General features: G+C 33.0%; 7 protein-coding genes across 7 annotated transcripts; 4 read left to right on the top strand and 3 right to left on the bottom strand.

The window, feature by feature from the left end:
• Positions 1 to 6,050: 6,050 nt before the first annotated feature.
• LOC108771873 (DDB1- and CUL4-associated factor 8) lies at positions 6,051 to 9,356 on the bottom strand. Its single transcript, XM_018537274.1, has 6 exons — positions 9,120 to 9,356; positions 8,841 to 8,990; positions 8,465 to 8,721; positions 6,965 to 7,133; positions 6,651 to 6,846; positions 6,051 to 6,145 (listed from the first exon to the last, which is right to left on the bottom strand). The coding sequence occupies exons 1-6, from the start codon at positions 9,354 to 9,356 to the stop codon at positions 6,051 to 6,053; spliced, it is 1,104 nt and encodes a 367-aa protein (XP_018392776.1).
• Positions 9,357 to 15,959: 6,603 nt separating this feature from the next.
• LOC108771884 (probable RNA methyltransferase CG11342) lies at positions 15,960 to 42,344 on the bottom strand. The gene is made up of 3 exons (XM_018537286.1): positions 42,173 to 42,344; positions 17,614 to 17,838; positions 15,960 to 16,514 (listed from the first exon to the last, which is right to left on the bottom strand). The coding sequence occupies exons 2-3, from the start codon at positions 17,812 to 17,814 to the stop codon at positions 15,960 to 15,962; spliced, it is 756 nt and encodes a 251-aa protein (XP_018392788.1). The 5' UTR covers positions 17,815 to 17,838; positions 42,173 to 42,344.
• Positions 42,345 to 43,285: 941 nt separating this feature from the next.
• Positions 43,286 to 56,542, top strand: LOC108771872 (uncharacterized). Its single transcript, XM_018537273.1, has 3 exons — positions 43,286 to 43,293; positions 43,561 to 43,776; positions 56,386 to 56,542. The coding sequence occupies exons 1-3, from the start codon at positions 43,286 to 43,288 to the stop codon at positions 56,519 to 56,521; spliced, it is 360 nt and encodes a 119-aa protein (XP_018392775.1). The 3' UTR covers positions 56,522 to 56,542.
• A 206-nt stretch (positions 56,543 to 56,748) lies between these two features.
• trbl (tribbles pseudokinase 2) lies at positions 56,749 to 78,617 on the top strand. Its single transcript, XM_018537290.1, has 3 exons — positions 56,749 to 57,081; positions 66,308 to 66,609; positions 74,513 to 78,617. Exons 1-3 carry the CDS (start codon positions 56,770 to 56,772, stop codon positions 74,967 to 74,969), a joined length of 1,071 nt encoding a protein of 356 aa, XP_018392792.1. The 5' UTR covers positions 56,749 to 56,769; the 3' UTR covers positions 74,970 to 78,617.
• A 2,389-nt stretch (positions 78,618 to 81,006) lies between these two features.
• LOC108771870 (RCC1 and BTB domain-containing protein 1) lies at positions 81,007 to 88,764 on the bottom strand. Its single transcript, XM_018537272.1, has 13 exons — positions 88,535 to 88,764; positions 88,323 to 88,450; positions 87,965 to 88,231; positions 85,864 to 85,981; positions 85,038 to 85,231; positions 83,997 to 84,173; positions 83,663 to 83,939; positions 83,451 to 83,578; positions 83,115 to 83,381; positions 82,209 to 82,333; positions 82,030 to 82,127; positions 81,818 to 81,948; positions 81,007 to 81,189 (listed from the first exon to the last, which is right to left on the bottom strand). The coding sequence occupies exons 1-13, from the start codon at positions 88,746 to 88,748 to the stop codon at positions 81,007 to 81,009; spliced, it is 2,307 nt and encodes a 768-aa protein (XP_018392774.1). The 5' UTR covers positions 88,749 to 88,764.
• A 22,049-nt stretch (positions 88,765 to 110,813) lies between these two features.
• On the top strand, positions 110,814 to 112,750 carry LOC108771881 (uncharacterized). Its single transcript, XM_018537283.1, has 6 exons — positions 110,814 to 110,971; positions 111,072 to 111,094; positions 111,508 to 111,730; positions 111,815 to 111,986; positions 112,176 to 112,379; positions 112,453 to 112,750. The coding sequence occupies exons 3-6, from the start codon at positions 111,535 to 111,537 to the stop codon at positions 112,655 to 112,657; spliced, it is 777 nt and encodes a 258-aa protein (XP_018392785.1). The 5' UTR covers positions 110,814 to 110,971; positions 111,072 to 111,094; positions 111,508 to 111,534; the 3' UTR covers positions 112,658 to 112,750.
• Positions 112,751 to 118,749: 5,999 nt separating this feature from the next.
• On the top strand, positions 118,750 to 119,629 carry LOC108771869 (zinc finger protein 782-like). The gene is made up of 4 exons (XM_018537271.1): positions 118,750 to 118,820; positions 118,928 to 119,137; positions 119,247 to 119,456; positions 119,566 to 119,629. The coding sequence occupies exons 1-4, from the start codon at positions 118,750 to 118,752 to the stop codon at positions 119,627 to 119,629; spliced, it is 555 nt and encodes a 184-aa protein (XP_018392773.1).
• Positions 119,630 to 126,252: the final 6,623 nt, after the last annotated feature.

Here is a 126,252-nt window from a genome sequence, read left to right as displayed (position 1 = left end):
CCCCCCCCCCCCCCCCCGCACCCACACCGTCGGCAGAGGTCTGCCCCAACAGTACAATCACAGCAATAGTATAATCGTAGAAGTCCTGTGCCCCTGTGCAGAGGGGGGGCGTGAAAGTTACTGCACTTGAAAAGTTCAACATTTCCGAACAGGGAAAGGTGTAGAATAGTACTTCATATCATACGTGTATATCAGAAATAATACGTTTTTTTTTTAATTATGATTGTTGAATTAGACTTTTGGGTCTAAATATCTCCGAAACTATAAGAGACCGCCGCCTAGTTGTTAAGGCAAAGTTACTCAGAATCATGACCTTGACAACATATGTCAAGGTCAAGGTCATCGGAGCTGGGTCCCCTAAAGTACATAATTACCAAAATTAACTGTAAAGATTGTAATAAGACGTATGTAGGACAAACGAAAAGAAGACTTAAAACTCGGTTAAAAGAACATAAAGATGATTTGAAGAAATCTAGCAATAAGTCAGTTGTAAGCAAACATCAATTAAATTGCAAACATGACATGGATTGGGATAACACTGCAATTTTAGACATATATCATATTCTAAATGATCCATTTCTGAAATAATTAATATTAAAAATCATAATTATTGTCTAAATTTGTAAAGTTGACACGGAAAAATTAACAGAAATTTATTTTAATATCATAACAAACACACACCAAGACTCTAACACAAATCCTCATTCTTAGTTTTTATTTTTATTGTCAAGTACATATACACATAAGGTTACGTATTAACTAAGATTCATGTCATTACATTGCGGACTTTATTGTTAAAATGATCAAATTTACACTGACGCTCCACTTGGAAATTGACAATTTTGCACGAAATATAGGTAAATTGAGTTGTATTAATTTATAAGAATTGTATTACTTGCTGTTAATTGTTACTATAATATTGCGATTAATTATAGAGTCCGGTAACTAATAGAATCTTGTTTATTTGGAAATTTGGATATTTTAGTCGAAGAATTTGTAATAACATTATTTGCACAATAGAGCTTTTGATTTTCATTGCATGCAGTGAGTAAATTTTCGGTTATTGCTTTCGTTTCAGTCAAACTTGGTTGGGTATGAGGAGAAACGTTAGCGAATTTCTGAGTTTGAGAGTTCGAAATTTTTCTAGAATTTGAGGGTTCTGAATTTGCGTGCAAGGGAGGTTTGTTAGTGATTTAAGCGACTTCTATAAGTTGAATGTGTGGTAGGTATCAATACTTCAATTTCAAAATCGAGAGAGTTTATTATTCTAATATATGCTTTATTGTTTTTGCGGATAACGAGGGAGTCTCCCGCGAGAACTCCATCGTATATTCTAAATCAGGGGAGATATCCCGTTTTAATCTCTGAATTTGCAATTCGTATCACAAATCCAGAGTTCGTATGCGCTGGAATTTTGACAGATTCATTCTGTTTGAATTGGAATGATCGACCACGCCAGGTAATGTTATTTTTAGCGTAGTTTATGCATGTGTTTTGTTCGATAAAAAATGTGGAGCATTCCTAAGATTCCTTGTGGAATTATAGGGAAGCCGTCTGAAACAACGTGGAATACTACGGGAACTGACATCATGCAGATTTGGATGGTACCGAGGGTATTAACCACGTCTTCTGTTACACCGGTAAGTTGTAAAGTCTCGTTAGTGTTAATATTATAGTTAAATTTTCATTAATACAATTTCTTTTTATTACATTAGGCTGGGCGCCAGTATCTATCATAAATGCTACAGGTCCTCTGAAGGAGGTTGATCGAAGTTCGACGACAGGTATGTAGCAGGTATGCAGCCGGAGAGCGTACAATCCTCGGGGACACACTCTAGTTGAAGCACGGGACGTACACTCCCCTGACCTCGCGCAGTCCCACTGGCCGAGGCCTCGAAGCAGTTTCCCATTTGTGGAGTCGTAGGTACGCAATTATTGCTAGCATTATTATTATTATTAATATTCGGATTATTTAATCTATATTGTCTCTTTCGACATTCGTGGAACAAGTGTCCATAATTTTTACAGAATGTGCAGACCTTGCGAGCACCGTCGAACGCATTCGGTGCTGCCGGCTGATTGGTTGCAGGAGCAGCAGACAAGCTACCAGGGGCTTCGCGTGGCAAGTTTCCCACGGGTCCCCGAGCACCACCAGGAGCGGAATCGTCGCGTGGCTGTCTATTATTCCGATAACGCGACTCCTCCCTCTCAAGGCGTTTCTGTATTGTTATAACCTTCGTGCATGCATTCGCAAAATTAACGTATCCCTCCGCCCTTAGTTCAGTACGATAGTCGCGAGGGAGGCCTTCATAAAAAGCTTCGAGCGTGTATGCATCAATACAAGAAATTTCGGTTTGTGACAGTGTGCGATCGAGGTTTACTTGATCTCCTTCAATTATTGCAGTACGCAATTATTCTTTATACGACCGATATAGACGCAAATATATGTTCGTTATGTTTTTTAAACGCTATACTTAGTTGACCGCGATAATATTTGAGCTCCTACCCGGGCCGAATGTCCGTTTCAAAGTATCTAAAAGTTTACTAACAGTAAAGTGCACTTTATCCTCTACCGTCAAATACGCGTGATGTGAAAGCCTATTTCTTAGCATTCGAACTAACAACGCTTCGTCGAATTGCGGTATCGAGTCTTTCGCCCTTTTACAGGCGCGTGCAAATTGCCAAACCGGAATGTTGTGGCCGTCGTACTTTGGCACCATTTCTAATGCATCGCGGACGTACGATTTCGGGTAGGCGGCATAAGCGGTCGCGAAAGTAGCGTCCGGTGTAGGACTCGAAATCGCTTCTATTCCAATAGAAATTCCCGTGAGATTAAGAGGTGGTGGCCCTTCGACCGGAGTAGGCCCTAAGTGAGTGGACGCCGCGAAATCCGGACCTTGAAGACCTGCTAACACTTCCGCGACGGTTCGCATTAGTGATTCGGTCTCGCCGAGACGAGGCGAGACTAGCTCAAATCTCGTCTCGGTCTCGATTATGGTCTCGAAATTTTCATCTCGTCTCGGTATCGTTCTGGTCTCGACAATGATAATCTCGTCTCGGTCTCGGTCTCGAGTCGAGACTTTCGGTCTCGATAACCATAATAAGCGTTTTTTCAATTTCTTCTATGATCTATGCGATTAAACTTCATTATTATTCACTATTTTATGAATTAATTAAATTTTTAAACTTTCTTATTAGTTTGTGTACCAGTAATAGTAGTAATTTAAATTTTTTGAAAAATAAATGAATATATCTGGTTTAAAGCATATTTTTTAAATGATTTTATTTAAAGTTGCATCCTGTGATTATGTAATTATTAGAAAAAAATTATTGAGACTATTTATTATTAAATAATCAATATAAAATTTAGTAATTGTATACACGCAATATTTTTTCAATTTGCTAATACTTTATACCAAATTTCTGTCAATAATAACGATGTATATTATTTACTCAACAAAATTACCTTTTTAAAAAAAGGAAAAAAGGCGCCAAGTGTGCGTGTTGGCCTCACAAAAAGCCGTTACATATTATTACAGTATACAAAAAATGAAATGAAATCTTTGTAGATTGCGCCAATATTGTGAAAGAAATATATTTTTTTTTTTTTTGCCATATATATATCATATACTTTATTTCAAAAAAGTAAAAGTACAAAAAACTTGGCGTTTACTCGTAGTTTTTAAATACCAAGATGCACCATAAAGTTCAATAAAATTTTTTTAAATTAAATGCAAATAAAACAATTACGAGTTATTATTGTTTCTAAGAAGTAATTTCTTTTTTTATTAAATCTAATTTTAAAGAATTTTCTAAAAATTTTTTTTAATTCATACAATATTACATCATACAATATTCCGATAACAATATGGAAGTATTATTATACTTCTAACTTCTTTCCCCTTTCGTTACTACATGCGAATATAGTGTCCAATCGATCCTCGTATAGTTTAAGGCCCGGTATTTTATCACCTGGTTAACTTGTGATTAGGCGTAACTTGATGTTTTATCCAATGGGCTTTATCTGTGATGAAACATCAGATTAAGCACAAGTTAATCAGATATTGAAAAAGGACCTGACATATCTTATGCGTTAGAAATTGTATCTGACATATTACAAAATTCGAGAGTCTCGACGAGATTCTCGGTATCATCGAGACTCTCGGTATAAAAAGTTTCGTATCGGTCTCGAATTCGGACTTTAAGTCTCGTCTCGGTCTCGTCTCGGTCTCGGCACGATACTCGAGACTAGTCTCGGTATCGTCCGAAACACTAGTTCGCATGGTATTTCTAAAAGTTTCAGCGCGCGCATTTAATTCTTGCTCTCTCGCTTTTGCCGATTTAATAGCTTGTTCATATTCATTTTGCAGGTCTTGCAGTAAACGAGAATTTAATTCTTCTCGCATAGGCGCGATGCTATTGCCCGAAATGTCCATCTTACTAGCAAAGAGACGGCAAAATATATTCGAGAATCCACGGAGAAGCCAGAACACGGTAAAAGTTAATATAATAACCAAGAATTTAATCATATCAATAAGCTGTTAATTAGCAAGATGCTATCGCACCGGAATCGCAATTCGACTTTATTAAAGTAGTAATATAACAATAATAATATATCAAGAACAACGGCTCATAAAAGGTGAAGATTGAACAAAAGAAAATTCTATTCTCTCTATTTGAACGTTTAATATCAAATCAGATTTTTTTTTCTTTTATAAAACTATATATTTGTCAGTATTACATATAAAAAAAAAATGCAAAAGTACATTTTTAAATTGATTTTAAAAAAGTAACGGAAAAGTAACGAAAAGTTATTTTTCAAGTAACGGTAACTGTAACGAGTTACTTTTAAAAAGCGATAACTGTAACTGTAACTAGTTACATTTTTTACTCGGTAACGAGTAACTGTAACTAGTTACTTTTAAAAAATAACTTTCCATTCCCTGGATATATGCATGCTTCACTGCTTGCGTGGTGTTGGCTCGCTGCCAACACAGTACTGGTAAGGGAAGAGCAGGGAAAGGCCTTTGAAGAAAATGTGAAACAAAAAAATAGAAGAAAAAAAAGAAAGTATGAGTGTTTATTGTCCTTAGTCCAATGTGATTATTCCGTTGGGTTTTTACGTTTTATCCCCTTCAACTGGGTGCGCTCCTTTGGTGTTTTTTTCTATAACAGGGAAAACGAGAAATTTATTATACATGCCGATATTATTGTACCGGCGGGAAAACGTCGCTCGCTGGTGGTAACAACAATCGGTACCGTTATACTATGGTATTCCTCGCCGTTTCTATTTATATATCTATGCAGATAGAGATATGTGATAGGGCAATATTCGCACGCGTCTATCGGCCGCAATGAGCTGACAACAGTATTTTATTTTTACACAAATCAAAATTTAACAGTCTTGTGACGCTGTAACATGCGTCTTAAGCGCACAATATACTTCCGCACTTGTGATTGCGGAGCGAAATCCACGAACGTTAAACGAATGCTTTTTCTTTTCTAAAGCTGTAAATACGACAGACGAGCTATATGTCGCAAAAACTGTTATCTTCCCAATGGTCGGATACGGAATGACTAATTGTGCCGGAACAGCTGATTTCGGCGAACGCTTGGATTTTTGTCGAGGACTAAACGGTCGCGGAGATTGACGACAATAATAACTCGCTTAGCGATCGCAATGCTTTCTCTGAGAATTCCTAATCGCTCTGATTCCTGAGCCGGGATTCTCTAAACGTTTTATCGATGATTGTTGCTATCGTTAACTAGCGACAGCCAATGAGAGCCGCGCTTTCTTTTAGGATTGTCATGCCGTTGGTTGTCGCTAGTTAACGATAGCGACAATCATCGATAAAACGTTTAGAGAATCCCGGCCCTGAACAACAATTGATACCACTAATATATTGTATTCAACTATATTGCTTATTTTAGAGACGTTGTTTTAAGAATTATGTTATTTATTTAATAAATTATATGATTAAGCGAGAAAAAGAAATGCAAAAAAACGCATAGATAATTCTTTACATACAGTCCAAAATTTTTTTCGATCTTCATTCCTCGAAGGCATCCATATCAGGACTTTGGACCCACTTGCCGTTGCAAGGATAGGAATATGGGGATGACCTAAGCAGTGATGAGATCCCATCTATACATTAAATGAATAAAAGTTATTTTGTGCAACACATACTACGAAGGAGAAAAATTTGTTTATCAAATGCACAAAATGAAAACACTTAACGGTTTTGTAATCTTCTCTCAACCACTGTGCCGCAGTTCTTTTCTTCTTGTCATAAATGAATATATCACCACGATCGGATGCAGATATAATAAATTCACTTTTAGGTCCGAAAAAATTGATTCCACGTATAACTGCAATCACAACACATAACTAAGACAACTTAATATCTACTATTAATAAATCATATTATAATTATTTAAAGCGTCGCTTTTCAGTTATATAGACGAAAAAAATATGAAAAATGTACATTAAAAAATCTTTAAACAATAATCTCAGAATAAAAATTAATTAACAAATAAACCATTCAATAATGTTACTGTATGCTACTTCTCTTTTGAAATATACTTAAAATAAAGAGTTCTAAAAATAAAAAAAGAGTAAAATACCGGGAATATAATAATAATATAATTACGTCTAGTATATCTCGCGGCTACCTCAGCAGGTACACCAGGTACAGATCTAAATTGATTGCGTTCAAATAATGTATGTTTCCAATTTCCTTCACATGACCACATTGATTTATCAAATAATAATATTTTGGAAGGATTAAACAATGTGAGAATCTCTGTCCCATCGTGATTATACATGGCGATTCTTGCATTATCCTTCTAATACATTTAAATTACATATGTAATTAAAACTCATGTAAAAAACATAAACACTGTAGTATTTCTTTAAATATTCATAAACTTATCAGCAATAGGTTTGAATCAAACTAATGCATACCTTGTGATACTTGGTGGTCGACAATTGATAAAGTGGTTTGGAAATATTTCGCTGATCATACACCCTTACGCAGGGAAAACTACCGCTGACACAAAATTCATTACTATTAGAAGGATTACAATGTATACTTGTTAAAATTCTACTTCGAAGGCTCTTTATATCGAGCAGTCTATGGATATGAACATAAATATATATAATATTATAATGGATATATATATATAACATGTGTATTAAAGAACAAAAATAAACACTTTCATCATGTAAACTCAAAATTTATTAGTATAACTGATACAAACATGAAGCCTATAACGGTCGAGCTTGGATCTTGAATCGTTTACATATAAACTACTGCGGTATTATCACCAATTAAAATAAATTATTGCGAGGAATATTACTAAGGCCTCGGTAGTCTAATTGGCTAGGACACTTGCTTAAAGCAAGGTATCCGGGTTCGACTCCCGGCCGATGTAATATTTTTCACAATAAGAAGAATTATTTCCAGATTTATTATTTTCAGATTATTAGAATTGCGTTTCAAGACCAACGATAGTTCGACGCGCAGTTTGGGGGGACTACATATATTAGTTAATTATTCATTTGTTTTAATTCCTGATAGTACCGCGGTACATGTAAGCAATTAGAGATCCAAGCTAGACTGTTGTAGGCTTCGTGTTTGTATTAGTTATGTTATTATATTAACGACGTCTTTAGTATTGAATATTGTCAAAATTTAGTATTGCGTCTATGTAGAATTTAATCGACTTATGCTCATTTGTACTAATTAACGTAGATTAAATTTAATTTTGTTTTAACTTTTTTTGTTATAATGATCGAACCTGGATCTTTTATGCCAGCATATTCTATTTTCTGTTTGTTGAGTTTCAAATGTACGATTCAATGAGATTCTTATCATTTTTTCTTGTCCGAAGTATAAGTTGAACCAAGATTAAAATTAATCTACATTTTAAAAATAGCCATTAACTCAGGTGCAAACAATATAAGTATATTTTGGTTTAACTTATCGTTCCTGTTTTTCTAATTCTTGGAATTACAAAAACAGAAACAATTATAAGAATTAGGAAAAGATTAACAGTAAGTTGAACCGAAATAAATCAATATTACTTTGGTTGAACCGGGCTATAGCTGTCATAATGGTCCTGTCATCTTTCAATCACAATATGATTGATTCGCATATAAGTACACATGACGATCCCGTGTTACACTTAACGCCAGATAATAGTCACGTTCAGCAGACTCAACAGTTTTATAATTATTTTATGACTTTGAGACAGGGCTATTTCTTTAGATCAAAAAGTATAATCCAATCAGCGAGACGAATTATAAAACGGTTGCAAAACTGTTGAGTCTGCTGAACACAGCCAATACAACAATTTTTGGTACAAGAAAAATTAATATTATATGTAGACATTCTGCATGCTATAAACAAAGAATATATAAGAAACATTATTACACGTGAACTTTTTAATAACAATGTCTTACTTTGATGTATCCTCCCGGATATCTATGGATGAAATCGAGCCGTTTCCAGCAGAAAACACAACATAGGGTATTTCAGGATGCACAGCCAATGACCTGTCACTCATAAAATGTTGTCTACGTGATACCGAATCAAGAAAGGATGATTCATAGTGCAACAATGGTTTCCATGAGTTGTATTCAAGATCTAATAAATGTATATCACCATGGAGACTACGAGTGACCATCAAATTTTCTACGTCTAAAGGGAGCCATTTGGCCTAAACACATATATTATTAAATTGAAAAGATTAATAAAAAAATACAATTAAATCAGAATAACTATTACAAAACATTCAAATAGCAATACTATATTATATAATATAAATATTATACATACCTCGCTTATTAGGAAGTCATTGCCACTTGGAAGGCAACAACGCTTTGCAGCCTTTTTCCTTGCAGCCCAATCCCAAATAGAAATAACTTTGTTTACAGCGGCTCTTGCTAATAAGTTTCCTTTTTGATTGAAACTTAAGGCACTCACATTCTGTAAATAATAACGAAATTTTAATTCGTATAGCTATACATGATTTAAAAAATCTATAGTAATGATCCAAAGGTAATCTATAAAACATTGTATATAATAAGTCAACATGTATCAAAATAAATAATTTACCCCAACGTCATGGAGTTTGTACTTAAACTCCAGTCGATTTACTGCATGTAAAGAACTACAAAATCTTCTTTGGAATAATGGATTACTACCTATTTGTCGATTTATTACTTCCTGCACAATGAACCAATTAGGAGGCGGTTTCTTTGTTTCTAAATTATCCGATAACATGTTTTCTTCTTTTACTTTTTCTACTATTACTGCTGCTTCTGCTTCCTCTTCTTTATTCAATTCACTCATGTTAGCAACAAAATATTCATTCAAGTCAGCTGTAAAAAATTTAGAATTTAAAATTTTATCAAAAAAGTAATGCAAAATTTATATGTAAATTTACATATATATAATAACTTTGCATTTATTTTTCGATAAAATTTAAAATTCTAAATATATATATATATATATATGTACGTGCGTGCGTGCGTTGTTAAGAGCGCAGAACGCCGCAACTTGTAATAACGAGAAAAGACTGTAATAATTCAACGACTGTCTTTTGACCAACCTTTATTCAACGGTGTTACAAGTAAACTTACAGACTAGCGATCTAAGGTTGATGGCGAGAGTACGGCTTCCGAAATTAGACTAAATCGAACTGAGCTGGAAGGATCTTTTTATTGACTAAAGAGGTGGAGTCTTCTATCAGAGCTCCAACCAATAACGTAAGATTTTAAAATACCAAAAATGTACGTAAACGGGGTAGGGAAAAACTGGAGAAGGTGACGATGACTCATGCAAGAGTCCGTTAAAGATGAGTCATAAAATAAGTTCGTTAGACATATAGCCCTTTTTTGCCTATAATTCTAAAAACATCATAAAATTGAATATACAAAAGAGGTTTTCAAAAGGGAATGTAATAAACTTCAGATTATATATATATATATATATATGTATACAAAATAGATTTTGTATATATATAATCTGAAATTTATATATATATATATATAATCTGAAGAGAAAGTGAGAGATGTATATATGGATATATTACTGAACAAAACGGGCGCGTCAAGTATGTTGCTGGAGATATTACTCATTTTCGATTGTCTCTATGATTTTCTATTTGTTATCGTAAAAATACTTTTCAATTTTTCTGCGCCTCTTATTAGGCTATCTATTACATTTCGTTTTCTCATTTTAAGGGGGGAAACCACATTAGGAGGTTCAAAAAATCGATTTTTTGTTACTGCATATATCGTTAGCTCTACAATCCAAGAATACGCTGCCAAAATTTCAAAGCAAAATTCGCATTCGTTTAGATTTTATGAGCATAGAACCGAGCGTTTATCGGGCTACAGACTCGAGCGCACAGCAGGTAGGGCCGCTTCAGGTAGTCGCTCTTTGTACTTACGCAGCCCCCCTTGTAGGGAGCCCTACCTTTGTATCTTTCCTTTCCAATAACGGTATAGAAGGTACTAGAAGCATCAACACAACGGATTATTTCGGTTATATTCTATCTCTTAAAAAAACCTTTTTTAAAAAAAAGAAAAAAGCATACGCCAAGTGCATAAGAAAGGTATTGAATTTCTTGATCCAAAACAGATATGAGATAAATATAATTGACCAAGTGTATTCTTCATTACGCCAGTCACATAAGACAGACCGAAAGTGACTATAATTGTCAACTGTATTATAGTGAAGAAAAAACTTGGCGTGCCCGGGTCGCATTAATTGTAAACAGTATGCAGTGAAAACATTATTTCAACATAGTATTTGTATTATAAATTAAAATAACAGACATATGTATACAGATATAATATACATATACGTATAACATAGTGATGTAAATTGTGAGACATGAAAATATATTCACAAATAAAATAGATGTGATGTAAATTATGGACAAGTTTAATATTTAGATATATATTTTAGAAACATTATAAATAACAACTTTTTATGTTCAGTAAGCAATTATTAACATCTTATCTTTGTTGAATTATTGTTTTCGAATATATAGTGTATACTGCAGAATATTGCGATAGAACCAAGGTTCTAGAATATTGAATGACTTAAATCCGTACGGTGGATGGGGCAGCAGCTCGTAGCCCAATTCGACCAATTTGACCGTGGCACCGACCGATATTGCTCTTTTTCCATTTTTCTAAAAATTATACACTAATATTTGTTAAATAAGCTAGAAAATGTTAATGATATCTAGATTTATTTATCGACGATATCTATTTGTTTATAACTTAATATTTAATGAAAAGGGATCAGATAGAAACGAAATTATACGCAGGTATTTGTTAATTAAGCTAGGAAGTTAAAATGATACAACAATTTATTCGCCACCAATATCCATTTGTTTATAATTTAATATTTAATAGAAAAAGATTGTACGAAAACAAAATTATGCATTAGTATTTGTTAAATAAACTAGGAAATGTTAATGATATATCGACTTATTCGTCAACAATATCTATTTAATATTTAATGAAAAGAGACAGATGAAAACGATGTTATATGCTGGTATTTGTTAATTAAGCTAGAAAATTATGACGACATAACAGTTAATTTGTCACCAATACCCATTTGTTTATAACTTAGTATGTAACAAATGGAAATCGGACAGAACGAAATTATAAACTGATATTTGTTAATTAAGTTAGGAAATGATAATGTAGTTAACAAATGCCAATATGTATATAATTTTGTTTCAGCCATATTTTCTTCTGATAAAAATTAAATTATAAACAAATAAATATTGTTGTCAAATAAATCGTTATTTCAAAACCTTAACTTAATTAAAATACTAGTTTATAATTTCGTATCGTCTAATCTCCATTTATTAAATATTAAGTAATAAACAAATACATATTAGTGGCGAATAAATCATTATTGTTTAATTAATAAATCAATGTATAATTTCGTTTTTGCTTAATTGATATATTTGCGTGAAAACATTGCATTTTTGTTTTATATTTTTTTCGTAATATTATTTTTTTATTCTTTTTATTATAATGAGAACATTATTAAATGATTTTATGTAAAGATATTGTAAAGTACACTTCATGATTTTTTTCTATATTTTTGATGTCTTTTTCAGTGATTTTACAAATTTTTGTTAAGTTCTTATTAATTACAATACACTTTGTATTCATATTGATAAAAGTAATGATTTTTCACATAGAATATAAGTTATTTGCATATCGACTAATTTCTATTAACTCATTTATTGCGCTCTTATTCAATTTATGCAATTAGAAAAAGTACAGAAAAGGTGTCTAAAAGTGCAGTAAAGATGTAGAAAAAATGTAAAAAGTTGTAGAAAAAATATAAAAAAAGTGCAGAAAAGATGTACAAAAAAAGTTGTAAAAAGTTGTAGAAAATGTGTAAAAAAAAAAGTGCAGAAAAGGTGTAGAAAAAGTGTTAAAAAAGTGTAGAAAATGTGTAGGAAAAAAGTGCAGAAGAGATGTAGAAAGGATATACAAAAGGTGTAGGAAGTGTAGATAAAAGGTGTAGTAAAAGGGGATAAGATTTTGCAGTCTAGCGAAGTTAAGACGACCAAGACGACGACGACGACGACGTTTCTGAATTACATAAATCGGGCAGAAAAATGCATGCATTTATTCATATCTCTGCATCCAGTGCACTTACGGATGTGATTATTATCTCATTTTAATTGTAAAAATCTATACCTATAGTATATCTCCAATATATTCATTTTTTTTAAATACCAATTTGTTTAAACAAAATGATAATTTTTTATTATAAAAGCGTTCTCCTTCCTGTAAAGAATACTCTGTAGCGTCTTTTTCGACAACTTTTCTCATATTGATTTTTTCCTCATATGATTTTTTTTTATTTTTTCCTCATATAAAATTTTTTTCTCATATGTATACTTGATGGGGAGACGCTACCGCGTCTCCTGATTAGATACGTATATAAATAAACCGGTACATGATAACGTGATACATACAAAGAAAATGATTGTTTATAATGGGTGTCTTCCAACAAGCGACACACATATGACACGGTGTGACACAGTGTATCAGTATGTCCTTGTTGTTCGCCTATGTTAAACAAGGATGAGATGATCACTGTGTTGTGCTGTGTCACTTGTTGGAAGGCACCCATTGTTTTATATATAATAATTTCTTGATAAATTATACAAATAATATTATGATTTTACTTATTTACTCAAGATATATATATGTTGTGTGATACATAACTTTAATTTAACTCAATGAGAAAGTAATAAATTAAAAAGACAAATTAAGAGTCATAACATTAAAATTTAATAGAGTAGAGTCAAAAATTAATAAAAGAGAAACAATAAATTCGAAGACATAAAATATATGTAACCGGAATAGACGTTTACAATAAAATATAATCGAAAATCTTCAAATCTTCAAAACTTTACATGTTTCGACTCCTGGATTGAGTCTTCTTCAGAAGTACAATTAAAAAACGTATCAATGAGAAATAACGTCATTTTTACGATGTTCATACGTCATTTTAAACATCAAATTCGTCATAAAAATGACTAATTAATGACGTCAAATAGACGATACCTTGCTACCTGGGAAGATTTTCTGTAATTTCCGCGCTCCGTTAACAGCGTATGACTCTGTATAACCTTTTATATTTAATTTTATTTTTTATTTTGATGTTTGTTTAATCTTTAAAGAGTCTGTAATTACTTCGTTTTATTTATTTATTTAGAGTCTGTAAGCCATAACGTAAGCAGTAGCCAATCAAATGCGTGGTCTACAATGGCAGTAGTAGTAGTGGATGAGACTGAAGAGTAAGAAATTGACCAATCACGGTCGATTATTCTGCTCACATTCGATTTTGATTGGTCAATTTCTTACTTCTACAGTCTCATCCACTATACTGCTACTGCCATTGTAGACCACGCACAACATGTTGATTTCCTTACTGCTTACGTTTTACTGCCTTAAGTTTTTTATGTGCCATGGCCTTTATCCTTTGTTCTCTATTCACTGTTCCTTTCATCTACCATAATGCCATATATGTTATATGCATAATGCATTCTACGCAGCTCCTTATATGTATATATGCTTCTAATCCCCGTACATTAGCGGCACCAACATCCTTTTTCCAGCTGCCGGAACTATGTACTACGTTCATTTTTGTAACACGTCGATAAAATCGTATCATTGAAAATAAACGTGGTTCACAAATTTTTTTTTTCGACGTTCTGTATAAATTTATTTATCAAAGACGTCAAAAAAAACTTTTTTTTTATATCCATATGCATAATTTGTGGACCACGTTCACTTTCAATGATACAATTATATCGACGTATCACAAAAATGAACGTGGTACACGTAATTCCCGCAGCTGGAAAATGGATGTTGATGCCGCTAATGTACGGGGGTTAGGCCGGAATCAGACTTGAAGATTTTTCTTTTCTTTCTTCTTCTTTGTTTAACGGCTCCCACAGGCGAGCGTCCGCGATACGGCCAGGGCCCCGATTCTCTAATCCATCGTAAGAGAAACGTATACGAAAAATTAGGAAAATGCTATAGTATACGTAACGTGTACTGTAGTATTTTCCTAATTTTTCGTATACGTTTCTCTTACGATGGATTAGAGAATCGGGGCCCAGGCTTAACACGCGAATGCAGCCTTTGATTGGTTCGTGACATCTTAAGACTGACTTAAGACATTACTTCTTGACTATGAATACCGGCCTTAGGTTTCTCTCTGCTATTACCATAGTTCCTCGCCAAATACCACGTGGCGTCACGGTCGCGATTATCGATAGTTCCGAGATTGCGATTCTCGCGATTTTGATCGTTCGAATTTCATTGTCCCGCGTGAACACGACAATGCACTACAAACTGAAGACTTTGTGCTCGAGCTGTTTCACATTCCTCGCGATTCTCTATCATTTAGAATGTTCCAAAAACATATTCCACACGCGTAGATTATGAAGGACATTTCTCTTCTTTGAATGCGTTGCGTTATGTATATTTTACTATCGCGTACTCGTCGTGATCGCTGGTGAATTTCAAAATGGTTTCGCGCAATCGTAACTTCGCGTCGCGTTAAGCTGGAATCAGACTACGCATTAAACATTAAATGATTAAAATTAGAATCAAAATAATAGAAGCTAGAATTCCTTTATCCTCATTGGTCAAAATTCAATTTTCAGTCTTCAATCTCAATCTTCAATGCAAAGTCTGATTCCAGCCTTACAATTATAAATGGTTATGCTGAATTAGAGCAAAGACAATTTAATCGATGACAGATTTTGCCGTTCTACGTTCCGCAAATCAATTTGAAAGATCCTGTATATTCTCAATAATCGAATAAATAATAAGGTAAAACTGTTAAAAATGCGTTGTTCATAAACAAAATCTTTCACGTATACTAACTAAGAATTTTCATACTGTTTGCATTCAGAATAAAATTTACACTGAAAAGTTTGAAGACTTCAAACGAAGGGTGAAAAATTCATACTCCTCTGATTGACGTAGAGTTATTATAAAAATCTAAAGATTTAAATTATAAAAATATAAATTCTTAAAAATAAACATAATATGAAAGAAATACGATATAAGAATAATAACGCACAAAACGTATCGTCAATCAAAATTTGTGTGTCTAGTTTGTTTTATAAGAATTCGAATTATAAGAATTTAAATGTTCAATAATAAACAAAGCAGAGAACTTAAGAAGAAAATAATCAGCTAAAAGATGACGCACGTAAACACCTCATGAGTTTGTAATTTAAAGAGCTTTATTTATTACAAATCGCCTATCACATTATCTGTACTAGAATGAGGAAATTTATTATTGCTACGTCAATACAAAATACATATATAATATACATAGTATTATATATATACATTATGATGAATGAATATTATTGCTGATCTTTTACGATTTCTGTTTTCTTTCATAAATTAAAAGCATACGCCCCCATTCGTTGCCCGCAGTGACAGTGACTCTTTGAAAATCGCATAGTCTCCTCAAAATATCTTCTATGTGTTTCATCGGATTTCTGGTGTATTTCAGTTCCTTTAGCAGCGGAAAGTCCTCCAATTTCGCTCTTCGCAGTCGTCTCGAAGCGTTTTTGTAGCATCTCCAAGGCTGCGGCTCAACGACGATTATTTCCGCCAGCTCGCAGACCTTTCGCAGAAATTTCTCTAGACCGTCGTCGCCGTGATTCAGATGAATCCACATAGTGATCGAGAAGCAGAATACCACATCGAATCGCGTTTTATTGAGCTGCGTCAAATATCTCCTCAGTATCTCGCCGCAATCCTCAGACAAAAAGTCCAGACACTCGAAAGTCACGCAATCTGGGTGCGGATTACGCTCGCGCGCTTTCTCGATCAGGATCGGGTCAAGATCCACGCCGATTAAAGAGAGCTCAGGCCGATCTTGCGACATAACCTCGTCGAGGAAATCACGTAGAATGTATGTGAGATCCTGCAAAATACGTCGTACGGTTAAGCGAAAAGTTATAAATGTATAATAAGTATACAGATCGAGTGTATATTTATTATACAGAGACTTCTCCAATCTCGCACAGGAAGGTATAGATAGGATCGAAATAAATACAGAAGTTCTATACTGTTTAGCGATTCTCGCAATATTAATATTAAATATTAATTTTTAAGTTTTAATTAGTTTTTTTGCATCCGTCAGAGGCGCTATAGGGCCTTGCTGAAGCATATGTTTTCCATTAGTGATCTATATGTTCATGTTTGAAAAGCTCTAGACGATTGAGTGGCATACACATATACATAGATAAAAATTGAAATTTATAATAAATACATATATGTTCTTTTATAGTGTAGAATTGAATCCAAAATTATTTTTATCGAATGTATTACTCGTTGTTATTGTTACATCTCACACAACACTTTTTATTTTATGACCATTTCGATTATATTCAAGAAAAGAAAAAGACCCATTTTATGCCTCGATTATTTCCATGAGCGCCCAAATAGGCGTCAAATAAGCATCCATGTATTGTATGAAATATTTATTAAATTTTAAACATTTAATCTTAAATTATAAAACTAGCTTGAGATGAAAATTAAAATGAATTAAAAAATACGCACAAAGATTATTAACATCTAAACATCGCACCAAAAAATCTTAAGTAGATTGTTGAAGTCATAAAAATAAAATACATCCAAACTACATCTTTTAATTTACATTTAGAAATAGAATAATTAAATTAAGTACACGTCGTACTTTCTTAATAAGAGTTCCGTTTCCAACTGAGAGGAAACAGAGTATATGAAGCATTCCATATGTATAATGAAGAAAACGGGAAATTAGCTTCAATAGAGAGAAAGGAGGAAAAGAGAGAGAGAGAAAGAGTAAATGAAATTTCTAACAAGGACAAAAGACACAAATTCCGGAAGCGGACGCCCGCTGTGAGAACGAAAAGCTGAAAGGGGATAACTTGACCAAAATTAGACGCGCCCGTTTGTAGTTTCGGATCACGAAAGCCGAATCATCCCGTTTCGGACTGGCTTATACGTCCCCCTAACAGCTGTTGTGCCGCCGCTCTTACCCCGGCGTTACAGCCGACGTCTAGACCCGCGTATTTCCGGGCCGGATGGACGACCCGTTGCCGCTGCCACACGCCACGCGGAAGTTGCCGCACGCGCTCTTCCGCAGGATGGAATTGGTAATAATTCATGAAGTTCCCGTGTCTGATAGCGCCCGGATCCGTTTTCTCGTCACTCTTCTCGACAGTATCGCTGTTGCTCATTTTATTTTTATTTATTGCGAAAATCTGCAACGTACAAAAAGCAGGAATGTTATTACGCGTGTACATGTACATACACTAAGAAAAAATATATCAAATTTTAATAAGTATAAATTCTTTAATAGTATTAACTTAACATTCTTAATAAATAAATATTTACGAAATAAAAAAATATAACTCAATTAAATTAAGATTCTTACATAATTGTATATAAATAAATATATATATTTATATTTAGTAAATATTCAATTGTGATACTATGGAAAAGAAAAGGGCCAAAAATGTCGTTATGATATAAAATTGTTAGTAAATAAAATTTGTCATCTAATTAATATAGTTTAATTAAACAAACACAAAATAAAAAAAAAAGAGACGTTTCGACCTCTATTAGGTCATTATCAATGTTACAGGATGTTACTGTAAGCAAAGGCTACATACCACATATTTCAATCAGTAATTAATATATCAACATAAATTTATGTTTCTAACTACTTTAGTATGTGTAGATAACGATGAGAGTCTTCATTAATGGACATAAAATAGTTAACTTTTGACCACTTTTTCGGATTTCTATCCTACTGTGCATCGTCATGTCTAGCCATTTTCATCCACATTTTTCGACGTTTAATGTCACGTGGCACTATTAAAAATACTTTATTTGGCATTTTTATACACGTATTAGTGCAGCGGATACAAAACACTTATACGACCAATTAATAGCGTATTTTCCACCAGTATTTTCTATATTTCGGCTGATTAAATGTATCGGTTTACACTCGTATACACAGTTGGTAAAGCGCGGACCGCGTGAGTACCAGCATGTGATGTTATGGCATAAACGTGCGAAAAGAGTGCCCCGTTTCAAACGATCTTAATTTTCGTTTCTTTTATAACTCAGCCAATTATTAATACTTTTTGAAAACTTTTTTTCCTTCGATTTGTTTAAAAAAAATCTTTCAGATAGTAAAATAAAATTTTTTTATGCAACCTATTATACATATCTACTTTTACCTATTATAAATATTTATTGCATCGTTCATACACTAGGACGCGTTCAAGCATTGGGACGTTTACCTTACTCAACTCATTGTCAGTTTCTCATTTCGATGTATAACAAGAAATAATACACAATGTTGCATGTAATACAGCAATAGTATTTACCGATGATGGCGACAACATGATGACGATACTAATGAGCCGTAAAAAAGTAGAAAAAACAGAGACAGAGAGAGAGAGAGAGAGAGAGAGAGAGAGAGAGAGAATCGTGGTCGTGTAAAAAAGGTCAAGGGAACCTACCAAGAGCGGAAGGACCGAACAAGTTAATTGTTAGTGTCCGCGACCCAAATAATCGTAACCTTCGATCGCCAGAGACAGTGAAATGTAAAAAATTATCCATAAATTATTTTCACAGTAAATAATCTGGCTGTCACTAGTAATTAAAATGCAATGAAAAAACCATCATTGTCAGTTGATTGTAGAAATATTGATCAAATTCTTGAAGTTATACAAAATATCGAAAAATATTAAAAGTTTATAGAATACGAGTCGAGTACTCATAAATATTCATTATCAAAAGTAAAGAACTTTGATGAGAGAAGTTTCTTTAAAAACAAACATCCTATAGAAGTAGTCACAAATTTGACAATTGTTAAACAGCTGTGGGTAATTAAAATCCTTTTTGCATCGAGATTTATATGCCAAGATTGAGGAAATGCGTAAATCTTTAGTTAAAGTACGTAAAATAAATTACAGAGAATATTTTGTCACTCTTTTCTTCACCATAGATTAATTTTTTTTATCTAAAAAGATTCTAATACAATATACATATTTAAAAAATCTGTAATTTTTTTCGTAATTCTTTTATTTAGTTAAAAATACATGTAATATAATATAATACATCTTTAATAATGACAGTACATTCAATTCAACCGAAGGTTTAGTGATCAATGAACATCCGGTGCGACACAACGAGCGGTCCTTTGATTTCTTGTTGCACTCTCATTGCCAAATCCTCTTGCGGTATAGCGCACTGATTACTAAATCCGGCTCAAGATCGTGAAGGTAGAGTAAATGCGCGCGATGTTTACACGCTCGTAATCGAGTACCGATCGTTGTATCTAATTGCCTCATTCTTGCAGTTCCGACAAAAAAAAGTTTTTTTTTTAATCGAAAAAGCAATTGGAGCTCCTTGCGTTTTCAATACCGTGAGAACTCGCGGTAGAGGCCTCGTTGCTCCACGCGACACTCCCTGAGTCGCGAAGAAATTGCAAGCTCTTGCGTAACTGTTCTATCAACGTCAATCGTAATCATCACAGTTATATGCCAAGGGAAGGATATAACGTTTTGCCTAATTAGCACGCTCGATTACGGTACGACGGTAATTAGTCGAGTAATTCCGGACGGCGCTTTAACGCGGGATAATATAAGCCTTCCCTATCGTCGATTGCAACAAATGACCTGCCTGTATGCATCTGTACGCAAATTGTATCAGTGACATTGGCATTTAATACGGCCTCATTTTCGTCGGAGGCGCAAGTGAGTTGGAAAAGACTCCTTAGAAAAATTCCAATGTCTCTCTTAATCGTTGCAAATTTAAGTATCATCAATTATTATATCGTCACTGTGCTGAAAACGAAAGAAACAAAAGAATGCGACGAGATTATTCGTATGCCTTTTTTTAAAAGTAATAATAAATATACGAAATATACAGAGATGTTTATAACAGAAAATGAATAAAGTTACGTTCAAAATTCGTGTAAAAAATATGTGACTAGAATGGTAATAAAGAAATTTTGTGATGAATGTATAAAATAAATTTGTGTTGCTAATGCTACGCATATACGCGAGATGAATACTAGTTGCCTCGTTGTGCGCTCTTTCGAAACGTAGAGCATTTCGGTAAATCATCCCACGGTGCAGGACAATGAACTCACGTGTGTGTCATCACACGTGCCACATAAATGACGCGATCGCGATTAGTCATCTGAAATTAACATGGTGTTCGACCTTTTGAAAGGAAACGCCTAGAGGCATCCTGTTGTAAAAATTCTATCTTGGACAAAAATTTTGAGACGATTCGTCTCACAAAGTAGTGTAAAACGAGCCTAAATCTTCTTGATGCGTGATTTTCGTGACGCTTCTATTCTATCATCAATCTCCGAGACTCACCTATCAAAATTCTCAAATTCCCGAATGTACTATAATCGTTTCGAAACAACCAAAGCGTGGAAACGGACAGATGCACAATTCGGATTTCCTTTTCGGCGAATACAAACTCAGGCGATCTCTAAAGGATTATATTGTAATAGGAAATTGACAATGCATTAAATGACAAAAAACCATGTTCCATATCCTCGATTTGAGAACAGTGTACAATAATAGATAATTTGGGGCCCTATACGATAATAAATATTCCAATTATCATAAGCGAAGACTTATTCTATATGAAGCATCTAAAAAATTCTACATAAGTCAAATATCTGTGAAATATATGGAATTTCACATGTCAAATTTAAGAAACAAAATTGAAATTTGTGAATTTTAATAAATGTGAATAGAGAGAGAGAAAGAGAGAGAATTAAAGACTGAATATTTACTACCCCCTCCCATCCATGGTGTTGATATTCTTTGTGTCAAAAAATTACAATCTCCGCCCATGCCAATTAATTACAAATTGTCGATAACATATTCTTTGACAAAGTCGGAATAATGTGCACCTTTAGTGAGAAGAGAAAGGGTAAAGCGTGGCGCCTGGCCGAACGATGAGAACCGGTCAATGGTATAGGGGAGGAGACAGCTGCAAGGACTTTTTTGCTCTACGATCCTTCCTTTCTCGCATCAAAATCGTGCCAGGGCAATGTCTGTTCCTTCGGAGCAGGTAAAGCAAAATATATCCCGGAAGTCGACCGTAAAGCAATCTATTCGGCGTGCATCCGGCGCATTCATTCAGTCGCTTTTTTCCGAGCCCCCCATTCATAATAAATCCGCTTTTTCCGGATTTTCGTGCTCTACGTCGTATAATGTGTGACAAACAGATCGAACACGCCGGGAGATCTCGCTGAAAGATTCGACGACAACGACCATGTCCCATATAAACAGCCTCGAGAAAAACTAGGGTTAAAGTCTTACTCCGAAAAATATTACCTCGAGAGAGCTGGCACGTGCATCTTTCGACTCGCCGCACATGAATCGAAACGTGAAATTAACCGTAAAAACAACTTAACCCTGCATCCTTACACTTGCCGAGGAAAATATGTTTGTTTAATCTCCTGCGATCGAAGTAGAAATACTTGTTATTATCAAAAAACACATGAAGTTGTTCAGATAAAAAGACGTATTAAAACTGAAGATGTCAAATTTTGAATATATTTTTATCAATAAATATACTTTATTAATTCAAAAACTATACCTACATTCAACCTGAATGAATAAGCATTGTATTGAATACATCGAATAATTAATAGGTAAATGCATTTTTACATTTTCTATTATAGTTCGATACAGATAAGAGATACACATCAAAAGCAAAAATAAAGGAAATTAAATAATCTTTCGAACGGCACCATTGGATTTATTATCAGACTTTATTTACGCTTTAAAGAGAACAAAAACTGTAAATAGACCGATTTTGATCACTCTGTCCTATAATATACAATTTTCATTTGTACGTTACATTATATATTATCTATATATTCTATATTTTGTATTACTACATATATAATATACATATATCTATTACATCTCATATTATGTAAAATAAAAAAAAATAAAAATTTATTTTGTTTCTTCAATTAAATTCATTAATTTTTACTAATTTTCAATTTTTAATAAATTATTATATCATTGGAATTTTTAGTGTTTAAATAAACAAAATAAATATATACCTTCAAAAACGTGTTTTTAAAATTATACTGCACAATAACACTAGCAATAATAAAGAAATAAAAGAAAAATGAAGTAATCAGATAACAAAAGTGTCTAAAATCGAGTCATAAGACGTTTTTTTGCATCTAAAAGATGATTTAAATACGTCTCATGTCACAAGTTTAGACTTTGTATTGTTCGAGAATATACTAGAAATACTTATTTAATATTGGCAATACTGTGACTGATAATAAAATAAAAATATATTAGGAATAAGCAGCATTATATATATACTGGCAATATGAAAACAATACAAACATTACAATAACAATGCCAGCAATAAAGTGTTGTATTGCCATAATTAGCAATCATTGTACATTATTTTTTAAGTGAATGACCCCTCGCTCGTAACATTTTTGGCGCCCGCTGTATAAGTTAATAGTAATGAATTAATGATGTCATTCTTAATTAATAAATCGAATTACAAAGCAGCGTAAAAATAACGCTGCGTCTTTGCGGAGCTACTTATTCTTTCGAACATTGCACTGCACAAAGAAACGGCGTGAATTATCTATCTTCCTGTTTACGTTTCACCGAAAACGTCAAGGGTAATGCGCGCGCGCGCGTTTATCGTTTTACGTAATAAAATTTTACAATGGTGATTAATATAAAATTTTCTTAAATTTAAGTAATATTTTCTGGAATAAAAAAAGAAAGTAATACTTAAATCAAATATATGTTTACATATAGTAAATATTTATTTGCAATAAAAAAAAATGTTAATTTATTATATTCAAGAAAATATTGCTTAGAGATTTAGAAAAAATTTTTTTTAAAAACATTAAATATTTTGCTACAATTCGATTTTGAATCGGGTTGAAATAATATATATTGTTTTTACACTTTCAACAAAAAACCTTTTATGTATAAAACATACAAAATAAAAGAAGGGCCAAGAGCCAAATGTTGACTTATAACAGACACACTTTAATTTAAATTAATAAACCAAAGATGGATGATCATAGCCAATGAGAGAAGAGACACTTCTTAATATCTTACACTTAATTGTAAAACAATAGAACTCGAGCTGACATTAGTTTACGACTTTCTTAGAACCATTTAGACATTTCTCTGAAATTTGTTTGTGCGAACATTGCAGCGTACTGAAAGCGGATCGTATAGAGCGGATGACGCAATTTCCGGGACGCAGGTTTAAGAAATCAAATTCATCGCGGCATCGTCAAAATCCGTTTGCTCAGCCGCTTCCTCTATTTTCGTTGTTCATTGTCAGTCATCAATCCGCACAGCTGTTGTTCACCGTTCTCACTTTTATCGGAGAATGTGTGAAAACAATTCAGTACGTTTCAGCGCTTATCTTTTCCGCCGTAATTCGACGCAATTCTTCATCACTGTACAGATAAAAGCGTCGTACACTAATGGCATCGTAGTTGATACTGTCGCACTTGAGATTCAAGGTTTCTAAGTTGTTATTTATTCTCAATTATGATTATCGGACCTTTTTTTCGTAAAACCATACAAACAGATCTTTACGTCTGAAAACGATACGTTAAACAAAATCGATATAAATTTCGTTGCCTTTAAAAATATTGTAAAATATTGAAATCGAATTCAATTACAAGTAAAGTATAACCAAGTGCACTCACGAATTATCGGATATAGATTCATTGTATAACAACACACGAGGAAAGAATAGTTTTGCTAAAGTACTAAAAAATTTAGTTGTAACAGATATAAGATCTGAAAATAAGTTTTGTTAAATTATCAAAATAATTACGGTGAACGCTCAAGCTGCTAGAAGAATATCAACACTTTTTGCAGCATCATAAATTTTCTATACAAATATTTTGATGTGGACTAACAAATATTATTGTTAGATTTTTATTTAAATATTAACTAAATTTTTAAATATTTCAACACACACAAAATAATTTTTTCCCCGAAAATTAAAAACTCCTGAAAAAAAGTTCTTGAAATATCTTTTATTAAAGATATATTTCATTAAAAATAATCCAAAATTATTTTATAAAGAACATACAAAAATTGGAAAACATTCTTAAAAGATTATTGTAATGTGACTTTATTTGCGCAAATCACACGTTTCTTTTATCTTTATATGCTTACAGACTTATCCTCATTATATCGACAGGGGTGGGCAGTATTTAAAATACAATGTAATTAAATACGAATTTAAATACATTTTTGTATTTTATATTTTGTATATAAATACTTTTTTTGAGTATTTTGTATTTTTTTGTTGTAACTACTAAATACATCAGATTCTCGGTGGTGCCCGGGAATCGGGATTAAAAGCTAGAGAGCCTATAATGGGTGCGTTCCGATATTCATTGCCAATGCTGAAACTATACAGTATACGTTACGTGCGCTATAGATTTTCAGAACTGGCAGTGAATATCGGAACGTATCCAAGAAGAGAGTCGCCACGTGATCTAAATTATGCTTTGATTGGCTTGGGGTGCACGGACTCGAAAAGATTAGAATGACCGGAAGATATAAAAGTCGCAGCTCGTATCACTGTTATGCCGGCTGCAGACTACAGTATATCTTTATGTTCATATGGTCCAGTAGAAAGATTATTTTCATTTGCCACATTTATTATAGCTCTTCAGCGCGTAGTTCTCTCTCAGATACATCTTTTGAAATATTATTGTTTTTAAAAGGCAATGACACTAACAATAAGATAAATAACATCTAATTATACATTTATAGTTATGAGTTATAATATTATATATAGTGTGTTTCTAAGTTTATAAGACTCTAAGTTTTTAATTTTATTTTGCAAATGCAAACAAAATCAAAGATTTTTCTTAAGAGAAAAATAAAAATATATATAAAATGTTAAATAACATAAAAAAATATTTTGTTTCGTTTTAAAGTGTTTAAATAAAATAAGAAAAATGTATTATGTATTTTATATATAAATTTATAAATTTGTTTTAAATGTGGTATATACGAATATATTTTTTCTTTATATATGTTTTAAAAATTTTAATGTATTTTTTACATCCCTGCATTAAATAAGTTTAAATAAAATTGGAAAAGTATTTTGTATTTAAAAAACTATGTATTTAAATACATTTTTTGAGTATTTCGTATTTTGTAATTAAATGCAATTTTTTGAGAATTTTGTCCACCCCTGATTATCGAGATAAGAATGTTTGATGAAACTGTTACAGATAGACTATAAAATTAAAGCGATTTCACATCACGTTTTCATTTATCACGTCCCTCCTTGATGACGAGTAGAAGATAAGTTACATTGTTTTCGTAGTAAAAAAAATGTTTCTGCGATATTGATTTTTCGATCGCGCTAACAGAATGTCGGTCGGTCCGCGGCGAATCATATCAATGAGATCCGATCGTTAGCCTTCGGTTGTTCTCGATAAATCCTCGAACATATTACGTTCGTTCGGCTTCGAGAGAGATTTAAACGTTACAACTGGGTCATCCAGGCAAGGATAAGCGTTGCGACGAAGATTTATGAGATTACATACGCACTGCAGCCGAGGAAAACCTCGAACGATGTCAAGTTCTTCATACCTGTCGGCGTTCAATCAAGAATTAACTGCGACGAGAAATATTTGCTGGAACCTTCAAAGATAGTAAGGAATAAAAATTGAATTGATTTAAAAGATTTTATCAACTCTCTCGTTGCAGATTTTATTTTATATTACTTATTCTTTTTTATTGTATTAAGTTGAAAATTATGATTGAATAATCAGTATGGAGGAAGCACCTCAGAAATTAGGCACTTATATTTCTATGTTGCATCATAATTTTAATAATATCTTATATATTTTTTATATCTAATACTATTGTTATATCTATTTAATACTATCGTAATGTTTCCGTCAAATCGATCATCGATTAGATAAAAACTAATCTTTCCACGGGCAGAACTCTTATTCCCCTTGCTACATTAGCCGGTGATTAATCCTCAACATTTAATGAAATCATGAATTATTATAATATAATTAGCCAATTCGTGTGAATCAATCTTCTAAACACGAATTATATCCGCGATTCGCACCGTAAGTAGAAAGATCGAGGAATTCATGGAAGTACGGTTGTCCGTTTTTGCACTTCGTTGTTTATCACCTAATATATATAATTTAAGCGTTTTACGTCAATGCATAAAAACAATTTCAAAAAATCTTGATTTTTCTAAAATCGCAATTATAGATGTTAATTTATATCGATAAACATCCTTTTTTTTTTTTTTTTTTTTTTTTTTTTTTTTTTTTTAGAAAAAATCGTCAATTTAAGCCCATGGCACATAGATAAACGTAATCAGTAAGCGAATTGACCAATCACAGTTGAGAACGTAAGCGGCGGCCGCTTACGTTCTCAACTGTGATTGGTCAATTCGCTAACTGATTACGTTTACGGCCTTACGTTTTTCTAAGTGCCACGGGCTATATATATTCGGTGGAGTACATGAATGCGCGACTGTCGCGATATGTAGTTATACTTCCTGAAGGACGCGATTGCGCTATTGCACCAGAGCCCGAGTTGCGTTTCCGCTAATACAATGCGCGTGTACAGTTGCGTTGCATTAGCAGGTCTCGTTGCTCCGTCACACGCGGACACACGTGTAGAAAATGACGCAAGCTTAGGCGTAAATGAGAGTAGCTTCTCACTTTGCCATATGCAAATGATCTGCACAGTATGTCAGAAGAACCTGTGTCAGACAGAAAACAGCAACGTGACAAAAAAAATTATCGATGCGGAAGAAAAATTCAAATTAATTCCTATGAATATTTAATTATTTTCGCGGTTACTTTGGACACTCCGAGTTCTAATCGATCTCTCGCTTCAATTTATTGTTAATTTCGTTCAATGATTGACGAATCTCATCACGGAAATGTGATGAGAGGAAAGAGGAGCAAAGAGAAAAAGAAACAGACGCATCTGTATTTTTCAGGAACGTTCGAGAAGTGTCTTATTAGTTGATATTTCTCTTTCGTCGTTGAACGAAGAATCAATGGTAATTAACCATTAGTGGAACTGGAAATTTGTCAAGTATAATACAAGAGCTATCAGCACGAAAGGATTTTTTTCAAGTCAAATAAGAAAAAATAGAATATTAATAATTACACCAAAAAAGTATTATTTAAAACGTATAATTCATAAAAAGTTTTATTTTGAGTTATAAAAAAAAATGTAATAAAATCTATATTTTTTTTAATATTAGAAGTATTTCCTAAATTAAAAAATACTTCCGAATTATCAAAATTGTGATTATAAGCACATTTCAGAAATATTAAAAATATACATAATTTTGCTATAAATATATTTTTAAAAAAGGAGACTCCATAATATATTTTTCCTCGTGGATCACGCATCACAAATCGACGTCTTATTTTTTATGGCCCTACGCTGACGTAATCGCATCACGTATTGTATATAACATTGATACGTGCGCTTATTCATTTATTCCATGTAAACCATGAATGTATCACGATGTATGACACGCGAATTGGCGCCTACACCTCCGTGTAAACCTTATCGTGCGTGTAGGCGCATCATGGCCGGTATGTTTGATACCACAAAGGAATACGTCACACACACTTCGGTAAGTTTATTTTTCAAATTGGAAATCACGGTGTCACTGAGGTGCAGATTGCGTGCTGCTGCATCATTCAGTCATTCTGTGAAATGTTGCAGTCATCGAGCTCTCTAAATCCCTTGGTCTAGATTTCTCACAACAATATACATATACAGAGTATCTCGAAATTCGCAAATCAATATTGGGAATAATCATGTATAACCAATATTGCGCCAAAAAAATTTATTGCTAGAAATATTACTCAACATCAGTATAGAAATGGACTTCTATTACGATCCTAATTTTGGAAAAGTATACATAAAACTAAGGAAATACTGTAGTATATGTATCTATAACGTACATACGTATTTGGTTTTACGTAAGCGATACTTTTCAAAAATAGCGATCCTGATCGGTTTCAATTTCTCGAACGAGAGAAACTGTGCGGTTATTTTGTAATAATTAAAAAAAAAAAGAGAAACAGCCTTGCTCTAATGGGAAGAAGTACAAAATTTTCGGTATTATCAAGTAGTAATAAATTTTTCTGAGTGGAAAAAAAAAACGACTTTGCGCAAAAGCGGAGCAAAACAAGACCTTTTTAGCACAAAAAATTATTACAAAACCATACAATTTACTTCCAAGAATGTTACAACATTCGCGTTATCTCTATGTATATACTTTGTTGTGACGAAGTTTTATATCGCATTTGCTCGATGTAATTTGCATTAATTAGATTTAGTTAATATTTTGCCACAGGCCAATCACTCGTTCCCATTTCGATGACAAAAAGAAAATGATTTCGCATGCATATTCGATAAATTCTCGCCTTTCACCATTTCGATTTAAAGAATGCGGTGTTAAAGTCCATTGAATGCCTAGCACCCGCGCAATTAACCACTCACAAGTATTTTCCCCGCGAATATTATCGCAAAACAGTTTTTACACAATCGGTCTCTAATCGAGTCTCTCGAGAATGTCAGATGTCAACCGGAAATAAAGTAACCAGTTTATCCCCTCGTACATACTTTTATCTCTTATCCTACTTATAATTACCCGCATTTTATATATATTATCGTCATATGCATAACGTCTTCTTTAAATTAATTTCAACATTAATATTAGCTACAAAGGTTCCACATATATGAGGATAAAAGATCAGATATTTCAACTACAGAGAAAATGAACTATATCTTTTTATTTTCATGTCCCGTTTTATTAACCGCATCCTGTTCTCTCTGTTTACTTTTATCTCTCTCTCTCTCTCTCTCTCTCTCTCTCTTTCTCTTTCTCTCGTTTGCGCTTTGTATATCCTGTTCAGAATTAGTCGGACGAGTATTTGTGTGAACGAGGAATAATAGTCTCTGCCGTGCACTGTACGAATCGCAGCAGGTCGCCACGGTCAGGTCAAAGAAGACTTTTTCACAAGCGAGATCTGGAAAAGGATACGCGCATCCTGTACACGTTGTAATGCTTGCGTTTCCTTGTGTTATTTTCACCGGACAGCTGTTATCCTGATGGGGAGGCGGGAGCGGGGCGGACGTGAAAGAATGCTGCCGAAAAAAAATCCAACAAATTTTGTATGTCATTTCGACTAAATCCTGACGGAAAATATAGAGAATACATAAGAATTCTAAAAAAAAAAAAAATGTAGAACGGCTGATAAACTTAACGAATAATAACCATATTAGACGAGGAAAGTGTAAACTTACTTCATAAGAGACGTAAATTGGTCATCTAAATAAGAAACATTATAATGTTCCTCGTTTAGATTATTAATTTGTAAATTATTTATTATATTTTTGTTTGTTTAGGTTTTTATTTATTAGATCTTTTTAGTTATTAATTTTCTCGTTTAAATTAAAATATTTACTTATATTTATTTTATTTATATACAGTATATTATATTACATATTGTTAACATATCATCGGATTTAATAGTTTTTCTAATTAATTCGATAAAAGGTTCTGCTTTGTATTTTAATCGCAAAAGATTTTATTAAATTCTTTATAATAATCGCTCGATCGCCGTTGAAATTCGTTGCATTCGTCTACTTTTCACACAATATTCCGTAAATATAGGACGTTATTTTTAGTTTTTCAGAAAATGTCCGACAAACGTCAAGCCAGTGTTCTCCTCCACAGCTCGTTTATCATGCTGCTACAACATTTCCTTCCATTATGTCGTTTCCGTGTGCTCTGCGTAGGAGGATCCATAACATCCTCCCTCGCCGACGAACTTCCTCGAGATCGTCTCGATTTGCAGGACGAAGAACAGACGTTTCTTAGCTAATTTCTCTCTCTCTCTCTCTCTCTTTTTCTCTTTCTCTTCTCCATCTTAGAGCATCCGAGGAGTAAAATGAAACAGCCGACGAACCGGTTCAAGAATTTTTCGTCGGTTGGGTTCCTCGTCCCGGACCTCAGACCGGTATCCCTGCAAAAGTGCAATGCGTAGGCAGACTGTCAGTTCTATGCGCCGCGCAGATTTGCATTTCGCAAATCGCATGCGACGCGCGTTCCACACAAGGCTAGCCTCGCTATTCGTCGCACAAGAACGCAAAGTCCGGCTCAATTGTACAAGGTGTACAACGCAAAACGCCGAGTCGGCGTCGAGTCTAGATTTTTACATAAACTCACCAGATTCCGTTACGCGAGTTGATATTCACGTAACGCGCACGTGTCAGCGTATTATATCCACACGCGAACTTTTATCGATACGTGAAGAAACGTCGTTGAAAATTCTAATTTTTTAACGAAACTGCTTTCGCTCTTTTAGATACAATGACAATAGTAAAATAAAATTATATATTAAAGAGATCAAATTTTCATGGATGTTTTTAACGTAATTACAAATAATCAAGAATTATTAGAGAATTTTTGTTATGAAAAAAAACATTGATATTTAAACAAATTTATTTTATCACGAGATTATTATCAATGTTGCACTTAGATGACGAAAAAATTTTCTAGATAAAAAAAAAGATAAAACAATAATTGTTTCATTTAAATAATTATATCTAGATAATGGCAAGTATTGATTATAATTATTAGGTATATATTTAACTTATTAGGTAAAATTTTAATTAAATATTTAATTTATTAAGTAAATTAAAATAAATCGATATTTTATGTGTTTAGTTATATTATATTCTTTAGTTTCATCATATTTTCGAAATAAATTTTCAATCTGCAATATAATCATGCAAAAGACACTTCAATAATATTGCATTTGCAATTTTTTGAGTAAATCCGCCGGACCTTAATTGGAATCAAGCATATTGGAAGAAATCTCAACGTACTCGGATGGAGGACAGGGCTCTTGTGAAGGTCGATTCACTGTATCGACGTGTCCTTCGTAAGAAAACTCGCGGGTATCACGGTGAATGAACGTTGCCTTCATTGTCGGATTTCGCAATTTTCATGTCGCCGCACTTCGATGGAGGCCGTATTAAGTTCTTGAGATCTTGATAATCATAATACATGTCTTTTTGTAAGTTTTTATAAAGCGCGCGCATAAAAAAAGAGATCTACAGATCTATTCTTCTACATGTAATTTTTTTTTTAAGAAGAAAAACGTGTTTATATAGTTTAATTTTGTTTGTTGAAAGTTTTTATAGAATGTTACACTCTTGTATTCAAATAATTTTGTATATTTTTTATAACAACACACTTATCACAATTTACTTTTTACCTTAGGTAGTCCTTTAAAATAAACTTTATTTTATTTTAATGACTTAATATGTGTGTTGTATTTATTTTTTTTTATATATTGAGACATGCACATTCCAAGAGATTAAAAGATTAAATCGGAAACGCAAATACACAATCTTTAAGATATCTTAAAACAAGCAAAACCATTATGGCAATTTTATAAATTAAAATAATAACATTTAAAAATTTTCAATCAACTTTTGATAGAGAATAGGTTTTTGTTTTTCGACATAAAATATTATAAATTAAATTTATTTCACTAGTTTTTTTTTTAAATCATCTCTTGTAATCAATTTACATACCGCATCTTTCCAAATACAAATTAACGAATCTTCGAAATTAATCGATGCTTAGTTCCGTGTCTATAAAAAATGATTTCTCAATTTCTTAACTGACAGACTGAATAATGAGCAAAGATTGAAGTCACGTCTTTCCGCAAAGATAGTAGGCTTCTCTATCGAAGGAAGTAGCGCGTAATTTTGTGTCGGTGGAACGCGACTTCCGCGTTTCAGTTCCTGTTTGCGGCGGCACAAGGAGTTCCATATCGAGGGCAGATAACAGTCCCTGGTCGTATGCATGCGTCTGCTTCGTGACAGTAATTCTCAACATGGTGATTCTTCGCGTAAGCTCGTCAAAATACGGTTATAAGAAATCTTTATCACACAATTTTTTCTCGTTAACGCACATTTTTATTTTTAAAATCATGAAAATTTTAATTTTTATATATATAATTAGGAAAAGGATAAAAAGACATACATTCGGAAAAACTTCGTAGCTATCAGAAAATAATCAGAAATTTATACGAGATCAGTTCCAATTTAAGTGAGATAAAGAACAAATAAATAGAAATAAATAACAAAAAAATTGTGTAGTATTAAACATAAATGATCTCTCTCTTTTCTTCTTCTCTCATCTCCCTCAATATGTTTATATAATATTTAAAAATATATCAACTATAAAAAAAAGTTAATAAGTTTCGCTCGTTTTTTGCAGTGCAATTACAATAAATAACGGTTTGTATCGAGCTAAATAGATTTAATATAGTTCTTAAATTTATATAAACGAATTAGATTGACATAAATGAGAAATTGTACGTTTCAAAACTCACAAGTCCTTCTTCAGCGATTCTTACAGATGTTAATGTCGTTGGATTGATACTGTTTTTTTAAACAATTCAAAAATCGTGTGATGGTTGGCTGGACAATAAAAATGAATAATTTATATAAATTTAAGAACTATATTAAATCCATTTAGCTCGTTATTTATTGTAATTTGCGCTGCAAAAAACAAGCGAAACTTATTAATTTTAACACTGGTCTAAAATGCGTTTTCATTTATTGTCCAGCCAACAAATCCATCACACGATTTTTGAATCGTTATTAAGAAAACAGAATCAATCCGACATTAACTATTAACAATAAATTGTAAGAATTACTGCAGAAGGACCTGTGAATTTCGAAACGTACAACAATTTCTCATTTATATAAATTTAAGAACTATATTAAATGCATTTAGCTCGATATAGACCGTTATTTATTGTAATATAAAAAAAGTAATTTGGTTTGCGTTCAATTGGAGAGAAAATATAATAATTTACGTTTTCTATAAATAAATATCAGATTAAATATTCGTGAAAGATTAACACGAATAAGACTGATGTAATAAAAAAAACAAATTATCATCATATGTACTCTTATATCACGTTAAATATCGATCGATCATTTTATAAAAGAAGGGTATTGTTTAAATTGCTGATAATTTCATGGTTTCGTAGAAATAGCTAAACTAATCATCGTATGGTTAAACTGTACACAAGAAGCGATGAGTAATAATCGTCTGTGATTATCGGCATCCGGTTTCTTGGCGAAACGATAGTTTCACGAGCGGCAACGTGAAATGGGACAATTTTCCACGATTGCATTCCCTCGACTATTTATTGCACATCATTGGAATCACTGGACTGTGCCATAATGGAAAGTTGCATTAAATCGTGCAATGTATTATGAAGACAGCGTGACAGAGAGAGAGAGAGAGAGAGAGAGAGAGAGAGAGAGAGAGTGATTCACGAAAGGTAGTGCTTGCACGCTTGCATAGAAAAGCTTCGATCACTGCAACAGATCACCTCTTTGATTAAACAACGCGATTATGAAAAATCTGTTTCGCATGAGTGTATCTTGAAGTGACAGCGTGTAAGGTGAAATGGAATATTCGATTTACCATCAAGTAAGTGGGTTAATATATAATAATTCTTAATAAACAATATAGATTAATTTTTATTAGTGAATACACAACTTGTGTAAATATAATTGTTATTAAGAAATTACAAAAAAGAGGCAAATATAATAATCTTATCATTAAAAAATATCAAATTGTCAAATTATATGTCCAACATATTATTTAGAAACGTTCACAAATATGTTTCAAAAACGCAAAATTATTATTAGCAGTGGAGGCCGGGACGAAACGCCAAAAATTACGTGATATTCTTCGCAATATATTGGAATAAAATTAAAAATTAAATATTTTATCGTAAACCCTTGTCTCTCTCTTTGTTATTAGTTTAAAAATTATTATTGTCTTATTCGTTGCGTTTGCCTCATCACGTGTGGCTACTTATTATATTAGGTCGAAACAATTGAGTCTATCGCGCAATCTCCATTTGGTTTCTAAAGTAAACGAAATCATTTTTTTTTTTGCATCAATAGATAAATTTTTCGACTGACACCTCGCAATCAACAACAAACTTTCTCATTTACATTAATAACACAGGCCCACAAAAAAATAACAATTTTTTTGTGGGCCTGTGTAATGTAACATCTGCACTGCCTCATTACGTGCTTACATATTTATGTCTTGTTTATTATAAGATGATGTAATTTAATGAGAAGTTTCCTTTCCTTTCCGACAAAAAAATTAATCTTATTATTGAAAAACTGATTAGAACGAGGAAAGTAAAATAAAGAAAAAATTGTAAAGAATAAATTCTAAAATAATAAAATACGAAAATATAAAATCTAATATCATTATATATAAATATTAAAATATAAAAAAATAGGCTAATGAGTCGAGCCAGGTGTTAATTCTTACAATATATTTACCAATAAACAGAGTTTTTTATATTTAATACACAAACGTTTCAATCTTTTTACAACATAGGTCATCCCCCTCCCCCTTTTCAGTGTAACAAATTTATAATCTTCCGGAAAACGGCGATGACATATTTATTCTTATTTCGCAATTAGATATCCTTAGTTTTGTATTGCAACATTTGGCGAAAATTCTCATGTCATATCAGACGTATGATGGAAATAAACATTTGTGATAGTCAATCCTCTTTGTCAGATTTCTATTATATATAATATTTATATAACGATATTGTTCTTACAGCTTTTATTCAAACAACCGAAATTCATTCTTAATATTTACGATTTTGTAGCTTTAATATACAGATTTCATAAATAATAATTCACGATTTATGTCAGTTATTTCAGTGGATAGTTACACAAAAAAAATTACTATTAATATATAAACAAAATATTAATATTATTTATGTATTTCGTCACTGAGCTACTTTAAAAGTCAATACAATTTTTTTTTCAAATGATGACGCATCTCTTCTATTATTTCGTCAATTCAGACGGTCAGATAGAAATAGTCTCTTTAAAAAGTCTTACGATATTTCAACACATGTACATTTCTCGTTTTATTTTCAACCATTTTTTAATTCAAACTCGCGAATATTTTTATCATACAAAACGAGAGACGAAATTGTGCGTGTGTGTTCGTGAATACGTAATAAATCTCAAACTTCAAGGTTTTAGCTTTTAAAAAGTCTGGCAAAAAATAATATTGCTAAAAAATATTTGTCAATGTGCTAAAGTTAGTTACACAATGCAATGTTCTAAAACTATTGCTTTTTCTAATCGTCAATTTTTTAACTAACTTGGGAAAGTTAAATGTTTTTTTCTCACCAAAAATATATTTCGTGTAAAATAAGAAGAAACACATTCTCTCCTTGAAAATTATGTGTAGTTTTTATGTCAGTTATCTCGGTTAATTGTTACATAAAAAAAATAACTATTAATAATAATAATAAAATACTAATATTATTTATATATTTCGTCACTGAACTATTTCAACAAAAATTTTTTCAAATAATGACGAATCTCTTCTATTATTTCTTGTTTAGGAAATTATTAAACTTATGTTTAATAATTTTCTCTCAATGAATTCGTCACTTGCGAAGGAATTAAAAATATTAAATTGATTAGAAAGAATGTTCACAACTAAACACAACACGTGCGAGATAGGCAAAGGGATCTTCGCATTCCTTCACCAGTCTCTTCCATTGTTTTCTAATCAGGGAACAGGATACCGCATATTTCTCGATGACTAACTTATACGTAGTCATGACGCGCAAATAATCACTGACAGAATCGTTCGAGAATCAAGGTATTGCACGCGTGATAGCGATAATGGCATTCGCTGACTCATCCGCTCGGTTATTACCGAAAATTTTTACCGGCACATTGAACAACGCCATTATTTGCATAATTTAAGCAAAAGTGTAATATTGTATTTCAAAACCAGATTTTTGGCATTGAGAGATGAAATCAGGCAAGAGAATATTAATATTAATATTTAAAAACAATTAATTGCAAAATGATAATTTCTATTTATCAATTTTCGACACAATTCGACGTGCGAAAGAAGACACCATCAAAACAAAGAAAGTTGACAAGGGAATGAATCATCCGAAGTTAAATCTTATATGTTCGCACGCTCACGTCAATCGTCAATTGAGGATCTACATTAAGAAAACGAACCTGTGGCGCGCCGGAAATCGTCTGGACACGCGAAGACATAGTTAATAATTACTGTCTCGCTGTATCCATTAATCAACTAATCCATTAACACATCATTCTAAACGGAATTTGAACTTGAACCTTTTATTCTAAACGAATTATCTCTTAATTAACTTTGTTCGCTGATAATTTCCTGTTATTAACTAATTGAGAAGTGTTAACGAAGCGATTCGTTGAAATCCTGTTAAAGAAGAAGCAAATATCTCGTAAATTTAAGACACTTTCGAAACTGTAGTGCACAACTAATCCGCAAACTAGCGAATTACGCAGAAATAAATTTACAGATACATATATATATATATATATATATATATTTGGAGTACAAATTAGTTCGGTCCGTTTTTCAAAAGATGATCGCCTTTAAAGACGAGTCATTTTTTCGAGATGGAATTCGAAAATTGCCTGAGAGATAGGAAAAAGTAGTAGCCAGCGATGGACGATACTTTAATTAATCTGTTCAGTTTCATTTTGTTTTGAAATAAATGCATTTTTGAACACAAAAACGGACCGAACTAATTTGTACACCTAATATATAACATGTATAACTACATTCAGTCATAAAAAAAGAACATTAATTGCGTAATTGTTTACCAAGAGCAAATTATATTTCCGAATAAATTTCGTCCGATAGTATACAGACTGTTAATCAATGAACCGCAACTGGAGTCAATCATGTGTCAATATTGCATGACGAAATATCCGCATAAATGACAACAAGTATGGAAAGATCGTGGAATATTAAAAAATCTTATTAAAAATGCTGATACCGTGCGCGTGGTAAAGAATACCGTGGTGTCGTCATCCCTCCTGAAGAAAAAAAACAGAACCAGTTCTGTGGATTGTTGCTTGACGATAATTTCGACTGTGTCCTAAGCACGAGAGGAAGATAATATTTGCGTTATTTACACGCAGACGTCGGAAGAACTTTATTGAAGAAGACGAGAGCAATTTCTGAAAAATTTCTCATTTTTGTTTACTTTATTATATGTTTATGCAATGAACAAAATAGTCGCAACGCTCTTTTTTTCGTTGGATTTCGGAATGCAGCCTGCTCGCTGATTGATTGATCCTTTTAAATCTAAACATTTATGTTCAACTTTTCTACGAGCAAGGCTGAGATCTGAAGCTTATCGGAAAAAAAGTGTTGCAACCGTTTTGTCCATGATTGTACATCACTTGTTTACTTCTGTCATGTCAAATCAAATAAAAAATTTGTAATTATCCAAATCAGATTTAAAGAGAACTGACTATAATTCCGAACTAATAGAACTTTAATCGAGATTAATCTCAATAATTTACGATTTATATATCTTGGTTTTAAAAGTCATAATCAATGATTGGTTACAATTTTCATGTGTTTGGTGAAAGAATAAGGCTCTGCGCACAATGAAAGAAATATTATAAACACGAACATTAAATATTAAATAGAAAAATAAAAAAATATGAATAAATAATTAAACGTAACACACAATGGATAAAAAAGTATACGACATATTTACATTCATCACGTTAAGGCCATAACAAATGCAAGTTTTGTTTCCGAAAAATTGACAGGAAACTAAAATTGCAAAACTGCAAATAAATAGTAAAGACGTTCCTCTTGGCGCGACAGAACACTGAGGACGAAAGTAAAAATGTCCCGAGATAAATTTTCGCCAAGTGGATCTGGATAAGAGCGGAAATATCTCGATTAAACGTGGCTACCATATATATTCCTCAAGTGCCGCGTTTACAAAACTATATGTACACTTTTGTTAATTATACCGTTTATTATTATTGCAAAAATACATATTACGATATGTCGATGATGTCCGACGCTGTCGAAACGCGACAGCAATAAACGGCGCGGCGACGATAACGCGCGCGCGAATCACGCTGACTTTTCAGATCCCGTTCCTCTCGCAAAACGGCCGTACAGTGTTGCGACAAGCCATGCGTGTATATATAATTTACGGGGCATATCGATCGAACCGTGATCTTCTTTCTTCGTGCTTCATCCCGTCTACTCCGCGATCGCGCGCGTCCAGCGCTGATCATCTGGCTGTGCCAGCGCCCATATATGCAGAATGGTGTGTGCGAGATGAAAAAAAGAGGTGGTCCCGGGTTGACCAATATCCGGCGGCGGCCGGAACGCGGGGGATACGTTTGGAAATGAAGGCCTCTGACTCGAACATGATCCAAGCGCCACGCAATCGTGGCCTTATCTGTCTCCCCCTCTCTCTCTCTCTCTCTCTCTCTCTCTTGCTGGCACGTACGCACGCACACACACATATCAATAAAATTATAGCATGCTTGAAACTGTGAACTACGCTCACCTAAACTCTTTATTTTCCAATATTCAATACTAAAGACTGTTATTGTATAAGAACTTAACTGATACAAATACGAAGCCTATAACAGTCTAGCTTGGATCTTTTAATCGGTTACATATAAACTACCGCGGTACTATCACGAATTAAATTAAATTAATAGTTAACTAATATACGTAGTCCCCCCCAAATTGCGCGCCGAATAATCGTCGGTCTTGAAACGCAACTTTAATAATCTGAAAATAATAAAAAAATCTGGAAAATTATTCTTATTACGAAAAATATTACTTTGGAGGGGGGGGGGGCTACGTATATTAGTTAATTATTAATTTGTATAAATTATAAATAATAAATAAATAAATAAAATAAAAATAAATATAAATTATAAATTATTATTATTATTATTATTATAAATTATTAATTTTTTTATTTATATAAATTTTTCTTTTTCAATTGTTTTATATAAAACATTACATGTATGTTTTTTTTTCTATTATTATATGATTATCTGTGTACTGAAGATTTTGTGCTTGAGGGGATTTGTCCCAGAACGCTTAATAAATTATGCCTCTCTCTCTCTCTCTCTCTCCCCCCCCTCCCTCCCTCCCTCTCCCCTCTCTTTTTTTCTCTCTCTGTCTCAGTCTTCTTCCCTCTATCATTTCGAAATGTACGCGATACAGCTATATACATGTCCGCAATACCTAGGGTCGGTTTGCGTGTGCACTTCGAAATGTGTGTACAGAATATATATATTATAGAATACACAAATTCAGCGCGTATCTATCATACATATAGACACATTAAATATATAACTGCGAATTTTATAGAATGAATTTAAATATATAGTTTTAAAATTTAAACCGTGCTGTGTAATATCCGTGCTGCAATATTATAATACTTTGATGCAAGCTCTTTTTGTAAAAGAGCTTTATACTTTTCCGGCAAACGTCATTCGCATGTAATTAATATGAAAATTTATTTTGTATTATTTTACGTTCTCTCTTTACTTCATTTATAATTCGTTTCGCAGAATACTTTTGTTATTTTGAATACAAAAAATAACAATGCTGCTTCATGTAAAAGCCGTTGACTCGTATTCGGAATCTCAAGTTTGAAGACAAATTTATGCCCTTGAAATGATTTTTAAAATCTTTCAATGGGCTCACATAAATTATTTCCCAATATTTCTCTGATGTCATATTCTTCCATTAACGAACTTTACAAGTCACACTGCGAAAGCAAGCAATAGAATTACGTAAGCGACAAGTACAAAAATTACTTTACAAAAAGGTACACGCATTTCCGCTGTAAATCATGTGATTTTTACACTTGTCGTTCGATATGAATTTTACATACTTTTTTCTACAGTGTGGGAGACCCGTCACGGTCATACGTGGGTGAAATTGCATGCCCTTATACGCGCAATTGTTTAAAGCGTGCCACGAGAGTTGCCCGCGCGCAACGAGAAACGTTAAGGTAGGTCAAGGGCGCGTGTTGCACCGCGCCGGACGAGTCTCTCTCGCGAGATCTCACTCGTTTGGAGAACGCACGCATGAATTGTTAAGATCCTCTCTCAATCTTACTATCTTTCCACGTTAAAAAAATCCTGGTGTATAGATATTCAAAATCGGATCTATTCAAATTCTTGTCAATTGTATGTAAATATAAATTGTGATTTCTATAAAAGTACGTAAATAACATTAAAAATCACGGAAATTGTGATAAATTTACGGCACAATTTTTTGGGTGAGTCAGCACAATTTATACACGTTTTAAATCACAATTTTATAAAGAACCGACAATTAGATGTGGCAGAATTATTTGCATTAAATATAGGTAGTTGAAATATCGAATATGTGCGGTATTATAGAAATTTTATAGAATCTAAAAATGAAGAAAATATAATTCGGGAATTTGTTAACAATTATTTTAAAAGATAAGGCTTCACCGCTACAACAAATGCGATCGTCTATTCGATCTACTTTTCTGGCACTATTCTGCTCTGGTATATATATATTATGAAGGTTACTATAAAATTATGATTTAATTAAAACAGAATATAACTTCAGTTATATTTAACTTTTCGTCTGCAATTTTTTTTCCAATCCAAGTTTTTCTACTGTTTCGGACTTTCAAAAAATATGAAAAGAATTCAAAGTTACTTTTCAACATCTCTATTACATTACAAAATAGTTCTTTTTAACTTAAATATTAAAACTTTTATTTAATAAAAATTAAAATCAAGATAAAAATAAGGAGAAATTTGAAAGTAAAACTGCTTGTGTGCCAAAAAAAAAACTCAGGATATATCTCACTTCACACTTACAATTAGTTTATCTCAAATTATCCCCGTAAATATATTTAACAGGGCTGGGCATGTATTTAAAATACTTTTATTTAAAACACAGATTTCGCAATAAAAATAGATTTTATATTTTATATTTCAGCGATGTACGTGAAAGCATTACGTATTTTGTATTTAAAATTGAAAGATTGAAAGCTTTATGTACTTCGTAATTTAAATAATAACAATCTTCAATATCTTAGTATTTAAAATACAAAATACTTTCAATCCTTCATTATTAATACTGAAGTACAAAATATAAAATACTTTTATATACTTCCATAAAATATAAAATGCAAAATATTTTCATATATAGTACACCGTTGAAATACAAAATACACGATACAATTGTCTTACAATTACCGTTTTCAAATAAGAGTATTTTAAATACATGCCCAGATTGCCCAGCCTTGAATTATTTATAACAAAAAATGAAAGAAATTAAGTGGGCCTTATTCACTTTATATATTGGAACAATTGATAAGCTTAATACGACCGCGTGTCGCGATTTGAAGAGTCCACGTATAGTATTTATAAATGTCGGAGGGGAGGGCCAGTAGCGTCTCTCACAACCGGATGCCTCTGATCAAACTTTATCCTTTTCGCGTAGATCGACGTGTGTTCGCCAATGTTTGCTTCCTCTGTAGAACGATACAGATAAGATATGCGCGTATCTCTTACGTACCTCGATGTTATTATTAGGCGTCCATCTGTCGCTTTTGCGAATATTGGCTTTCCCAATTTCAGCCAGCCGTTCTTATGACAACGATCGTTCGCGGGTGCAATCGTTAACATGTGTGGCGGCAACGTGTGATGTAACACCGTTCCCGTTTCCGGCGATTCAAGACACACTTCTGCCTATCATCTTCACTGACCTCTGAAAAGGTGACAAAAGTTTAGAATGAAAACATTGCAATGCGGATATTATTCTAATGTATGTCACTTTTCCTAACACTGAATAATTTATAAACACCTAAAGATTTATCAGATTGCAAATCGATTGCAAACGTTATATCGTACAAGTTATTTAAATGCTTTCAATTGATTCAATTTAAAAAAAAACGAGAGAGAGAGAGAGAGAGAGAGAGAGAAAATCGCTTTATAATGGTGCATTAAAATATTTAAAACGAATCGTACGTGAATTGATTGCAAATGTTACTAACATTTCAGTCGTTCCGCATTTCTACTTGAAAATAAAATCAACAACGCATTAATTAAAAGTCCTCTCTCAATTCCTTCAGTTTAAAACAAAATTAGAAAGTAGAAAATCGTCTTAGATCCGGAATTAGACTACGCATCGAACATTGACATTGAAGATTGAAAGATTGAAATTTGGCCAATCGAAATAATAGGAGCTGAAATTCCTTTATTCTCATTGGTCAAATTTTAACTTTCAACCTTCAATGCGCAGTCTTGACTCCGGCTTTTAGTGGGTGCAATAAAATCTTTCAATACGCACCGTGGTACAGATACCGATATCGTCCAATCGAATTGAAAGGAAGATCGCGATATCTCAGACGTGTGTGGGGTATATACCCAGGGTACCGTTCGATACCGGGTGAAGCGAAATCGTACGAACCGTTGCGCACGCAAACAGGATCCGCGCGCGGCCTCGCCGGAACTGCGCCGGGACGGCCGATGTTAGCCGAAACGTCCCGAAGACGCGCGTTCGTGTCCCTTCGGGGTCCGCGGGCACGGCCGAAGATCGCCGAAGCGCCCGTGCGCCCGGATAGCTCCGTGACGGTTGCGTTACGTTCGCATTCGCTCAGCCGTCAGCTCGGCAGTTGTCAGCTGCGCAATGGCGACGTTAGTTCGTGCTCGCTTTTTCTGCTGCCGCCGTCGTTTCTGAGCGGTGGGTCGGCCCGAACGTTGGACCGTCCGTCGCGCGGATACCACGAGTCTCTCGCGCGCGCTCTCTCTCTCTCTCTCTCTTTCTTTCTTTCTCTCTCTCTCTCTCTCTCTCACGTCTCGTCCTGGAGAGCTCGTCGCGGAGATAAATCTCAACGGATCGCGTTTCGGGAAGGAAAAACGGCGAACGGACGCGCGCGTTGCGGCTCCGTCGACGTGACGCAGCAGCCGACGAGAAGTGAGCCAAGAAAAGAAGAAAGAGGAGGAGGAAGAAGAAGAAGAAGACGACTCCGAGGTCGATCGTGATAATCGCGCTCGATCGAGGTGCCGCGGACGTCCAATCGTCTCAATCAACCAACCTACCTACCTGTCCCACCGATTCAGGAACGACGCACGGCGACAATTATACGAAGGAAAAAAAAAAGAAGAAAAACACGAAGGTAAAGTTTCCGTCGCCGATGAAGGAATAGAAAGAAATGTGACCGAGAAGGAGTCGAGTGTGTGCCGATCTACCTCTCCGACTCCGAGCGAGAAACGCGCTATCGACCGTGGAATACTACCGGGGGATGCCTCTCCGCTTTTCGCGGGGTGGAAACGACGACGATGAACGCGACGCCCCTCCCCCAAGTGCTTATGTGTACGTCGTCGTTGTCTCTCTCTCTCTCTCTTTCTCTCTCTAGCCGCGCGTGTACGAGTCGCGCGATTCCAGTGCAAAGTGCATTGCTGTCTATTGCATCGTGTTCCGTCGTGAACGTCGCCTCCGGCGACTTGCCGGTCGCGACGACTGATCTGGAACTTTTCGATAAACAGCGGATATGGAATACTGGGGGGGGGATATTTACTGTTAATCAATACAAATCCCGAAAGGGCGAAGGAAGAGTCGATAATAAAATTACATTTAAAATAATATTAAAGTGTCAACATATTTAATTCTAAATTTGTATATAAAAAACAAAAGAATATAAAACAACTAATATAATGAAATAAGGGCAATGAGCCAATTTTCATTAAAATCTTTAAATCAATCTAATATATTGCGAAGAATATCACGTAATTATGGCGTTTCGTCCCAACTTCCACTACTGGACTCATCAGTAAGGCATTGTAGTGGAAGCCTACCTTAGACGCCTGTTTTAGTTGTTAAATCGAGATTCTATATAAAGAGATATACAAAACAATAAAATTTACTAAAATTCAGAGCTGGGCATGTATTTAAAATACTTTTATTTGAAAACAGTATTTGTAATACGATTGTATCATATATTTTGTATTTCAGCGGTGTGCATGAAAATATTCTGCATTTTATATTTTATGCAAGTATATAAAAGTATTTTATATTTTGTATTTTAGTATTAATAATAAAAGATTGAAAGTATTTTGTATTTTAAATACTAAGATTGACGATTAATGTTATTATTTAAATTATGAAATACATAAAGCTTTCAACCTTTCAATTTTGAATACAAAATATGTAATACTTTCATGCACGTCACTAAAATATGAAATATAAAATCTTTTATTGCGAAAACTGTGTTTTAAATAAAAGTATTTTATTATAAAATAAACTAAAAACATGATGAACGTTACGTTTTTTGTAAATTATATTCTTTTGTTTTTTAAATTTAGAATCAAATATGTTGACATTTTAATATTATTTTAAATGTAATTTTATTTTTGACTCTAACTTTGCCCTTTCGATTTGTATTGATTATTGTTATATTAAGAGTCCTTGAATATTTTTCATCTTATATATAATATTGACACGACGTTCTCTTTAAATTCTTTGCAGTAGAATCTTGCTCTGTACAGAAAATTGAATCGCTCTTGGAAAAGAGTGAGGCTCAATTTTCAGTCTTCAAGTGGAACCTACAATGAGATTTTTAAGTATAAAACAGCTAAACCTGAAGTTCTAAGAAATTAATTAATCACAGTTGTGGAGGAGAATAATCGATTGGTTAATTTTTTTAAAGCTTAAGCTTTATAATTTTACGCCTCAAGATCTCATGGGAGACGTCACTTAAGGAGCGAGATTCACTAAAAATTCAAGAGTACACGATAATTTCGTACATTCTGTTGTGTGACATTTTTCGAGTACGCTTCTGATTCGCGTCGAAAGCCAATTAATGACGAAACTGCAACGATCCTAGTTCCCGAAAAAGTATATACTATTAGACGGATAAGTGAACAATTTACAACAATTAACATTTGACTAACTCATGCAGTACAAGTCATTCAAGTAACAGTGTTATAACATTGTAAGCGTTGCAGCAATTTTGCTGCAAGCTTCCGTGACGTATAGAAAGCAAGACTGATACAATGTTACACATTATTGGGTAATTAAGCCGTTAACATCGCAATCTCATGTATTGCTAATTTTATTAATTAAAACTATATCTTGGAATATTTCTGGTATTTTCAGAAAGTCGATCATTGGTCGAAGTTGACACGTCATTTTCTCGTTGAATTTCGTAACGATTCCACAAATATGAATCGCAATAATTTTCTGGTAAAACTTGGAAGTATGATGTGTCATTAGAAAAAAAAAAACAGAGAAATTCATCGTATCGATTTAAATGTGTTGTTAAATAAGGTTTATTTGAAGTTGCGTTCATTATGTATATTAGAATAAGAATTATCTCTTGGAAATTTTTATCAAGTTCCTCGCTTGAAATACTCCCGGAGCCCACAGTCGAGAAAGCCTCTGGCTTTCGTTTAGAAATATTTGGAGCGCAACCTTGACGTTTGTCGCACACGGGTAACGCTTTTTTTTTTCTTCTTCCGTTGTTTATTTCTACTGATTATGAGTCAGCGTACGCTCGTACTGAATGAGCATGTTTACGTTGAATGAGCGATTTGACGCGGGCACTAAAACCGGTACGATCGCAGGCGCGTTTACATTCCGTGAGATACCACCGACGATACGCAAACAATCTGTTTGTTCCCGACAAAAGGAACGTGTCAGTTGATGCGAGAGAGATCCATCTTTCTCAATCTTTCAGTGAATTTGATTGGATGCATTCGGTGCGTCAGATTTTTATATAACTAATTCTTTTAGGAAAGTGACTCCAATTTTTATATACGCATGCGCCAAGAGACACATCTGAGAAAAGTGCACCCATGCTTGTATATGAGGGAGTCTCTTTCTTTTTTTCATGTAATTCTTAAATAACAAAACTCCTGTATAAATCAAAATCTAACTTGGATATATATCAAGCAAATCTATTTATTACAAACAATTATTAATTGTTTGTAATAAATAGATTTGCTTGATATATATCGGCGTTGCGTGAAGTTATCTGCGCTTGACTCCTAGTGCCCTTTTCTTTCCAAGTTAGTTTCTTTTTTTCCTAATGGATTTCTAGGTATCGATCATGAAACTTTTTCCCTAGGATGAAAAGTAAAAAGTAAAAAATTTCTCCATTAACTTCAATGGTGAAAATTTTCACTTTTCATCCTAGGGAAAAAGTTTCATGATCGATACCCTGATCCACAAAAGCTGGTCACAGTAGGTTTGTTCGTATGCCCCAACATGCACCAACGTGCTCCTTTTTTTCAGCTCTAACGAGCGCATTTGAGTGAATAGAAGCTATAATTGGAATATATTGGAGTATGTAGGCTTATACGATATACGAACAAACCTAGTACCATGAATTAAGAGTCTAGTAGTATACTTATACTCTTGAAGAAGTCAGTATAGTACTCACTGATGCATAGACGTACACAAATTGACATGAAGATGTGTGTTCGATATAAGTATAAAACGAGTTATAAATCATGAAATCACATCACTACTTTTATTAAATTAATTGTCAAATAAAATACGTATCTTTTAATTCAAAAAATATTTGTGTTGAACTTTTACATTCAGTTTCAATCACAGCGTATAACGGTTTTAATATGCAACAGATATTCAGAAGTCTTAAAATTAGTTATTTTCACGTTTCCCTAAGTAGTACCCGCTCATAAGAGTAACTAAACTATATATAAATACTAAGTGCGCTAACTAATATATAAATATTAGTACGTTCAACCGAATTCGCTGTTCGTCACCAGAAATTGTGTTTCTCTCGTCGGGGAATAAACGGTCTCAATCAATCAACAATTCACGAGATGAAATCGAGGATGCTGCGATAGAGGGAGGGGGGAGGGGGAGAGGGGAGTATTTCGCGTCGGGGTCGGCCGGCTCGACATCAACGCGCGCGGTCATTTTTACAATGTAAACGGGAGCGTGGCGAAGCTGTTAGGCAATTTACATACTTCGCGAGCTTGCGTCACGTTCGGTTGCGCTCTATTAATGCAAACGGTGCCCGCAATATCGCCTCTCGCGCACGAGCGCGACGATCGTGGAATTCTCCGCCATTTTGACCTTACCGAAGGATATCTGGTATCTCTGTAGCATGGTGCGTGCGTGTGTGTGCGTGTGTGTGTGTGTCGCGCGCGCATGCGCACTTGCGTATGTGTGCAGCCGTTGTGTGGGTCGGCTGGTAATATCGCGAGTGTCGTTTCGACACGCGGCGATGGCGATGGCGGCAGCGAACGCAACACTTTACTAATTCCGAACTTGCGATTTCGTCAGACACGCGGATTTCATTTACAGGAACGCGGGAAGGGGCGGAAGGGGCGGGGTGGACCTCGACAGTGCCCTGAGGAATCCGTGCATCTGCCGGCTAAATCGTCTCACGAGACCGTCTCGACTCGCCGCTCCGTGGTTTCGATATTCTCTCGCAATAATTTTCTCCAAGACTTGAAATTTTGTTGTAAACGACTTTTTATTTCGTATTAACCTTGACTGCGTTCACCCGGGTGCACCCGCAGGTATCCTTGTTTAATCTTCGATAACCATTTTCTTATGCATTATGCGATATGCAAGATTCTCTGCTCTCGCGCCCTTTTTTGGTTAGATTAATATATTTTATATTTCCCCCATCTCTCTCTATATTCTACATTTATGAGATTAAAAATTCAATGTATTTGTACTCCCAGTGACATCATTCATTATAAATATAATCGTAACATATTGTTATATATATATATATATATATATATATATATATATATATATATATACATATATATACACACTTTTACATTCCAATACTGGAAAAAATGACGTTACATATCAACACCAGTATTTTGAATAATGAAAATAATAATGTGACTCAAAAAATTAAAAAATTATATGATGAGAAAGAAGGTTACGAATCAAATAATAATAAATTATACTTGTTAAAAACACTGCTTTAATACATTATACAAAACGAACGCAAAATAAATAAATAAATATACGTTTCGGCCCTATTTAGGTCATTTTCAATATTAGAAAGTTAAAATTCAGTTAACTGTATTATACCAAGTTATGTAGTAGTACATTGCTTGTATTGCACATATTTATCGCATCTTATGATATTTATAGTTTCGTTGGTTGCACAAATTATTTGGCCTTTGTCTAACATTATCATTTGAAACATGATAGAAATGTGATTGTTCGTGAGTACTCGAAATTGTTGAAATTGTTCCTTTTTTTTTATGAAAAACACAAGAATTAGGTGTTATAATATTGTATGGAATTGTATTAGCAAATTAGAGACAATAGTGATCAGATTTAAATAGTTCTTGTTTTGTCAGTGTTTTGGAACGCTATTAGCAGTATTTTAATTGAAAATAATTTTGTTAATTCATTAACGCTCTTAACAAAACAAATATGTCACGCTTTTGTTTTAATAAAATTTTATTTGTTTCATTAATACTTATTGAAAATCAACGATATTATTTTTAAATAAGGTAATGATATAATATTTTTTCGGTATGTAATATCTTAAATATGTATTAGGTGTACAAATTAATTCTCGGCCTTTTTTGATCAACTTTGACATTTATTTATAAAAACATGAAAACAGACTCAATCTTCAAAGTAATCTCCCTCGCAATCTATAAATTTTTTCCATCTCTTAGGCAATCGCCGGATTCCAGATCGGAAAAATGATGGTGGCTTTGAATTAATGAATTCATCGAGAATTCGACCTCTTGGTTTGACTTGAATCGAGAATCAGTTAGGTGATGTTGCAGAGCTCGAAATAGGTGATAATCCGGGGAGCTAAGTTTGGAAAATACGCTGCATGAGGGAGATGGATTTCTATGAGGAAGGAATTTCCCATCCTAAAACGGAGATGGTTTCCAGAATGTTATTTGCTGTAAGGGGCCGGGCGTTATCACCTGCAGCATGATCACATTCCTTCTTCCACTGCCGATAAATGGCCTTTTTTCTTCAGGAGTGTCATTTACACGAATCAATTGTTGATAGAGCTCAGCAGTCACGATCTGACCTTGTCGGAGTAACTTATAATCACGCCCTTCTGATCCCACTAAATGCATAACAACACCTTTTTTGCATGGATGTTCGGTTTTGCGATGTTCATTGAACAGCTTACCTGGACAGACCCATGAGCCTCTTAGGATTTTCGTACAATATCCACTTTTCATCACAGGCAACAACTTTGTGCAAAAAATTCTTTTTCTTGAACTTAGAGAGCAAGGAGAGAGCAGTATCGTGGCGTCTGCTTTTGTTTTCGAGAGTGAGCTCATGAGGGACCCATCGGGATTTTTTGCGAATCTTCCCCAGCTGTTTTAGGCGATAGGAAACGTTTTGCTGAGTTACTCCAAGCATATTTGCAAGTTCTAATTGTATTTGGCAAGAATTCTCGTTCAAAATTTCCTCCAACTCCACGTCTTCTACTTTTTTTGGTTGACCAGGGCGTTCACAATCCTCAAGGTCGAAACTTTTCTCAAGGTGCTCTCGCGACTGTTGGAACAATTTTTTACACCTCATTTTGAAGCTTAAAGATGACACTTCGAAATGACTATAAGGGAGGAGAGGGAGTTCAACTTAGACGGATTCTGAGATCGCTGAAAGGGCCGAGAATTAATTTGTACACCTAATAACTAACGTAAATTTAATCATAACACATAACATACATAGATACTAATAAAAAATTAAAAAAAAACTTTTAGGATATTTTAAGCATCCTACTTACCAACTTTTTTATTTTTAGTAAAGCTGTTATTTTTAACAATTTCAAAAATTTGAATTATTTCAAAATTTTTTAATTTTTGAAGTTATGAAAATCAACAGCCCTAATCTTCATCATCCTCTTAAAGATTAAAAAGAAATTATATTGAGATTTATCGATCTTATACATACAAGGGTGAAGATGTAACAGAGTATATTAAATTAAAAGATATTACGCGATAGGTACTTATTTTATCAAAAGACGTGTATGTGGTAAGGGAAATGAATACATTGCATGGAAAAAAGCCGTAGAAAGGCTAGCGTCGTTACTTCAATTCATATATAACGATTTCAAATTTATGTAACTTAATACACAATAAATATTACATCATTTTCTTTGAAGGAAATTATGTAATCTTTATTGTGTATCAATCTTTATCGTGCATTATTGATTGTATCGATAGCTTTCACGCACTCTCTTTTGATAAACGTATCCATATCACACTAGCGATTGGTCAAGAGATGCAAACGCAGACGCAATCTCCAATCGCTGTGGTATGATATGGCATAAGATTACTCGTTTTGATCGTCACCAGTGAATTCTATTGCATATTGAAAAGCTCATAAAGGGAAATCCTATTCAACAAGAGCGAACCGAGAGAGACAGCCGATGAGGATATTGTTTTCTCAGTTTACCTGCGTATTATCTATATTGGGTCAATAGAACCTAGTACGTTAGAGAAACAAAGAGCACGATCCCTGCTAGATGTTCTTTGTTAGTTTTCTGCTTTCACGGTTCTATTGGCTTTTATAGTGGTAAAAAGTTTTCTAGTACGTTATAGGATTCATTGCTCGCCACTTGGGGTGCGTTTCAGGTATTCAGAGTATTATCGTTTTATTGTTCACCGAATGTTAAATGACAGTAAAACGATACCTGAGTGCATCCGGGTGAAGTTGCTAAAACATAATCTTGTTATTCCAGTTTAGCGCGTGTGCAGGATTTTAAATGCACAGTTCTTCGCTTGTCTCACCTCGTTCTCGAAGCTGAAATGCGAAATTAGATTTTGTAGCTCCGTTAATAGCTCTTCCATTTCGATTCCACTCTCAAGGGGCGCGATACACAAAGATTATCAGTCTAGCTTTTTCGAAATACTTGCGATAGCCGGATTCAAGGAAACAGGTCGTGCTTGCCAGACGTTGGGTCATCGTAGCGCGATATATGATTGCTCCTTTAATCAGAGTCCGGGCACGTTCACCTGTCGATACGGCGCTGACCTTACGAATATCGTGGCATCCACGTGATCGAAGATAGTAGACCGTTTTCCGCTATTGAAAAGAGTCCTCGCCGATGATAAAACCGATATTAATGACGATAAAACCTCGTCATCTCGTGTTTCATATCAAGCGACGAAGAGGAAGCGGCAAGGGAAGAGGAGGAAAAGGCAGGAAAATTGCGTTGCTGAATGCATAGCCCTGGTCTTTGGAGCGAGGAGATCTGTCGTTGCGTTGGTGTTGTCGACTTTTGCGCAAGTGCGTAGATATCGTAATGGAGGAGGCCGCGAAGTATCGCCAGTCAGCATCTGCCGCGCGAGTGATATATGATTTTCAAACGACACGATACAAAACGCAGCACGTAAATAGGCAGTAAATTGAGCAATATCTCCATTAAAATTGTCTGAGATAGCTATTCTCATTTCGATTGCCAAAGTTCATGGTTATAAAAATTATTTTGTTAACCATGGACTGCGTTTAGTAGAAAAAGCAACTTTACGATTCATATGAGTCTTCAGTAAGAATTATTATACATTTAGATTAAGCAAGAAATTAAGGGCAAGTATAACCAAACATTAAAGAATTTTATAGCAATTGCAAATTTTTTCTACTGAACGCATTATTTAACGTTTTAGTCTAAAAATTAATTTATTTGCTGTGAAACTATCATTTGTTTCAAGAACTCGACAAAATTTATATATAATGTTAATAATCAACTAGAAATAATGCAATAGGTAAAATAATATTAGATAAATAGAAAAATGTAGGTTCCTAATATTTTTTGCCAAGGTTGTAATGGCTAGAGTTTGCATTGATTAAATTGCAATTTTTAATTTGCTTTTACACAGACAATTCATTAATTTTTTTTTAATATTGATATCTCTTGTCAAGGATAAATATTCCTATTTTTATATCAGCATCGATCTTCATTTTATACAATTGAGATTGGTATAATAATTCGCGAAAAACTGATCTTTTTATCGGTTTTTCTAACAGAAGTACTGATCTTCGTATTCGATCTTGTCACTCGTTATTGTCGAGACGTTAATTGTTACCGTTAATTCGCTATAATTCCTCACATTGTGAACAAGAACAATCGTCGCTTAGTAATCCTAGTTTTTCTCTAATTCACCGATGTCATTGAGATAAAATACAATACGTATCCTATGTATATTTCTAGAAAATTAAATCTAATTATATATCAGCAACCTTTAATTATTTATTAATTGAAAAATTGAAAACAGAAAGGAAGAATCTCGGGAAAAATACATATAATTGATATTTCATGAAGTAAATTATGTATGTACTCCTTTTACTTTTGGCATTATTGAAACTGCAGAAATTGAGGATAATACAATTTGACGTGGAATCAAATTTGACTTTTTTTTTTATTGATTGAAAGAAAAATAATTTTACTGCGCAAAACAAAGTGACATGAAAAATAGCAATACGCGACGTACCGTGTCGGTTGTACTTTGAGGAGTTTCCTCAAGGACAACTGCGCGACATTTGCATATCTTGAATCGACGATTCTGAACGGTTATGCGGATGGGAATGTATAATTTGAAGAGGGGTACTCATCGAGGGGCGACCCAGCGATTGGAAGCGAATTTCGACGTGAGTGGTGTATGAAGATCTACTTTCGTCCACTCAACTTTCCCACGAAACGATTATGAACAATTAAATTTGCTGATGTGGTTATAATCGAGTATCTTTACGAATTCTTATAATATTTAGACCTTCGTTATATATAAAACACAGAAGCTCGCGATTGTCTTCATAGCAAGCGCCAAGTAAATGTTTACGCTCGCTCGCACATTCTTCATTTTCAACCGTTTGTAGAATTTGACAATCGTGACTTCGATACACACACACACAAATGCTTAAAAATAAAAAATTCTTTTTAATAAGTAAAATTCTCTCTCTCTCTCTCTCTCTCTCTCTCTCTCTCTCTCTTCTGTTTGATAAATCAAATGCTTTGAAACATTTATAGTGAGTTTTTGATCTATGTTGTTCCCTCTTTCAATAAATCTCAGTTCGTTTTCTCGTTTTTGTTCGCATTCTCTATTTTTGTTCTTTTATTCCTATTTTTACTTATTTCTACATTCTTAGATAGATTGTCTAAATTAATAATAAACGTCTTTACTTATCTATCTATCTATTTCTTACTTATCTATCTATTTCTCACCCTCTTTTTTATTTATTAGACAAATTACCACATAATTTATCCGAAGATGGCACTAGCGACTAGACCGATATTCATAGTCAGTTTTTATTTTAAGACCATCTTAATAATGTCTTAAGATCTAATGTGATCTGTGACTGGTTTATGATATACATCTTAAAACTGTACTGACTGAAGGTCTTAATTATTGTAATATAAGAACCGATTATAAATACCGGTCTTATAACGTTCATTCGATATGAAAGAGGATTTCAATATCAATATAAACTCAGGCGTTTGACAAACGAAACCGAATGGGGTAACATCACTCATAACATCGTACCCTCTCAGTGTCCACAAGTCCATATTTAATTCTTGAACACAGATCCTTCTCGCGCAATCACGGATTTCAATGATGCGGCGAGCAAGAGTACATTCAAAGCAAGAGATGTTACATTCGTAAACATCGTGGATCAATGGCGTGTCATCGACATTTATCAATAGGGGATGTTGGCGGGAGCGTGCGAGGAAGGAGAGAAAGATATTTATAAGCGATAAAATTATGCGAATGAGTCATCGCGCGAGTGGATCATCGCAGCCCGCTACTATTTCAGGCGGTCTGAATAAATTCGACTATACTCCTATTTCCCTTTGGATGAAGAAAAAGAGGGATATCTTTCTTTCGCGAGCGATCGCGTCGTTTCGCGTCCACGCGATTGCCACCGCTGCCGGTCACGTGTGTGTACCCACCTCCTCTTTCTGTCGGATCATTCATAAAACCGTCACGTAATTTTCCTCGTCACCGATTACTTTCATTCGTCCGGTTCAGTGCCGGTTCATACCTTGAGACAGGAGCCATCGATGACACTTATGTCCGTTTCTATCAATGTAAATTAACTGTAATCTGGTTCAACTTATTTTTCACTGTTCTTGTTTTAAGAATTAAAAGAAGATGAAGAGTTGAATTGACCAGAAAACCCATGAAGGAGCAAAACCCTCTGATTTTGATGTAGGTAATGCTTCCTAAAATGTGCCTCGTATTTTTGTTTAGAAAGCAATGTATTCAATGCTCATAAAAATCAGAAAAGAATATACTTATGGGTTATCTTGTGAGATAATTCTTAATACAAATGATTTGGACCATTCGTGTTCTGCAATTTTTTTTTAAATACTAGAAGCACTTGGTTAAATAATCTCTATCCTTCCTTGTTTTTTAAATATAACTTATAACCTTACAAATAAATACTTCCCAAAAATGTTAAAGTGTAAAAATCGCTTAACAATTTTTGTATTACTTTCAAAAGTAAGGGAGATTAACCCAAACACAGATTATAGTGTTTTGAGAAGCTGTAAAATTTTATCACGAAAATGTTAAGGATAATTTAAGTTTCACTTTCCTGCGGCAGCTGCTATAGCGTAAATGTTTGTATAAAACAAAGTGAGCGATCACATAGCGACGTTGACTTTCTCTTGAAACTTTCAGATAAATTTGCATTAGCTTTCTAAGTTTATAGACAACAATCGACGCATCAACGGTCAACATTTGTGTCTGTACTTATATACTTATTCTATAAAAAAATATATATATATATTCGCGCTTAGTGACCCGATCGAAACGAAACGATCGACGTTCATAACGCGGACGCACGGCCGGAAATTGATTTGGGGCAACCGCGAGACTCGCCGCCGTCCCTGTCCCCCGGCGAATACCCCTGACCTTACGGAGTTCCCTTTCTTAATCGTGTAATCGTAGGAATTGCGCACATGGCGTAGAAATGTCGAAATGTCATATTTTGAAATTGTCCGTGAATCATATTATGAACTCCCCTCCCCCTCTCCTGTGAACGGAAATATATTGTCGTCGTCGTCACGTCAGATCTTGCGAGTAGTTGCGAGCATACATGTAAACGTCGTGGTAAGCATAATTGTCGTGTAGGTGCGCCATGCCGCTTCTACTATTTTGGCCAGGGCCACCTGCGCGAATTATCGGTGATGTCTTTTCTTTTTTATAACGAAAGGGATGTAGTGCGGCGTCTCTGAGAGAGGAAGACATGATGCAATGCCGGTTTACCATGATTCGGTATTCGTAATATTCGTATCCACTATGGCTGACATTAAATGTTTGCTAAATGAATTTTCAGTTTTATGTCTTCAGAATTAACATATCACGTTCGATATAATTGCAAAATGTATCAGATATATATTATACAGATTATTTATGACTTATTTTCGAATTTAAATAAAAAAGGTTGTAGTGGCAAATAATATAGACTCGTATTTTGACTTTCAAATGTAACGCGCGAGCTACGTTTTCTTCATAAATAAATCTAATCTGTAATGTTCTCTTTGTGTGCTTCCTGTTTCTTGTCACTTTTATCTTTTTTATCCTGTTTTTTTTTTTTATCGTCCGAGGTTGATGAACCTTATAGTTATAAGGACAAGAAATATGTCACGAGAAACCCGATTGTCGATAAAATTGTCGCCAAGAGGGAAATAGACGAAAAATAGAAATTAAGATACAGAGAGCAAAGAGGAGCATAGATGAAGTAGCCTTAACTCTCAATATAATGAGCCATCATTACAACAATCACTCCTTTCGTGTTGCAGGATCAGCTCTTGCAAAGAGCGACCGACTGATAACACACGAAGATCTCTCTCCGTCCAAGGACCCGGCGCAGCGACACTACGAAACGATACTGCACGGGTCAACAAAAGCACAAGTGATATTTGTAACTAATAGTTAACGCGTTTAGAGCTTAGAGGAGCCCGAGACCGTCTTGCGAAACTCCATACTGTTTGTATATATACAATGTCGGATACTCGAGCTATAATATCCAGTGCCGAGTCCAAGTGACGCGAAGTGTGTTCAACGCATCTTATTATAATCCCGCGTGGATGCCAGGACGCACAATTCAGGACGTTAGAGTAACGGCTACATCGAGTGACACGTTAATTGTGTGCGTGTGCGTGCGTATCTGTGTGTGCGCGCAACATGAGAGTGGCCAGGCAACATCCACTGCATTTGCAAGTATCGACCCGCACCAACAATGGCAAGTTCTTGGTCGGTACCAATAGTAATCAAGACGTCCATCAGCCGTCACCGCAGCAACAGCAGCATCCGACCAGTGACGAGAGCAGCGCGGTGGTGCCAGGTTGCGTCTTTCCGAGCTGCGAGTCAGTGCCTAGCGACCTTCACGGGAGCCCGACTATACTGGGGGATCGATTTCTGCTTCTTGGTCCGGCCGAAGGTAGCGCTCTTTATCGATGCGTTGACGTACACAACGATCAGCAACTCGTCGCCAAGGTTAGACTCGAGATTCCTTTATACATATACAAATCGGTTTATCATTTTTATCGCTTTAGCTCCAAATGGACCGTCAAAATCTTGTTCTATGTTTCTATATAAAATCTCAGTGACTAGTAGAAACCTATTGGTTAAATATTTGCATTATTTCGACAATAAATCAATAGAAGGTATATTTATTCCTTATATTTAAATAATATGACTTCTTTTATTAGCAACACAATGGCTACGTTTAAAAGATAAAGCTGTTCAATAAACCCTCAATGATTTTTTAATATGTTTGTCTTGAATTTCTTGTCGAATTTAAAATGTACAGTTCGCTCTTAATACTCACCTAACATTCATTGACAATGAGTTAAGGTCGTAACATAGAATTTTGCATAATGTTGCATAACTCATAAAGTATAAGGCAAAAGAGAATCAACCAATTAAAATATTCACACACACACACACACACACACACACACACACACACACACACACACACGCACGCACGAACGCACGCACGCACACGCACACGCACAAAAATATAGTTTCTGTTATTATATTTTTACGTTTTATCATTGTAATATCTATGTTCAACTCGATCGGACGAATTTTTAATGATGGTCGTGTCTCACATGCCCCTTTGTAAGTTATTATATTCAATTTTCATCAAACTTGACGTATTATCCTAACTTAATTATTCATTTATCAAATTCAATATTATCTTTGACTAAATTATTCAATTTAATTTGTTTTATCTCATTGACTTTGTTGACGACAACTAATTATCTAACTCTAGACACTCGCATTGAGAACAGGAAAATCAATCCGAATTATGATATATATGTCTGTAACGCTTATAAAAATATTATCAATCCAACGACGCAAACGTTTGTAATAATCGCTGAAGAAAGACCCCTGTGAGTCCCGAAACGTATGACATTTTTTTGTTAGCTTTTTTATATTGTATAAATTTAAGAACAACAATTATTATTGAATCCATTTAGCTCGATTTAGACCGTTTAATTATTTAACTTGAAAGACTTTCACTAGCTCATTTTCTTATGCGTTATATGTTAATGCAAGACTCTGTGCTTCCACCTTTATGCAAAAATCTATCCTTACTTCGTTTTTCGAATGCAGTATATATATCAACAACAGTGTACTGGTTAAACGACTTTATAATCGTAATATAATACACAACAATTTTATGAGATTTATTTTTAATTTTAAGGCCTATTTTTTATATCGCTTAATAAAGATATTATTTACAATAGAAATTGATATTCCGAACGGCATTCTTATATAATAACGGCACAAATGGCTAACGCGATAAATAACCAAGGTTTCGCAATACCCGATGGCAATATCACGAATTAACTTCTTGCCGTATAATGCGGCATTGGCGCGGCATATAAAGGCGACGCGGCGCGCCATCGCATCCGTGGATGCATCCGCACAATGCAGCTGCCGAGTTTCCAACTGCCGAGGCGTTATATAATAGAGTATACGGACGTAACGGTTCGCTAATGTTCGGGTTGATCGAAGCTTCCACCGTGAAGTTCGTTGCGAGATCGACGGCGGGCGACGCAACCGAACGACGTTCGTCTGAGAAACGTTTATGACTTCCTCGAGGAAGACTCAATTAATCCTTATCTAGACAACCTCTTTCCCTAATTGAAGGGAGAAAAAACGATTTCCGTTCAATAGAATCGCTCGTTCACGATTTGAGGTCGAGATATTTTAAGTACGCCGAGGATGTCGAGAAATAAAGGAACCTATCGGTTTTCTTCTCTTTTGGCAATAAACTAATAAAGTATTGAATGGTCATTATTATTGACCCTTCCTATTTTTAGATTAATATTATTTTTCATGTACAGTCTGTCTAGTAAGAGTGTGGCATATCTCAAAGAAAAATGGCTTATTAGCCTTAAATTTATATTGATTGTATTCAGCAGGATTATGGCCGAAATGCAATTATATTAATAAGGAGTCCAGTCACCAGCTGCGTCTATAATAGACTGGCACCTCCGAGGCATACTTTCCACTACAGTCTGTCTAGTAAGAGCGTAGCAAGGCTTACTCAGTCGAGTAAAGATATACTCTGAATTTTTGTTTTTGCCGATAGGTATCATCTTTATGCTGCAAGCATTATAAACAAAGTACCCGTTACTGCTTGAATTGTGTTAGAATAAACGATTTTCAAAATGAGTGCTGCCTACGCGTCTCGTTTCGAAGCAGACTTTACCTCTTTACTAACAACCTGAACAAATATTAAAAATATACCAAAAAGCTTTGATTCCGTCTGCCCCAACGCTGGTTTATCAGTAAAGATAAAGATTGGTTACTCCAGGAAGATAATAACCCCAAACATCGAAGCCGGTGTACGTCCTGGAAAGAGGGAAATGACATCGAGATACTCCATTGGCCTTCACAATCACCCTATGCGAATCCTATTGAAAATGTGTGGTCACTCATCAAGAGGAAGCTTCGTGGAAGACCGACATCAACTTCGATGCGCTTAAAAAACGAAATTCGACGAATCTGGAGGTCTTTACCACGTGAATTTGCGATTTCTGTAGTATTTTATTATAGACGCAGCTGGTGAATGGACTCCTTATTAATATAATTGCATTTTGGCCATAATCCTACTGAATGCAATCAACATATATTTAAGGCTAATAAGCCATTTTTCTTCGAGGTAGGCCTGCCCCGCTCTTACTGGACAGACTGTATCAAAGTTCAAAAAGATCGCGACCGCATACTTTCAGAAATAATGTTGTGTATAAAATTCAGTGTAAAGACTGCGATGCTTCTTATGTCAGACAGACGGTAAGACAATTAAAAACTAAAATTAATGAACATTGTAGTCACATTAGACACAATACATCTACTCGATCAGTTATAACTGAGGACAGATTGAATTATGGTCATAATTTCCAATGGGATAACATTAAAATTGTAGATGAAGAACCTTGCTACAGAAAGCGCATAGTGTTGGAGATATTAAAAAGCAAAAACATAGTTTAAATTTACAAACTGACACCGAAGGTTTCCACAATGCGTATATACCCATTGTAAATAAAATATGATCTTCCAATATCGTTTACTTGTCTTCTCGCTCAGTTTGTTCCGATCCGTCTTGATGGTTGTCATATTTCCTTATATTAGGTGTTGAACGTAATTCCTGCCGTTTTTTCGTCTCCAAAATTGATTTATTTCGAAGGGAAAATGAACGAATACCTTAATCAAAGTAATTTCCTTCATTTTCTATTACTTTTTCCCATCTCTCCGGCAACAGGGCAATCCCACGACGGTAGAACGCGGTGTCTTTCGAAGAGGGAAATGACATCGAGACACTTCACTGGCCTTCACAATCACCCGATGCGAATCCTATTGAAAATGTGTGGTCACTCATCAAGAGGAAGCTTCGTGGAAGACCGACATCAACTTCGAAGCGCTTAAAAAACGAAATTCGACGAATCTGGAGGTCTTTGCCACGTGAATATGCGATTTCTTCAGTATTTTATTATAGACACAGCTGATGATGACTGGACTCCTTATTAATGTAATTGAATTTTGGCGATAATCCTACTGAATACAATCAATATAAATTTAAGGCTAATAAGCCATTTTTCTTCGAGATAGATCTGGCTCTTACTAGACAGACTGTATATATAAATGATAGCATTTTCTGAATTTTCTTACTTTTCAATAATGATATCCTTTATACTGATAAGATATTGGTTTTTTATCACTTCGTCATTTTTATATAGTACATCGTTCGGTTATGCCTATTTCTACGAATATATAAATTAATTTTAATCTCGATTCAACTCTTTATTTTTACTCTTCTCTATTTTCTCTAATTTTTAGAAAATTAGAAAAAAATTAATGAATTTTCTACAATAGCCATTAGTTTAAAAAGTAAGAAATTGGTCAGTCATAGTCGATTATTTTTCTCACATTCGATTGTGATTGGTCAATTTCTTACGACTAAAACTTAGAAATAAGAGATTTCGATATTTTGATAGATTGAATCTTTTATTTTCCCTGTTCCTATTGCCGATTCTTTCTATTGTGCTTAAGTTAAATCGAGATTAAAATTAATTTATATTGATAGAAATGAACATTAGTTCTTTAATGCCTGTTTCCATCAATATAGATTAACTTTAATCTCGGTTCAATTTGTCTTCATTTTTCTTTAATCCTTAGAACTGGAAAGAGACGAAGAGCAAATTGTGAACCGAGATTAAAATGAATCTACATTGGTGGAAACAGGTATTAATAAGTAAGAAATTACTAGTATTTATAACACACCGTTATTCCAGATTCTTATCGAAAGCGCTTTAACTTTCGCGAAAGTTAAGTCTTGTATCCGCATTTTGCATCGATAACGACGGACTTTGTTACGTTAGACCAAAGTACATATGCAAACGTAACACGCGAGCAAGTCGTTTCCTGTTCCTCGGGTCCGTTTATGTTTATTTATGTCTATTTACGCCGTATCTGCAATCGGAAAGATTTCAATGTTCCGCGTTTCTCCTTATTTTTCTCACACCATTTTTTTCTGTTTGCGAGTCGTTCGGAAGAGACTGTCATGTAACACATGATTAGATTCTGATCTTTAGTTCACGAGCCGACGTGAACTAAAGATCAGAATTTAATCACGCGAACGATTTTGTCAAAATCCTACGAGAGAAAAAGGTATATAAATTTCTCCCTGTACATAAACTATCTTACATTCTAACTTATACTATTTTAATCTAGAATTTTAATTAAAATTATATAGTGAGACACAGTAACACTAAAAAAATACTTACTAAATCTTAATACATACCTCTTTGTAGTTGTAAGTAAACATTTACTTACAATAAATATTTGCTCAATAAAAAAAGATAGATTAAATCAAATTAATGGTTTTTGTATCAAATAAATATATGTTTACATTATTTGATTTACTTGGAATTATTCAAACAAATATATTTATTAAAATTTAGTTTTTTTTTTCAGTATATATAAGAGTTAAATTAAAATGAAATAGTATATATATACAGGGAGAAATTATGTCAATCTTTCTCTCGTAGAGAGAGAGAGAATTGAGAAAGTCACTCATAGCCGGATTCTGATATAGTATCTTTATTGTGGACCTTCCTCCCCTCCGCGTTTTCCACTAACATTTTATAATACAATCGCTGCACGTTATACAATAAGTCGCTTACATCATCGACGTTGTGAACAAACACAAGGTTGTGTCACCTCGCAGCCGCCTCTCTCGCCTCATGACATCCGTCCGTCGCGTATCGCCACACACATTGTCCGTTATTCATAATCGCTTCTAAAGCCACGGCCGTTTAATTTAATTGACGATTACACACGAGAGCGTCACGCGCTTTCGCAAGCGTGTCCGCGCTGTGTGCGAACCGCGATTGTGATTTTGGAGGAAAAAGAAATAGGGGTCACCACACACCACAACACACACCGTTATTTCGGAGAAAGGTAGTCACAACCAAGTTAAAGCCATTAATTCTTCTCGAAATAGTTGCGAGACGAGAACGCGTAATATATAAAAAAAAAAAATAGTAATTCATATTTTCATTCTGTATACTTGCAAAGTTTCATTCGACTGGAGACAAATTTGCATCAAAAAATTTTTTCTGTAAAACAGATAAAAAAGAAATTGATAACCGTTATTGAATACATTAATTATATATTGCACATTGAGAAAAAGGTTGAAATATTCAGAAACAACTGTTACTTGTGACGTTTTCTTCGATATGTTGGTTATAAAAAATTTGATGATAGAATGTACGTTTCTGTGAATATTTTATTTTTCTTGATGATGGATCCTTTTATTTCGTAAAGAGGAGCATAGGACGTCTACGAGTCTCCTCCATCTTACTCTGTTTTGGACAATCGTTTTTATTTCTGCCCATCTTTTTCCAATAGACTTAATTTCCTTGTCTATTGTTCTCCTCCAAGACATGGCGGGTCTCGCTCTTTTACATTTTCCCTGTTGATTATACTCCATGGTCATGTGAGTTATATCATGTGAGTTTTTCCTCATTATATGGCCAATCCATTTCCATATTCTGCGGCGGATTTCAGTGTCGATTTTTTCTTGCTTGAAAACGCGCAATAGTTCTTCGTTTGTAAGCGAGTTTGGCCAGAACAGTCTCAGACTCTTCGCAGACACCTATTCACGAAGACCTGAAGTTTGTTCATTAAACCTCTTGTGGTCTTTGAAGTCTCGCAGCCGTATAACAGCACAAATTTGACGTAGGCGTTATTTTTCGTATTAATTGTAAAAAAATAAAATAGATGGCTCATTTGGCAGGAATAAAGAAAAATTTTATTTCGTACTTAAAAGAGGATTTAAATAAGGATCGCGATTTATTTCAATAAAATAACGTATTATATCCCACAAATACATTTTTAAGTCTTTTTCTCCGCACTTGAGAAGTTGCTGAAAATTTCGCTGAAAATTTAGATGACATTTGAATTGACTGTTGAGTTTGCTCAAAAAGCTATTCTTTTTTTTACGTTTATCTTTTATCGAAAATCGAGAAAAATTTTGAGTGCATTTTTTTTGAGGCATTACAAAAGCGCGTCCGGTGGCCGATCGGGGATTTCGTAAAGAATGCACGGTGCTCTTATTAAACTAATGGGACTCGAATGTCGAAACGGTGTCAGGTTTCGACACGAGCCAGAGAGATGCACAGCTGGACGAGTAGAGTTTCAAAAGTGATCGATGATTTCGTTTACTGTACGGTAGTAATTTTCATAACGCACAATTTTTTTGTTAACAAGGGTCTGTGCAAGGGAAAAACACTGTTTATAAATAAATAATGCATATACAGATCTACAGCTAATGAGACATTAGACTTTTATTCTTTCGTATTTTTTTATTTGTTATTAACTATATCAGAAGACGTGGTAGTGTCTCCGGCCATATTCAAAAAACTACTAACTCGACAGTCATGCAGCATTTAGACTGCGAGCGGAGCGGTGAGGTGAGGGGGACAGCGGAAGACGGAGGCGATTCGAAAATCGGCCGAAAGTTGCATACACTTATGTATGTTCACTTTAAACTGGCAACTTTAATTAATAATATATATTACTTTTCATGATAATATATTATTACAGATCCATGTCTTTATTTGAATTTACTACTGAAGATGGCCCGGATGTTAGGCCGAAACGTATAGTATTTTATATATGACATTTTTTGATTGTTAACGAGAATATATATTGTTTTTTGTGATTTCGCATTGATAACAGCGAGTTTACTCTCATTAGCCTTTTTATTCTTTGTATTTGAAATTTTCGAGAGTCGATTTTTATATTTTAGCCAACGCAGTTAACAGTGCGAAAATTATTTTAATCTTACAATTAACATGAATACCAGTCGACTGGTATTCTGCATGTTAATTGTAAGATTAAAATAATTTTCGCACTGTTAACTGCGTTGACTCTTTATAGCCTTTTAATTTATGATTGTTTATATATTTGTTTATTATATTATTATATCGAGGGTTAATTATAATCAAGGTTGTGTCAAATTCGTAGCATAATTATATATTAATATGTATAGCTTCAGTGTCAAATAATACTTTGGTATCAATATACTAAATTATATCTAATATAATATATCTGATATATGAATATAGTTAATTAAAATAATTGAAAGAATTGAGGCGGATGTAATTTTATCAACTTTAAACCTGATCGGGATTGTAGAACTCTTCTCTAGATTAAGAATAACGTATCTTAATAATCGTCATTTAAGTATGTGAATATCGCTCTCTCACGGATATCCGCTGGAATAATTAAAGCTCGCTATGATAAAAGTCACTTCCACTCGAACCGAAATTGAACACAGAAATTGATACAGCCGGTATCGAATTTCTGACAAGCATACTTATTAAAAAAAAAAGCATATCCGTTCTTTAACTTCTCTACAACTATTATATTAAATACCTATTTCAGGAATAAAAGCTTATTAATCAGGAATATTAATCTTTAGAGGTAGGCGATCACGCATAGTTATCTTAAAAATCTTGTTCTGAAAAGAAAGAAATAAAAAGTTTTGCCCAGAAATCTCAAAGTCCGTTATATTTTTACATTTAACTTTATACATAAGGGAGATCGGGGCATCATGGGTCCCGGGGTACCATGGGTCATTGATTGTGTAGAGAAATCTAAAATGTTTACATTGGTGCAATTGGTATCATATGATTGTTATTTAGTTGCCCGTATTATGTATTTAGATGGCAGTAATCCACTTTCGTTATCTTTCCGTACACATGCTGTTAAAGAATCTCATGGTGCGAAAGTGATTATTTTACCTCTTACAATTTCTTTTATGTTGTTTCTATAAAGTATAATATAGTTATTACGAGTTACGTATGTGATTCTACACATCTTTCTGCATTTTCTCTGCAATGCAGATAATCGTTTATTTGGGTGTGTGAAGTTGACACCCCCATACTTAAAAGTCGGAGTTCTGATAAGAGTTCTGGATTCTTCAGAACAAGAGAAAGAGTTCCGGATAATTTTTAGAAAGAGTTCCGTTCAGGAAACGCTATTCAGAACTATTCGGACTTGATATTAATTAAAAAAATTTTTTTTATTTTTTTGAAAAAAATCAAAAATAAATTTTTTATATCAGGAATTCTAGTACTCGTTAAAATATGATACATAAATAGGCTATATAAAACTATGCGGTGCTAATGTTGGGTGTGAAGTTAGTACCCCTGTTTTTCAAAGTCTGTTTTTTTGGTGTTCCTGAATCTCTCTTTCTAATTTTAGAATTCTCTTTCTAAAAATTATCATGAACTTTTCATTATCATGAACAAAAAATTGAGACCAGAAATTTACCAGTTTACCAAAAATCTTACATTTTGATGTATTTTTTACTGTTTGAATTTTTGTGACCCATGGTGCCCCGGTCTCTCTTATATTAAATTTATCATATTATCAAAAAATATGACTATAAAAATAAAATTTTGTAGGGTGCTTTGAACATTTGACCTACTTAAATGCAGTAAATAATGATAAAAACTATCAATTAATTAACCGTGATTAGCAATTACAGTTAGGAATGAAACGTCTTATCTAGTGATATATATGTATTGGGACTGTGGAGTTTCACTTCCGGCGTATTTTTAGCGATGTTTTTAATGGCAGTACTTGTTGCAATTGTCTTTGTTACTGACTCCGTTGCATTTCCGGATTGCAGGCGTTGACCGTGGGCGACAAAGGTTGCGAGGCGTTGCTGCAGGCCCACCTTCGTCTGGAGGGCACCGCCGCGGCGAGCGGCGTGGCTGGCGTAATGGAAGCACCTGGAGGCCGGCGTTATCTCCTCTTGGAGGGCCATCACGGTGACCTGCACGCCTACGTAAGGGCACGCAGGAGACTACGCGAGCCCGAAGCAAGGCGACTATTCCGGCAGGCGGCCAGGGCCGTGGCCACGTGTCATGAATACGGGGTCGTGTTGAGGGACCTCAAACTTCGAAAGTTTGTTTTCGCCGATGAAGCGAGGTGAGAATCCGTTTATTTCATTATTTACTAGCTTCTTCAAAGCAACTTCGAGTAAACTTTAACTTAATCAATGATTGTCTTGTGAAGTAGTACTTAAAATATTTTATTAACGTAGAATTATTAATTTCATGCCCCTGTCATAAACTAAATTTGAATTATAACTATTTTATTTTCTATGAAACAAAATAGTTTTAGTTTTATTTATACTAATCCGAAAATGTTGAAGCGTTATGAAAGAAGAATACAAACATTTTTTCAAGTTTTTACTGTATTTAAATATCTATTATACTTGTGTATATAGATAACGGAGTAAATTCCATACCGATATTTGTTAAAAGAAGTAATCGCAACCGCATTTTTCTCATGACGATGTAATGAAAGTTGATAAGTGACACACATCCGGACCGAAGCGAAGGTGTATCAATAGCGCAGAGTTTGCGTTCGCTTTTCCGAGTGAAGGGGAAATCGATTGCTCTGAGTGTGCTTTTCTCGTGCGAATAACCTCTCTGTTCTTGGCGCTGGAAAGAAATACCTACTTACGAATATAAAAATGAAATAAATATGAAATTTATCGCGCATATCGCATGACATTGTGTTCCCGTTCGAAAAATGGAGAAGGCGCATTAAAGTACACAGGGGTATCGTATCAAGATACATTTCAATTTTCACCTGAAAACTCATCAAATAAACTCATTCAAAAGTACTCGATTCTACATCTATGATACCAATCGAAATGGAAGAAAAAATGAAGTATATTGATTGATTGATATCAATCGCTTCCTAATTAAGTTAGGCGTACTACAACTTAAATGTCTTAAATCATACCAACACCACGTTTAATTTATGATCCTAGAAATTTCTTAGGCTCTCCAGAAGCAACCGGTACAAAACGATCCTGCATTTGCGAAAAAACACGAAACCAAATTCAAATTTGTATGAAGTTAAGTAACTCTTTTAAACCAAATTCAAGTTCGCGTAAAGTTAGGTTTAAAGCCTAATAAACTGAAAAAGCACATTAGAAACAGGGAATAACAGATTTTTCAATCTATTAGAAATCGTGTATCAGATTACACGGTTATTCCTTGTTCCTATGTATATGTGCTTTTCAGTTGTGTCTCAGACTCGATTCATTGTCAAACAGATCATTAAGTCGCTAATGATCACGAACAAATCATTGCAAATCCTCACGAGTTAGGAACAGCGTGATCGCTTCCATTATATTCCTGTAGGGATTTCGTGTCGAGTCGTGACTTAGGGTGTTTACGAGGCTTGTTGGTGCGGCATTATCTGTTCGCGATACAACGTACGACGCACCCACCCATGTCGCTACGGAAGGCAGACAGGCAGGCAGGCCTATGTATAATACATACAAGCAACAGACCGGCCAAGTCAAACCGAGTCGACGGGCGTGTGTTGTGTGTCGTGTACAGAGTGAGTACGCCGGCAATCGAGAGATCGACTCGTATGTCGGTCCGTTGTTGGCCAATTGCATTCCTACCGCGCGGCGAGCTACTGCTCCCGCGTGCGCGTATATACGTAAGAATATAAGGAGAGTCCGGGGAATGTTGCAAGCCAGAAAAGCATATTGGTTCATCGGCTGCTGCGGCGGAGTTTTGAAACGTCGGTATATAATCAGGAAAACGCACGCGTGGCTCGGCTCGTTCCACCGGCACGACACGGCCGACATCCGAGACGGCGTGTGGTATACTTTCTTCCTCCCTTTCTCCGAAAGGGAGGAGTTTCGCGCCTTCCTCGAGTAATCCTCGAACAATCTCCTTGGGATGCAACAACGTGCGAAACGTTCGGTGTCTAATAAAGAGTTCGTAATAACAATTGGAGGAAAATCCGAAAACTTTAATCGGCATGCGCTAAATTTTGGCTTGACCAATGAGATAAATTAATTGAATATCCATTTCTACCAATGTATATAGATTAACTTTAATCTTAGTTTAATTTACTTTTCATTTTTTTTTCTAATTCTAAGAATTAGAAAAGAATAAAGAGTAAATGAAATCGAGATTAAATGACACTCATTTCTACTCTAATGTACATATTTTAATCTTGTTTTAGTTTAATTTTAATCTTGGTTCAACTTGCTTTTCATTTTTTCCTAGTTTTGAGAAAGTTAGTTGAACCGAGATTGAAGTTAATCTACATTGATAGAAACTAGCATAATCCCTCAGTTCCAATGTATAGATTAACTTTACATCTCGCAGTTGTCAGTTTAATTTATTCTTTTGATCTTTTTCTATTATAGTTCTACAAATTAGATGAACGATAAGTTGAACAGAGATTAATCTGCATAGAAGGAAATAAGCATAAATCTTTTTTAAATTGAAAAAAATTTAAATTTTAATAAATTATTAAATATTTGTTTGAATAGTACTAACTAGACATGCCAATATCGAGCAAAAATATCAATTATGAATATATTCAGATATTTTAAAATTATCTATATTTATTCCGAATAAATAGACATTATATCGAATATATCGCACAACGAATAAATTAAAAAAAGAAAATGCCACTTTTTTTTAGAACTTACGAACGAAGATATGTAAAAAACAATATAACTTACCTCTGATTTTTTCTTTTTTACACAATCATTATATGCAAATAAATGTTTTGTCTTTAAATGTGCGAAGAAGTTATAGAAATCGTCCCAGAACTCTTTATACCTTTGGAACATAGTTTACATTTTATAAATTTTTTTCTAATTTTGTAAAATATTTCCGCACAAGACTTATATTGTGAAGTTATGAACACAAGCAAAGAATTCAGAATTATATACACAGCAAAATAAATACATGTTTAAAACAGGTATTTTAGCGCGCATCTGTCACAAACAGTATTACCAACTATGAAATACAATGGGTGTGTTCAGTATTACTAATTACCGCTCACTGAATACTTGCATCCAATTGGCACATTCCGTTGAATCCAAAAGTATAAACCAACTAAACAAATGCAAGAGCTCATTGAACGTTCAGTCAGCATAGTAATGAGTTACTGAATGCATCCAAAACTCCTAAAAGTACATTCATAAAAATAGAGAGTGAATATGAATAGTAAAAAAATATCTGGTCAATATTTTATTCATAATTTATTATTCGATATTTTTATGTCGAGCAGCAAAAAATATCGAATATTCGAAAATTATCGAATAACAAGAAACATTCCTATAGTACTAAACTAAACATTTAGATAGTATTAAACATTTGTTCGATAAAAAATTATACAGTAAATGTGTTTAGTTAGTACCATTTAAACAAATATTTATTAAAATTCAGTAAATTTATTAATGTACTATTTTATAAAAAATCACTCGCAGTTACTGGTTTCGAATACATCTTTCTTTCTTTTCGAAAGTTCGCCAACATCTCTGTGCACGAAGATTTTCCATCTTACTCGCGGATCTCTCGTGGGTTTCTCTTTACCTCATCGGCCGACAATAGGCGGATTAAGGCGATCAAATCAGTCTTTTCCCGGATCGCCTTGGAGTTCGATCTATGGTAATTTGCTAAATACGTCACGCGTGTGACTCGGCTAAAACTCCGCCATCGTTAACGTCGACGACGGTGTTGAACATAGCGTTAAACTCTTAGTGAAAAGTACAATGCGATTTCTCTCTACGCACCAAATTTCGCAACTCTATCGAGCACTGGTATAGTTCGTGACGCCAAATTCAATCAACGGAGATAATCATTCGTGAGGTTAATGATCCCGATGGGCGATGAGTAAAATCGTCAGTCTCGTTTAATTCTCGCGCCCGAGACACTCTCTATTCTTGAAAGTGTAAATCCGGGACGTTGACCTGAGGACCTGTATTCGGGCATTTGGCACGGACATCCAATGTAATTTATTTAAATATTTACACGAAACATTCACCCTTGAACATCTTATTATCGCGTATCTGACTTTCTTTTTTCAGCGTTTTTCCATTGCTTGTATAACTTCTTTATTAATAAAAATATCAAAGCTGCATATGTTTGCTTAATATCGTTACTTAAGTTTCTTAGGTTTTTTATTTTCTGATTAATTTATGTTTTAGAATTAACTTCACTTAATTTTTGATAATGTAAAAACTGTGTTTTTCTATGATTAATTATTAAACTGATGATTTTTATAATGGTAACTTTATAAAAATCACTAATCACTAAAAAATCACTTAAAAAAATACAATTTTTACGTTATCACGAAATTAAATTTAACAAGCTACTGAAAATATAATATAACAGGTTAATAAAAATTTTAAAAGGCCGACCCTTATAGGGTCGAACTTATAGGGTCGAAAAACGTCTACAATTTATATATTTTTTAATAAATACTATTAATTCATACAAACAACACCTATGTACTGTGACGGGTCTTATTGGCATTATTTTGTTTCGTTGAATTCATTCTTTTGGAGCCTGACTCTTTATTAAATTTATTGTTAATGAAAATAATAACAAGAAAATGAAAAACTGGACCTTAATGTCTGGCGTTTTGAAATGAAGAAAACTGTTTTACAATATATTTATTTTTATGAAAGTTACAAGCAATCGAATTGGATGTGTGTGTGGGTAGGTATACATTATTCTCATAGTGTGGCGTTTAAGAATTGAGATAATATTATTTTGCAATTATGAATTATATTTTAATTTTTAAATTTTGAACTCGATATTAATAACGTAATTATAGGATGTCTACTTTGGTATAAAATATTCTAAAAAAATAATTTCTTTACGCCCGCAAGATGCATTTACCTATGTGTGATATACGCAGCCACTTGGTTCCGGATTTTCCTTGTATGAAGATTAATATAATTGTGGGATGAAAATTATCTCGAGAAGATTCACCTTGTCATTAGAAACATTAATTTGCCGAGCGTCTGCGAGCGTAGTTAATTGATCAATGACGCTTGATTAATGATTCAGCATGTGGCATCAGCGGGATCTTCTTCAGACTTCGCAATTGTAACGTAGCGAGGAAACGAGAGTTGTGTTCGCGTTTGGAGTCCAAAGAGATCGTTGCCTTCCTCGAAAGACCGATGCCTTCAAGTATCAACTTGTTTTCTCGACTGTTTATAAAATTTTACAAGCTGTCCAAGAAATTCATCGTGCCTAGTATCTGCCGCACTGAGGGGTTCTTGAACCCGGAGCGATATCATGCTGCGCGACCGTCCCCCCCCCCCCCCCCCTTCTTCACTATCTGTATCTGTCTTTCTTCGCGGCGGCCACGTTTGGTTCATCACGAATGGTCTAGCGTGCCATTGCGCGCGTTCGTTCGATTCATTTGCTCGTGTGAGAGAGAGAGAGAGAGAAAGAAAGAAAGAGAGAGACGAGGCCATTGACACTCGTTCGGATTGTCAAGATCGTATAACGACTCTCTCGCGTGACGTGTGCGTTTACCGTAGCTGCGCTTCCGTTTTATTAGGTTCTTCCGAAATACGCGTTGAAATAGATTTTTCTTGTTGTGATGATTTCGTTGAAAAATAATTCCTCTTAAAGAAATATATTTTTACAAATATTGTACAATGGATTATATTATGTAATTTGATCAGGATTGCCATAAAATTGGAACTCAAGGAAATGTTAGAAAATTGAAAACAGTCAGAGAAGTCAGGGAAACGTTAGGAAGTTTTGCAAAATTTTTTGAAAAATTAAAATCTTTGTCTTTAAAGAAGATACTTAAAGATGCATATATCACACCTACATAGTTTTGAAATATCAACTTAATTAAATACAAACAGTGTCAGCAACATCAATAGTAATTTATATTGTTATTAAATTGCTTTCGCAAAATATTTGATCTTGATTTATAAAATGAAAATACAAAAACAATTTCAAAATAGCTGAAAATTACTAAAAGCATCAGAAAAAATCGTGAAATTTTGTTTGAGAATCGAAGAAATGGAATTTTTGGACGAAGAATTTGTGACAACTTTGTCGACCTTATTATTACATCAGTGAAAATGTCTCTCTTGTTAGAAATTTCCTTCATTTATGATGAGAAATTCGTAAGGATGTATTCACAAAGTAACATTACTATATTAACAATGAATTACGCCGAAATTAGTGCAAAAGCTTTCAGCGAAAATTCGACTCTCTAAGAAAATGCAATTTTGATGATTTAAACGGGATTTACGTCTTTCTCTTTCAACCACCACCTATATTATTTTACTAAACTCACAGAAATGCAATTTCTATATACACGAGTTTCAAAATAAATGAAATCTAAAATATTTCTGCTGGAATGACTTCAAAGGAATGACAAATACATAGGAATGTATACTTCTGTAGGATAATATGATATAGAATACGTGGCGCTTTCCCGACTGTGCTGCCCCTTCTCCTAACTGAGTATCGTGGGCGAGAATACGAGAACTCGAAGGAGAGCCTCAGAAGTTACCCAAGAGCCAAGAATATTACGTACACGCGCGACTTCCGCGTTGCAGGTTGATCAACGCAACGACCGACCAGCACGACGACGCAGCGCTCTCCTCTCTTTCTCTCACTCTCTCTTTCTCCTATGCCACTTTGCCAACGGCACGACGACGGCTGAGAACGATGGCTCAATCGCGATATCCTCTTACTAAATTGAAATACCTTGAAATACCGGGCGCGCACTTAAAAGTACGCGCGCGCGAGGCGAACCCGAAGATCTCTCTCGAGACCGCGTGCATTAAAAGATTGCACGATCCTCGGCTTCTAGTTCGCAAACTTGCGCAGCGAGCGAGATCATAACCGGTCGATAATAAATGCAGGGCTTGACGTAACGCGTGTCTGAGGCACGTAGAGTGAATTTCACACGACGAAAGGAAGAAAGACTGTAAATCTTTTACAACAAAGAGAAAGATCGAGCGGGTATATTTAATCAATATCTGGGTGGAGGGGGCTGTTCATCCTGGTGTACGCTTATTAACTATTGAATAATGTTTTTTTATATCTTCAGAGCTAAAAAATTAACACTAAAGGGATAGAGATAGATATACATGGAAAGAACGGTTTTGCTAAAGTATCTAAAAATTTAATTAGATATAGATCTGAAAATAATTTTGTTGGATCGTGCAAATAATTATATAGAAAAGTTGATGGCAGTGCTCCAAAAGGGTAACATTTTTGTCTGAAAAAATTAAATCAATTTAGTTCGTATTTATTTGTTTCGATGAAAAAATGTGTGTATTTCAGTCAAGTGTATTACATTTGACTTAAATGCACACATTCTCCAATGAAAAAAATTAAAATGACTAAAGCCCGTGTCACACTACGGATTGTGGACGCGGATTGGATTGAGATTGCGAATCGCGCATCGGAATTCAGCCAATCAACACAAAGCAGTTTTATCTTGATTGGCTGAATTCCGATGTGCGATCTGCAATCTCAATTCGATCCGCGTCCACAATTCGTAGTGTGACACGGGCTTAAGAGGTCTCTTGTCTGTAACTCTTAGGCCTGTTATACAATACGCTGTATGTTGGTGTCGTGAGCTGTAAGCCGTAAGAATGGACCTATCACAGTTGAGTATTCTCCTCACATTTAATTGTGATTGATCGATTCTTACGACGTACGGCTCACGATGTCGATATACGTGTATTGTATAACAGGCCTTAACAGGCTGTAACGCTATAACAGTCTTACAAATATTAGAGGGGAGATATAGAATAGGTCTCTACATTAATTTAATCAAATAAATCATTATTTTCAGTGTAATCAGCTTGAACGCGTCTTACATAATTTTGAGGATTTAAATTAAATTATTTCCAGATCTAATTTCTAGTTAATTTTGTTAAAATACTTTAGCAAAATCGCTTTTTCCACATATAATAAATACAATTCGATTATCTCTCTACGACAAATCACGAAAAATTGATTACTGTAATCTTGACGAAATTTTCTAATTGGACGTTTCTTTTTTCCAGAACGCGGCTTCGCCTGGAAAGCCTCGAGGACGCGGTGATCGTGGAGAACGACGACGACAAGCTGACCGATCGGCGCGGCTGTCCGGCGTATGTCGCGCCGGAAGTGCTGCGCTCCGGACGCGCCTATTCCGGCAAGGCGGCGGACATCTGGTCGCTGGGTGTGTTGCTGTACACGATGCTGGTGGGCCGTTATCCGTTCAACGACGCCGAGCACGCGTCTCTTTTCGCCAAGATCTCGCGCGGCTTGTTCGCCGTGCCGGAGGGCCTGAGTCCACGCGCCAAGTGCCTGATCCGCTCGCTGCTGCGAAAGGAGCCATCTGAACGGCCATATGCTGAGGACGTGTCGCTACACCCGTGGCTGTCGAAGCCGTTGCGATTATACACGCCTACGTCCGGCAGCAGGTCCTCATGCCAGGATCAAATCGTACCAGAGCTATCTATTAATCCTCAAGACTGACTCTCTTTCGGGGAAAAATCATTATTCCGCACGTGACGGCATCGCTCTCTCTCTCTCTCATCCTAGTGCTTCTCTCGCGTCGACAGCCGGCTGGAGTCCTCCGGCCGAGAGGGGGGAGTCAACGTAATCAAAAGGAGAAAAAAGAAACGAAGCGATTTTCTTTTAACACATTGGCTGTGCCCGTAGAGCAGTAGCAAGTGAGCGGATTGGCGAAAAGCGCAAAATATCTTGTCTATCAAGAGTCCGAAAAATACATATGCAAAAGATCGAATGAAACAACTATTATCAAAAGAGCAATATTCAATAAAAAATACTATCTTGAAAAAGATTCGTAAAAATTGAGAAATATATGTATATCTTGGCAATGAATGTGTTAATGGCAGCTACTTTTACACACTTCGTTCATAGAAGTGTGGGTCGCACAATCTTCAACTTGGGTTAAAGACCCACACCGATCCTTGCATCGTGGAGAGACGTGTGAATAAATTCGGCTGAAAGTCCTCCTCTTTTCGTCGGTCGAGGGACGACCTAGAATAAGCTTCGAAGATAGAGCGTACTAATATGAGAAGAGTAATCATTCTCGATGGAATTTTTACATAGAGGAGAATAACCAAAGTCTCTATCCTGAATACAATGCCCTGGATTATTTTCCTCGTTTACAGCTTTGGCCTGCGAGTTCGAAAGGTCGAAGTCGAAACCTTGAATAAGATGATATTATGTCTCTCATTATATAAAGATAAGCTCACTCTAGTCCAGAGACGACTCGCGGTTGAAGCGTCGAACAGAGAAAGTAATTGAGGGGATCCTAAATATAAAATAAAATAGCGTCTCGATTTTGGTCATTCTCTGCTGTCAATTTCGGAGGCAATGTGACGCAAGTGATTAGTCTCTAAAAGAAACTCTTTATCGGCTATATAGAATCCTAGATTCAAAAAAAACATTGCCATTACCGGTCCAAGAAATATTTTACCTTGTTGCGTACAGACATATTCGCGCGCGCGCGTACGCACGAATTTCTTGTGATAGAATCCGACAGATTCTGAGCGACATGTGATACGAAATATACAGGTTCTTTCATAAACGTTATGCGGTTACTTGCGGTCATCTGTCTCTGAAGTCCAATGTACATTAATTAACGTAAACGATCGAATTTGATGTTTGTATTGTGCGTTAGACATACATCCTCGATTTTCTCGATATTTTGCGTTACACTGCGTTAATTTGCTGTATACACGAGTAAACAGTTATGTAAATACAAGTGAGGGACATGGAACTTAATAGTAAGTTCAAGTACAACCGGTGAGCTTTGTATAGTATAATGTATAGTATAAAGCGATGAATATATATGAATGGGATCAAAGATTGAGTCGGATGCAAAGTTAAAAATTACGCAAAAGAGAAAATATAATAATTCAGCACAAGAAGATAAATCGTAATGACGACCAAACGTTTACTAGAACAGGTCGAACGAATTTCTAATTTCAAATCCGACTCATTCTTCCTGCATGCCCGTTTACTTGTCATTATATCACGGAGTCAATCAAATATACTAGGCGAACATATTCAAGAAGAGGAAATTGCTCGTTTGAGCGCAATAAAACTTCATTCTCCGACCTAAAAACATTGCCTAAAAAGTTCAAGACTGCTTGGACGTGTGGCCTATACAATTAACTTTATTAGAAAAAAATGCAAAATACGTTGCACAGTGAAGATTTCTAACTTAAGAACAATAAAAGAATACGCTTCTGGATTACTCGCACGACGGAGTATCCATGAATATATAAATGTGTTCATCAATGGCAATGTTTTCAGGTAGAAGTAACTATCTAATGAATCAAAGATTTATTCTCTTCTGACATCGACTTCTAAAGTTATCGCTTACGCGACGTATGTACGGCTCACTAGGTTCCGATTTTAAACGAAGCGAACGATCGACATTTTCTTTAATCAGTTTGAGCACATGAGGCTGTGCGTCCCATTTAAAAAATTTTTCTCTTGAATAAGACTCTCCGATCGATATAAAACTACGAATAATTCTCGACTACTTTCAGTAGACACTTTTGTCATCGCAAGTCAATTATGAAAATAAAATTCCAAAGCAAACATTAACATTCTTATTTGCATCAATGCTAGGTAACGTGATATTTTCATAAAATTATTTTTCTCTTCGTATTGTGGTGGATTTAATAATATCGTAATTACTTTAGTATTGATATTAAATAAAGGAACACCGACGCTGCAGTTGTCGGTAGACATGTCCAAAATAATACTCTTGAAATGTTTAATTCAAGAAGTTTAAAACTAGTAATCGAGATTAAAATCGCCATCTTCTATAGACGAGACTAATCCGAAATAGTACCTCTTTATCCTTTTTAAATGATAAAATAGTTGCGAGGAGAGAAACCAAGTTTATAAATATCGTATCAAATAATTTCAGAATCGAAATTTGATTCCGATGAACCACAATGCATTGGTTTAGATATATATATTCCAGACAATTTTTTATTCAATTTGGAAGGAAATTTTTATGTGTGCTTTCCAATTATAAATTCACTAGACATCCTTTCATGCATACGATGACACAAATTGCGTTCTAATGTCGTAATCGTTGACACAACAACTCTACCAATCAGCTGTGTAAGTTTGTATTTTCTCGTGACGATTACAGAGATACGTTTCAAAACTCTGTCAATCCGAATATCATTTTATCCTTGTTCACCGAATATTGAACAAGGATAACAGATATTTAGAGTTGACAGAGTCGAGTTTTAGAACGCATTTGAAGTTACTAATCGCGATAGTCGGTAGATGAGATTGGAGGACGTTGGGTGGCTGGCATTTTTGCTTTTTTCATTCAATACAGATGGAAAAAGCTACATTTATTATAACTCAACTATTCGAAACCGTGCACAACGTACACATTTTGTTGTAATTAAGTCTTACACAATGTTACATTTACTACATTTTTGTTTACGTTTGTGTTAATCAATTGGAAAGCATCCTGTGATAAACGACTGCGGATTACCAAACTGCTTGTTTCACGAAACATCGGGATTTCGGGGAACTAGACAGGAAAATCGCGGGATTGTTGAAGCACAGTTCAGCCTCATGTGAAACAACTTGAATCGAATCCGTGTCGGACAACGAGGACATTTCGTAGCTCGTCGAAATCTTTGTGGTTTCGGCATCGAAATTGAAGAACGAAAAGCTCCGCACACGACGGGTTTGTCGATCAGGACTGCGACCCGATCCTTATCTCGATCCCTCGCGTTCGACAAAAGTACCATGTGTTCTTGTATTTAAAGATACCTGTCTACCTATCTACACGAATTTTTTTGTAATTTCCGCGAGAGAGAGAGTGAGAGAGAGAGAGAGAGAGAGAGAGAGAGAGAGAGAGAGAGAGAGAGAGAGAGAGACTCCTCTTTTCCTTTTTATTTTATAATATTCGCACACCGCAATGGGGCACGGTACCCCAGACGCGGCACTAAGATTCCTCTTCGTATCGTTCTCAGTCAGGGTACAAAACGCCGCGCGCATCCATCGACGTTCAATTTGTACATAAGTTCGACGCGATTAAATCCTATTGTATTCAATCAGTGTCTAGGTACGTTTAAGGGAATTTCGTTTCTGTACATAGATAAAATAAAGTGGCGTTTACGATGAAGAGCTATCTTTTCTTTAGCTTGCATTTTTCTCAGATTGACGTTTTCACGTCTGCAAATCACGTTTTGGTAAATTTAAGGATGTATTACACATTCTTTAAATAATGAAAAATTTTAGAAAAATTACAGATTCTAAATCGTTTTAAAAATAATATAAAAAATTTAGTAATGGTTTACAATCTGAATTGAAGATTATTTAAAAATAAAATTTTTTTTTTCATTTGTAATCTAATAAAAATATATTGAAATGTAAAATAATGACATTTTTAGTGTATCTAAGTATTTTAAGTTTTAAGATATTTTATATCAAAATAAATTACGATACAGAGATCAATCATCTCTCAGAATTTTTTTTAATTTTACACGTAGTGTTCTGGGAAATAGAATTTTGTGTCTCTGTGAAGCATCTCAACTTCAAACATCGGAAATTTTAATAACAGTTTGCACCCACAATAGTTCTACAGTTCTTGATAGGTTTCATTAACCTAACAGTACCATTGATTTAGGCTGTAAATTTTAAAAAATAAGAATATGCAGAGCTATAATTTCGCTAACACCGCAAGTTCGGGAAAGTCGATTTTTTGACGAAATCATATAGTTCTCGAAGAGTTTTCTACAATTCCCGTAAATGCTCTGCTTGATTAACACAAAATTCGACATTTTAAACACAGTAAAAATCAAGGTTTTTGTATGAAACTCAAAGTGATATAAACTGAATATTATTAGCAGATGTTTACCCTCTCTCAGGATGCGATTACATGGAGCGCGGTATGCAGTACACGGTACGCGATTCTCTATAGCGCTGCCTATAGTTAGTTAACCGCGTACCGCACTACTATCCTAATACTTACTGCTGTGATAATTTATTTATATTATATAATAGGACTGGGCATTTGATACACGTTTTCCACCGATATTTAATTTTGTTTCTCCGTGCATTAAGGTTAATCCTACAATGTGCTTTTTATTTTCTGTTATTTGTCTCTTGCTTTTTGATTAAGAATGGAACAGATAAACAACAAGAAGTAGAAAACAAACAGCACATTGTAGAATTATCTTAATAATCACGTGTATTATTAATAATCCGATGTAATCAGTAATCTAATCGGTCAAAATCGATTTAAAAATTAGTTGAAAAATAGATCACATGTCGGGCACTGTGTGTGTTAAATAAAGCAAGTAAATATATATTTTCAGTATTATATGTTAAGGTAGTAATATAATATCATGTTAACTAAATGCAATGTAAATTACAAGATTTCACTATTACATGTACACATTAAATTTACACTTTGAAAGTTATAAAACATTTATATACTACGACTATCATATGTTTATACTATAAAATGTAAAAAAGACGGTTACGTTTCTTTCCTCTTACATACGACTTACACATCAAAATTTTTATTTCCGCTGGAGAAGTATAAGGAAAGCAAGAGCGTATGCAAGATTTCAGTTAGGGGAGGACAAAAAGGTGCCTTAAGGAATCAGTCCAATTAGCGAAACTGTCGCCATTAGTGCGCGCTGAGTGCGAATTTTGGGCAAGTTTTTTAATTCATCGATTGTATACACAATCATCCTGTATATACAATCGATACAGATAATGAACTGATTATTATTTTTATTATTGGAAGTTAGGTACGATAATCGATCATCGTATAATATACTAAGAATCTTCAATGATTATTATTTATTGTAATTATACTGTTTGTGATTTAAAACGGTACAATATCGTGTGCTATTACAATTTGTAGAGCCTAAAAATATGATAGATCACAAAAAGTTAATTGCTAGATAATTGCACGATAAAGTTAATTGATTATTTCTGCGACGAGCGGCCGCATAAGATCACACTAATTATAAATACAGGGATGAATACTATAAGTATAATTTTAAAAGATTTTAAGGGATGATTCCTCACATAAATTCAAGCAAAGCCTTTATATTATATGATCATTTATAACAAGCTCTCTTGTAAAAACTATTTGTCGGACGTAATTTTCTACAACTCGCTACAACTTTCATCGTAACTTTCATTTACACCTAAGCAAGAAAGATTATCCTAATTTTCTAACATAGATTTCGTTTCTCTAATTGTTGTTGTTGTTTTAGAATGGCGAAGAAATCTCTTGCGCGAATTTATTAAAATACGCGAAATAATGTATAGATATTACTGAAAGTCATCCCACTTTTGTTTTATGTTTATTACTTACATGAAAAAGCTACTATAACAAAATGCAATTAAGAAAACAAATTATTGGAATACTTCAACAAACTACGCGATTATAAAAAACCATATGGGTGAATATACAACATATTTCTAGTAACTTCTATTAATTCTCATGCAACAAAACAGACATTTATAGCGATTCTATTCATTCACGGATCGGCGTATTGTTCTTAAGCGGAAGAGGCGTATACATCTTAAAACCACCTTTTTCTCTCGCCTTAAGTATTAAATCTTTTATTACGTTCTGATATTCCTCATCATCATCTTTTATTTGTTCTAAATTCGTTAAATAAAAAAAGGCAAATTTAGTACAGATCTCTTCTAGCTCCTAAAAATTTACAAATGGTATTTAATTATTGCATATAGTATAAATAAATTAATGAATTGAAGATTTGAAGGACTCTTTTACTTAATAATAATTAACACGTTAAATAGGGCGAATAAGAGTCAAATTACAATTTGAAATCTAAATCTGATAATTTATTCTAATATTATATATTGCGAAGAATATCACGTAATTTTTGGCGTTTCGTCCCGGCTTCCACTACTGGACTTCATCAGTAAGGCATTGTAGTGGAAGCCTACCTTATACGCCTTGGTAAGTTATTAAATCGAGATTCTATATAAAGAGATATTGTATTTGTTGACACGCGTATATCTAAGACACGCGTATATCTCTTTATATAGAATCTCGATTTAATAACTTACCAAGGCGTATAAGGTAGGCTTCCACTACAATGCCTTACTGATGAGTCCAGTAGTGAAAGCCGGGACGAAACGCCAAAAATTACGTGATATTCTTCGCAATATATAATATTAGAATAAATTATCAGATTTAGATTTCAAATTGTAATTTGACTCTTATTCGCCCTATTTAACGTGTTAATTATTAATAAATAAATAAGTTTTGCAGTTAATGAAGTATATAAATGTCAACAACGACACTGTTTGAATACCTTATTGTTATATTTGGTTGCAATGCTGTATAAGTAGGCGACATTCGATACGGTAATTTCGTGCTTTAACATCTCAGTACATCGCTTCTCGAGACTATCCTCACAGTAAGTGTTAGCCAGGATGAAAAGTTCTGTTTTCACAGGTTTTCGAAAAATATTGCTTTAATCATGAGAGTACTTAGATTGATAACGACTTATGGTATATTACTCACCAACGGTTTGCTCCCAGGGTAACTCTATCACGTCGGTGTACAGGTAATTCAAGAAGGCTTTGTAGACTTTATAGGAATATTGATCATGCTGAATAACACTTTCCGGACAGAAGAACGTTAATAAAATGAGAAAATTGAAAAAGACTTCAACACTAATCTTTTGTTAAATCATTACGTACCTCTGATTATTTTCCGACCAAATATGTTGAAACATCCTTCTAAAGTACGAAGAGCGAAATTTCAAAACAGCTTTGTGCACGTGAATACATTTGTTCTCCACATGTATTGTAAGATCGCTTGTCAACTTTGTAAAAAAATGAGGGAAAACGTTAAAGACAGATGCGTACAAAATTAACTTCCTATAAGCTATTTGTCTCATTCTTCAATTAAAATCGAAAATAACACATATTAAAGTGCTCACACATACATACACACACGCGCGCGCGCCCACATATGTCTATATATTTAGTACATTCTTTCTAAACTATAGACATTTAAAAAATAGTATTTTATTTAGTAATAAGCTTCAGCTAGTAATAAAATAATTAAAATAGAACTTTTTTTTAACAAAAAACGATAAATGTTAACTACTACGATGAAAACGTTAGTACATATTTTCTATCATTAGTACATATATATACACACTAATATTTTCATTGTGGATAAAAATCATATATTCATAAATAGTCAGAATTAGTAAGTAAGGCCCGGTTGCACCAATACTTTTTGATTTTAAGCGAGACTTAAAACTCTATCTATCTCATTTTAAAGCCGAAAGGGAGACAGAGACAGAGACAGTTTAAGTTTCGCTTAAAATCGAAATCACGTTGGTGCAATCAGGCCTAAATCTATTAATCTTAATTGCGCATATTTCTCGTCTTGTTGGCCGCATTCCTAAGATAAAATCGTTCATCAGTGATTATTTTTTGTACATTTATATCCGCAGAAACAATTATGTTAATTTTTCTAATTGTTCATTGAACGACTCTCTCTACTAAATGCAGTCATTTATTTCAACGTGAATTTAGAAAGTGCGAGAAAGTACACGTAAAACAAACAGATACCGCACAAAAAACAAAACATACGGGATTGTCGAATGCAATTTTCAGATCTTTTAATATTTCCAATTCTTCATTCGCATTCAGGATCAACGGTTCGTGCATAACAGCCGGCGACGTGTAAGATGCAAACGCGGTGTGCACATTCAAACAAGGAGTGGCGATTGGGCTCGTAATGGAATTTTTGCGACAAAGACCCCATATGTACACACGTCCTTCCTTGTTGACGGCGATGCTTATCTGTTTGCAGTGATCAGCAGCAATATCAAACACTCTTCCCATTTTGTGTTTGACCTGATAATATAAAAATTTATCTTTATTTTTTTTTCTTTGTTGTTTTCTTTATGACGATAATAAATATACCATGACTGGTTTACTAGAATTCGTTCCATTGCCAATCCCTAACTGGCCATTTGTATTCAAACCCCAGGTGTAGAGGTTCCCTTCGTCTGTAAGCGCCAGCGTGTGAGCGTATCCGCAAGCTACCTTGACTGAAACAATATCAATTGCTTAGTAATCCCATTTGATTTTACGATTCTCTTATTCTTTTGACGCTTTATCGAGACGAAAACTACCTATTACAATGCCTTTCAGTGAATTGAGCTGGCATGGCATCTGTCGGTCCCTCTCATCGCCTACACCCAGCTGGCCATATTTGTTACTACCCCAACTATACACATTGCCATTGTCCATAATCACGATAGTGAAGGTCGCACCGCAAGCAATGTAGACAACCTTCTTGCCATGTAGACTATCAAGTCGCATGGGTGTAGGCGATGAGAGCACTGATTCGTTTTCTACATCTATATATTCCTCGAATTCTTCTATGTGATGTAGTCCCCAAGTGTACACCTAAATCAAACTACCTAGTTAGTAGCTGAAAATAATTATTGTTGACACTTTACTTACTTCGCCAAACGCGGTCAAAGCGATGGAATGGTTATACCCACATGCTATGTCCACGACTTTATTCAAATGTAGATCGCACTTCATAGGAAGAATATTTAAATGAGTAGGCAACATAACATGTTCATCATCTGAACCATTCCCCACTTGGCCGAAACGATTGTTTCCCCAGGAATATATCTGTGAATGACAGAAAAATTAATAGACTGAGATTTAATCTTAGAATAGTTTTCTATACTTTAACGTGAGATTTAAGCCATATATACAACTGGTATTCAATTCTCCTATTTCATCATGTTTACAAGAGCAGACTTTCAAAATGTATTTTGTTCAATATTTATATTTTTCACAAAACGCGAGAAAGAAAGAGCCACAAAAAAACTGAGCGTTTTACAAAAAATAACACTTTGCCAATCAGTAAGATGTGAAATATTCAACAAAATTGCTAAAAATGTTAAACAAATACAATTGCGATGCGGATAATTTTCTTTATTCGGCTTGAGAAACAATTTTCATATTTTACTTGCTGACTCGATGGAGTATAATTTGAATGATTAACCATACTTCGTTTATGGTTACGTTTTATATTATCATTTATTAAGGATCATTTATTAAGGAGACTGAAGAGGACTTATGTATAAGTTGAAACGTTTCTCAATTTTAATTATAGAATATTTTAATAAAAATTTTTATCATTTATATCGTTGGCACGCGCGCGCGCGCTTGTTTTAATACCGTAATTTAATATCATTATTTTTGTTGTTTTTAAAACATAACAAGCGTTGCCTTTGTAATTATTTATTTGTTTATAAGTTTCAAATACATTTTGTTCGTCGTTAAGACATTCGAAATGTAGTATGTCAAAATTTTTTTCAATTATAAATTGATGAAATTCTTTTAGAAACGTAGAAATACTTTCAGAACATCATATAGTAACTTAAAATATGAGTCTCTCAACACTGAACACTAGGCCATCTTGAATTTAAAAAACGAAGATGTTACGAAGACAATTAATAAATATACACTTCTGACCTTCTAACATACCTCTCCTTGTTCTGTAAGTGCTAGAATGTGACACTCTCCGCACGCAAACTTTTTTATATCCTTCATGCATAGAGCCTCAACCTTCTTTGGATATAACGTGGGCAATGTGTCCCCTGTCCCCAAACGCCCGTCGTCGTTGGTACCCAAAGCATATACCATCTTGTCTCTTGTTATGATAAAGACCTGACCAGCATCTATATGTAGATTGTTTAGCACTCTCCCCACGCAATAAGATGTCCTAGTATCTGAGAATGAATTGAAATGGATTAAAATGGATTCAAATTTTCAGAAATACGAATTCATGAATGTTAAAATAAATCTTTTTCAATACAAATATGTTTTCATTCATGTATAGGAATTGCATGGAGCATATCTGTATGCTTTTCAATCAAAAAAATAATATTAGCTTTTTCAGTGCGTTTGTGACCATAGTGAATATTGTACAATTCAAAATTTTAAATAGAAAACGCAGTTTTTCAATCCAGTTGCATCCAATTGAATCTAATTGAATCCAATTGAATCTAAAAAAAAGTTTTCGCTGTTTAAAATACGAATTCGAATAGACAAAATGGCCAATCCATTTTAATCTATTCTCGGATGCTGGGTTTTTATATCCTTCATGCATAGAGCCTCGACCTTCTTCGGAATTAACAGGAGTGTGTCTCCTGTCTCCAAACACCCGTCGGAGTTGATACCTAAAGCATATATCATCTTGTCTCTTGTTACAATTAAGGCCTGATTAGCATCTATACTTATTTCGAGACACAAAGATGAACAATACTGCCAAAATGAGTTTGCAAAATAAGTGAAGAGAATAAATAATTACTGAATGCCATAACCATGTGGATTTGCGAGACAAATCTCGGCTCCAGGAAACTGACGATAGGCCAGCTACGTAGGTCTGAACACATGTAGGATACACTTCGCTTAGTTTGATATCTCTTCTTTCCATGCAAAATAAATTTTTTTTTAAATACAGTTTCTTTTAAAAATTCAAGCTAATAACACTATAATTAAAACAAAATCTAACAAGAAAAACAATAGATATAAACCTTTACAATAGAAATATATAAATACACATAGTATATGTATGCATTAGTATTTCTCCATCGTGTGAATAACGATTTTAAATTATATATGCATAATTAGATTTATTTATTTTAATTGCATGTTTTTCTTGTCACAGTATTATTGATTCAATTCAAAAGACAAAATCGCTCAGCGATTTAATTACTTTCTATATTTTGAACAGCAAAAACCAGGGTTGGGTAGTGCTAAATTAAAAAGTTAAAAGTTAACAAATAAATTGAAGATTTGAAGGACTCTTTTATATAACAATAATTAACACGTTAAATAGGGCGAATAAGAGTCAAATTACAATTTAAAATCTAAATCTGTTAATTTATTCTAATATTATATATTGCGAAGAATATCACGAGAAGAATATCAAGACCGAAATCCTTTCGGCGCGCAAAAATTAAGGAGTGGGGACATTTATAAATCAGATTATTAGAGTTGCGTTGCAAGTCCGACAATTGTTCGGCGCGCAATTTGGGGGGACTATATATATTAATAGAACGTTATTTCCTACTTTGGAAAAATATTGCGAAGAATATCACTACGTCGACTCGCCATCAGAGGTCTATCGATATTCGCAAATTCTCGCAAATGCTTCGACACGCGTATATAATATTTCTTCATATAGTATCTCGACTTAACATCTAACACAGGCGTATAAGGTAGGCTTCCACTACAATGCCTTACTGATGAGTCCAGTAGTGGAAGCCGGGACGAAACGCCAAACATTATGTGATATTCTTCGCAATATATAATATTAGAATAAGTTAACAGATTTAGATTTTAAATTGTAATTTGACTCTTATTCGCCCTATTTAACGTGTTAATTATTGTTAAAAGTTAAGTTAAAAAGTTAATTAATTTTAACTTAACTTAGTTACATTTTAGACTCCTAACTTTTTAACTTTATTTAGTTACATTTTATCAGTAACTAATAACTTTTTATTAATTTTTTTAAAGTTAAGTGTCTCATTGTCAGACCCATATTACGAGCCACACGTAACTAAAGATACCAATTCCGGCCGGCTTGCAGCACGCGATCAGCGCCTTCGGTGGCATTGATCGAGTACTGTAAGTATTATAGATATTCGCATCATTGGTTATGTGTTACGCCAGTCTGTTTCATATTGATGAATGACGCTGTTGATATGTTCTGCAAGTAGAGACTCTTTATTGTTCGCAAGCGGACACAAGTTTGCATCACTGGTTCTAACTTGCAGGACTTGCAGCAGCAAACTACAAATGACTACAATAGCTTGTAGTCATTTGTAGTTTGCTGCTGCATTTATTCGGTTCTAATAATAAGAGTTTGAGGTTTTGTGCAAAAACGCAATGAATGTTGACATTATAATAATAGAATATACATATAAAACCGAGTATATATAGAAATAAAACATATAATTATAAAAGATATACTCGTATATTATTATAAAAAAATTAATATAATAAAAATTTTGGATATGTTCTAAAATCTAAATATTTTTTTTTATCGTCACTTCCGTTATTATTAAGACTAAAACCCTGAAATCATGAAAAAAATGTATTTTTAACTTTTAACTTTTCAATTACATTTTTTTATTAACTTAACTTTTAATTCAATTAATTTCATTATACATTAACTTGTATCTTAACTAAGTTAAATTTTCAAGGAATTGTTAACTTTAACTTAACTTAGTTAAAAAAAAAAAAGTAACTTACCCAACCCTGGCAAAAACCAATTAAATTAACCATTCTGATAATTCATTGTTTTCTGGACATAGTTATTCAATTCATATATTATTTCCGACATTTCGAAAATGCGAGAAAACATAAGCTAAACCAGCAGAAACCACATAAAAAGCAAAACATACGGGATCGTCGAATGCAATTCTCAGAATCTTTAATATATCCAACTGCAGTTCATCGTCTGCCTTCAGGATCAACGGTTTATGCATAATGTTCGTAAATCCGTAACATGCAAGCGCCCTATGCATATCCGAGAATGGAGTGACGATTGGGGTCATGATTTTCTGTTCGTGGCAGCGACCCCATACGTATACACGTCCCCTTTTATCCATGGCGCTGCTTCTTTCGTACAAAGCGGCAATGTCAAACACTTTTCCCATTTTGTGCGCAACCTGATAATATAATAATTTTGATCATAAAATCCTTTGTTTTCATTTTTTTGGGTGTTTCTTTTGTGATGTCAATAAATATGCCAATAAATACCAGGACTGGTTCATTAGAATGTTTTAGACAGTTATTCCCTAACTGACCGCTTTCATTTTCACCCCAGGCATAGAGATTCCCTTCGTCCGTAAGCGCCAGCGTGTGAGTGTCTCCGCAAGCCACTTTGACTGAAATAATACCAATTGCTCAGTAATCCCATTAGGTTTTATCGTTTTCTTGTTCCTTTCTTGCTTTGTCGAGACAAGAATTACCTATTACAATGCCTTTCAGTAAATTGAGCTGGCATGGCATCTGTCGGCCCCTCTTATCGCCTACACCCAGCTGGCCAATATCGTTATCACCCCAACCATACACCTCGCCATTATCAATAACCACAATGGTGAAGGTTAGCCCGCAAGAGATGTAGACAACCTTTTTCCTAGCCAAAGCATCAAACTTCCTAGGTGTAGTATCTCTCAGTACCATATTATTACGATCCCTTTTAAACGATTCTTTCCAAGTATACACCTAAATTGAACTGGTTATTCTGCAACTCATGATGAAGAATGTTATCATTGACACTTTGCTTACCTGGCCAATCTCTGTCAGAATGACAAAATGAAGATTTCCGCATGCTATGTCTACAACACGGTTCAGACTCAGATTGTCATCCAAAGAAGGTATCTCTATTAAAGTAGGCAATTCAACATTCATATTCTTAAAAAAAATTAACTCTTGAAAATATTTGTCAGATCCTAAGATATATACCTGTGAAAGAAAAAATTAACAATCAGGCATTTAATTTAAAGATATCAAAACCACAAAGCGATATACACATTAAACTTTAGAACTTGTAAACAATTTTTTTCTATCCTTAGAAACATATTATAGTTCAGTTAAACTGCAACTTTTGAAAGCTTAGGAGATTTCGAGAAAATTCCGAATGGATCTTCTGAGTAAACAGACCTGCGATTTAAGAGGTATAACGACTCATTTGAAAGATAAAATAAAACCGACGTCAAACTCGAAATTTAGTCATTTTTTCACATTAATCAGACTGTATTTCTTAAGGCGTATATCATAGAGTTTAATGACTTATCATATCACATCATGTTCAATAAAAAAACATACAACTAGTATACTATATTTAAAATCCTTATTAAGTCACTTTACAATCAGATTGAACATGTATTAAGGAAAATCAAAAATTTGATTTAAAAATCGTTCATTAACGACCTCTAGTCTTAACATTATTTTGTTAAAAATTAAGGGCATAACATGAAAACTTCTCAGCTAAGAGGCCGATTAAAAAAAATATATAAATTTTTTTCGTGAATTTAATATGCTAATTATTATCGTATAAGTATCCATCCAATTTTATCTCATAAACTAAAAGAGATAGACTTAATAAATATGGTCTCAAATTAAATGTTAACTTTTATTATAAACATAGTGATAACTGAAAAAAATTATTTATATTAGATAACAGAAGGATATAAGCATAATTTTTGTACGATACATTAAACATTTTAATATAATAAAAGTTATAGCGTATGTTCTAAAGAATGCAATAATATATAACAAAATTATTTTACAATTTATGTACAAGTTATTTCGCAGTTTAAAGTTTGACGGGCGACTGCTACCTATTCAGTTTCAACTCTGCGATATGGCCAATTTCCAACTTAGAGCCGTTTGAGACTATTTATTACGTCTATCACTATTAGTTTATCAGACAAAAAGGGGTGGCTACTTAAGCTATATCCACACAAATTTGCATAGCCGCATAAACAAATGCATAAGGAAATTGATTGGTTCATTTTCTTATGTATTTGCTTATGGACCAATCAATTTCTTTATGCGTACGTTTATGCGGCTATGCAAGTTTGTGTGGATATAGCTTTATACGATAACGCCCTGTATATCGTTTATCTTTTAACTACTTTGAAACTTAACGGTTAACAAATTTGCATTTAATAAAAATGTGTATTTCGAAGAAAAGAAATTAAAATTACATATATCCTATAAAAAAGAGAGATGTTACAGACCCAGATAGCCAAACCTGCCAAAAGCACGCATTGCTAATTTATACTACATTATTATAATGGCAAAAATCGAGCAACAGTCGAACACGGTTTACCATTTCGGTATAGCGCTAACAGAAATATAGCAAAAATAGAGCAGACCTGCGTGATAATACATTAGTAAAAATTCTGTAAAAATTCATCAAACATTACCGAAATAAAGCAAGCAGAATTCGAGCATTACATGCTGGCAAAATAAATTAACAAAAAATAGATGAAAACTTGATATAAAACATGACTACATGTTATAAATCAGCAAAATGTTGTTAAAAATCTGGCACACTTATTGTCATATTATGACAGTATAAATAGGTGGTAAAAACACTGCGCGATCTGACATAATTAAGTACTGACAGCAAAAACTTAGCAAAAATCGAGCACAGCCTACCGTCACGCCGTGACGGCAGGCTGTCAGTACTTGATTATGGTCAGATCATGTTGTATTTTTACCGCGTTTTCGCTGTCACGATGTGATAGCAAATAATGATTGATTTTTGTTGTTTATTTCTATCGTTGTGTTAAGTTGGCAGGATAAGCTGTTAGAAACTAAGCTTAATGAGGAAGCAGCAGCTTGATATCTGCTGCACGGCATGATCAAGTTTGCTGGCATACTGCTAGCATTTTGCTATCTGGAGAGATACCAATAACAAACAAATTCACTTATCATATTGTAATATACCTCTCCACCTTCTGTAAGTGTTAGAAGGTTACGATCGTTGCCAAACGCGAATGATTTTATCTTTTTCGTGCACAGCGTCTCGATCTTCTTTGGATATATCATGGAGAATTCGCCCTCATCACAATCGTAATTGTCCTGCAAGACATACACCATCTTGTCTTTCGTCAGGATTAATGCATTAGAACCATTTTCTAATTCTAGAAGTAAAGTGAACAACATTGTCAAAGCGAATACGGTAGAGAAAAAAAAAATTATTTACTTTCTACGTTGTACACCATAACCATGTGAATTTGTTTCACAAATTCTGGCTCCAATGAGCTGACAATTGGCCAGCTACGTAGGTCCATGGTTTCGTATGTTATTTCTAAAATTCAAATGGTTTACGATTTTTCCTGTCAACGAACGTACACGCAGCTACCATGAAATCGTCGCACATCCAGTAATACAATAGCGGTCAAATCAAGGATTAAATTCAAGTGTGCTACCACACGATAACGCTATACGCACACGCACTTCTTCAATTATCCAATGGCCAAGATCAGCAAAATGTTTATTTTGCAACTGTTGACAGTTTTTTCCCTGAAATAGGACTATTTCTCTAAATTTAAATAGAATAATCCAATCAGCGCAAAGAATATTTCCAAAAGTCGCAAAATTAAAATATTCTGAGCATAGCCCAATAAGAATTAATGTCGGACTATCATCTTGCCGCGATGTTTCGAATCATGTGACATTACTTTCCTTTTCTTTATTTATTTTTGTGTTTTTAATTTACTTCTGTGTATTTACATACTGTGTATTGAATGCTTTATTTTTAGGCGCACATCAGTTTGCAACATTAAATGGAATGCTATATTCACTAATATATCTTTTATAGAATTTCGTTTGAAACTTCATAAACGATGTATTTTTCAATATATGTATATATATATATGTTACAAATATATGTATGCGTGAGTCGGTATATTTGCGCTCAAACGGCTGTTGATAAGGAAGGAAAAGAGCAAGGAAGGAAAGAAGAAAAAAAGGGTAAAAGACAATATGGCGAGGATTGTATTGGTTATACCTAGGCCGGTATTCATAGTCAGTTCTTATATTCAAGACCGTCTTAAGTTCAGTCTTGAAGAGTTACGAACCAATCAGAGGGCCGCTTTAGTATCTTAAGACTCTAGATATCAGAGAAGCGCAACCGGCTTAAGTCAGTATCGCAAAATTACTAAGAAAAGTATTAAAAATGGCGTCATTTGCAGACGAAATATGAAATCCACCAATCGTCTATTAGTCAGCCATTTTTAATACCACTGAATGAATGTCATGATTGGCTGACAGTCAGCTAATCAGGACGCGGAACATCGGTTGCGCTTCTCTGATATCTAGGACTCTACTTAAGACATTACTTAAGAAAGTCTTGAAATAAGAACCGACTATGAATACCGGCCCTAGAGACCTAGAAAACAGAGATGCGTTAAGCCAGAAACACATAGAAAAACGTAAAGCCGTAAGACGTATCAGTAAGGAAATCGTAACATTGGATTTACTACCGGCCTTATCTCTACTGTGATTAACCAAAACGCTTATGCCTGGTTTATGCTTCAGGTCTTAATCCCAAGATCCTAAAATTCAACCAATAAAGCTGCCAGTTCTAACCGAAATTTGAACTCTATTGGCTGAATTTTAGGATTAAGACCTTAAGACCGAAGCATAAACCAGGCATTACTGATTACATTTACGGCCTTACGTTTTTGTATGTGCCATGGGCTTTATTGAAGGGTATGGTTTGATTGGCTGTCTAAATCACGTGATCGGAGCGCCATTTTAATTCACTATCGCATCTAATGCATCTGTATAAATATAGTTTTATAACGTATGTATGTACATACATACATATATATAGAGAGAAAAATTTAGACAATACAGTGTCGAAGTGCAATCTTATTTGTGTGAATATTTAGTATCGGACTTAACCTAACCTAATCTAATCTTTTCTACTTTTTACAAGAGAACTTATATTGAATTAAAATGGCGGTAGCTACCTAACCCAACCGACGCAATATCGCATCTCTGTTTTCTACATGGTGTAAGGGTGCCGTCACATACAGCCCGCAATCCGTAATCCGCATCGGATGTCCACAAAAGTTACTGGAGATTGCGTCCGTAACGTTACGTGTATTTTATCTCCTTAGAGTGCGTCCCGATGGAGAAAGAAATAGCAGAACGGAACATTGATAGAAAAGAGATAGGATTGTTCTATCTCTTTTCTATCAATGTTCCGTTACTGTTCCGTTCCGTTATTTCTGACTTCAAGTGACTGCACCCTTATGTCCCATGGAGCCGTAATTCCGGAAAAGTTACCAGTTATTACTAGTAATGCTTTACATTATTTTTTTATTTAACAAGTTATATTGATTATTTTTAATTTATTTCATAAGAAAACTGCATAATATATCTTGATTATAATAAAAACTTTACTTAAACCGTCAAATTTAGTCAAATAGATAAAATTAGAAAAAGCATTACTAGTAAAAACTGGTAACTTTTCCGGAATTACGGCTCCATGGGACATAAGGAGATAAAATACACGTAACGTTACGGACGCAATCCCTACTAACCTTTGCTGATATACGGTGCGGATTACGGATTGCGGGCTGTATGTGACGGCACCCTAATGTAGGATTCACACTGCGTCCGACATCCGACGTACGACGTCCGATATCCAATAGGAGAGCTTGATTTCTTGATATATAGCTAACAATATTTTGTAACAAGCTCTGCAATTGGATATCGTACCGTCGTCCGTCGGATGTCGTATGCAGTGTGAATCCTACATAAGAAAGGTGAAGCATTACGCATAATGGCGGTCGCTCAATATTTCAACCAATCAGATGTGTGCCTAAATGCAAAGCGCCAATTTTAACTTACTAGATAGATGGACGCTATTTAGCTTTTAATTTCTTATCTCTTAGTGTATTTATTTAAATGCTTGAATGTGTACAATTAATAATGTATTGTTACTATTATACTGTTAATTATTTATACACACAACTGTCAAAATACACGGCACGGCAGCCGCTCACGAAGTTAGCTCAACGAGAGAATCAATCGACGGAAACGCCAATTACTTCGACATATTCGATATATTTTTTACACGATTTTTCTTAGAAAGGATATACACTCGAAATAAAGGTTGATAAATTACAGAAAATACAAAAAACACGTTAAATTTATTCGCATCGACAATAACAAAAGTACTAAAAGTAATAAACATATTTGTCCTTACCTTGTCACTATCCTCTAACCTCAACCTGTGCTACACACTAGAGACCCTATAATAGGGAGTCTGGCCAATGTTCTAGTAAGAAATAAAATGGCGTCCATAAGGAACACGGAGATAAAGGAAGGAGCATGTATCCCTCCTTTACCTTCGTGTTCCTTATGGACGACATTTTATTTCTTACTAGAACATTGGCCAGACTCCCTATTATAGGGTCTCCTAGAGTCCTAGATATCAGAGAAGCGCAACCGGCTTAAGTCAGTATCGCAAAATTACTAAGAAAAGTATTAAAAATGGCGTCATTTGCAGACGAAATATGAAATCCACCAATCGTCTATTAGTCAGCCATTTTTAATACCACTGAATGAATGTCATGATTGGCTGACAGTCAGCTAATCAGGACACGGAACATCGGTTGCGCTTCTCTGATATCTAGGACTCTAGGGTCTCTATGCTACACTACACCATATCTCACCATCTTACGACGCGCAAAGACCCCTCCCGCCATTCCCCCCACTACAATAATTTTGAATTTAGGCACACATCTGATTGGCTTGCCACTGCGCATCTTATAATTGCTTCACCTTTCTTATTACACCATGGTTTTCTAGGCCTCTAGCGTACTCATGGTAGTCATGCATGTCGATAAGACTGCAGATAAAAAAAAACTCATATATTGTTTTCATTGTTAGTGGCACTGCACTTTTGCGAATCTTTTGCATTCTGAAATGTTACAAAATATTCACATTTTACTCAGAAAGTGAAAGAGGGAAGGAATTTAACACGTAGAATATATAAAAACATTAAAAATTATATTATAATTGAAAATGAGCGTCGAGTATCAGCATAAAAAGTTGCCTTAAGGAATCAGTCTAATCAGCGGAACTCTATCGCCATTAGTACGCACTGAGTGCGAATTTTGGGCAAGTTTTTTAAGGGCTTATAGGGGTAAAAAATGGTCAAAAATTTTAATTTTTTTATTCGATAGTACAGTCTCAGGAGTATTGTGTTAAAATTTCAAGTAATTTGGTGAAGAATTGACGGAGATATGATTTTTTAAAGTTTCTGCCTCGAAGACCCGTACGGTCCCGCAGGTATACGCGGCAGGTATACGACCCTCCGGCGTTGGACATCGCAATTTCTGCGGGAACACTTGAATATGGGCCTGGAATCGATGACTCTATGTAAGTAACAAAAAAAAAATGGAAAATCTTCATCTTATACACGTATAAATGTATGTAAAACTTTAAACGCGTTTTTCTCGAAATGTTATTTTCAAAGTCGGTGTCCATCAGAACTCAGCGAATATGCAACCGATCGATTTCTACTTTTGCACACACTTTCTACACATATATGCCGAGGCCCCAACGTTCTTATTTTCAACTTTTTTTTTTTTTCGATTTTACAGCTACAAAATGGCCGACTTTTAGTGCTGAAAAACACGATTTTTGCTTAAAAACGTTCTAAAAAAGTTAGAAATAAAAAAAAATATTCGGGCATCGTTGGGGCCTCGCTAAACATGTCCAGAAATGAAATCTTTTTGGATTTTTGCTTTAAGATAAACCTATATCAAGTTACGAGGGACACCGCAAGGCGCTTCTTTTCTACAGCGTCTCCGAAAAATGATCGACTGCCATCGGCTGAATTTGGAATATTTTTACTTCAAATTTTCAGAAATTATAGTTCAAAATACACTTTATTAAATACACTTTATTGCGTAAATGTATGTCATAACCGAACACAGAAAAAAAAATCACAAAAATATTGTATTTTTTCACTCAAAAGACTCCTGTAAGCCCTTATCGTGTACACAATCATCCTGTATATATAATCGATACAGATAATAAACTGATTTTTATTTTTATTATTGGAAATTAGGAACGATAAATCGATCATCGTATAATATACTATCATAGAAGGATTTTCAATGATTATTATTTATTTTAATTATACTGTTTGATTTAAAACGGTACAATATCGTGTGCTATTACAATTTGTAGAGCCTAAAAATATGATAGATCTCAAAAAGTTAACTGCTAGATAATTGCACGATAAAGTTAATTGATTATTTCTGCGACGAGCGGCCGCAGATCACACTAATTATAATACAGGGATGAATACTAACTATAATTTTAAAAGATTTTAAGAGGTGATTCCTCACATAAATTCAAGCAAAGCCTTTATATTATATGATCATTTATAACAAGCTCTCTTGTAAAAACTATTTGTCGGACGTAATTTTGCTAAAGGAAAAAATTGTTTGTTTTAGCGTAAAGTATATATCTATGTTGGAGCTTAAATCACGAGCAAACGGATGCAACTATATGTCGTGCAGTTAGTGTTTTGAGAGCTAGCCAGTTACACGGCACTCGTAAAAAAATCCAGTATATTGTGATTACAAAAATTATTGTTTAACAAAATCCGTACGATTTTTTTTTTACCGAGTTATTCAACGTTGAAGCAAAAATGACCCTTTTATGCTACAACATATATTGAATAATTCGGTGAAAAAAAATCGTAAAGCTTCGTAAAAAAGCAAATTAAAGGAAAAGATTCGTTCTTTCGAATGATGTAAACCGCATTTGTGCACAATGTTTATTTCGTGCGTTGGAACTTTTCAAATTTCGTAAAAAATTTTGAGATCTGATATATCTTCATTTATGTTTGTGTAACTTCATAAAATCTCCGTGAGACCACTTTTTCAAGTAGCGATCTGAAAAATAGAGTTTTCAAGCTGTAGAATGCTTTTTTAAACATCTCGATACGATAATTTTTGACGAAGTTATTCTATCTTGAAGTTCGCCTATAGAGTGAAACAAGTGTTGCGTTAATTTTGTTGTCCAGTGTATATATGTTTGAGATAGTATATCTATATATATAGCTTTTATATTCAGAGTTATAATTTTCTTGTTATAAATGTATGTGACAATGTAATAGCAATATATATAAGAAAACAATACAGGACCATAAAATTGCTCTGAAATTATGAAATATGTATGAACATTTAATTTTTATTCAAATATTTTTACGCAAGTAGATAACTGATTAAGTAACAGACAATTTACTAATGAAATGTAAAATTAATAATTTTGTACCGTATTCGCGTTAACAGATATCTTTGCGGTAAATATATCTATGTATATAGCTTTAATATTCAGAGTTATAATTTTCTTGTTACAAATGTATGTGACAATGTAATAGTATCATGAAGGTTCTTTGAATGACAAATTGACATAGCGTGCATAAAAATATGCGAAATTATTTAAAAATTAAATATATAAAAAATAATTTTTGCCGATTAAGAGGCTCAAGATCTTAAGATTAAATTCTATCTAATTTTAATCGGACATGTTGCAATTAAAAATTCGTATCATTAGTATTATACAATTGCGGTATCAATATTATGATATAACAGATTTGTTATTATGATTCAAGTTTCGGTAATACTATAACTGAAAGTTTATTTGACATAAGAGTTCTGAACACGTTTATTAGCGCCATGACGTTTATCTATGCGTGATGTTTACGTCACCAATTCGATTCTTTTTTGCGTTTTTATTCTGTTGGAAAAATGTCGCTATAATATCGATCTGTACGAAATACTTTATTTGTAATTCGCTCTAAAAACATATATAAAAAAATGAGAATTGATTAACATATATAATCCCTGGAGGATAAATTTCCGAAAAAGACCAACACCTGATTGCTATGAATTTTAGCAAAAATACTCCAAAGGACGTACGAATACTGTTAAATGAATTTTTACCTACAAAAAGGTATAATGCCAAAAATGTTGATATAAAGTTACTATACTACCTGAATGTATTACCATTACGTAGCTCACTGTAAACTACTTCCGAAATATTGATATTATATAAGCCTGATCTCCAAGATCTACTCCATGTTCGTAAACCCATAGGAGGTGGGGAGGGTGTGATAGTACTCATTTCACGTAGAAATCGCGTACCCCTTTACCAGGAAATAAATGAGATAAAAGTCGCTTCGCGTGGAAGTCGCGTACTCCTTAGCAGATGAACACGTAGTAGCTAATAAAATAATATAAGTACAAATTTTTATAACTTCAAACAAACATTTCTGGCACTAAACCTTCTTGTCGGTGAAAATCCATTTAAGAGCATTCAATTGACGTCATTTGAAGTATTTCTGTCAATAGTTATGATAATCAGGCGTTGGCCGTTTTCAGAAGTTCAACCTCCCCGTTTGTCCAATCAATCAGACAGTTTTTAAAAGAGATATTATATCTTGTTACAAATTAAAATATCGTAACAATAATGATAAACTAACTCTAATAAAAATAATCTAAGGTATATAGTTTTCCACGATTACAGTTAAATTGCAATTTGAAATCCCAAAAATTAGTAAAAACGTAAAATAGTTTAAAAAATTTATCTACGAACACTATTTTCTAAACATTATTGTAATATCCGCAACGTGACACAACGCTTTTATCGCAAACAATGTCACGCAATAATTTGATTTAATATCAGCAATCTACAATAAGGACGATATATTCTGCCGTATTCTCAATTATTAGTTATACTCCAGGAGGATAATAAACTCAAACACCGAAGCCGGCTATGCAGGTCCTGGAAAGAGGGAAATGACATCGAGACACTCTACTGGCCTTCACAATCACCCGATGCGAATCCCATTAAAAATGTGTGGTCACTCATCAATCGAGGAAGCTTCGTGGAAGATTGACATCAACTTCGAAGCACTTAAAAAACGAAATTCGACGAATCTGGAGGTCTTTGCCACATGAATATGCGATTTCTTTAGTGGTCTATTATAGACGCAGCTGGTGACTGGACTCCCCTTATTAATATAATTGCATTTTCGCCATAATCCTACTCAATACAATCAATATAAATTTAAGATTAATAAGCCATTTTTCTTTGAGGTAGGACTGCCACGCTCTTACTAGACAGACTGTAGCTATCGGTTAGCTCATAATTTTTTATATACCAAAGTTTTAAAAGATGTAGTGAGAAGATTCGTTAAGTTTTTCAAACTAATAATAAAGAGAGAAAGGATTTACGAGCAAAGAAATTCGTTAAAACATTTAATTTTATTCTAATATATTGCGAAGAATATTACGTTATTTTTGGCGTTTCGTCTCGGCTTCCACCACTGGACTCATCAGTAAGGCATTGTAGTGGAAGCCTACTTTAGACACCTGTGTAAGTTATTAAATCGAGATTCTATAATATATAAAGAGATATACGCGTATCTCAGCACTTGCGAGAATTTGCGAATATCGACAGACCTCTGATGGCGGGTCGACGTAGTCGAAAATTTTTAATATATCATTTTTTTAATATATCAAACGGGGCGAAAAATTGTCGCTAATTGGTTGATAAATTTTGTTATAAGGTAAAAGTAAGTAACGCTAGATTTATGATTTTCTTAGGGAAATTGTTCCTGATCATAATTATCATTTGCTTTTTAGAGTTCTTGGACGCATACTAGGCGCCTTCGATCGTGAGTGGGATGCTAGATAATGATAAGCAGACCTCAATTCTCAAGACACTATAGCTTTACTAATTTTATGATTTGATGCGAGTTGGCATCTACTTTCTTATATTTTAAGTGAAGTTTTCCATAAACAGCTTTAGTATTAAAATCTAATATACTAATAATTATTAGTTGATACAGTCTTCGACCCTTAAAAATATCATCAAGAGTAGACGAACAGATCAAAAAGAAAAGAATAGTGAAATATACAGAACGTAACATAAAGGCTTAATATTGCAAAAATACAGTTGAATTTACAATCGTTTGTTCTTTTGAATAATACGTACCTACAAATAAAAAATTCACTAGAATCAGCAATCTACTCTAGGTCATCTGTATATTTATTCTGTCGCTCAGTACTTATTAGTTGATATATATTTACACATACTTTATATCCTTCTATATATAAGCATTTCACAGTGTAATTCTCCAATAGATTGTAAAAGATCTGTACAAACTATTTCTAAAGTTCTAATAAAAAGTATTATATTAAAACACTTACGTTTGTTTTTTACGCAGCGATAATTAATTTAAGTTACTATCCGACGACCCAGGAACTATGACAATATCGCTACAGTCATCGATGGCACCATTATTTATTATCAGCTCGTTCCACTGTTTGGGCTTGTTTGAATATCCACTTGGACAATCCAGGTTGCATTTCTCTTGCCTGTATGCTTTGGCCTTATGGAGTTCTTATCTGTTCTACTGTTATATTCCACAAACCATCCAATTATGGCAGCTTAATTCAAGAATATTCGTTATTATTTTATATTTATATATTTTGATGGCCTTTTCATCGATATTTATCAGTTTCAATCGTTATAAGGTAAAAATTTTAATATATATATATATATACTTTTCTAGTCCTTATTATTACTTGACTTTTGAATACAAAAAAATACTGGACAAGAATACCCTTATTGACTACAAGGAGATGAACGCTATTAACAGTGTGGAATTTATATACAAAAATATCTTAGATGCAAAATTTCGAACGTTTCGGTCCCATTGTTTGGACTATCATCAGCGAATATAAAATATACAAAGGTGTTACTTGGTGTTGGAGATAATGATATTGTAGCGCAGTAATAAATATAAAACCAAAAGAGACAAGTACATCACATAGTGGAATAAAGGTGTATTAAGAAATTTGGATATGTCTGTGAAATCGTAAAAATATAGAATCCTGAATCATAGACATAAAAAGCAAAAGGTTATTAGGCAAGCTTACTTCTGTTGGTCGACAAAGACACAATTCCAAATTAACAATTAAAACTATCAAATTAACAATTAAAACTGTCACAATTAGATTAACTGACGATTTCGTTCTAGTGCCAGTGACTTACGACATATACATGTTTACAAACAGCGTTTGACTCGCCATTAAGAATATTCTTATTCAGTAATTTTTTTATTGTGAACTTATAAAGGAGTCTTAAATTCAATTTTTGATTTTTGATCTTTGAATATTATATTTCTTAACTTTTGTTTAAACGAATTTTTAATTAAAAGGGTTAAAGATTGCTTGGTAATTACACATTCCTTTTATTGGAAAAATATGAAGTCATACATTTTTTTTTCAATCAATTTTAATGTTTATATTAATATAATATTTATATTAATATTTATTGTAGATGAAGTATGTTTGGTAAAATTAAGATTTGTATTATATTATGTTTAAAATTGGTTTTTATAATAATTTATATATGTTATTATTTTTAAGATACTAATCAAATTGCAATAACTCTTTCGTATCTAACAAATTTTCTGCATACATTGCTATAGCAATCTTTATTAAGTATAAAATTATAATAGTTTTTCTCTCTCTCTCTCTCTCTCTATTATGTTTGTTAAGCTAGCACCCCCTACAAAAAATCAAAACGGCACCTATGCCAGAATTAAGTGTTGCTTATGTACTAATTATATGCTCTAATGTCAATTTTTGTGCTCGAGCAGTTTAGTAGAAAATCGCGATTAATGTTGGGGGTGCTGGCTTAACAGTAAGTTAGCACCTTTTTTATTAAATCATATACAAAATCAAAAAATTAGTACAGTAAACTTATATATGCTTTTTATGTGCTTTCAATATCATACGTTAAAATTATTGTAACAGTAACGGTTTAAGAGATTTTCTGCTAAACTGTTCGAACACAAAAATTGACATTAGGATACATAATTAGTACATAAATAGCACTTAATTCTGGCACAGGTGCTGTTTTAATTTTTTGTGGGGAGGGATGCTGACTTAACAGCCACTTCTCTATTTTATACCGTATAACCAGCCAACATGATTTTTTTAAAGGAATTGAAAGCATGTTTACGTGAACTCTCCATAATAGATGACACATTGGAAGCGATCGGTGTACCAAAAGATTACCGAATACTGCGTAACTGGATAATTCGAATAATAATTGGATGGATTACATTCTTGTTTATTGATTTAGCAATAATGAATTCTCTTAGCATTATATTATTGTCCAAAATATCATTTCAATCACTTTGGATGTTTTTTTTGCCAACTAATGTTGGTCATATAATTACTTTAAGTGCTCTGAATTGTGGAATTGTTCTTGGGTTAGTATATGTCAATACTTAGTTTGTCTTTGATTATTTATTGACGAAATCAAAATACGTGTATGTATTGTACGCATTTCAATTTTTCTAAAAGATATAACTGAATCTCTTATATATTCTCAATTCAGATACACGAGCTCCAGATTTCGACGAGTCAATGAACAATTACAAGTACTCTGTTCCGATCTTTTCGAAAATAATTACAAATGTAGAAGACAAAATAGATTCATTTTAGTCCGTCAACGGATAGCAAGAGCTAAATATCACAAGCAATATGTGTGGATTTTAACGTAATTTTTTAAAAGAATTACTGCATGTGTATATAATGCGCGCGCATATTTCTATGCACACACTGTTCCTCTTTTTAAATTTCGTACTTTACCGAGAAATACGTAGGATATTAATAAAATTTTTTTGAAAGTATATTAGTTCGGAAGCCGTGGTGTACATATTAGTCAGATAATACTTTTAGACAAATATGCGCCAAAAGGATATGTCGGTTACTTTCGCTTACTTTTCATGAAATTATATGATTTTTTCACAATAAGGTTTCTTCAATTATTCTGCATATAGCAGAAGGTAACATTAAAAAGTAAGATAATGTTAAGAAATCAATAATTTATGAGACATTTTATACTTTCACATATTCCTGATATTAATATAAAATGTTAAGTAACTCGTAAGATATATTCGTTTTTTGATATCTTATCTTGATTATTATACGTAGAATAATTAGAGGAATCATATTATAATATACATAAAGATATAAAATTATATTTGAAAAGGTGATGACCTTTATACGTATATGAGGCAATTGAGGCATTCATCTACAACGAAAACAACGAAAACATCGTAACCAAAATATGTATGTTCCCCTTAAAAACGTGCCAGTTTTATCTAATGTTTTTGGTACCATAAAAAAAAAGAATGCTTTAAACTTTTCAAGCTAAATGTGGATCACACACACATCCTGTGCCTACAAAAATAATGGACTACAACTGTATGAAATAATCGCAAATTTCAAACCAATCGCAATTTACATACAACTACAGATTACATAAAATTCTACTTTAAAAATATGATCCGTTTAGTACTCTTTGTACGTGTGTTTATTGCAGGGTTGGCAGCGTTACCTCATAAAAATAACTCGTTATCGTTACAGTTCTTTTTTCTAAAAAAAAATAGGGAATTTTTGCAATACCGTTTATTCCAGATACGGTGAACGCCAAAGTCACGTTTTTTCTTCATACCTAATTAAAAAAAGAATAACGTGACTTTGGCGTTCACAGTATCTAGGATAAACGGTATTGCAAAAACTCCCTAATAACTCGTTCCCGTTACTCGTTATTGATTTACAAAAGTAATTTGATATCGTTACAGTTACTCAAAATATAACGAATCGTTACTTTTTTCGTTACTTTTTTTCTTGACACTAATAGAATATTAGGTGAAAAATTTTTTGATAAATGTAAAAAAAAAATATTAAAATTCTATTTTTTAGTAGAGGAATAGAGCTAAAAAATGTATCTATATATGTATATACACATTTTTAGCTCAATTTTTTAAAATTATATGTACACAAACACACACGCAAATATACATTATTATTAATATTATATACATACAATATATAATATTATATATATATATGTATATATATAGAATACGTATTATGTACGGAGTGAGGCATTTAAAACAGATCACCTGAATAATTCGTTCGTTTTTAAATAGAAGGAAAAGTATAAATTATACATGATGCTCTTATTTAGAAGCCTAAATTAAATATATTTAATTCCTTTAAATCCCTTCTAAAAATATATTCTGCTAATGTGTGTTCAAAAAAATTCGATCGTAAAATATCATTAGAAATTATAATACGTCAAGGCAATCGTATCCTCTCAATCCTACTTTTGCACCAGCAATGCAGCATGCAAATCTGATAGTCTGTTGTAGAACTGTTTCATTAATAAATTTTACTCGATTGTATATCGAACTTTTTGTATCTAAATTTTCCTTAATATCTCGTTTTCTACAACTCTAGTTACGATTAAAACTCTTACGTAGAAATAAAGTAACGATAAAAGTAACTAGTGAAATCGTTACCATTACCCCAAAAATGTAACTGCGTTATAATAAACGTTACTCCGAAGAAAATATAACGTCGTTACGTATTCGTTACCGAAAAAAGTAACTTCTAACAGTAACGACGTTACAATTAACGTGTTACTTGCCAACCCTGGTTTATTGTTTAATTAATTATAGCAATTATGATTTATTTACAGGCACGTCCATCTACAATTATGCCTTTATACATCACGTAAACTCAACAAAGTGTTCACCATACAAATGTTAATTCAAATGCTGTGGTACTTTTTAATAGTTATCAACTTACTTTTCCAAATATATACAATATTTACTACAGTGAACAAAAGCCAACTTTGGACATTGAGAAACGTTGTCACATTATTGTTGAATATTTCTTATTTTACCCAGCAAAGCATCTTATTTCTTACATTAAATTATTTATGTCAAAGTATTTACAATAAGGTATGATAAAATCAAATCATTACTAATTATTTGTAAGAGTAAAATAATAGGCACAAACAACAATTTTACAAGAATGAAGTTATATACATATGTATGTAGTTTTTCCCAAATGACGTGATCTTATTCATTGGGTATAAAACTGTCAAATTTACTATATAATTTTATATGTAAAGACATGGTAGTGCTTCGTCGTATAAATCAGGCCATAAACGTTATTACATATATGTATGTTCGTGTCATTGCTAAATTCTGGACGATACCACTGGTTATATCTCGAATTTTGAAATCGGCAAACTTTAGATTATAATACATTGTGTAACGAGTGAGGGTTAGTGTTTATGGCGCGAAGGGCGCGAAAGCACGAGCAAAGCGAGTGCTTATTCGCGCTCGTGTCGCGCTATAAACAATAAGCCCCCACTCGTTACACATAAAATTTTTCATCACGCGTACGCGTGATGAAGAAATTATTCAAGAAACTAAAATCGCAATGATAAATATAAAAACACCTTTATTATTTGATATCATCGGTATCTTTCGATTACGCCAGTTGGAATAAAATTAGTACAGCCGATACCGAGATCTAGAGATCGAGTCACAAAACGGGATTTTAGATTTTCAGATATTTTCAGTCGTAATACATTTAAATGACATTTTTATTAATTCATTTTACGAATAATTTCCGTACTATAAAAATAAATTGATCCTAAAATATTGCATTATAATGCGACAAACTTTTTCTTCACTATAAACCGGTTGACAATTTCAGTCACTTTGTTTACTTTATGCGTCTTGCGTTACGGAATACTCGGCTAATTGCATTTATATTGTATGAATTTTTATTAAGAAATAGGAAGAATGTAATATCCTGATATCTTTTTTATGCACTATGTACATTTACTCTGATTTAAGGAAGCTTTTTATAGTGATAAAATAATTTCAGATAAACGATACGGTAGCAATTCTTCACAAATTGTCCAACTATAATCTCGATGAAAATTTACGTGAACAGGTAATTAATTATAACAAAATGTTTATAAAATTTTAATTGTTCTATGAGCGTAATTTTTTTAGCGCACATAGAAGTTTGGACGCTTGCATAAATTTTACGTTAAAAAGCAACAATTGCATTACACTTCTATGTAAAAATGTTTGTGCGCACTACGTATTAACTCGATAGGTATAGGTATAAAAATTTATAGGCTAGAAAAAGTTTCTAACTAATTTGTTATTTTATACGTCAAAAGCGAACATTAAAATTATCGATTATACTATCAAAGTCCCACAAAGTATACTATACACTTTTTTGTTATATAATAAAATTAAATATTTTAAAAACTTTTATTATATATAATTAATGTTAATGTATATGTATCTAAAATGTACAATAGTATACATGGTCATGTTAAATTCATAATGTTGAATCAGTTAAATTCATAATGCTGATGTTTCTTACATCTGGTTTGAATTATTTTTAATCGTTTCTGTAGATGGTCATTGAATAATACTCAATGTACCGTTAACTTAACTGAAACAATGGGGTTGTATAATTTAAGACAAAGTGAAAGATTATTTTTGAATATTTGCGCGGTTTATTTAATTATTGCGTAAAATAAAATTTTAATACCATAAAATTTAAAATAGTTGCTAGAATTTTACACATATTGGAATTTAAGATAACAAAATATTGTTTAATCTATAAAATTGGTTATTATTATTTCACAAATGTGTTGTAATATAACATCTTCTTGACGTTTTGTGATAATAACCTTCTAATTATGTATCGAGCCATTTCATAAAATTTATACAAGTGTCTAATCTGTCGTAAGTAGTACTATGTATTTAATATTTATTGAATCATTAATATCTTCTAGATTTTACAATTTATATTGCAAATAAAACAAAGGGAAGTAAAATTTGGCATGGGACTTTTCCACTTTGGGTATAATATGGCCCGTGAGGTATGTTATACATTGAATAGAAGTATTATATGAATATAAGCATGTGCAGAATAATAGGGCAAACCCGTAATCAATTTCTAGCAATTTACATACAAAAAAGTCAAATTACACTATAATTTTTAATTTATTTCTTACTTAACTGTTTACACATATGCAACTGTGATTTCACATATTCAATGTCTACCCAGATAGTACACCATATTTATAGAATATTTACAAAATAGATTTATTATTAATATTTTGTAATCTCAAAATACGCTGATCACAGAAATTTTTTCTAAAAATTACGAAATATTTATCCTATTTATTATTATAGTTAATCCTATGAAAATACTTAATAAATCACTATAATCTAAAAATACTTGTTGAGAATATTTACTAATTTTATGATAAATATTACATAATTCATTTAATTTACATTATATACGTTTTTAAATAAGTTTATATAAAATATTTATAAAAAGACACTACGCAAAAAATTAGGGGAGCTTTTTAAAACCTGCAAATTTTGTTGATTTTGAAAAATCAATATCTTTGCCAAGAATCGCGGAACATTATACCTTAGTGCGTTTTAAAGGGTAAAGCCTCTACTTTGAAATGGCAGTGCTTAAGTGTAGTGTGTTAGATAATTAAAAATTATCTAGATATAGATAAGATAAATCACAAAAATGTTTCTAAGATAAAATAAAGATGATTAATTTTACATTAATCTAGATAAAGGTAAAACTTAAAAAAATTTTATCTAGATAATTTTTAAGATAATTTTATTTTTAACTATTATGTAGTAAAACAATTTAAGATACAAAAAAAGCCATTTCATATTTTTATAAATTTTTAATTTTTAAGAACAATAGTTGTTCGAACATTTTGTCTGATAAACAATTTCTTCGTGTGAATTAATATTTGTTGTCTACAACTAAAGAGGCGCTCTACTGGCTCTGATGATGGCAATGATGTATTATAATTAAAAATATCTATTTTACGTGTGGATACAAAATGAGAGAGAAATATCTGTTTCCTTAGGTTTATTTTCTAAATATGAAAGAACTTCAATATATCTTTAAATGACTGGTGTCGAAATAATCTCAGTTTTTTGTCTATGGGATGAAAAAAATCCTCATCACAACTACTACTACTAGAAATTATTTTCTTGTAATACTTTTGTACAATCTTAGATAATTTGAAAAAGACATTTTTTTTATCTAAGATAAGATCTATATTCTTAATAATCTAAATGAAGATAAGATAAGATAAAGCCATTTCTTCATCTAGATTATCTAAATAATATTATCGAGATAACGAAAAACACTGCTTTTTTTGTCCCATTAAATTGTTTTTTTTTCCGTGAAAACCTAAAGCAAAGAGTGTTGAAATCTTGAAAATGTCGTGATATTGCAGCCTTCCACGGACAAAGCAAGGACGAGACAAAAAATTTCATCACATCAGTTTCAACCCGTGAACATTCTTTTTAAAATGGCATAAAGAAAATTGTTCTTGCTTCCCTAGGAGCTGAGTTATCAGGTTCCAAAGTAGACTCTACTTTTTCGCAATATTTTAGTTAAATATCGCAAGCATTCGCGTTATCCGATGTGCACCACGAGGAGATTATACCATCGGAGTTTGCATATCATATGTGTGTGTGTGTATATTTTAGCAGAAATAAGACCTCACGTTTCGTTACTCTCGTGTTATTTAATATGACTTCAAATCCTCTTTGCGCGCGTGCACACACTATGATGTGCAAACTCTGATCAAGCAACCTCCTCGTAGTGCACATCAGATAACGCGAATGCTTGCGGTATTTAACCAAAATCTGGCGAAAAAATTGGGTCCAATTTGGAACCTGATAACTCAACTCCAAGGCAAGCTATAGATACAATTTCTTTATGCCATTTTGAAGGAGTTGTACTCGGCTTCAAAATTGATGTGATGACATTTTTCGTCTCGTCATTGTTTTGCCCGTGGAAGGCTGCAATATCATAACATTTTCAAGATTCCAACACTCTTTATTCTGTAATTTTCACGAAAAAAAAGAAACAGTTTAATGGGACGAAAAATTTCACTTAAGCTATTTTAAAATACAGGCTTTACCCTTTAAAACAGGCTAAGGAACAATGTTCTGCTATTCCTGGAAGTCGAGATATTAGTTTCTCAAAATCAACAAAATTTGCAGGTTTTAAAGTGCTCTCCTAATTTTTTTGAGTAGTGTATTTACTTATTTTATTATAAATATTATATAATTTATATAATTTAGATTTTAATAACGTTTTCAAGTAAAGTTTATATAAAATATTAATAAAATATTTATGTATAGTATTTTAAAAAATGAATAATTATATATATAAGTAGTAATAATGAATACTAATTATAAATATTTTGTGTTATCTCGGGGTAATTCTTTTTCGTGTTTGTTTTCGATTTAAGACAAACATTTTCATTAAATATAACCAAAACACTTTTTTTTAGTTTTACAGCTCAGTTTTGGCCTTCATGATGGTTTTATTACAGGTATATGATCCAAATCTTCTATTGTCTCTAGTACATGACATAAATGTTTTGATTATAATTTAATATCAATATATATAGTTAAATGCGTTTTCATTAACTCTTCATGCTCACTCTTCCAAAAATTACAGTTTATAATTTCATTTGTTTAAAAATGGAATAACAGCGTTGTAGTAAACATTTAATTTTAACAAGAAAAAAATTGTAAATGTAATTATTTCGTAAAATGTTTTATTTTTATTAATTTTTTACTTAATTCATTATTTTATTTTAAAAATTATAACTTTTTGAATTTATAATATTTTTTAATTTTTGGTTCAGCCTAATACTTCTAAATTTACATCATGCTCGGTTTATTTTAATCCATTGTGACCATGAAAAACATATATATGTTAAACTATATAAAATTTCTGTTTGTTATATAACGATTATAAAATTTTACAATTAAAATGTTTGATTCTAAAATATATTTCATTAAGCGTTATATTACAATATAAAAATTTGTATAATACCTTTTAGATGAATTTAGTAGATTATATCCTGATAAGAACGACTTTTCAACAACGATTGTAGCAGTTCAATAATTGTGCCAGTCGACGCACTTGCGGTGCGAACATACATTATTATTGTATATTATGCATGTTGTAAAATAGAAAAATGTGATATGTGCCATGGCTGACGAGAAAATATCTTTTCTTATCCATCAACGTAATTTTGAGTATACAAATTATTTCAATAGATTAATTCTAATTTCTGTCATGATGTTGTTATGCAAGTATAGTTTGATAGCATAAATAATGGTACATTCTGCTTCACATATAATTGCGCATATTTTTCATTTATACTTGTTTACATTCGATGCATGAAATGGAATACACTCATAGTTAATAGAAAAACATTATTTGATTAATACGAATTTCTGGAGATATAAAGAGTTCAAAGGGAATGGTGGTGTGCAACGAAATAGTATTCCGCAATAGGTACAGATCAAAAGAGATGAATCAAACACGATCCATTTTTCAATGGATTTTGTTGCAGGTGAACATTAACGTTTCTTTATTTATAGATTTATAATAATACTTCCACATTTGTTACAATTTGTTGTAGCAGACAATACTGCATGCTTGATGAGAAAATTGATTAAATTTTCTCTGTTAGCAGTTAGACAAATAAAATTTGATAGCATAATTATTGAATGCTAACAGTTATTGTACGTGTACTACACAGTAGAAAACAATAAATGGACTTTTCAATTTTAGCGGTTATTTTCTTTTTAAGACGCATACTTATGAAAACGCATGCGCGTGTGGTCACAAAGTATGAAAATGTGACCGCAGCGCATGCTCACATCGCAGTGTTGACCATGACTTATATCCTAACCTCAATATCGTCAACTTTAACGCTTAATATCTCGATTCTCGGGGCAGAGCGACGCTTATTTCTGCCGGATTCCTTCGTTTTATGGAAAAACGCATCGAATGAGTACAATTTAATCGATTTTTGAGAGGATTGCCTTCCATCGCACCTTTACTAAAATATATATATAAATTAATGTAAGTAAATTTAAGTAAATGAAATTATAGCTAAATTAAATTATAACCTATCCAAATTAATTGCTAGGCATTAAAACAACTTTTTTTTATTTTTCTATAGATTTGGAAATGAGCACAGATAAGGTAAAACATTCTCACCCTCATTCATATATCATTAATTTGGCGTTAGCAAAATTTTTTTTGGCTGTAATATATCTATGAACGTTGTTGAATCCAAATTATTTAGATAGTTTATAAAACTCTTAAATCTATATTACAAAGTCCCATCAAGAAAAAAATCATAGATTGTTATAGTCATAGACTAAACAACTTTACTGTTGATATTATTGCACATTATTAGCTCATTAATCATTATTGCACATGTGCAATGTACACATAGCATAGGTCTGCTTACAAATTTTCACTTTTCCTAGTTCACTCTGTGAAGCGTCATTTTCTACATGGCTGAAACCCACGATGTATTATACATAGTTTCATCCACGTATGAAATCATGTATAATATGTTGAGTTTAATATATGTCCAACCCTGCTTTTAGGAAGAATAAAGACTTGCGGAATCAACGATGGAGCAGATGGAGCTTGACGAGCTTGATCAAATGGAGCAGTCCGTAAAACAACTAAATACAGCAATCAACGAATTCCAGATCGGTGCGATCTCGCTGAACGAGCTTAGACCTATTGAAGAGAAAGTCTATACGATTAGGAAGTCGTTGATGCCCCTGAACGCTCGGTTATTAATGCTTGAAGCAAACTACAAACGTACATCGTTCACAGACGCGCTGGTTTACACAGTTTTCTAAACTCGAAAATCTTATTTTAGAGTCACTTGCGTTTATGTTACAGAGAGAGAGCACGCCGATGACACACACAGCGAGAGCCAGGATAAGGTCAAAAGCACTCTGCAGAATGTCACATCCGACACGCTCCTAAATGCCAAGGCTGCCAAGTTGTGCATTCACAGCAGCACTATTCTCTCAATTCTCAGTAACAAGGAAGGCACTGCAGAGGACCAAAAGTGAGAAATAAATTTATGTAAATGCTATTTAAAAGCTCTACGGTCAATATAATGCGCTACACATGCTTTGAAACATTCTTTGATTTGTAAAATTGTTTCAAAATAACTTTAGTCAGATTTCGATGGTATACCTTTAGATGTGAATTGAAATGCCATATGTAAAGAGATATGAAACAATCTTACTATTAGGAAAATCAACACCTACATGCGTGAACTTTTCACTCTCAATGACAAAATTATGGATGTTCAGAATGCTATCGAGGAAGCGTCTCAAGTACAATTAGATTTGAAAGTTAAATGTCAGAAGGCACTATTCGAACACCGAAAATTTCTCAAAGAACAGGAGCAGCTACGAAGCGAAAGATTGCAGAAAACGGATCCTGGGATTGTAGAGTGAGTAAAGATTTGCGAAATTCGTGTCTTACGAAATATTTTTGTATTAAAAATTTTTATTTTCTCTTTTCAGAACTCAACACAAAATGGAAATGACAATACGAAAAATAAACGTAATAAAGAAAATTATTAGAAGCTTCATAGCTATGTCTAGTCACTTGCTGATGGAGGAGCCGATACTAGTGGAGATGTTGGAGAATCACAGAGAATTGCTAAACATGAAAACGATAGTGAAAATGTCGCAAAGTAACGAAGAGAGACAGACAGACAGTGAATAAAAGAATGCTCGAGGACGAAGTATGCAGGAATTTTCATTAAAAACTTTTTTCACATTTTCTTACTGGCTAAGCATAATAGACACAATATATATTTACAAGAATAAGCTTCCATGTAATGTCTTTTTCTCGTTTCTTTTTTCTATTCTTTTGTTTTTTTTTTCAAGTTATTTAAAGTGCCTATTAAAGCGTCTTATCAGACGGTTTAATCATTAAATAAAGCATAATCACTATTGTAATATATAATTTAAAAGTTATGATTGCAATCACAGCTTACGTATATATAATAAAATCTTCGCTATAGGGGAAGAGAGAGAGGGGGGGGGGAGAGAGAGAGAGAGAGAGATATGTATCAAATTTCGTTAGAATCAATACTATTGAAAGACTTTCGTTTTTTTTGCGTATAATTATAATTTGCGTTATATTATATAATAATAATAATAATATAATCACTGTATGTTAAAATGCAAATGTAAGATAATCGGTTTCTTTTTTCGTGATCTGATATATATAATATATATCATTCAGTTTTGTTATATGTCTATTTTTTTTATGTAAATCCTCGCTCCCACAATCACATACCTATATGTACATATTATTTATGGGGGCGTGTATAAACACAATTCTCACTACGATGGTACTAAAACAGTTTAATCGCTACATACAAGTTCGCTCGGTTTCAAATATATTAGTTCGAAGGGAAGCGAGTGGAAAGAAAACGAATCCACTTGAAGGGAGCAGTGTTGAATTTCGTTAATGAACATGATATTAATGGGTCTAGGATATAGATCAACTTTTTACACTGTTCGACGAAAAATCGCGGAATAACGCAATTTCACAAAATGTGCAGAGTGCGTTTCAACAAATCCGCACCTATACAAATATATCGTCGTTTCGTTCTCGTTAACTTTCTTGTAAAGAACACATTTGTTCTCAATGACACGTTACGTCAATTACATAATAAAAAGAAAATTACAATGGTAAAGATGCTCTGTCTAGTTTCGTATAATATTGTAATAAATGTTACATTTTTACTACGATGTGCCTACTAGCCTATTACTATGTAAACAGATGAAAATAAACGCACGCTTTACGCGTACATTAATTTATCTTTTTTCGATAATTTCTTTTCTCGTGTGACTGTAAAAACTAGTACTCGCGGAATACCCGGGAACCCAGGTACCCGTTCGTCCGTCAATCATTTGTAGCACACGAGTGAAAACCGATTCCGAGTACCCGTATATCACACGGGTACCCGCATAAAACGGCGAACGCATCATATTACGAATAATTTAACAAAATAGCTGACACATAGAAATATTTAAAAATTTATAAAATGTGCAAAATAATTGTTATAATAACACATTCTACTATAAAATTTGTCAAGATTGATATTGATTAAACAATTTTGCAAAAGAGAAAAAAATAGAAATAAAAAAGAAAATGACTTACTCATGGATGTTATAAACTTATAGATTGTTATTGATTTTTCTCATGCCGCTGGGTAAATTTTTGATACGTTTTTCAAATTCGTATTATCGGTCGATATTGTTAAGTTTATTAATTATTTTACTGAACGAAGAAATCATGGAGTCCACTGGACATAACATTAATGGGGCAGTGAGATCCAGAAAATGTATTCTTCACATATTTTCAAAGTAAGTTGTAGTCTATTGAGAGATGAGTTATTAAATAGAATTTTGTACCGGATTCGCATAAACGTAGCTTCAATATTCCGAGTTTAAAATTTGCATATAGAACAAATAAATAATTTTTGCCAATTTTAAAAGACTCAAGATCTTAAGATTAATTGTATCTAATTTAAATCGGACATGTAATCGAAAATTCGTATCATTAGTATATGATACATTTGCGATATCAATATTATGTTATAATAGACTTTTTTGATGATTTAAGTTTCTCGTATTACTGTAACTGAAAGTTTATTTCACATAAGAGTTCTGGATAAGTTTAATAACGTCATAACGTTTGCGATGTGATGTTTACGTCACACAGCCTTTCTTTTGTTTCATATTACCTTTAAAATAAGAAAAACGTTATAATGTTAACATCTTTATGCTTATAGGTAAAACATTTTATCAATGTCATCAGCTTCAACTCAAGTCGATACGTCATTAAAAGTATCGGAAATAAAAATCATCCATTGTATACTTTGAAACCTAGTATAAAGATGTAAAGTTTAGATGTTACACCGAGAACGCGCAGGCTTATGGTACCGATCAAATTCTGTAACGTAATTGTATCAATGTGGTGGTGAGATCCAGAAAACTTATTCTGTCTCCATCTATTTCTAGAATAAATTGTGGTCTATTGTGAAATGAGTTAAATGTTTCAATTGTGAAATCGATCATACTTTTGGAATCTATACCTATACTATACTATGTCGTCAACGTATAATAAAACAGAAGTTAAATTTCTTAGTTTCTAAATCACGAATGATCAAATCCGCTACAAATGGGGAAAGTCGAGATCCCGTGGAGGTACTAAAATTTTATTTGTAAAAATCGCTATTTAAGCAAAAATAGATCGCATTTAACACTAATCGTATTGCGGATAAAAATTCATCTTTAGGCATGTTAACAGCGTTTCTTTAAAAAATTCCATATAAGTTGCTATACATTCAACGGAAATTTAAATAAGAATACAAATATATGTGAATAAAGAACAATGTCAAGTGGAATTATAAAACGAAATCAGTTTCCAATTTCGTTACCTTCAATTTCTTAATCAATTCAAAGCAATTGTCAAATAACGTACAAAATTAAAATATAAGAGGAAGGAGAAAAAAGAAGCAGGCGAAAGGAAGAAAGGAAAAAGATTGTGATTAACATAGTTTGTTTTTAAATCAATATAAAAAAAACTCAATCTATACGTTAATATATACTATTTTATTAATATAAGATAATCTCAAATATATAATTAAATATTAATATAATAAGATAACCAAATTTTCATTATTTTATTAACGTGTGTATTAAACTATTTTTTCGTAATATATGCATATATTATTTTAATAATAGTAAGAATTAAACAAAAAATACACAGTTACGCAGGTACAGCACGTCCATCGAATGTATGCTTTTTAAGAAAACGTACATACTTTGTGTGTAATAAGAAATAAAATGCTAGCGTATTTACTCTCCTCACCTTTTAGTTTTATTTTCAATCTAATAGCTCAACTAATAGTTTCTATGATAAGTAAAATCGCTTCGCTCGGACGACAAACTTCGCTCGTGTGGGAAACACCTACTTTGCGCACTTGTATCATAATGTACTATTTTAATATGGAAAATAAATTATTTTGGATTTCTAATATTTTTTTTACAGTAGTAGATGATGATACAAAGTTTTTATTTGTATAATTAATTTGCTTTAAACATAGTAAATAATAATTGATAAATTAAGTTTTCGATAGGTGCGGCGTATATACCGGGTTTACCCTATATCATCTAGTATTTTTTTCTATGTAATTTTAGATATCAAGCAACAAAAAGTACTATGGTATGATCAAATTGAAATAAAAATCCGTCTTGACATGGCAATATCAATCCATTTATTGGTAAGATGTGTGCGTGTGTGTGCGTGCGTGTATGTTTATCAACGATGCTTACGAAAATTGACATTACATTCTGCCAGTAAGGTCTCTGACTTAAGCTCTGACTACTTCTTCTGTTACGGTAATGTATTTTTATTGAAATATATCAACCAGTATTTTTCGTTATTTGCAAATGTAAACCTTGTAGCTTGTGTAGTATAATATCAATTTCTCCATATTTTATAATTTCAATTAACACCACGGTTACACCGTTTTCTTTAAGCAGAAACAGAAGGTACGGGTTGTTTTGCTTTCCTAAAGAACACTTCTCCGCAGTTTATACGATTCCTGAAACTATAATGCAAATTGTCCCAGCGGTTCTCGAAAGAATCACTTATAATTATACGTACATAAGTATATCTGTATGTATATGAAAACTTATAATAGGTCTCCACACACACAACACACACATACGAAGACCTTGGATCAGTCGTTCCCAAGACATTGACGTGCTTATTTGTCAGCAAACAATTTCAAATTCAAACGTATCATTTGGTATTAATCTACACATCTATATTTTAATTTTTGAATAAAAGTTATTAAATTATAAAAGTTATTACATAAATCTAACTATCCAACGTCAAAGAGGTGACTTTATAGCTTTAAATATTTGTATTATAACTAACATTAAATATCTATAACTGAATTTAGTTGACACAGGTTTCTGTTACTTGCTTCTTACTTTTCGTGATAGCTGTCAGTTTATTATAATTATATTGTACTTAAAATTATTATTACTTTTTATGGTTTTTTTTATAATTTAGGAAGGTATGAAATTGTAAAAGTGTTTAAATATATTGAGAACGTGTAAAGTACGAAAGTAATATAAAAAACGTTACAGTAAAGTGAGTTGACAAATATTTCTGATGGATAAGAGAGTTGAATCAAGAAATATTAATCAAAATGAAGAAACGGATAATGACACAAAAGAGGATGAATACAAACAGCGAGGTAAGACTTATGCAGTTCCTAATAATCATACTTAGATCAATTAATATCATTGTACATTACAATTTGCTAAACATAATTAACGCATTAAATAATCCATTATGCAAAAATAAAAAAATTTTGATATGGAATAGTTTTGTCAATGATCATCGTATCGAGATTATTAGAAAAACACTTTAAAGCATTAAATCTGTTCCTTTCAGATTTAACCTTTGCTACATACAACGATATTAATGACACTTTGTAAAATTACACAAATAAAAACAAAGGTTCAACATATGTCATAATTTTTAACGAAATGTGCGAAAATTCCAAGTTGCGATTTGAAAATATGCACTGACGCGTTTTAAAAGCATCCAAAAGTGTAATTCTTGGTATCTACACCTCGTTTCTTTCGTGATCTTTACTGCTTCATTCCTCTGAATCATTGGACGTTGAAGTAAAATGAACTTTTTTGTTTCGACCGAAATCGGTGAAAAAATTACACAAAATTCAACGAAAAAGAAAATTACATATAAAAAATAATTCAATTTTTCGTAAGCTGTGAAACCCATTTGAGCATATTTTTCATTTCGCGCTGTACAACTTCACAAATTTCGCATAAAACTTTAAGATTTGATGAAACGTTATATATGACACTGTAACTTCATGAAATATCAACAAGACATTTTTTGAAGTGACGGTGTGAAAGGTAGAGATTACATGGTTTAAAATGGTTTTTTAAACATTTCGATATTATCTTTTACGAAGTTATTCTTTTTCGAAGTTAGCCTGTTCTTGCAGACAATGCTTTAATTTTGTTGAGTAGAGTATCTTAAAAATTATGAGAATTATGTTACCTTTTTCAATGTTTCTTTATAACAAAATCGACTAACCAACAGAGGTCTATAGTTACTCATGCCAATTCTCACAAAAGTGCCAAGATACATGAGTGTCTGTTTATATAGAATTTCTTTCTAACATCTCCCCCAGGCGTCTAAGGTAGAGGCTCCAACTACATTATCTTACTGATGAATCTAGTAGTGGGAAGCTGGGACGAAACGCCAACTTGTGATATTTTTCACAACCTTATTTTTCACAGATTTCGATTTATTATTACTTTAACGTTTACATCATTAAGAATTTAATGTCTTTCAACATATTATTAAGACCCAATAAGGTGCTATAAGCATAAAAAAATTGTGATATTACTACGGTAGTTGGTTAGAGTTGCGCTGTAAGTCTGAAGGATTTTCGGCACGCGTTTGAGGGGATTACATACGTGGTATATAAAATTCACACTATAACATATTTTATACATGATCACACCAATAACAGCGAATTGCTCTCATATTAGCCTTCATATTCATGTTGTTTGAAATGTTCGAGAGTATACTATAATTGATTTGTTTTATAACATATAATCTTTATTTAATTTTAAGATGATCGCTCTAACCCCCCGACAACTTCAAATCAGGAGAATAGAAACATACATGAAATTAAACCACATATATGTAAAACGTGTGGTAAAGGGTTTAAGTTTAAATCGAATATGAGTAGACACAAAAGAACACATAAAAACGAAAAACCTTATCAATGTGATATTCGTGGTCACATGTCTAGGTGGGTATTTAAGTGAACAACAAGAGTTAGGAAATGCTTTGGTGATTCAATATCATTGATTAAATTAACTAGTAAAAGTAATAAATATTTCAACGGTCGTTTCGCAGCCAGAAAGATGGCCTAACACGTCACATGAAATTAAAGCATAATAATGATGAACGTTCCAAATCTAATAAGGATCTTTACATTGGAGGTGTATCATACAAATGCGGAACGTGTAATAAGGAGTTTAAGAACAAAACGAATTTACGTGGACATGAAAGAACTCATACAGGCGAAAAACCTTATCAATGTGAATTTTGTAATTATAAATCTAGGTGAGTAATTAAGTGAACAACAAGAGTTAGGAAAATGCTTTGGTTATTCAATATCAATGATCAAATTAACTGGTAAAAAATAATAAATATTACAATAATCCATTTGCAGGCTAAAAGCACATCTAAGTAATCACATGATATCAAAACATAAGGATGATGAACGTTTCAAGTCTAATAAGGACCTATATGCAGGAGGTGTATTACACAAATGCGGAACGTGTAATAAAGAGTTTAAGAACAAAACGCATTTTCGTAACCACGAAAGAACTCATACAGGCGAAAAACCTTATAAATGCGAACTTTGTAAATATAAATCTAGGTGAGTATTTAAGTGAACAACAAGAGTTAGGAAAACGCTTTGGTTATTCAATACCAATGATCAAATTAACACGTAAAAAATAATAAATATTACAATGATCCATTTGCAGGCAAAAGATACATCTACGTAGACACATGATATCAAAACATAAGGATGATGAACGTTCCAATTAAGTCTAATAAGGAACTATATGCTGGGGGTGTATTACACAAATGCGGAACGTGTAATAAGGAGTTTATGTACAAATGGCGTTTACATAGACATGAAATAACTCATACAGATAAAAAACCTTATCAATGCGAATTTTGTAAATATAAATCTATGTGAGTATTTAAGTGAACAACAAGAGTTAGGAAAATGCTTTGGTTATTCAATATCAATGATTAAATTAACTGGTAAAAGTAATAGATATTTCAACGGTCGTTTCGCAGCCGGAAAGAAAATGTAATATATCACGTGAAGACAAAGCATAAAAATGATGAAACTTACAAGTCTAATAAGAACATATTCATTGGAGGTATATCATACAAATGCGGAACGTGTAATAAAGGATTTAAAAACAAAGTGCATTTGCATATTCATGAGAGAACTCATATAGGCGAAAAACCTTATCATTGTGAATTTTGTGGTGATATGTTTAGGTAGGTACATTCTCGAATATCAAGAATAAATGGAATTATTTGGTAATTCGTCCTATATACTTAAATTATTTTGTTACAAATGATATATTGCAACGGTATAACTTTATAGACATATTCGATCTCTAAAGCACAAATTTGTGTTTCACTAAAATAATTAACGTTATTACGAATTTAATGCATATGAAAAGAATTCCCATACTAAATGATACTTGGTTATCATGTGGACCCGAAGCACGAATATAAAAGACAACATTTAAAAGACAACATATTATTACAGACTATACAAATAGAGGGCTAAGAGCCAGATGTGTAACAAAGAAGCTTTTAATTGAAAATAATAAAGAAATTACAAAAAACAGTTTGACGCCGCCCGGTTCATTATCAATGTCACAGTAAATTATAATTATGAAACTACTTGAAACTTATAAAATTTTTCTGTAACGCAGTTCTCATATCCTTTACTTTTTCGGGTACATATATAAATTAGAATTGTCAGAGTGGTAAAATGTTAAAAGTTTATGAATAAGAATTATAATATTCTTATTCTTCTTCACTTCTATTGTGTGTAGTAATAGCATAATTAAAGAATGTATAAAGAAGGCTCTGCTGAATAAAATCATAATATATAAAATTCCAATTAGAGCCAGTTACTGGATGTATGTGTTTAGTAAAATTCTTTATTAAATTCAAACTTATATACGTTTTGATCGGGAATACGAATCTTTTCATTACAATTAGTCCTTATCTATTTATAACTTGTCATGTGTGCATTAGATTTTACAATATCTATTAAATATATTCTTGCAATATTAATATGGATGATTGTATGTCTAAGCCCGATAATAAATATCACCATTAAAAGTGTTTTTATTTGAATATGCTATAATAATATACGGACGTCAAAAGTCATTTTAACAACAATGACTGTTAAAACCTCTTTTGTTATTTTATTTTATATACAAATTGCACACGTTGTTATATTTTAGCGATGTTAAAAAAAAATACGAAGGATATTACATAAATGGGCGTATAACACTCGTAGAATAATCTTACAATGTTGAAAAATATAAATTATGATAATTTATAATAATTTATAATAATCTATACTTGAACATTTAATTACGTTTAAGTGCCAATTATTTAAATGTAATTAATACTTTCACTTATGTCTACGCCTAATTTAATGTAGTACACATACACAAATTAAAGCTACACAATATGACTTTTCTGAAATTAAAGCTACACGTTGTACTAAATAACGTTCATTCGCTTTTGCAGTTATAGTGACATTTCGTTTCAGTGTTGAGACGTGAGCACTTAGGTGCTTTACTTTTATGTTCGTGATGTATACAAAGTTCATGAAAATATCATGATTTTCTTTGTACGTTTCGAGCTAACTTCGATATTTTGATTAGAAGCGATATTGCAATGATGAAGGGTGAAACTGTGATTATGAAAAATTGCCTTACGATTTTTAAATTTTTGACTAAGAATAAATGAAGTCGTTGGATGTATTTAATTATCATAAACATTTGTTAGTCCACTTTATAATCGTTCGATATCAATGAGTTACGTTAGGCTGAGTATATCCGTATTCGTTTCTTCGGAGTGCGCTTCCGATATTGACATTTGCAGACAACAGTTTTCCATCAATGGCGAAAATTGAATGCGAGGATACCGTAGCTGAATCTTGGAAGGGGTTAAATAATGAATGATATTATCGTGACTGTACGATCTTAAATATAGGTGCAATTCCCTCGCGTATACCACTGTAAGCGTTATTTGTGCTTTTCTTTGATATCTGATAGATACTTACCAAAAAAGTAACATGACGGTATTACATGACTACATCAATTAATTAATATTAATAAATCAAACGTAACGGGTTGTTCAAAATCATTACGCTATCTTTGAAATCACGTAATTAAAAAATTATGTGGTATTACAAACAATTACCATGCGTCGTGTAACTCTACATGTGAATGAAACTTGAGAAAACAGAATTGTATAATTATTAGAAATGCAACTTATTGATGTATGGTTTTTCAAATTATGTAGCTGAATTAAATAATTTTTATGTAATCTTGTAACGTGAATTTTTTAGAATGTTTGTCTTTACATTTGCATGAAAGATATGTGAAACAAATGTTTAGCGATTAAACGTGGAGACGAAGCGTATAAATTTTTTTAACCGTATTCTCTATTTCAATATTGGAATAGAAAAGTAGATAATACTAGGAATGGAATAAGACGATTTAAAGTGTAAATATGTATGTACTGAACTTTTAGGTTTTATATTTAATAATTAACAGAGTTTGGACTATGTTTAGAAATGTACTATTTTTTGTACTTCGACTTTCTTTTGTAATGTATGTATTACGACAATAAACTTTGAAGATAATGTCTAATAATGTTTATATTTGTTATAATTTGGTAACTACATACCTAGTAGACGGTATTATATGAATGTAACGAGTAAAGTAATACAATTTTCTGGTTTAACATTATATTTGACGTGTAGTAGATAACTGTATTAATTTTGCAAATTTCATTGAAATTTTAAGATGTACATGTATTAATTCTTTAATAAATGTAATAATTTAAGCGTTACCTGTATAGCTTGTCGCATTAATCTTTCGACATAATGTAATGTTTTGCCTTAGTAGTATTTACACATAATTTTACACATATTATAATTGCAACTCGTTATGTAATAATACATATCATATTAACTTGATATAAATGCTTCTCTCGAAAAATTGCAAAGACGATGTAAGCAAAATGATTTAACATTGACTGTGTTCAGTAGAATAATTAGAATTGCAACCGTTGTAACAGCCTATATATGACTAGCTCATGTCCTTATGTGTCTTTGGATCAGAATTTAATCAAATATGATGTTAAGGGATACGTCCAGTTGCAAAGCTGTTTTTTCAGTTTAAAAAATCATGATAACAATAATGCGGTATCAGGAGATGCGGTAGCGTCTCCCGTCAAGTATATGAGAAAAAAATTATATGAGGAATTATATGAGGAAAAAATAAAAAAAAATTATATGAGGAAAAAATCAATATGAGAAAAGGTGTCGATCGAAAGAAACGCTACAGCGTATCCTTTACAGGAAGGAGAACGCTTTTATAGTAAAAAATTATTATTTTGTTTAAACAAATTGGTATTTAAAAAAAATGAATAAGTATATTGGGTATATATATAGATTTTTACAATTAAAATGAGATAATAATCACATCCGTAAGTGCACTGGATGCAGGGATATGAATATATGCATGCATTTTTCTGCCCGATTTATGTCATTCAGAAACGACGTCGTCGTCGTCGTCGTCGTCGTCGTCGTCGTCTTCGCTAGACTGCAAAATCTTGTCCCCTTTTATTACACCTTTTATCTACACTTCCAACACCTTTTATATATCTTTTCTACATATCTTTTGCACTTTTTTTCTACACTTTCTCTACACTTTTTTAACACTTTTTCTACACCTTTTCTTTTTTACACTTTTTCTACAACTTTTTACAACTTTTGTTTGTACATCTTTTCTGCACTTTTTTTAACACTTTTTCTACAACTTTTTACATTTTTTCTACATCTTTTCTGCACTTTTTTGACACTTTTTCTGTACTTTTTCTAATTGCATGAATCGAATTAGAGCGCAATGAATGAGTTAATAGAAATTAGTCGATATGCGAATAACTTATATTCTATGTGCGAAAAAACATTACTTTTATCAATATGAATACAATTTGTATTGTAATTAATAAGAACTTAACAAAAATTTGTAAAATCACTGAAAAAGACATCATAAATATAGAAAAAAATCATGAAGTGTACTTTACAATATCTTTATATAAAATCATTTTATAATGTTCTCAATCATAATAAAAAGAATAAAAAAATAATATTACGAAAAAATGTAAAATAAAAATGCAATGTTTTCACGCAAATATATCAATTAAGCAAAAACGAAATTATATATTGATTTATTAATTAAACAATAATGATTTATTCGTCACTGATATGTATTTGTTTATCACTTAATATTTAATAAATGGAGATTAAACGATACGAAATTATAAACTAGTATTTTAATTAAGTTAAGGTTTTGAAATAATGATTTATATGACAACAATATTTATTTATTTATAATTTAATTTTTATCAAAAAAAAATAGGACGGAAACAAAATTATATACATATTGGCATTTGTTAACTACATTATCATTTCCTAACTTAATTAACATATATCATAATTTATATCATAACATAGTTTATAATTTCGTTCCGTCCGATTTCCATTTGTTACATACTAAGTTATAAACAAATGGTTATTGGTGACAAATTAACTGTTATTTCGTCATAATTTCCTAGCTTAATTAACAAATACCAGCATATAACGTCGTTTTTGTCTGTCTCTTTTCATTAAATATTAAATATTATAGATATTGTTTACGAATAAGTCGATATATCATTAACATTTCCTAGTTTATTTAACAAATACTAATTCATAATTTTGTTTTCGTATAATCTTTTTTTTTATTAAATATTAAATTATAAACAAATGGATATTGGTGGCGAATAAATTGTCGTATCATTTTCATTTCCTAGCTTAGTTAACAAATACCTGCGTATAATTTCGTTTCTATCTGATCTCTTTTCATTAAATATTAAGTTATAAACGAATAGATATCGTTGACAAATAAATCGATATATCATTAACATTTTCTAGCTTATTTAACAAATATTATGTATAATTTTGTTTTCGTATAATCTCTTTTTATTAAATATTAAATTATAAATAATATTAGTGTAAATTAAGTTATAAATAAATAAATATCGATAATAAATAAATTGTTACATCATTATCATTACTTTTCTATTAGTGTAATTATCATTTGTTTTTTATTAGTGTATCTTAATTACTTATGAAAGAACAGTAAATGGAATGATTGTAACTAGCTGCTGTATATAAACCAATATTTCTCATAGAAAAGAACAAAGAAAAGCGGAATAGTAATTGGCACATATTAAATTAAATATACAATTTAGATAAATATTTTAATAGCTTAATTATTTTTAATTATTATCTTTATTATTAATTTTTAAATATAAATACGAAATATTATTATTAGTTATATATGTATATATAATCTGAAGTTTATTACAGTATTATTAGTAGTTATTCGATATAATATTATTGATTTTAATCAAATTGTACTTGATTCTCATGAAAATTGAAATCTGATGTGTATTTAGTAATTTTTAAATTTTTGAGAACAATGCATGACATGTTTACGGATTAGGAAGTATCTTTATTACCACATAGATTTAAAAGTCAGTTATACACGAAGTTGATATCAATATATATTTCTCGTAATATATTTCGAAGATACGGTGTCTACATATAGTATAGTATGTTCTAACTAATATCCTTCTATAAGTAGAATGAATTAGAATGAAATATTATAATATTAATTTTATTAAAATATTTAAAATTTCACAACCTAACAATTCTTATTCTATAATTACAATATAAGTAAATAGTAAATAACTCTTGTGTTTTAAAACAATAATAAGAACAAAGAACATGTAAGATTCGTTAAAATATATAAAATCATAAATCTAGATGAAAATAAAGATATGAAATAAAATTTCTTATAAAAATAATATATTATAAAAAGGAAGGATATACCATACATATATATTCGATGTACACAATTCTTATTCTAAGATTACAATTATGAACAAAACGGGCGCGTCAAGTATGTTGCTGTAGATCTTGCTCATTTTCGATTGTCTCTATGATTTTCTACTTGTTATCGAGGTAAAAATACTTTTTCAATTTCTGCGCCTCTTATTATATTAGGCTATCTATTACATTTTATTTTCTCATTTTAATGTCTTTTTCCGGTAGATTTCACGAATTTTTGCTAAGTTCTTGTTACAATAATAATATACTTGACGTTTTTTTTTACATTTTTAATGTTAATATATTTAAGAAAACAATACGGGACTACAATATTGCTCTGAAATTATGAATTATGTACGAACATTAAATTTTTCTTCCACTATTTTTACGCGTGCAAGTAGATAACTGGTTAGATAACAGACAAATTACTAATGACGTGTAACATTAATAATTTTGT

The sequence above is a fragment of the Cyphomyrmex costatus genome, unplaced genomic scaffold (genome assembly GCF_001594065.2).
Source record: "Cyphomyrmex costatus isolate MS0001 unplaced genomic scaffold, Ccosl1.0 scaffold169, whole genome shotgun sequence".
NCBI classification, from domain to species: Eukaryota; Metazoa; Arthropoda; class Insecta; order Hymenoptera; family Formicidae; genus Cyphomyrmex; species Cyphomyrmex costatus.
Note: the sequence above shows the minus strand (reverse complement) of the source record. Positions and strands in the feature narration are given on the sequence as shown.

Coding starts and splice junctions, on each gene's coding strand:
- LOC108771873 (XM_018537274.1), bottom strand. CDS start 9,356: ATGAGTGAATTGAATAAAGAAGAGGAAGCAGAAGCAGCAGTAATAGTA. Junction 6,847..6,964: donor CGACCACCAAGTATCACAAG/GTATGCATTAGT, acceptor TAAATGTATTAG/AAGGATAATGCAAGAATCGC. Junction 6,146..6,650: donor AGCCGCGAGATATACTAGAC/GTAATTATATTA, acceptor TTTAATGTATAG/ATGGGATCTCATCACTGCTT.
- LOC108771884 (XM_018537286.1), bottom strand. CDS start 17,814: ATGAGCAACAGCGATACTGTCGAGAAGAGTGACGAGAAAACGGATCCG. Junction 16,515..17,613: donor ACGTCGGCTGTAACGCCGGG/GTAAGAGCGGCG, acceptor CGTATTTTGCAG/GATCTCACATACATTCTACG.
- LOC108771872 (XM_018537273.1), top strand. Junction 43,777..56,385: donor AAAGAAGAAAAACACGAAGG/TAAAGTTTCCGT, acceptor TCGTGTTGCAGG/ATCAGCTCTTGCAAAGAGCG.
- trbl (XM_018537290.1), top strand. CDS start 56,770: ATGAGAGTGGCCAGGCAACATCCACTGCATTTGCAAGTATCGACCCGC. Junction 57,082..66,307: donor ATCAGCAACTCGTCGCCAAG/GTTAGACTCGAG, acceptor TCCGGATTGCAG/GCGTTGACCGTGGGCGACAA. Junction 66,610..74,512: donor GTTTTCGCCGATGAAGCGAG/GTGAGAATCCGT, acceptor TCTTTTTTCCAG/AACGCGGCTTCGCCTGGAAA.
- LOC108771870 (XM_018537272.1), bottom strand. CDS start 88,748: ATGGTACTGAGAGATACTACACCTAGGAAGTTTGATGCTTTGGCTAGG. Junction 88,451..88,534: donor ACTGAAAGGCATTGTAATAG/GTAATTCTTGTC, acceptor GTATTATTTCAG/TCAAAGTGGCTTGCGGAGAC. Junction 85,982..87,964: donor GAATTGCATTCGACGATCCC/GTATGTTTTGCT, acceptor TTGCATGGAAAG/AAGAGATATCAAACTAAGCG.
- LOC108771881 (XM_018537283.1), top strand. CDS start 111,535: ATGGAGCAGATGGAGCTTGACGAGCTTGATCAAATGGAGCAGTCCGTA. Junction 111,731..111,814: donor GCTTGAAGCAAACTACAAAC/GTACATCGTTCA, acceptor TTTATGTTACAG/AGAGAGAGCACGCCGATGAC. Junction 112,380..112,452: donor ACGGATCCTGGGATTGTAGA/GTGAGTAAAGAT, acceptor TTCTCTTTTCAG/AACTCAACACAAAATGGAAA.
- LOC108771869 (XM_018537271.1), top strand. CDS start 118,750: ATGAGTAGACACAAAAGAACACATAAAAACGAAAAACCTTATCAATGT. Junction 118,821..118,927: donor ATTCGTGGTCACATGTCTAG/GTGGGTATTTAA, acceptor GTCGTTTCGCAG/CCAGAAAGATGGCCTAACAC. Junction 119,138..119,246: donor TTTTGTAATTATAAATCTAG/GTGAGTAATTAA, acceptor ATCCATTTGCAG/GCTAAAAGCACATCTAAGTA.